This window comes from Microtus pennsylvanicus, chromosome 1 (genome assembly GCF_037038515.1).
Source record: "Microtus pennsylvanicus isolate mMicPen1 chromosome 1, mMicPen1.hap1, whole genome shotgun sequence".
NCBI classification, from domain to species: domain Eukaryota; kingdom Metazoa; phylum Chordata; class Mammalia; order Rodentia; family Cricetidae; genus Microtus; species Microtus pennsylvanicus.
Window position 1 is genome coordinate 215,597,159 of NC_134579.1, and position 144,179 is coordinate 215,741,337.

Sequence of the window (144,179 nt, forward strand, 5' to 3'; positions counted from 1 at the left end):
AAATGCTGCTGAACTAATCCAAGATAGATATTTTAAAAATACTTTGACTTCCAAATTGAAGTCAAAATGTATGACTTTGGAGAAGAGATTTTGCCTTTGTTTCTACAGGAAATGAAAGACTGTAGAGTCATTCTGAATTAAGAAAAATCAGTTTCAATCAAGGAAGACTACCTGAGAAATCTCTGGTAGAAACAGATGGCTCAGATGTCTGAGTTCCTCATCCAGAACAGATTTGAGACTGCTGCCTGAGATGATCAAGACTCACAGGATACTCCAGTCAGGACTTGATCATAATTCTAAATTTTCTTTAGGTCCCCATAAGATTATCAGTGCCCTCAGCCAGCTGGAAGTAGCCTGGAATACTACGCCCACATTCCCCAAAATGGACTATGGATATTTTCCTTTGTTAAAAAAAAGAAGGGGAAATGGTGCAGGAGAATTGTCTGTATTCTGTCAATCATGTTTTAAATAAATGCTGATTGGCCAGGCAGGAAGTATTGTGGGTCAACCAGACAGGAAGTAGAGACAGGGCGATGAGAATGGAAGAATTCTGGGAAGGAGGAAGCCCATTCCTCCCAGTCGAGCCCAGAGCACTGAAGAAGCAAAATGTGACCTGCCCCCCTGAAAAAGGTACTGAGCCATGTGGCTAACAAAGATAAGAATAATGGGTTAATATCAGCTACAAGAGCTAATAAGAAGACTGAGCTAATGGGACAATCAGTTTTACAACTTATGGAGATCTCTGTGTGATTTTCTTTGGGGCTTTTTGGCTGTGGGGTACTGGGCAGGACAGAAACCCAAACAATCAGCCCCTCATGTTACACCCATCCACATTAATATGTTTATTGATACTGCCATTGTTCCAGTCTTGTTTATTAAACTATTTCTAGGAAAAACTATTTCATTAAAGAATTACTGGTATTCTGGCTCTTAAAGTTTTTTCATCCCCCTTTTCTCATGATGTTCCTTGAACCGTAGATTCAGGAGCTGGGGCTAAGTTCCTCATGACCTATTGATCTTTACATTGTATCCTGTTATGGTTTTCTGTGAAGGTCTCTGTCTTAGAAAGGGTTTTATTGATGTTAAAAACACTATGGCCATGGGAACTATTATAAAGGAAAACATTTAATTGGGACTGTCTTACAGTTTTAGAAGTTTAGTCCATTGTCACTTTGTCAGGGAGTATGGAAGTGATGGGGATTCCCCTTTGTATGCTATGAATATGTTTTATTACCTTTGGTTATTAAAGGAGCTGTTTCTGCCAGTGCCTTAGTAGAGTAAAGCCAGGTGGGAAATAAAAACAGAGATATAGAGAGAAAGTAAGCAGATTCAAGGAGATGCCATGTAGCTGATCAAGGAGAAAGACAGCAGTCTTTCAGAACCTTACTGGTAGGCCATGGCCTTGTGGCAGTACACAGATGAATAGAAATGAGTTAATTCAAGATGTAGGTGCTAGCTAGAAATATGCCTGAATCTTTGACTGAACACTGTTGTAATTTATATAGTTTCTGTGTGATTATTCAGGTCTGAGCAATCAGGATATAAATGAGCAGTCTCTGTCTACATGAGAGCCTGCGGGAAGGCATGGTGCTAGAGAAGGAACTGAGAGTCTTAAATCTGATCTGCAGGCAGCAGGGAGAGCAAGTGACACTGAACTGGCTTGGCCCCTTGTAACTTTAAAACCTACCTCCAGTAACATGCTTCCTCCAATAAAGCCACGCCTCCTAATCCTTTTAAATAGTGCCACTCCCTGGTGACCAAACATTCAAATCTGTGAACTTATGGGGGCCATTCTCATTCCAACCACCAGTCTTTGTTTGCGGTAAAGAGAACTTTCTTTGTTGAGGAGAGGTAGGAACTCTATGTGTGGGTATAAGGGTTTAGTAAGGAATTATGCTCATCTAACAAAATGGCCCATAACCTCACAAGCCCTTGGAGGCTGGCTAGGGTTTTAGTACTAGATGTGATTGCCCATCTGTTTGATCTAGTTAGACAGCTGTTGGTCACAACCAACACGTGAGTGCCACTTATTGCACCTTTATGACTGTCTTGTCATGCTGATAATTGTACTTCATTGGTTGTGCAGCTTGTTGGACTACTAATGGCTTCCTTTCCTTTTCAGTTTGTATAATGGTTTCTGGCACCCTGGAAGCTAGACTATAGGGTACCATAAAACACCAGGAGGGGGCTTCAGGTCAGATTCTATTAGAATCATCCAAGCCCTGTATTCTAAGTGTGTGGTGTCTTCAGCAATAGGGGTTTACCTTCAACCTCTGAGAGGCAACCAAAGCCAATAGCAATATCCTATGTTGTTTTGGGAGATACTTAGACTGCCTGACCAACAACATGAATGGAGGTTTCTCATGAATGATGCTAGGGCTTTTGTTAGTCTATCATGTTTGTTGGAACATTGTCAGCCCAATGACTTAACACCCACCCACCCACCTCAGGTGCATGCGTGCACACACGCTGTGTGTGTATTATTTTAGGGAGATATGAACTATGATTCTTTGAAGCTTCATCAAACAACCTTAGTGTCACCCTGTTAGACGCTGAAGATGTGTGACAATCTCCTGTACTTGTGTGGTTCTCCTCATCATCTCTTTAGATACAGATGACCTCCACCCTGGTTTCCTTGTATCTGCTCACCCCAGCCCTATGTAGCACATTTGTCTTTATCAAATGCATGCATGAAAGGAAATTGCCAGACTGGTACATGGCGTTCCTTTACTCAGACAAGGTTTATTAAATATCCAGGAAGTGTCATACATTGTTCTAAGTCCAAGGGATGTAACTGCAAAGAAGACATTCTCTAAGTTCCCTCAGAACTTGTGGGTAGATAATAGAAACCAGATAAACAACTTCCTCTGTGATTATCAGTATTAAGTTCAAGTTCCTGGCCACTGTATATGAATATTGCCATGATTTATTCCTGATTGCTTCCCTAGCCCTTATCATCAGGTCAGGTCATCTCTGAACACAGACAGACATACTTTCATTCCCTCGGAATCCCTGTGATGTCACAACCTTGGGCAGTATCATAGTGAGCATTTGACACTGCTCTGGCTCCTCCTGCTTGGCGACGTCTCAGTGTCCTTGTCCACACCTCAGCTTAGATGGCCTGTCACCCAGAAAGCACCAAGACCTCTGTCCTAGTTTCATTTCTATGTAAATGATATCCTGCCAGAAACAACACTAAGGAAAAAGGTTATTTAAGATTAAGATGATAAGCTGCAGCCCAGCCCATCAGCGCAGAGAAGTTAAGGAAGCAGGAATCTGGAGTGGATGGTCCAGGTATCAGTCAGAAGGAGAGAGAAGTGAATGCATGTGTAGTCACTTGTCTCACTTGCTTCTTGAACCCTTGTCCCAGGCCATCACAGGGCCCTGTTCACATTTTCAACTTTCCTAGAATTTTTCTTCTTATTAGACCAGATATCTCACATAGAAAGATAAATAGGCTAATTCTACAGTGGTTTCTATTCACAGCCTTACTTAGCTGGATGAATTCAGTCTAAATCAGGGATGCAGTACTGATGAAATTGTTCAGAGGTTAAGACTACTGCTGCTCCTACAGAGGAACCCCGTTTGGCTCACTGCACCCACACTGGTATGTTACAACCATCTGTAACTTGAACTCTAGAAGATCTGATGCCCTCTTCTGGCCTCCACAGGTACCTGCATTCATGTGCACATACCCATACATAGATACCTGCACATATATAAAACAAAAACATTTTCTTCGTTTTTATTCATGATCATAAACTTAACTCTGCAACCTAGCTAGACTTGGAGGTGAATGAGGAAAATACAAACCCCAAAGAACTTTAGTAAGAACAGAGAGGGACCCCAAAGGTCTTCAATGACAGTAGAGATTATGCATGCAAGTCAAAAGATTTAGAGTTGCTCACAGTTGGGAATGGTGATCTTGTTAGTCTGCCAAGCCATAAAACCAATTTTTGTCTTTAACTTTAAAAAACAATCAGGGCTAATATTGAGATTTCTCCCACATGTCTAGTAGCCCCTCAGCTCTGGAGGCCCCTCAGCTTCATAAGTATGGGACATGACAGAGCTGCATATACTGTTCCCTGCCATGTTGTCTGGGTGTGGCCGGGTTAGCATACATGCTTAGCATGTTTGCTTTGCTTTTCATTTACATTTTCTCCAGTCTTTTATTTCCTTTCATTCAGCCATGGAAAAGTGAGCACCTCACAGTAAGTTCCTTTGTTTTAGTAGTGGTACGACACCAGCAGAAACTCAAGCAAGAGGCATCTCTTTTTTTTTTACAGTAGCCTTTGGCAGTACATGGAGCCCAGGCTGACCCCTCCTGGATGATGACAAGGGCAATGGCTTGCTGTGGGCTCAGTGTTCTCACAGACAGGCTCTCAGTGTCTGGAGTAATTGGGAGCAGTCACCATCAAGTCGCTGGTGTCCCTGTCAGTTGTCTGCCGCCGCATGAGTACTGACTATGAAATTGATTTGCTGTCATTGAGGGAATGGTGTTATGTAAAAAGAACAATGTGGAGTTCAAAACCAACCCATTTATTATTTATGCAAGCATTGTTCGGGGGCAAAGTCAGCAGCAGGCTCACACTGTTTGGATGATTCTTTCCATTTCTGATTTTGTGAGGACCTTTCCTGATTCCTTTCAACAGTTAAACCATCTGAATCTTTGAAGTCAGGTTCTTTAATAACAACAATGGTTACCCTTTATGTGTAACAACTGACCTTAGACTTTAGCAACTTAAACAGCAGCCATTTACCCACCAGGTTGCAAATGTGTGTTTGGCTCATGAGGATCTTCTAGTTGTGGCTGAGTTTACTCCAGTAAATGTTCTAGGATCCCTTATGGGTGGCTGGCCTGAGCTGTCTGCTGCCTGAATGCTGTGCGCTGGCCAGACACAGTTCTTAGAGAATAATGGGACTATGAAAGACACTGCAATCTAGATTTGGGATTAGCATGCAGTTAATTCTGTTATATTTTTAACTGGCTAAAACAAACCACAGCCCCTGACTTGATTGAAAAGATGGGCAATAGGCCCTGCTTTCTGAGGGCAGAAACTATAAAGTCACACCTAAAAGGCAAAGATATGAAGAAGGGGAGGGACTTGATTTTCTATTAATCTTCTTTCCCAGTGATAAATATAATATTTATGATGTGTGGACTTCAAGGTAAAGATGACATGTTGAATAAATGCATTTACTTTGGGTACCTTCTGAATCCCCATTAAAATGGGTTAGTATAATGCAGAAGGTTAAATAGAGACAAAGAGAAGGTCAAAAGAAGAAAACTGGTGAACTGAAGGCAAATGGATGAGACCTAGAGGACTGAGATGTTGATTCCTGAACCAGCAGAGAGGACAGGGACAGAGGTCATCAGATTAATAGAGATTTGAGACAACAAGGGCCTCTGAGGATGAAGGTGAGGTCAGAGATTATCCGAAAGTCTGTTTAGACAGACACAGGGACACTGTGTCTGATTTGGTGAGGACCTTTCCTGAGTTCTTTCAACAGTTAAACCATCTGAATCTTTGAAGCTGGGTTTTTTAGTAACAGCAATGGTTACCCTTTATGTGTAAAAACTGACTTAGACTTTAGCAACTTAAACAGCAGCCATTTGCCCACCATGTTGTAAATGTGTTAACTCTAGCTCCAGAGGATCAGATGCTCTCTTCTGGACATTGTGGGCATGCCTACTCACATGCACGTACCTACTCCTGGATAGATAAAAAAGTAAAAAGGAAAGAGGAAGCAAATGACAATATCAACAAATACCAATTTAAATAAAATAAAAGATGTATAGGACATAAATGTCAACCTTTTAAAATGCCATGTGATTAGCATTTATATAGATACAAGTATTTAATAATGATCTAACTGATGTTAGTGAACAGAAGAACATGGTAGAGACTTGTGGAAGATGTCAGGCAGGAGCACTAAGTGTATATACTGTTCTATGGGAAGCTGCTCATGTGGTTGGTGACTTTGTGACTTCCTTGAAGTACTGATCTTCTGTGGGATAATGTCCTGTGAAGGCAAAGGTGTAAGTCCCAATGCCTGGGAAGCAGAGACAGGTAGATCTCTGAGAGTTCAAGGACAGCCTAGTCTACAGAGTTATTCCAGGTCAAAGATATATGGGAGAACCTGTCTCAAAAAGCAAAAAGTTAAAAGTAAAAATAAACAAAATAAAGGTTAAAATAAAGCCACACAAAGATGGAAAATACATAGAAAATCTTGATACTATATGCTGTTATGCTCTCTGAATTGTTTTAATGGTGAGGAAGGAGCAACATCTGCTAAAAGATATTTGTTTATAAATGCTGCTGAACTAATCCAATGTAGAGATTTTAAAAATACCTTGACTTCAGAATTTGGATCTAAGGATATGATACTTTGGAAAAGAGTTTCTTCTTTTGTTTTCACAGAGGATGAGATCCTGTGGATTGCTTCTATCCCAATATGGTATGTTAGACCACACCCTCCTGAAAGGTTGCTGTGAACACCTTCAAAAAATTACTTCACTCAACTGCTGACTGAGATGAATCTAGCACACAGATTATACCACGAAAGACCTAAATTACAATGCCCCCATTCAGCAGGAAGCAGTTTGGAGAGAAATAACTGCGCCCATATTCCCAAATATTGTTTATAAATGTTTTTACATTTAAAGGGGGATATGATATAGGTATGAATAATTTACATTGATATGAATTTTGTTTTAGTGATTTAAATTTAAGGTCAATTTTGTCATATGTTTATGTATTTCTGATCTTGATTAAGGTATTGTGATTGTGTAGTTCATTTAAAAATGTAATGTATATAGGTTGTTAATGAATAATCATTAATAATAGTCAAGTTTGTAGTCATGTTAGTTAGATTTTCTAGATATATATTTCAGTTAGATTGGCATTCTTCATATCTTTCAAAGACTACGAAATGTGCTATTTAATGTTTTAATAACTTAGGATTTTTCATGACAATGAGATATTTCTGCTCCTGGAAACACCAATCTACTTCAAGAAGAAGATAGGCATCGAAGAGGATCCTTATGGAGTTTGATAGCCATTTGGGCAAGAAACTGCTCTAGCCTGGACTATTGCATAAACTGGACACAGAGAACCCGCAGAGAGAGGACTACTGAACTTGCCTAAAGGTGAGATGATCTTTCGGGGCTCCTGATTCATGAAGGAGTCTGCAAGACATTCTGCAGGACACAACAGATAGTGACTGAACTGCCTTTGAAATTTCCTGCTTCATGGAAATGTCTGCTGGATACCATGGGCCTGAAGGCTGAAGATGGATGCCCCAACAGTACAGAGGAACTTTGGGTGACTGTCCAGGTAGCGAGATGTCTCTGTCATTTCTAGAGTTTGAAAGTTGCTTATTTCTTGTTTGCTTAGGTAATATTGTATCTTTCTGGAGTCTTTGATGGAGTTGAAGAATAGTTAGTTATAGTTATAGTTTTCCTTAGTTTTGATAAAGATAAAATAGATGTAAATATTATAATTTTTACTTGATAATTGTTTTGTTATATGTAATTTTGCTATGTTAAAGTTAAAACCTTCCTTTTTTTGTTTAAACAGAAAAAGGGGAAAGGTCGTTGGTTAAAAAATAAAGAAACTGCTTGGCCCTCATAGGTTAGAGCATAGGTGGGTAGAGTAAACAGAACAGAATGCTGGGAGGAAGAGGAAGTGAGGTAAGATGTGTCAGACAGACACCATGCAGCTCATCGCCAGGGCAGACGCGATGAAGCTCCGACCCAAGATGGACGTAGGCTAGAATATTCTCGGTAAGCGCACCTTGGGGTGCTAGACACATTAATAGAAATGGGCCAAGCAGTGTTTATATGAATACAGTTTGTGTATTGTTATTTCGGGGCATAAGCTAGCAAGGCAGCTGGGAGCTGGGGCGGCAAGGAAGCGGCCCACAGCTCCCTCTACAGTCCTGTACCCTGTAAAGATTTGTCACTTGTATTGGTTTAATAAAATGTTGATTGGCCAGTAGCAGGGCAGGAAACATAGGCAGGGCAACCAGATTAGGAGAATTCTGGGAAGAGGAAAGGCTCAGTCTGCAGTTGCCACCCAGACACAAGATGAGAATGACTCACTGAGTAAGGTTCTACCAAACCACATGGCTAAACAAAGACAAGAACTATGGGTTAATTTAAGTTGTAAGAGCTAATTAATAATAGGCCTGAGCTAATAGACCAACCAGCTTATAATTAATACAACCCTTCGTGTGTTTCTTTGGGACTGAATGGTTGTGAAACTGGGTGGGACAGAAACTTTCTTTACACTGATCTGAGAGAACACAGACAGCCCTCCTGAAAATGTGCATGCTGGTGGAGCAGCAGAAGTCTGGAGGAGAACTATATGTTACAGAATCCCTTATGTTGACTAAAGCTTAAAAACATAAAAGTACAGTGAAGATATAGCAGTATTACCATGAAATTTATAGACCAGAAGTAAATGTGAAGACTCATTGGAAATGGTTATGAAGAGTTTCCCAGGAGCTAGAGGAGACAGAGGTGGTGCTGTCATTTTTTTTTTGTAATGCATCTGAGGACTTTCTGATGCTGTATGTGTGTGTGCTGCACAGAGGTGTAATGTTGATACAAATGAAACACTTAAGATATTAATAAAAATGGCCTCATTTTTTAAGTAGCTAAAAATATTTAACCTGAGCTGAGGGGTGAATCAAGCAGACAAACAGGTCTCAGGACCTATTTCCACATCTATTCCATTAACCATCTCTGAGTAGATAGAGCAAAACAATTAAAGAAGAATTGTAATTCCATCATTCCAGGTACAAACTTCCCTAGACCAGTTAACCTGGAAAAGCATAGAGAGGAGGGGATTCAGTGGAAGTAGGAGAAGCAGGCTTCTTTAGTTCTGTGTTTTGATAGCAGAGAAATCCAGCCACAATAGGCTTAATCCTATGCTTTACCATGATTAAATTGGGATTTTTGGCAAGGTTCCAGGAGGTTAAATAAGTTTATAATTGAGTTTCTCATGTTCTCTAAGATGAAATCTCCACTCTGGTAAGCCAGCAAAGCCCGATGATTTCTCCAGAAACTGCTGGCTGGAATTACAGCAGCTAGGGACCGAATTTGATCAGTGTAAGATTAACCAAGGGTTGTTTCTTCCCCTAAGCCCATGGTAGCATCTAAGGATTGGAAAATGGAAAATATTGCAAGAATAAAGTGATTTTGAGTAAAAGATACACACTTGTTAGTAAATAAAATATTTTGAATGTAATATTTTCAACAATATTATTGTTTTAATGATATTGCAAGGATACAGACATAGTCTCCATCTGTCTATTTTGATGAGTAAGCAAAAGTTTTTAGCATCTTAAACCGTAAGATGCAGCTCTATACACACTGTGTTAGCTACGGATGTTTGTATAGCTATTTTATTTTTTAATTATGCATATGAGTAATTTATTTTCTGTGGCAAACTGTTGTGGGATATTTGTAAATTGTGTAAAAATGTATTGCTGTGATTGATGTGGTAATAATGCCCAATAGGTTTCCTCAGCAACTACTGTCTGGGACCAGACATTGGACATCAGGCTTGAGAACTTAAGGATACTATGTTCTGGCCCATAAACATTGTATTTCAAATGCAGAGGGATACATAGTACATCATAAGACCAGATACAGACTCCAAAAGCCAGTTTGTAAAAAATTACAGAATCTGAAGTTATATAGATACTTTCACATTTGGCCTAGACAGTGTAAGAGAGATTCAGTTTTCTCTCTTCAAACAAACACAACACAACAAAACAAAAACAAGCAAAACATGTGGTGGTCTGAATAAGAATAGTCTTTATATTTGGAATGGGCTATTTCATTTGAATGCTTGGTCACCAAGGAGTGGCACTATTAGGAGATGTGGCCTTGTTGGAGGAAGTTTGTCACTGGGGGTTGGGCTTTGAGGTTTCAGAAGCCCAAGACAGGCCCAGTGTCACTCTCTGCTGCCTGCAGATCGGGATGTAGCTCCTCTTGGGCGCCGTTTCTGCCTGCATGCTGCTATACTATGATGATAATGCACTAAACTTCCAAGCTGTAAGCCTGACCCAATTAAATGCTTTCCTTTATAAGAGTTGCGTGGTCATGGAGTCTCCCTACAGCAACAGAACATTGATTAAAACACAAGGCCGGGAAACTGCAGGTATCATAAAAGCATTTAAAATGAGTGATGAGTGGAAAACCTTGACATCAGGCAGAGAAGAAGACAAGGCTTACACAGAGCATGCTGACAAGAGTGAAGACAGTCTCTCCTCAGGAGAAAAAAAGTGGAAGACAGTGGCCTGGCAAGGATTCAGTCCTGAGAGGAAACAGATAGCTGTGCGCACAAAGAGCTCTGTTCAAAGTTTCTTTCAGGACCACACTTTCGCGGTGAGTCAAAAAAATGAGTTAGTCGACAGCAGAGTTGCCTTGCAAGAAGCGCTATGGAAAAACCTGAAGCAAAATGTAAATGAGATCTACTACTGTCTGTTTTTCTCTCTCAGCTATTTAAAGTCTTAATTAAATATTCAAGTAAAAACAATAGCTATGTATTTGGGTTTATAAAGCAATGTTCCAGTGAATTTCCAAAACAAAAGGTCCTAATTTATATCATTTTCCCATTTCCTTGGTGTAAATTCCCCACGATTGACTTCCAGTTGCCAAACTGGATGATTAGAGAAAGAGTCATATCCTTGACTTTCCAGAGTTGGCAAAAAGCTTGGAAGTAAAACTTACGGAAGGAATTTACAGAGCAGCGTGCAGAATGAAGACAGAGCAGAGGGTAGAAGGGCATGACTGCAAAACCCTGCTGCCGAACACCAGAGTCACATGGAGACACGCCACAATGACATATGAAGTGCACCCTGTAGCCCCCAGAGGATCACAGAGCTGGAGTCAACAGTCAGGAATGGAGGATCAAGGGGCAATCAGCATAGCTACTTTCAAAGGAGAGACTCTCTGCCATCAAGGAGCAAATAAACCCTGAAGAGCTGAGAGTTCAGATGTACAGGACAGGTAACTCCCTTCATCAGGCCTCTAGTGTGGAGCACTAGACTTATTCCAGCTGTATGCATCAACCTGCAGAAGCATCAGACAAATGATACTGAGGGAGTGAAAAAGCCAAGTTGTCTTTGAACACATAGTATCATAATGCTGTGTCCAGCACATTTGGAAAATTTGAAAATTATTATGTTTGGTGAACATAACATCATTTCTGCTTCACCCCACCATTAAAACCCGTAGTGGTGGGCAGTTGTGAGCTGCCCAAGGTGGGCAGTGGAATCGAATATGGGCCCTTTGTACCCACTGTTTGTTCTTGAATGCTGAGCCTTCTCTCCAGCCCCCTGAAATATTTGTTGTTTAGAAGTAACCAATGCATACATGCATAGGGTTGGATTTGATGATGTTCACTGTGGGGTGTGCTGGTGTTTATCATTAAACATGTACAAAAACCTTCAGTGAATTTATTGCAGTGACTCATTTATCATGGGCTTCAGAATGCCCACAATTAGATGCTTAGGGCCTCAGGGGCACATTCATGATGACCCGGGTATAGTTGGGTGTGCGCAGCTGGCAGAGGTCAGCTAGTGAAATGGGTCAAATGTTCAATGGCGTTTACCTAAGAAAATCCCACGTTCCTTTCGGAAAGTCTTGCAGTGGGGAGCTGGGGTCTTGAAGCTGCCGTCAACCTTTCAGACAGTTTAACACTTTCAGTGTGCTATTTTAGTATCTTCAGTAAGGTCTGAACAAAACATTGCAGGTCCAGTGTCCCCTAAACCCTACCCCTCTCTTCTGCCTCTCCCTCCTCTCTCTTCCTTCCTCCCATTTCGACTACTCATCCCTACTCAATGTCTGACTCATACCCTCCTCTTTGTCCTCTGCACTATTCCTGAGTTATCTTTTCTTATAACCCAGTTTACCTTCCTGCAGGCGAGGCGACTTTTCCCGATTCTTCAGCTCTTAAGGGTGGAAGCAGGCTGTGGGTCCTGCAGTTTATTCTGACGTTGCTGTTTGTGTGAAATTGCATGCATAATTATCTACACAGGTTACACGTGTCTCTCGTGTAATTCGTTTTTGAACAAAAGCCACTCATTTCTGATCCTAAGTCCTGATCACAACACACACCTAGAATTTGCAGTGTTTTTGCCATTAAAAACGGGGTTGCGTTGTCTAGCAGGGTACTGTGGGGCTGTGAGTGCTGGAGCTGGGACACCGGGACTGTGTTCCGATGGTGTCAGCTGAGTCGATTGACCTCAGCGCCCCGCTCTCTCATTAGTGAGCGGAGGGATAGCTGTCTGAGACTGGAGGACGATGTGCACTCATGTCGCACCTTCGGCGTCTGTGTGCTGCCCGGTTCACCAGCCGAGCTGTCGCTCTCTAAATGAGTAGAGATTTATCAACATACAGGAGCCACCAGATGCCACCCTTGCAGGTGACATTCGGAGTCCTGCTATCCGAATGAATGCACAGCACGAACCGGGGATGGAGTTTTATTGTTATGGCCACTGTGATGATGGAATTCTACAGGGAGCCCTGTGGTCTCTGGTAATATCAGGTGATATTTTAACCAGAGCTCTTTCCCACAGATTCTATGATGCACTAAGGAAGGAGACCTGTGTTTGGTGGTTTTTAAAGTTGCAGTGTTCAGGAGAAAGTACATTCAATATAAGCTGTGGGTTTGAGAATAGCAATGTTAGAAGGGACTGAATAGTTCTAAGGTTATTAATTTTTTTGAATTTTGAAAGTTATCCTAAAATTAAAAATGAGGGAAATAAGTACATGTGGCCCAAGTTCCTATTGCATCATCCTTAGGACCCGAACACCAACCCATCTTTACACACCAAATGATTTACTGAGAGGGGCAGTGAACGGTCTCAATAAATATATTTTCTGATTTTCTGCTAGGAAAAATATCATAGAAATATGGGTCGTGGGTTATAGCTGTGTCTGTGTGGAATCACCCGTGGAGATTACTCATGTCCAAATGTCCTGCACTCCACTATTCATGGTCTAGCAGATCTGAACAGCGCATTAGTAAGGTTTGACAAGCTCTCAGAGCTCCGGGTATCACACAGGGTAGTAGCACTGTTCCCCCAAGACTGAGCGGGGAGCACCCAAGGCACCAGCTTGTTTCCATACCTGGGTTCCTGAAGCCAAGGAGCACCCCACAGCTCTGTCTAAGGAGGGCTTCCCCCTTCCTAGACTGCAGGCTCCATGGAGCAGGACTGTACGTCATCCAGCTCCATGAGCTTGGTCTCACTGTGGGCTGACAGAAGGCCTGCCACGTGGGTCCCACCAGCCACCACTGTTCTGACGGCTCTGTGACTGCGGTGGGTAGCAGTGAGCACGGAGCAAGAAAAGCACTTCTCATCTTGTCCAGGATGAATTTCTTCCCAGATACTTGGGGGATGGAAACAGAGTTTTTCTCTTATCAGACTATATCATAAAATATGAATATTATTTTATTTTCACGATGATGTATTTTCAAAGCTCCCATTTCATACATGAGGATATGAGCAAAGATGGGGTTGATTCAGCTCCTTCATGATCTTTCCATCCATCCACATGCAAAAGGTCGGCTTTATGGGTCCCTTGATCAGCTAGCACTGTTTCCTGGGAGGTGACACACTAGGGTGACCTGGTGTGATGACTAATTACTAATCAACTCGGTTACACCTGGAGTCAGCTGTAAAATCCAAGTAGCTTCGCGTACTATGAAGGATTTTTTGATTAGATCATTTGAAAGTGTGGCCCAGATTTAGGGTGGCAACCCACATAAAAGGACACGACAGAAGAAAGACTTTGCTGCTCCTCATCCCAAGCCGTTTCTTCTCTGGTGTTAGAATCATCTTCTTTAGGATTCCTGTGTAGACTGAGAATGCTCTCTAGGACTTCCCTGGGACTCCAGCACCAGACTGAAAATGCTGGCACATCCGGACTCATGGTCTGAACAACTACTGGATCCTTGGGCTTTCCATAGGGAGACAGCCACTGTTGGACAACTCAGACCATGACCTGCAAGCCACTCTTGTAAATCTTGTCTATGTACATACTCATTCTGTGGGCTCTGGTCCTTCAGAGAACTCTACCACACCTGACAAGGTTGCTGGGTGGAAACCTCCACAGAGACAGTACCGAGGCTGGAGAGCAGCCTGAGGGGAGCAGGTTCAGGAGACAGGCAGGCCTGGGTGGTGGTTCTGAAATCAGTACTGAGGGTCTATGCAAGGGGAAAACCATTACATTAGTTAGGCAGTCATGGATAGATGCAGTGGGCTAGCCTGAGCTCCGGGCTCCAACAATGATGTTCCAGGGGTCAAGCCTGGGCTGAGAGTTCAAGGTGGACTTTGTTGAGATCTCAGTTTCTGGAACTTCATCTAATTAATGAAGAAAGAGCAATAGCTCTGCAACTTTCTTGTTAGGGTGTAGTGGTCTTCATATTTCCTTCACTTATGGTCTACAAATGGTGTGCTGTGCTAGACACACCTCTGAAAGGAGTCATCAAAGGTCTCAGAGGAATGGAGTAGCAAGGACTAGGTTGTCCGATGGGTCAGAATGCTGTTTTGTATATTGCTCATTTCCCTGTCTTTTGCTCACCCCACGAACTATCCCCTGGAGTGTCTGAGGCTATGACCCCATTTACATTAGCTAAGAAACTCTGTCAGGAGGAGTTTTGTTTTCTTTGTTAAATAAACTCTACTATCTTGCTAATTAAATATTTGTTGAGTAAACAGAGTGTACAGATAAAGTTCAGATCCTATCCTTATACTTACCAAGTATGTATGACCTAGGACAAGCCTCAATTTCTGCTTCTATGGGAACTGGCAGTTATAATCTCAAGAGTAAGTTACATGGCTGTCTGTGTGTTAATTTTAAGAATTAAATTAATTAGTTTGATACTAGTGATGGAAGAATCTGATCTGTAGACTGGCGAACGAGCACCTTTCACTGCCTCAGAGAATGGGCTGTCAACATTACCCAGAGCAGCTGGGAGTGAAGCAGAGAGATAACAGCCCTGACTTAGTAAATGCCCCACACGGGACTTGGATGGTTAGCACATGGGACCCAAGGAGTAAATGGATGAGAGCCTATACTTCAGAAGCATTTAACATTTGCTTATTAAGAGGAAGAATGGCCAGGTGTGGCAGTGGTGTACAGTCTGGCTGTAGTCCCAGAGATTGGGTGGCTGAGACAGAACAGTGTTGTAGGATAATGCTTTTGTACACTGTAAAGATTTGCTACTTGTATTGGTTTAATAAAATGCTAATTGGCCAGTAGCCAGGCAGGAAGTATAGGCAAGGTGACCAGACTAGGAGAATTCTGAGAAGAGGAAAAGCAGAGAGTCAGTCACCAACCAGATGCAGAAGCAGCAAGATGAGAATTCCTCATGGAGAAAAGGTACCAAGCCACATGGCTAAACATAGACAACAATTATGGGTTAATTTAAGGTGTAAGAGCTAGTTAATAATAGACCTGAGCTAATAGGTTAAACAGTTTATAATTAATATAAGCCTCTGTGTGTTTTCTTTGGGACTGAATGGCTGCAGGACTGTGTGGGACAGAAGCTTCTGTCTATAAGGTGGGTCTCAAGAGTCTAGGTATTCAAGGCTAGTCCGGGCAACATAATGAGCTCACATTTTAAGAAAGTCTCATGTCTAGTTTTTGATCAAATATGAAGCTGGCCAGTTCAGAGGTTTGTCAGTGATAGAAGTTTAGAAATTTCCATGCCAATCTGATTGACCTGGGTATGAATCCTCCAAGCATTTCCCTACAAGAACCTGTTTTGTTTTAGCTTCTATTTCTACTAGTATGGGGTCTTGCTGGACTTACAGCTTTGGTCATCTGGGTTAACCCATCACAGCTCTGAGCAGCCATTATCTCTGAAATCCTCCCAGGTCTTCTGAAACCTGAGTGGTCTACGCTGCACTAATTTCTTCCAATACCCACATTTCCGACACTACATATTTCACGTTACCGTCTGCCGGTTGATGTCTAGCAGAGGAGCTTTCTCTGTACACTGTTGTAATTGTAATTTTGCTCCCAGTAAGTTTTGCTAATTAACATGGGATCATTATAATAACTACTTCTTAGTACCCAAAGGAAGGGAACTACAATTTATTATGACCATACGTCCCAGATTTTCTGAAATAGTTCCCATTTTACATAATTTTATTCATTTCAATTAAAGAGATTCATTATGTGCCAAGCAGTCATTATCTAATTTTATGCCCCTTTAAGACTCTAATATGAATGAATTTACATATGAAAATAGTATAGTTTCTGAACATAAAATGAGATAAATGATTTATTTAAAATTCATCTAAAGTATAAAAATATAATCACATTTAGATGTATGTTGCACCACCCCAATGATTGAGAGGAAAGAAATGATCAGATATTAAAACTTCCATGTCAAGTTCACGACCTGTGGTTACATAGATGGTCTTCCCTTCAGTAAGGGGTAATGACTAATATTGGCTCACAGATGGAGCCCTGACTTCCAATGACCACAGATTGTCAGATGGTCTGGGAGACAAAGAACTAAAGCAGTCATTGCAAGCCTACCCTAGTTTAGAAAACTCAGTAAGATGAACTAAGAATGTATAATGTGTAGAAGAGTAGAAACAGTTTACTGACTGCATGCAGCTGAAGCATAGCTGGGAATATGGCAGAAGCAAAATCATAAATTTACTTAAAGCAAAAAGGGAATTTTGGTGATTATTTTTCTGTATTGTTTTCAAGCATATGTCTTTGTAGCTGAAAGCATCTTGTCACATTGTCAAAAGGTTAGACATACCTGCAAGGCTAGACAGGAAGTGAACTCAGAAAACAGAAATTTTGTGTTAAGATTTGAGTCAATAAGTGTAGGGAATTAGAGAAGTGTAAATGGTGCTCAGCCTAGGAAACAGTCAGCTAGGCCAGTAGGACCAGCTAGACCTGGGTCTCAGCCTAGGAAACAGTCAGCTAGGCCAGTAGGACCAGCTAGACCTGGGTCTCAGCCTAGGAAACAGTCAGCTAGGCCAGTAGGACCAGCTAGACCTTGGTCTCAGCCTAGGAAACAGTCAGCTAGGCCAGTAGGACCAGCTAGACCTGGGTCTCAGCCTAGGAAACAGTCAGCTAGGCCAGTAGGACCAGCTAGACCTGGGTTTCAGCCTAAGAAACAGTCAGCTAGGCCAGTAGGACCAGCTAGACCTGGGTTTCAAGTTCTGCATGAAGAACTTGATGGTGCAATAGTGGCCCAACTCATATGGGGCAGCTAAGTGATTCGTATTGGTTCTGAGGTCTGCTCTACAGGAGAGAGACCATGCCTGGCACCATGAACCTGGTCAAAGGCCCATGGCTGGGGAGATCATGGATGCTAGCGCTGAACCTGCCACTCTTGCTTTTCTGAACAGATACACATATAAAACTGCCTCCTAAATATTTGTGTATGCCCTCGGGGATATCTTCAGCCTTGACCAAAGATGCTTCTTTTTACACTGCATTGTGCTTAGGGCAGAGGCTTACAGCTGGTGCCATGGTGCTGAGGACAAGTCATGACCGGATTTTCACCTTTCAACTGGACACCCATGTCAACTTCACCAAGGCTCAGGGGGCATTGCCAAAGAGTAGGACAGAATGTAAGAACTAGATGACGGGAAAGAAGGCCATGAAAGTCTGCCTTAGGAGCACAGCACACATGAACTCCCAGCTGCTGTGCTTGCCTGCTTAGGACATGCACAAGGCTGACCCCGTAAACATTCAGTCATAGGTGGGAGAGGCACTCATAAGGGCCCTTCAAGAGGAGCTGTAATCAAGGGCTGTAACTGAGAGGAAGTCATTGCCTCCAGTGACGTAGTTGTTGGTGAGTTTCTCAGGCTCCAGTGGAGAGCTTGACACCCATGTCCATGTGAACAGCCCTTTTTAAACTCAGTGAGTCACAAGGCAAAAAGGCACAACAATTATGATGGAGAGGGTTCACGGAGGACAGGTAGAGGATGGGGGGGGAGGATGTTGTCGTAGTCATGGTTCTTTTGCTGTGAAGAGACACCATGACCAAGGCAACTCTTATAAAGTGCCTCCTCCTACAGGAAAACATTTCATTGGGGCTTTATAACAGTCTCAGAGGTTTAGTCCATTGCTATCATGGCAGAGAGCATGGCAGCAGGCATGGAAGGCAGAATTGGTTGCTGGAGAAGTAGCTGAGAGCTATACATCCCGATAGGAAGGCAGCAGAAAGAGGCAACACTGGGCTTGGCTTGAGCATTTGAAGCCTCAATGCCCACTCCCAGTGACATGCTTCCTCCAACAAGGCTATAACTCCTAATCCTTTCGAATAGTGCCACTCCCTGGGGCTCAAGCATTCAAATCTATGAGCCTATGGGGGTCATTCTCATTTAAACCATCACAGATGGAGACTTGGTAAGAAGAAGGGGAAGACTCTTAGGGGTAGGTGCATGGTAAAGGAGGGGGTAGAGGGATGAGTGTGACCATTAATGTACTATATACATTTAGGAAACTGTCAAAGAATAAGTTAATAAGAAAACAAAAGCAGGCTCCTGCTCTGCTTTATGAAAATGTGTGACTTTTGGTGATTGGTAAACGCTTCCTTCATTTCTCCCGAATCTCTATTTGTTGTCAGTTAGAATGATTTATTGAGCTCAGACCTCTTTCAAAGCTAAGATAAGCCTCATGTATGTCTATCCAACTGAGCTCTACTCAGGCAGTTACACGAGATAGCGTCTCTCCCTTAAACCACTCATTGTACACCCGCTCCACTGTCTTGGCATGTGGGAGTCGCATCAGAGTGAGCCATGGGTCAGTTTCCTCAGGAGAGGAGAGAGGCGGCCTTACCCCAAACACCGAAGAATCAGCTGAGCCTTGCCTTGAGCACATCTAACTTCAAGTGTCACCTGATCCTGATACTAATCTTCTGGCAAGCATGTGAGCCCTGAGGTGGGCATGGAAGATATGTGCACATGAGACAGAGGCCATCTGGTCTCCCTTTGCATCTTTGCAAACAGAAATTTCTGTCAGTTCAAATTTTATTAAATACTAGGTAGGTAGGGTTTAAAGATTCAAACATCATTTAAACATTTTAAATTTTAAAATTATTAGTGTGTGTATGTATGCGTGTATGTGTGGGGTATGTGTGTGTGCGTGTAAATGTGTGATGTGTGTGTATGTGTGATGTCTAGGTGTGGGCATTTGTATCTCATGAAGTCAAAGAACAAATTCCAGTCTTTTGTGGCAAGCATTTTCACCCACTCTGCCATCTTGCTGACCTAATTTGTTAAAATAAAACGTCTCTTGGCTCCTTCCCTCCTCCTCTCCCACAGCCTCCACTTACTCTGTGCTCTGAAATTCTTTTGATGTTTACCTCCATCTTCTAAATAATGGATAGCCATGTTTCTTTACATTTTAAGTAATGTACATTAGGTTTCTCAAGCAGAAGTGAAGCATTTAACTCTCTGAGCTCACTCACTTCTTACCACCGTCTACTTACATAGCCCCTCCTCCCTTAATTAATTTGCAGTTTAATTCCTGAATATTCAACATTCACGATGATAGAGAGGATCCATAACAAGCCTTTGTCCCAGGTGACGACAGTGTCCTTGTGTACAGTACAAGGAGAACAACATCTGACCACAGAGGCAGAGGTCAGAGAGATGCTGCTGCAAACCAAGGAATGCCAGCAACCCCCAGAAGGTGGGTGAGGCATGGGTGGATTCCTCCGGAGCGCTCAGGGCTGTGTGGCTGCCAGCACCTTGCCTCCTGGCTTCTAGACTCCAGTACCATGGGGGAATAGATTGCTGTTATTTTAAGCCACCTAATTTGTGGTAACAAACGATAGCCGCCAGAGGAAATAATACAGTTCCATTGATTCTGCTTCTTCAGTCTCTCTGCATCGATCCCCTCTGCAGCTCAAGGCACAGTGGTCCCACTCCTCGCCTGCATCTCTGTAGCAGAAGCTTCCTTATTCTCTAGCATCTTCCACTGTCCTCTCCCCAGCTTTGATATCACAACTGTCCTAGCTTATATCTTTTGTTCACTGCTTCAGTGCTCTCCATATTGTAAGCTTCCAGCACTGTAGACAAGGCTTAGCACCCAGTATGTTATAGAGATTTGCACTGGTATAGATGCTGGTCTGTTGATACAAAGTTAAGGTCAATTTTGTTAATGCATTGTGTTTGTGCAGTTCATTTAAAAATGTAACGTGTAATTAAGAAATACAGGCTAGTTAATAGTCATCTATAATAGTCAAGCTTGTAGTCATGGTAGTTAGGTTTTCTAGATGTACAGAGATGTATTTCAGATGGAGAGGGATTCTTCAAATCTTTCAAAGACTACAGAATATGGCCTTTAAATGTTTTAAGAATTTAGGACTTTTCATGACAATGAGACACAGCTGCTTCTGGCAGCACCAATTACTTCAAGAGAAAGATGGGCACCGAAGAGGCTCCTTATGGAGTTGGTTAGCCAATAGGGCAAGAAACTGCTTTTGCCTGGACTTCTTGATGAACTGGACATGCAGGACCCACATAAAAATGACTGCTGAACTTGCCTAACAATCCTTTAGGGTTCCTGCTTCATGAAAGAGTCTGCTAGACATTCTGCAGGACACAGAAAAATATGACTGAAAAACTGCCATTATAGGCAGAATTGTCTTTAAAATTTCCTGCTTCATGGAAAAGTCTGCCAGATATTATGGGCCTGTAGGCTGAAGATGGATGCCCCAGTGGTACAGAAGAACTTTGAGTGACTATCCAGGCAGCAAGATGTCTCTGTCGATTCTAGAGTTTTGAAAGTTGCTGACAATGCATTTCCTGTTTACTTAGGTAATGTTATATCCTTCTGGAATCTTTAATGGAGTTAAAGAATAAATAGTAGTAATATAGTTCTCCTTAGTTGTAATAAAAGATAAAATAGATATAAATAGTATAACTGTAATTCTTGCTTGATATCCTGGCCAGCAGGATGCAAACGGTGGTCCCTGATAAACCTAGGGTAGAGGAAAAGAGGGGCAAGAGACACAAGAAATGATGGCAAGACAGGATTTCTGATCAAGCCATCTAGTTTATTATTTCTCAGAGGCTGTTATATAGCAAACGGACAAGGGGGTAGGGGAGATGTGTCAGACCTGCTGGAATTCAAGCCTGGAGACAGCCCTAGCTGATAGGTAAAAACTGAGGGTCTCTGATTGTTGACTAACAAAAAAATGCTAATGTTTTCTAAAAGCCTGGTGCCTAGAAGCTGCACTAGGCTAACCTCCTAGGCCCAGAACTTGCCTGAAAAAGTGAATATCTTACTTGTGAACTTAAAATGGTTGTAAACAAAATACAGATCTCAAAATACAGGTCTTTGCTTCCGGCAACTTGATAACTGTTTTACGTAATTTTACTATGTTAAAGTTCAAACCTTCCTTTTTATTTAAACAGGAAAGGGAAGGTGATATGGAATTCCCCTCTGTATGCTGTAAATACCATTGGTTAATTTAAAAAAAACTGTCTTAGGCATGCACAGGGAATAGAGGTAGGTGGGGAAAACTAAACAGAATGCTGGGAGAAAAAAGGGGGAGGAGTTAAAGAAAAGCAGATGCTGGAACTTTTGTCAGTAAGCCATACATAATCTGGCAATACACAGATTAGTAGAAATGGGTTAAATTAAGATGTAAGAGTTAGCCAATAAGAAGTTAGAGCTAATGGGCTAAGCAGTGATTTAAATAATATAGTGTCTGTGTGATTATTTTAATTCTGGGCAGTTGGGAAACAAACAAGTGGCCTCCTTACAACACCTATTTATGTATGGCTGGATCCTAGAGATCAACTATGATGAGATAAGAGCGTGGGGAACACGGGAAGAAGCTTGAACCATTCCCACACTCTCTGGATATGGAAACCACTGGGGTTAGGATCATAACATCTCTTCTTCTTATTCAGGCATCTTCATTCTCTGTAGATTCCAGTCAACCCTATTGCCGAGTGTGAGTCACACTGCATAGAAGATAGTCCTCTAAGTAGCCAGGAGTCCCTGAGCAAGTACCAAGGGCTGTTCTAGAGTTCCTGGACTGGTGTGGTTGGGCTCCCATCTCTTAAGAAGAAAGAGGAGTCAACCCTGTACTCTCTACACCTACACTCTCTAACAGGGATGATGCTGAGTATGGATGAGGGAGCATTTGATGTTGGCTGAGATTGTGGCGGTATAAGTGGAATGTCTCCTCTTACCCCAGGGCTGTGTCCTGTGTCAGCAGGTACTGACTTCACTGGACAGGTGCTTGGCAACGGGGGATATTTTTGTTTGTTTTTACCCAAAGTTGCTCCTTCCAGGCAACTAAAATGCCCATCATATAAACCGGTACCCTCCTTGTGTTGTGAATTAGGTTCTGCCATGTACTAGCTAACATTAGCAGATAACCACGTGTGGAAGAATGTCTCAGGAATTTGACTTTTTGCTAGTTAGTTCTTACCTTCTCACACTCTAGTCTGTAAGATCCATAGTGGTAAACAGAACACACGACACCTCTGCCTTCTGGGAGCACGGTGGCTTTTTATCCCCAGTTTATAGATGGGCAAACTGAAGTTAGGAAGACTCACTGACTTGTCCAAGATCAGACAGGCCTGTGACAAGTGGCAGGAACAAACTGGATTCTGTCTGGGAGAATATGCAGTCTCTGTAATGACGCTGGAAGTATGATTCTGTCTAGCTGGAAAGCCCAGGCTCTTGCTGCTGAGCCACTGTGACATGTAATTCACAGTGCAATAACAAAAGTATCTGGATGCCTCAAACTGAAGCGGGATTAATAAAAACTCTGGGTCAGAAGCTGGGGTTCAACCTAAAGATCCGGAAAGCAAAACAGCCAGCCACTGACTCTTACCTCAACCTCAGTCTGAAATGGCGATCCTTCCTCCAGGAACCTCAAAGGAGACTGTGTCTGAGAGCTGTCTTCTCCCATCTTATATTCCTCTGTAGGGGTGAATTAAAGGCGTGTACCACTGGGATTAAAGGCACGCACTACCCAGTTTCTATGCAACTAGTGTGGCTACTGGGATTAAAGGTGTGTATTACCATAGCCTGGTCTGTAAGGCTGACCAGTGGGACTGTTTTACTCTCAGATCTCCATGCAGTCTTCATTTACTAAAATACGTTTGAAATGTCACTCCACCAAACAACAGGGTCTAGGTGCTAGGTGAGAGTTCAGCGCACCCGGCTTCCTCATCGACAGACGATGCTAGCTAGACTTGAGTGGCTGTGTTTCCCATCGATATTGGTGGGTGACTCCCTGAGAGAGAAAGCCTGGCTATTGCTGTCACTATTTAGGAGAGAGGATTTGAGCCTGCGAAGGATAGGAAAGCAGACTTCATAGTTCCAGCGTCATTACGGAGACTGCATATTCCCCCAGTCTTCCTTTTGGGCAGTGTTCTCGCAGATGTATTCCATGGCAGTGAGGCAGGCCTGAAGGCAGATTAAGGCTGTACATGTGTTTCCATGGAATTATTAGAGGAATAATAAGGACTGCTTTGTGTGACTGGCAATAAAGACTCTGACCGGCTAGGGGAAGTCACCGTGATACTCGGTGCTTTCCATCAGACCCAGCCCTGGATGCAGAAGGAGGGCAGCCTTGCAGAATGGACGTGGCTCCCTCTTGCTTTTGATAAGAGGCGTGTGCTGGAAATAATGGTGGCTATCCTTATTTTTCTGTGGATGACCTTAATCTGTCCTCCTTCGAAGTGTTAAAATTTATGAGTGGAGTTAACGGGAAGCTTTTCAGTCTAACTGCACCGTCGCTATCTCTTTAACCTCCAACCCCACCTCCGTGCAGGGAAATTCATCTACAGAGCTTTTAGAAGGAACACATTCCGGGTGGATGCCCGCCCCCCATGTGTCTCTACATTTTGTCTCCTGGCCACTGTTCCATTAATAGCACCGGGATTTTTATTTTTCCCGATCTAAGGCGGAAGAATCGGGCCCATTATATCCGGTAATTTATCAGTTTCCCTGTCAGAAAGGGCTTTCCCCCTCTCTTTCTCTATGTTTCTGGCATCCTATTTCACCCTGCTCCAGGGGAGACTGAACGCCTGACTTCTTTGAAGAGTCCACATCAGAAGGCTGCGCCACAAGCCTCTAAGATTTCACCTCATGAGAAATTCCCCTTCAAATCTGTGGCTTCTCCTCTTCCCAGGGCCTTTTGAGCTTGGTAATGGCGTCATGTGTTGGCTGTGGAGAGAGGCCTCTTTGAAGCACTTAGGGCTGCTTTGAGTAGTCCCTTTTGAAAGAGGCTGGTGGGGATGGAGGAGGGGTTGGAAATCCCTCTGGTGACCAGAAGATGGTCTCAGAATAATTCAGAACACTCTGTGGGGTGTTGGGAATGCCAGGTCTCCTGAGGCTTCTGGTTTCAGTGGAAAAAGACTGTAGTGAAATCAGCAGCAGGCCCAGCTCTTCTCAGGAGTCCAGCATCAGAGCCTGTGAGGCTGTCTCCAAACTGGCTGCACCATAGCCTTCCCTGGGGGAATCATAGTACTCTCAGAGGAATGAAAAACCGAGCTGCTGTCTTCCAGATCTCCTCAGTGCTTTCTGTATGTCCTCCAATGGAGAGTTTAAGCTCCCAGTACCGTGTTTCTCTACCAGGGTAGACTGAACCCTCAAACGGTGAGCCCCAATAAACACTTTCCTCCTTGAGTCGCTGTCGTCCAAGCAACAAGAAAAGGAACTAATACAGACTTGTCTTGTGTTTGGCTGTAGCGCCTGCTAGATGGGAGGCAGGCTGTTGTGCATCTGGACCTCCCCACCAGCCATGCCCCTACCACATCTCACTGTGCAGCACATACCCCCCACTGAGAAAGTGTCTTCAAGTGCTGACTTCTTCAAGGAGCCCAGATGAACACGCCCTTTGTGGTGACTCTGTAAGGGTTTCTTATTATAGAAGTGACACAGGCTACAAAAGAGCTAGCAAGCACTAAAAATTTCCATCTTCCCTTTGAAAGTCCTTGCAGACTCACCCGTAGAGTAACCAGGGTATTATAGCCTGAAACTGCTTAGTAATCTGCTTTAACGTTTTCTAAAATACCCACGTCATTGTACTTCTAATATAATCTTGTGATGTGGGAGTGTCATATATCAATCTGTTGATTTCATTGGTTAAGTAATAAACAAACTGCTTGGGCTCATAGCTTAGAACATAGGTGGGTGGAGTAAACAGAACAGAATGCTGGGAGGAAGAGGAAGTGAGCTCAGAGACTCGACAGCTCTCCTCTCGGGAGCAGATGCCTCAGAAGAGATGCCATGCTCCGCTCTCCCAGGGCAGACACGATTCAGCTCCGACCCAGATGGACGTAGGCTAGAATCTTCCCGGTGAGCGCACCATGGGATGCTACAAACAATATTAGAAATGGGCTAGTCCAGGTGCGAGAGTTAGCCTAGAAGAGGCTAGATAGAAATGGGCCAAGCAGTGATTAAAAGAATACAGTGTCTGTGTAATTATTTCGGGGCATAAGCTAGCCAGGCGGCTGGGGTGCTGGGAACGCAGCCCCACCGCTCCTATTACTACAATCTTGAAGGGTGCATAGTGTTCCACAACATAGATGGCAATTCATTTAGCTGATCTTTCCTTTTGAATGTTTAGATTATCTTCATTTTAAAAGCAATTTTTAAACCTCTAATGTTCTGCAATGAGCACACTTGAGGTGTTTGGACCCATGTAGATGTGGGCAATAAAAGCTTTCTGGCACTCTGGGGATGGAAGAGGGTTGTGTTGGTTCTCTGGGGTGTGTCTTCTACCTGGATTTGTGTGTGTGCCCACAGAAAGGGCATGACCATGGAGCTGGGAGGAGGCACACAAATGACTACAGTCTATAGCTAGGGTCTCAGCATGTGAACCTTGGTGTGCCTTCTACACAGACTCGTGTGTGTGCCCATGGGAAGGGTGTGACCACAGAGCTGGGACCCACAGGAAGGGCCATAGAGCTGGGAGGAAGCCCACAGCTGGTTGCATTCTATAGCTAGAACCCCGCCATGTGAACCTTGTAGAATAAACCCCTCAAAGTAGTATTTCTGGGCCAAAGTCTATAGACATTCCAAAGGAATTTTTTATTTTTTTATTGGTTACAATATTTTAATGCTCATTCAACTTAAACAAGCAAATTGAGACTAAATAGTTTATGCAATTATTAAGTGTCTAACCTAATAACTTTTTAAAAAAATCTATGTCAGTGGTCTTTTTTTTTTTCCCCAAGCACTTTAAACCCATTCTCTGTCTTGGAACATCCATTGTTTCGGATGAGAACTCGGTGATGTTTCTTTAGTATTTATCTTTTTTTAGTATTTATTCTCTCATACATTATGTCCTGCCCACAGTTTACCTTTCCTCCACTCTCCCCACGCCCATAGCTGCCTTCTAGAAGGGTCAAGTGTAGACTTCCATCAGGAGTGTGTGGGTTGTCTCCTGGCTCCAGCTGTCCCCAGTGGAGCGCACCTCTTTCCTGGTCAGGAGAGGTTTGTCTCTGGTATTTTCCATCTGATGTCACACAACCCACACCTTTCAGATATGAGGGAATAGCTGGATTTGTCTATCGTAGGTCCCTTCCTACTGTTCAGACTTCAGGGAAGCTAAATAACAGGATAGCAACAAAGGAACCAACCCAGGTCAATTCTTACAAATGCAAACCATCCAGAGCTGTCCAGGTTCAGAATAAAAAAGCACCAGTGTGTGTGTGTGTGTGTGTGTGTGTGTGTGTGTGTCTGGGGAGGGGGGGTAAGTGGGGGGGGGCTACAGGTGTCACACTAGAGAGCTGGGAGTTGTTCTTGAAGAGACCGGAAGGCTTTTGTCCACAGTCAAGTGACAATCCATACAGTCTTGTTGGAGTGTGGAGGTTGGGCCTTTCTGCATCAGAGCAGAGCGGTGGTCAGTAGGCAGCTCTGGAAGAGGCAAGCATCTGCTGGCCGAGTGCTCTCTGAAGAATGCTTTCTCATCATCTGCAGCAGCCCTGAGAGCTCACGTGCCAGGATGCAACCCCTGCCCTTGTTCTGGCCACTTGTTCCCAGCTGACCCCACCCGATGACCTTGTAGGCTGAGGCCCTCTTTCTTGTTGGGAGTTTAAGAAATCCAAACTGTGATATTCGTCTTTCCACTGATGCTGGATGACGGACAGAAGTGCTTGATACCAATTAGATCTGCACCTCCAGTTCTCTGCCAGGATTCCACGTACTCTGAGCCCACACAACCCAAATATCAGATAACACGAAGCTTACAGCCCCCTCAGAAAGCTGTCCCAAGGACTTACTGACGTTTGCAGTGTTTGATTACTCCATAGCCAGAGAAGGCAGAGGAGAGAATCTTATATTCTTCTATTGTCCTTTGGAAGGTACCCTGTAGTGACCTTCTCCATAAAGCCGTGACCTTCAAATGTCCAAATCCTCAACCTTCCCACAAATTATGCCATTTTCTTCCCCTGACTGTTTTCTCTGATAGATATTAGAATGCATTGCTGTATGCTTTTCAGAATATGCAACAACACCCCAGGGCTGCCACCACCTCCCAGTCTTCCTTCCCCCCCAAGCTCCCTGGTCCCTGCAAGTGAGGTGCTGGCTGGCTGGGGAAACTTTCAAAAGAGACGGGAAACAGCTTAGGGTAAGAAATGCTTTTAGAAAATTATTCTCACGCCGTATGAAATCTCAGATCTTGCAATTTTGTTTGTTTTCTTTCTTCTCAGCTGTTTCCCTTTGAAGTCAAAGACTGCCGAGTCTTTGTGCCGAGCGCAGCTGTGACTAGTCGATCATGGTTTATTTTTAAGACAAGAAAAGAACCAGGGTGAAGAAATACCTATTGTTATTTGTTATCCATCAGGAGAATTCAAATGTCCCAAGCCTGGCTCAGATATGCAGATCAAGGCTCCAGACACTCAGTGATGGGGGGGGGGCATTTTGGCCAGTGAATGAGGTAGTAGCCCAGGAACTGTTTGCTGCCTCCTATTCAGGTATTCTGACAAGGCTGGTCTGGCTCTATGTCCGTGGTACCCTCTCATCCATGCCAGATTTACTCTGGTGGTCTGAAGAGTTGGGACTTCCGTTCCCTGTGGTGTGAATTCTTAGCCAACCGCTTGTGGTTTAAACTGTTTCTTAGGTAACCAGTAGCTACCGTTTCAGCCCTGTCTTCCACATCTCTGTCTGAGCTAAGATGATGTCCTTAGCAGCCCAAAGTGATGTCACCACGCTCTAAAGCAGAGCCCGTGTCTGTGGCCGCGCAGTCTGAGTTGACTTGCTCTGTCAATGGCGGATTTGTGTCACTTGCAGACTTTTAGAATCACTGTTGTGTATGTGTATAAGGAGGAATTTTTAGTGATTTTTGTCCAGTCTTCTGGCTTTCCAGATGAAAGAACTGACATCCACGGATGAAGTGTGGATTAGCACAAAGACACCGTCAGCTGTGGAAACAGCTGCCACACACTGACTGCTTTTATGACAGCATGACACAGTGTGAGAAAAACATTCTATCCAAACATCCTGGTGCCGCTAACATCGACCTTTAACCACAGAGCCGCGGAGGCTCTCACGGCAGCTTCTCTAGATGGTAGGAGCTGGGACAGGAGCCCTGCCTTACCGGGCAGTTGCCAGGGGCTTCACTCGGTTAGCTTTTGACCCTTGGTAAATTCTATCCTGTTTGTGATGTTTCTTAGTTGCCTAACTCTATGTATAAACATCTGGATGGGGGAGACCTCACTTCATAAGCTCCTGACTCCACAGTATGGACATGTACCACCTCTGTAGCTAGGCTGCCCAGGGGCTGGATGGTGCTGTAAAAGTCCGGGTCCATGCGTCTCCATGTGCCTTAGCTAGCAGGCAGTGGGCACTCTTGTTTCAGACAAATCACTGTAGCCTGCTGACATTCCACCACACCTGAACGCACTTCCCTGTGTCAGCTCCTCAGCCTTGCACCACAAAGAGATCTGCAGATTCTGCCTCATTGATACAAACCTCAGAGTTGGCGCTTCACTAGCACCAGGTCCATGTTATTAAATATTGCAACTCCTCCTCCTATAGTTTATAATATCACAGTGTTTACTCCTTTTTTCCCACTGACCCTCGGCCTGTCTATCATCCCTAAGTTGGTGCATTTTGAACACGCACATGAGCTTAATCTTTGAAATAAGACTGTGGTATGGATGGAAACCGCGAGGTTAGTGCCTAGGGCAGAAGTACTGTGAGGGCATTTGGTGTTTCTTCTTAACAATACAATAAGCAGTGGTCACGTGCCTAGGGAGCCCTTCTTGGGACCTTTAACAGGAGAAGTTGTACACCACCCTCAGGGACTGCAGGAGTCCCGTGGCCTCTTGCACATGTGTGTTTTGGTGCACACGCATCTCTCAATCTCTCCAAAGTTTCCCTTGCTTAACCAAGCCGATTCCCCCTAAAGCTGGCTGGACTATTCTACCTATTTTTTTTTCCTGTAATGGTGCTGGTGATATCTATGCTTCTTTTTCTCCTTAAGACATTTTTATTTGTTTAATTACATGAATCACAGTGTCATGACCCTGGTATCTGGGGAAATCATGAAAATCAAGGAAAAAGGAAAAAAGTGTGGTGGATGAGGGTGAGGGCTCATTGCCAGTGTCAGCTCTGTGTCTTTCCTGTTATTGTCCTGACAAAGCATAAATAGACTTACTAGGGAAAATGGTGTTGACCCCCATGAATAACACAACTTACAGTGGAGGAGGCAGAAAAGTCACGCCTAGACTTTGTAAAACTGTTACTATGTAGTTGAGTGCTCTTTTGAATTTTGTCAATGCTTTTATTTCTGTGCTTATATAACATATAAAAAGACACATAGATAAAATAACATTATACTGAATATACTAGCTACATTGTGAACCACGTATAGTTACTAAGATGATGTAACATGGGTACACTGTAGATTCTTGATAAATATTTACTCAATTCAGTTGAATAATGTTAGCTAATATATTTATTAGATTTTGTTCTCAAGAACTCATTTTTTTAAAATGTTGGCTGTAAGCATTTCTGATTCTTGTTTTGTAGTTGAGAGATTTATTCAGTGTATATTAACTGTTTTATTAAGAAATGGTTAGTTAAGTAGTTAACACCCAGGCAGGAGAAAAACAGAGAAATGTAATATTCCGTGCCCAAGATGAAGGCACTGACAGCAGCCTATAATATAGCAGGGAGGGGCAACTTTTGACCAAGTAGCAGTGAGGAACACTGGCCTTGGAAAGTCAGGGAGGGTTGATCCTGGAGAGTGATGGGCATGGCAGATGTCATCTCAGGAAAACTCTACAGGTTTGTGCTCCCTCATCTACTTTCAAATCATGGTTGCTATCAATAATTGAAAAAAACAACATTAGAAAATATTTTGGTTAAGACATGAAATTTGAGTTTCGGGCAAACTGACTATTGTGCTTGTAGGTCCAAATGTCTATATGTCCCAAGCATTGGGAGATGCTTGTGGCAAGTCCTCAACTCTTGATAGTTACAAGACTCAAAATGCTTCCTTCAATCTCAATGTGTCCTTTTAGTCAAACAGTTTCACAGCTTTGTAGAAATCAGGCATCAATTCTTCAATTGATTTCTTCTGTCTTGTGCTCTTTTCTCCTATTCTGAGGCTTCAGTTATGCACCCCCACCCTGTGTGTGTGTGTGTGTGTGTGTGTGTGTGTGTGTGGTGTTATTGTTTACCATTGTCTGAGCTTTGTCTATGTTTACTTAGTGTCTCTCCTCTTGAGTCTGCAGAATGAATGATCCTATTTGTCTTCATGTCATTAAATCCACTCAATTCTCATCAAACTAACTCTATAAAATGTCACTCTATACTATGATTCTAGAATTTTTCTCTTGTGTATATAGGTGTGTCTGTGGATGGGTATGTGCACACGGTGCAGGTGTCTGTAGAGGCCAGAAGAGGGCGTGAGGTCTAGAGCTGGAGTCATAGGAAGCTGTGAGCAGTCCTGTGTGGGTGATGACAGCCATCCTGTGTGGGTGGTGAGAAAAGTGGTACTTGCTCCTAACCATTGAGCCAGCTCTCCAGCTCCTTTTTGAATAATTCCTCTTTAACTTTCAGGATTACTCATTATTACTTGATATTTTTCTTTGAGTATATTTTTTGAATGTATTTGTGATAACTATTTTGGTTGCTAGCTGCAACCCTTGTATCATCTTAAGAGCCACCCACTGCCAACTGCCACCTTTCAATTCTTATATTCTGGTAAGCTTTCTCAGTTCTTCAGCCTGTCTAGTGATTTTTTTTATATCATTATTATAGTTGAGAAACAGTAAGTTATAAAGTACCAGTGTTGTCCTGATGTCTTAAAGCATCTTGACTTTCGTTTCCGTAAGCAGTGAGATTGTCTGGTCTTCAACCCCTGCTCCAGCTCCCTATCCCAACCCCCACACAGCTTCCCTTGAAGATAGAACTGACATCTGTTCTCTTGTTTAAGCATCATAGTTGTTTCCTACTGATGTTATTGGGGTCTCTGATCCCTCCCTTCTGTCACCCCCATCTTCCAGAACTTCCTTCTGTCTTTACAGTTACTTTGTGATTGTTGTCTGTTACCTTACACACATTTTTTCTAATAAGACCGTGGCTTTCTACACACAAAATGCATGGATCAAAGTCTGAAAACTCCTCAGTCTCACTGGTTGATGTTACTATCTTTCAAGGTAGACTTTGATCTATTTCTTGTCATTTAGCTTTTATGAAAATATCCAGTCTTTATTTCCTAATTGTTTTCTGTGAAAGGGCAACCTGGCCCTGCAGCTCCACCATCACCGCCCTTTTGGCTAAACTTTAGGCCTTAAGGTAGTTCTATAACATGAATGGACATGTTGGTAAATGGTTGGTTTCAGTAATTTGGGTAGATTCATGTATGCACAGAACCACTGAAGGCCAAGGAGATTAAAAGGGAGAAGATCTGGGGTGTAAAATAACTGTAAAAATAGTAATATCCAAGACTCTGAGAACGCTTATTCATGCAATCACTTCAATACTAACCCAGAAAAACAGGAAGGCACATTTAAGCCACGCTGGCCCGTGAAGCCGGAGAACAGTCGGAGCTTTGTCCTAAGTCAGGCATGCCCAACACCACGGGACTTGTTGGAGTCTCTGAACTGCTTTAAAGGAGTCTCACTGAGGGATTCATAAGGAGCAACCTTCTGGGCAACTGCATTCCAGAGGAAAATAGGAAGTGGGTAGACAATAGGAGCAGGGGCTGTTGCAGGAACTCTGTTTTCAGCACTCTTTGTATGTGCTGGATTCTGCTTCGCTAAGAAGCCGTAGTCTACTTGACAGAGCTATGGGAGTTTCAGCTCTCATGGTAGAGATGGGGCACAGGCTCAGGGTGGGGGAGAGAGCTTTGTGGCTTCCAGAAGTAAACATCCCAGGAAAAAATCTCTCCTAAGGAGTGTGGAGGAAATGTGACTTTTTCGGATGAGTTTGTCAGGTACACTGTTAGTCCTCTGCGTAAGAGGAAGGAGACAGCCACATTTATGAATGCAATGTGGGACTCAATAGTATGAGGTGGGAGCCTGTTCAGGTCAGCATTCAGACTGACCGAGGTCACACACGCTTTAATAGCTACTTCTCTGTCTCTGTGATAAAAATACCATGACCCAAAAGCACTTAAAGAAGAGAAGGCTTATTTCAGCGTGTGTTTCCAGGGGACAGAGTCTTCCCGATAGAGAAAGCATGGCATAGCAACACTGACGGGAAGCTGGCTGACCACATTTTCATCCTTGCACAGGAAGCAGAGAGAGTGAAGGCAGGAAGTAGGGTGAGGCTATAAATCCTCAAATCCAACTCCTGACAGGGTTCTACCTCCAAGAGAGTCTGTCACCTCTCCAAAAGGCATCGTCAGCTGGCACCAAGTGTTCAAATACACAAGCCTATGTGGGACATGTTTCATTCGAACCATAACACAAGACACTCTCTTCAGGTATCACTGGGTCTTTGGGAATAGACATAAGAATCGTGAAAGATAGGAAGATCTTTGATAGATGGTGAGAGAAGATAGATTGAGAGTTCATCGTCTACCTTTCATTAGTCATGATAGGTTGCTGATAGATAGCAGATAACAGATGATAGATTGACTGATGATAAATAGCTGAGAGGGTGTGCATACAGATATTTATGCTCATGTAAATATAAAACTGGCTTTCGATTCTTTGTTCCGGAAGGTGTGCATGGCTCCTACTTCATATTTTGGCTCAGTTCATCTCAGTTTTTGCGTGGATATCTAATTTTGTTAGTGAATTAGAATTTAAAGAAATCGTTTCAATGTCTTGACCCTAACTAACCTGAGTGAGCCAGGTGGACAGCAAGACTGCTACAGACCAACTGAAAACAACGGTGAACAGAAAACTGTATTTAAATAATTTAAAAATGTACAGTGGAAGAGACAGTTTTTATTTTGCTAGCTGAGAGTTCTCCATCTGGATCCACAGGCAGCAGGAAGACAGAAGTAGTTAAGCTTGGTATGGGTTTCTGAAGCCTCGCCCACCCCGAGTGACACACTTCTTCCAATAAGGCCACACCTCCTAATCCTTCCAAATAGTGCCACTTTCTAAGCATTCAAATATAGGAACCTATGGGCGCCATTTTTATTCAAACCACCACAAATACAAACTTTGTCTTTATGCTGTTCTATACTACAGTAATCCCAATGCCTAATGGACTGGTAACAGCACTTTACTAATAAATGCCTGGCACCTTATAGGAGAGAAAGCAACTTCAGGAGGTGTGGCACTATATGCAGCTCTACAATGAGAAGGATCAAGCACCTCTTGTTCTGTGGGCGTGTAGTTCAGCATGCATACGAGTGTTCACAGGCTGAGTGTATGCATGAAAATAACGTTGCCCACATCCATGACTGGAAGCCAGCTTTCTCTATCACTGGTACAACTTCCATTTCCTCTGGTACAGGGTGTCTGTCCACAGTCACCTTGATGGCGTCTGTCATTCCACCTCTTTCTTGATACCATATTTGCCTGGTTCCCGACGATACTGATTTTCATGTTTGTTGTCTGACTTTTCCTTTTCCCAAATTATAACACCACCAAGATGAATTCTAGAATCATTCAATCTTGGATAAAGTGAAAAAAATCAGGAGAGACTGAAGCTGCCATGGAGTTTTCAATAAAATAACTTTAAAACTATTTGTCGTTTGTCTTTATTCTCTGAGACAGAATCTTGACATGTATCCCTGGCTGTCTGGTGCTCACTACATAGTCCAGTTTTCCTTGAACAAAAAGATATCCTACTGCCTCAGCCCTCTGGGATTTATAGGTATTTACTACCACACTTGGATACTTAGTGTAAAATTTTCTTCATTCTTGATAGGCAGAGAGGAGCACAGATTACAAAGATGAATGGTAGTGAACTCTTGAAGTGAGTCTGCTTTATCACAGCCCATACCTATATATAAAACCATCCTGGTGCTGCAGAGAGTTCTTCTGCATAGCTCTTGGTTGTTGTCACCGCCCCAGGGTGATGACCGTCCTAAATCTGTGGGTTTGTTTCCCTGTGTGTGACCTTGATGGAAACGGAATCATGCAAAACTTCATGACTCCATCCATTGTCTTTGACGTGGTTTTGAGATTCATTCACATCACTGAACACCCTGGTGTTTCATTTGCATTGCTGTAAAGTATCTTATTTTGAGGACATACAACTCAGTACATATCTGAATCTTGAGGATAGAGGTTTGGACTGCAGTCTTGCTTTGAGCTGTTGTAACACTGCACTGAAGAGTCCTGTGTGGATCTTCAGATGCACAGAAATGCCCCCTGGTACTCATGAGTGGAAGGGTCATTTCTGAGTGACAGGCTAGTCACATACTGCTAGACAGTTTTCCAAAGCTAAATACATACCCATGCCAGCCCTTTAAGGGTTAAGTTGCTCCATACCTATGCTGATCCTTGGCATAGCATTTTTAATTCTGGGTCTTGTGGTACTTGTGTGGCGATGTCTTCTATTTTTAATGCATTTCTTCAGAGACTAAATGCCCATGTATATTTCATATATTTGTGGGTCATTTAGAGAGCCTCCTCGGAGTTTTCTTGTTTAGTTTCCAGTCTGATGTCCTGTCCTTTTTCAATTGATTGGTAAGAGGACTCTACATCACATTCAAGCCTTGGTTTACAAGGATAAAGGGTTCAGTAAGCATCTTATGAGAACTCACAAGTCTTTGGTGCTCCTGAGCCCTCACTGGAAGCATTGAGTGATGGTGGTTTAAGCATTTCTTTGATGTGGTGTGTTCCCTGGCAGCCCAGGACAAGACTGAGATGCAATAGGAGAGAGTCTCAGTGAACTGTTGCATCTTGACTTCTTGCCTCTTTCATAAGTGGGTTTCATAACAGAGTTAAACTGTTTGCTTAATTAAGAATGGTTGTCCCGGGCCTGAAGACATGGTCTAGCAGTTTACAGCATGTGATCATCTTGCATAGGACCTGAGTTTGGCTCCCAGCACCCACATCGGGCAGCTCTGTGGAAATCTGATACCTCTAGTCTGTTTGGACATGCATGCTCACGTACACACCCCTTCGCCCTACATAGAAATAAACATTTTCTAATCTTAAAAAATATAAAAAGAATGTGTGTTCCAGGGGCTGGAGAGATAGCTCCTTGACTAAAAGCACTTGCTGTCCTTGCAGAGAACATGTGTTTTGTTCTTCTCACCCATACGGTGGCTTAAAACCACCTGTAATTCCAGTTCAGGGAATCTGATACACTGTTCTGGCTTCCACAGGCTCCAAGCTTGTATGCAGTACATAGACCTGCATGCAGGGAAACATTCATACATATAAAAGAAAAACTAAAGAAAGTTTGTTTCGATGATTAGATTGGATCAGTGACCCTGGAAAACAGCACTCACCAAATGTCCTCCCTCTGGGTAGCATGACTAGAGAGTCAAAGAAGACTAAAGAGTCGTCTGTTGGCAAGGAGCTGGAGCTGGCCGAAGTTGAAGGGATCTGGATGGACACGAGTCCTGATGAAATTTTGCTCTCATCAATGTGAGAGTTGGTCTTCCACCCACCTTCCTCCTGATGCCGCCCAAACACTCAGCGATTCAGAAACCAACTCTACCTTCAAGTGCCGACTTTGGGAAGCTTCTCTCTTCTTGTAGTAGCAAGCCCGAGCTGTTTCCACTCATTAGATCTCTCCCATGGGGGCACAAGGTACTTTGCTACCTTTCCACAAACATTTCACATGTAAGGAGACAGCCACGGTGCTGTTACGTCCCTCTTACCTTTCCCTTTAGAATGAAAATGAAAGTTGACTTCCTTGGGATAATAACCATCTTCAAACAGGGCGGAAAGAGCACCATGCCCAAAGAAAGCACTGAAACTGAAGATGAGTAGTTTACCAAGGACATTTCCCTATGCCACAGCATCCATCATCTCCCCTTTTGTTTATGCTTCCTCTTATTAAATAGTGATTACCAAGTGGCTCCCAGAAGGCTCCTTGACGCCCTGTGTTCCCTTACTTCAGGAACCACCCCCTCATTTGTGGACCCAGTTCCGGATGGTCTTGCCAGCACCTGTTGCTGCCTTTTTCTGAAATGCTAGCTAACAGGATCATTTTGCAGTGGAGACTTTGAAATGTGATCCCAGGGAACAGCAAGGATCTGCTTAGATATTGCTTGTGCGTTCATTGTTCAAGACGACTTCCAAGTCTCTGTAGTACATCGTTTATGTGGAATCTGTCTTTCATAATTCCGTTTCCTGGAATTCAAGAACTTTCTCAGTGTCATGAGCATGGGTTACATGGTACAGTTCTAAGCTTAAGGTACTGGAAAAAACTAGAGAAGGGTTTGTTAATCCATGATTAACACAGGGACAGTTCACTTCAGTCTTGCAATTCACTGGGCATAAGCATTTAGTTAATAACTATTTATGGAGTGTTTCCCTGGTGCCAGGGACCCTGGTAAACAGAATTACGGGTGGGTTCTGGGATGACAGCTTCTTTCTTAGATGCAGAGCAAACACGAGGGTCTTAATTCCATCCCCCAAACCTACATTTAAAAAGCCAGGTGTGGTGGTGCTTTCTTGCAATCCCTGTGCTTAGGAAGGTGCCCTTTCTGGTCAGGCACTTTAGCTGACTCAGCAAGCTGCAAACAAAAGTGAAAAACTCTGTCTCAAAAAACAAAACAAAAAAACGACAGCAGAAACAAAACCAAAATGGAGAGCAACTGAGGGAGACACTTAAGATGGACTTTTGACCAATACCTCCACCCACCCCCACCCCATCCTCACTCCCACCACCGCAAAAGGCCTCAGGATACAATGCTGAAATTGCCTTTTCTGAATGTACTGAGGCGATATGGTTTTGGGATCTATTAACAGGAGCCGAATGGGAAAGGCCGAACCAGGAGAGAGCGTCATCACTGGGGCTACCACCTCTGTGTGACTGTCATTAGTACCACCGTGTTGATGCTGCCATTGTCACCACTGTCAGAGTTGGTCACTTACCTCCTTCCGTGAAAGCACACAGCCTTGGGCAAATTACTTCATCTGCTTAGGTCTCTTTGAGCTCACAAGATTAGAATACATAATTAGGTGACCATTTCCATCTGCAGGATGGGCGTGAACATGTTACGCCCAACAACGACAGGTAAATCCAAGTGGTGGACGGCCGCACAAAGGACTGGAAATGTTAGCTGAAGCAGAGTGTACATACAGATTTGCTGTTATTGTGCCTCTGAGAACCTCTGAGAGTGATACAGCAACTTGGGAGGAGGGCTGGTAGTCTTCACTGTTAGTAAAATTATCCTATCCCACTATTTCTCATTATGAATACAATTAATTTTTCAGAAGTAATGCCTTTTACTTCAGGAAATGGAGTTTTCCCTTCACCAATTTCCCGAGTCTCTTCCAAAAAGCTCTTCTACTGTGTTGAAAGACCCCACCTGAGGTTGAGTGTGTATCTGTGTAAGGGGTAAATTAACGACAGCCCAGGGCCCTGACTTTCTTTACAGATCTCCCACTTTGAACCATACGATACCTGGTCATCTTACTCACTGTTAGTAAAATTATCCTATCCCACTATTTCTCATTATGAATACAATTAATTTTTCAGAAGTAATGCCTTTTACTTCAGGAAATGGAGTTTTCCCTTCACCAATTTCCCGAGTCTCTTCCAAAAAGCTCTTCTACTGTGTTGAAAGACCCCACCTGAGGTTGAGTGTGTATCTGTGTAAGGGGTAAATTAACGACAGCCCAGGGCCCTGACTTTCTTTACAGATCTCCCACTTTGAACCATACGATACCTGGTCATCTTACTGGTGCAGCCCCTCCACCCACACATCACACCTGAATATGGACGCCTAGAATGTTCTCCCTTCCTTAACACCGTTCTTTCTACCGACCACCACCGATTTCCTTCACATGAGTCTCTGCCTAAACAGAGGACGACAAACAGGGTTCCCTTTCACTAGCTGTGTGCAGAGCAGTGTTTACTGAGCATCTAGGGGGCACCCAGAGAGCCATGGGATAATGGCCCAGTGTGCTATTGGCAAACCGTGTAAGGCATTTTATCTCTGACTTACAGTAGCTGAACATCGGCCACTGATGGGTGATGGTGGAGGTGTATGGAAATATTTTATAATGTAATAAATGTACACAATAGCAAACAATCCTCGTGACAGCTAGTGAGTCAGGGAGGATGTATTTGTCACCGCTGCTGGGAAGGCGACATTTTCTTTTCCTTTCTTTTTAACCACACACATCAACAACCCGAAGGAGAGCAAGGGAGGGAGCTGCGTGGTGATTAATTGGCTCCCGGATGCCCAGATTTAATTTGCGATGTTGATTTGATATCGAATCATTAGTTTTCCCATCCTTCTCACCCCTTGTTTTAAGTGGCGATGTTGTGTGCTGGTCTCAGTGGGAGGGAAATTGGGTAAGAACAGAGGAAATTCTGGGTGGGTTTCTTAAACAAGTGACAGGAACGACAACCTGAGGAAGGAGGAAGAATGGGTCCAGAGCAGACATGGGGGAGGGATGGGGCAGATGGGAAGGGGCAACTGTGTATGAAAACATCACAGTAAACTCCTATTGCCCCTCACACATCCGAGTCTGCTCCAGGCAGCAGCTGGAAACCGTTTCTAGAACATTGACTTTAAACCCTTGACATCAGGAAATGGCTTCCCTCTACTGTCAAGTTTTTAAGGAGCAGGAAGTGGTTTTCTGCCGAGACTTTAGTCTTCCTCTTGGGTCAGAAGAGCTCAGGATCCTCCTAATGCTAGGAAACACATGAACTCCTCTTACGTCCCCAGGCACAGGTGGGAACTGCAATGCTATCCTCTGTGCAGAGCGGCAATGGCAATGAGACTCATCCTCCAGGGCTGTACGTGGACTCCTGCCATCCTGAGGGCACGGAAGTTCATGGTGTGGCCAGTACCTACTTCTCTCCAGAGTTTCCCATGCTTCTCGTTTGGACCTGAAAACTCATAAGGAATCCAGTGAAAGCACCATTGAAATATGGCTTGGAAATGTACCTTCCAACAAGTAAGCTGTCCTATCGAAGGGCTTGAAATTTACTTATGTTTTCTTAGGGAGTGGGGAACTGCTTTGTAGATTAAAGAAATGGCAGGCACATTAGGAAATCAGAGTGTGTTCTCTGTGTTTGTCTCTCTCCTCTTTCCTCCCCAGGAGGCGTCTGCAGAAGTTGGGTCCAGCCTGTCTTGCCTTCATTTACTGGAGGGACGTCTGTGATGTGGGGCCGTCATTACTAGTAGAAGATGGTAAAACCATCACCTTGTTCTTAGCCATTCCATTTTGGCCCAAGCCTTGATCACACGACTTCTGAGAGAAGGACGCCAGGTGCTTAGAGAAAAGAGGCGCGCCCGAGCAAAGCAAGCCTGATTACTGTGGAGAAAATGAGAGAAAAGAGGGACAAATGGGGACAGAGTGGGACAGAAATGATCCCTCATTTGGGAAGAAAATGAGGAGACAGTATGAGTCACCTGTGGTGTGCACTGTGAGACAGGCGAGCACAAGCCCAGCTGCGTCTCAGTGCACATGCAAGGACCCAAGCGAGCCCGGTCGGAGGGTGCAGGCAGTCAGGGTTGAGGCTGTGGCCACTAGCTGGGAGTTGGGACACCTGAGTCCCCAATCAGAACTGGGCACAGAGAAGCTCATCTCCTTTACTGTTGCTCTATCCTGCCTGCCTTGAAGCAAGGGAGTTTTCCTCTTCCTCTTCCTGTTCCCCTCCAGTCCTCTCTATTTTCTTCTCCCCCTTCCTTTGTCCCCTCCTCCTTGCTCCCTGTTCTCTTCCTCCTCTTCTTCCTTCCCCCTTCCTCTTCCTTCCCTCCCCTCCACATCTTTTTTCCTCAAGACATAGCAGCACCGTTACACGGAGAAAGGACCCCGAAGTCTGTCTTCTCTGTGTCACCCCATCTATCAGCTTTATCGATACATATTTAAATCTCCCTTTTATTATATCCTAGGGTGGAAGAAGATACTAAATTATCCAGGTTGTATCTATGCAGCTGTTACATAATTGTCCCATGCCCCATCACTTTTTATTGCCAGACAATTGGCTGTTCTGGGAGAACAGTACCTGGAAGGTATCAAAGAAATGCAAATTAATGTTAGTAATAGTTTGTGGGTAAGGGCCTCAATATTATTCCAAAAACAAACTTGGTGCCTCTATTGTATTTTGTGCGAGTTTTGTACAGCTAACTAATTGTATGCAATACCAGAGAAGGTTCTATGATGCTCCGTGACAGCGCTTCCCTCCCGCTCATGAGTGATGTGCATTTACTTGGCCATTAAAATCCACAGATAGGCCCTTGGAGGCCTGGATCACAGGGAGTTCAGGCTGCCTGCAGATGCCTTTCAGGTGGCCTCAGCTAAACGGTTGGATGAGTTGCCTTTTTGTTCCTTTCCAGAGCAGAAAGGAAGGTACAAACTGAATTTTGCCACAGCTGAATGCAGACCCCCCCCTCAAAAATTAATATGTTAAAACCCACACCTTCAAGACAATGGTATCAGAAGAGGGGCCTTGAGCAAAGATGCTCTACGAAGCTGACTGAATAGGAATGTCCAGACTCTTCCTCCCTATGAGGCTAGCACTCCCTCTGTGAGGAACACCAGACCCTTGGCTCTTCAACTTTCAGAATCCAACAAGGAGAGACTGTTCACAAACTATCCAGACCTGCATAATATGAGACAGCCAATAATTCCATGTTCAAGTGTTTTGGATCATAATATCTAGATGATTAAAAAAAAGAATGACTCCATCCCCATTTCTGTTTTCTTAGTACTTACATGAATTTAACTGAATCATTCTAGCTGTTCTTTTAAAAATGGCCCTATCCTCGCTCAGAGGGTTTTGTGAGATCTCTGAGTGGTTGGGAGTTGGAATACAGAGCCTTGGGGAGGCCCCAGGCAACCCCTAGCTGGCCCATGTGTGACTTTGAGCAGGTCATTAGCCTCTATGAGCCTTGTCTTTTTCTGTGTAAAAGCAGGCTGTCACTTGCGTGTGATATGATGGGTAAATGGCTTTGAACTGTCCATCCTGGGATGAGAGGTAGAAGCTGGTGCTCAACTGTTACTACCCGAATTAAGCTGGGTTAGATGCATGGCATGCTTTATTTGAATAAAGGCCATTAGCAGCCAACTGTTCCTAACAAAATATTGAAAGGCAAAAATTCTTTCTCTAGAAACGGTGCTGCATCTCACGTTTTAAAATGATTCCTCTTATTGTCCTGGGAGAGACTCCCGCATCCATATCGCTGGATCTGCATATTCAAGCCATAGTTTCTTCTATAATGATTCTATATTTTAAAACTATTTCACGAGTTTTCTCTGTAGCCTAAATATCTGTGGTTTTGGTACCTCGGAAAATGCAAGTCGACAGTATTTTGTTACTGATTCAGAGACTGAAGACTCTCCTAAGAGAAAGTTGGTTAATTTGTCCCAGGTAAAAAAGGCATCCTATGTGTGCCCCATCCATGAGGGAGAATTGTGGGGTGTGGTAGGGGCTCAATTGGGAACTGCCTCAGTGGATCCGGCAGAGTTCTCTTGTCACGAGAGGAGCATCCCTTTGAAAGTATGTACTCTCTTCCGGCTCTCAGAGTTGTTTTTGCTGGGCTCAGTAGGTCGCAGCTGGCTGGTAGGAGGCATGGCCTTGGAGTGTTCCCAGTTGACAGTTGGCGCCTTGTTGAGTCAGTTAGCACTCCCGGCAGTTGCCCTGTGTGAGAAAGCACTATCCCCACAGTTCATTACACATGGCATCAGAGCTTGGCTGGTCCAGAGGCAGAGACTGGCTCTGCAAGGTCACAGTAAGTCTGCTAAGTGACCACTTGTTCATAGCTGGGTACAGTCTATCAGTGACCACCTGCATCCTTAGTTCTCCATCGGAAGTTCTTTTTAAATGTCTACTTGTCCATAGTCCTGTGTGGTGGCACCCAGGTGGCGAGGACTGGAGGACTTTTCTGAGTCTCACTTCTATACTGTGGTTTAGACAAGAGCGCCTGCCTTCTTTGTTTATAAACTAGTTCACACAATTAGACCAATCAGCAAGCATTAGGACCAGATATAAAGCCCTAAGGTAGTTGGGGCAGCGACATACATCAGGTTGGTTATAAGTTTTAGGGCCAAAGAGGTCCTTTAGGTTCAACTGTGTGCTGTATGGTCAGCCATATGTATTAGGCTCAGCCACAGACATTAGGAACAGGTGCATACCTAGGACCAATTCTGGACATTTAATCTTCACCCCCAACTCTTGGTTCAGTTTGTTGCCTCTTCTGCAGCAATGACCTGTTAAACTTGACCGCTACGTCCCCTACATTGTTTGAAATGGAGCTATATATACAGTCCATCTTTAAGAACACATACTGTATAGAAGTCCAGTCTGGTAATTTCTTCTCATTGAAAGAGCCACAGTTCACTGCTCTGGGAAGACAACTAAATACCAAGTTCTGCGTGACGGTCAAGTATATTCTTTTAAAGCTCCAGAAATGCTTTCAAACAAGACATCAGCAAAGACAAAAAGGGAAAGAAAGTTCTGTAATAAGCAGTGGGGGGGGCATAATAAAACTACAAAAGAAAAAAATTAGGTAGATAGTATGTTGAAAAGACAGGCACTGTTTTTCAGAAACGCAAATCAGATTAGTTTATTTGACCATGTACCCTAAGCAAAAACAGCAGCTTAGGAATTAAACAGACAAGAAGTCAATTTAGAAAAGAAACATTAAGAACAAATATAGCCAACCAACCAACCAGCTCCAACAAAACCCAGCAGGGCATAAAGTTGTTCACAGCTCACTTACGGTGTAGAGAAAGGGGAGACAGTTCATGTGGATGGTAACCGAGCCAACATCGAGGCCGTGGCACCTGTGCCCCTAACATGTCAAGTTGCTGGAGGGTGGTAATGACAGTGGGGTGTGATGTTGAACGACTTCAATGTTGCTGTCTGATTTTTTTGAAATATAAGAATATAGCTGAGCAGAGAGAGAGAGAGACATAGTCAGAGACAGAGAGACAGAGACAGAATGAGAGAATGGGAATGATTTCTCTCTTTACAAATACTAAACACACCAATCTTTGAGTTTATTTCTCAGGACCCCTGAACTCCCAGGAGAGCCTGGAGCTGTGATTTCCCTGCTTCATTCAGAACCATCTAGAGATGCTGCTTTTGATGGGTTCTAGCTTTTTCTAACCAAGCCCATTAGATCTCAAGGGAGGCTGCTGAGGGCTTGAAGGATATGGCCTCCTGAGCCAGGTCCTGGAAGTTCTAGGCCTTCATCCTATAGCTCTGTTCATTGCTCCCAACTGGGTCATATATATGGTGTTCCCGACCTGAGCAAGCGCTCATACTGCCAGGATGGCAGGGTCGCTGCCTGGGACATTTGTGATCCCTCTAGTATGGTTGTGCTGCCTGAGACACATGTGGACCCTCTGGCATGGCCGAGCTGCCTGAGATACCTGCAGACCCTCCAGAGTGGCCAGGGCTCCCTGAGACACCTGCGGACCTTCTAGCATGGCCCCACATTATAAAACTGTAATGGATGATGAGAGAAGAGAAGGGCAGAGGGAAGATGAAGACTCAGGCCCTGTCCTCTGTGTCCTGTCCTCTGCTGTCTGAGCCCCTCTCCCCCATGCACGATCCCCTGAGCGGAAGGGATTGGCTGCGTGCCGAGAACACTGAATCTCCCTGGATGTTTATGGAGAGATTACCTGTGTCTGGGTTTTATACTCTGGGTTTTTGACTTATTTGCAGATTTCAGGTGATGAATCTAAAATCTGCCTCTGTGAACCTCTGATGGCTGAGAAATAGTCGCTTTTCAAGCTTCTTTGTTTCCTCAACCAGGGGCCCTTCAGCACCTGCTTTGCTCTTAGGCATTGGAGACAGAGCAGAGACTCACACACAAGCAGAGGTTGGTTGGCACAGCTTCTCTGTCGGTAGGGGAAAGTCAGCAATAACCTATACCAATAAGGTCACCAGGAGAGCTCCACGACGCCAGCTGTCTGCAACGTGACAAACTGTGGTGGTGGCAGGCGGGTGTCAGGTCTAGGGGCCTCGGAGAGAGTGGTGATTTAAAGGAAGGAGCAGGCGAGAGAATGAGGCATTGGTGCTCAGCCTTCAGATAGATTGTGTCAAGTGTGAAGAGGGACAACGGGCCATGTTGCCTGGGAGTAGGGTAAGACAGAAGAACATAAGAGTGAACCCAATGGGAAGATCCCAGGTCAGTTATAAAAATAGATTTGAAGGTCATCAATAATGGAAGCTGTAGCAAAGCCTCTGAGCTGGATCGGCAGATATTTTGAGTGCCCAGGACAGTCCTAGGCCCTGGTACACTTCTGTTCTTTCTCCTCTGTCTTCCTGTCTGTCCTGGTCAGTGTTAGAGTCCTCGTTGTGTGGAGAGAAGAACCTGATTCTTGGAGGTTTCATTGCTGCAGTACCTCAGCTAGTATTACATAGCAGGACAGGATTCAAACTTGGACTTGACCCAGATGAAACCTTAGCTCAGAGCCCTGCAGGGTCAGTCACCTGCATAGTTGGTTGATGGCTGCCCCTGACACTGGGCTCTTATAGGCATTGGGATAAAGGCATTTTCCAGAATGCTCCCAACACATCCAGACGTCACCTAGGGTTTATAGACCTACAGCCTACTCTGCAGATAAAACAAACAAACAAACAAACTAACTAACCAACAAAACATAATCAAGAGATAGATTCAGCACACAACTGACAAAAATGGACAGAACACAGAAGTCTGGGAGGCCAGATGTGGAACTGAACAAATTGTGTGTGGGTCCACCTTTCCCATCTAATCCGCCATGACTGACAGGTAGCCCATGCCGTGATTGTTATCTGCCACCTGTTTAAAACCCTTGTACATGCGTGTGTGTGCTTGTGTGTGTGTGTGTGTGTGTGTGTGTGTATGCTGCTGTGCATACTCAGGCACTAACAGATTTTCAGGAGCTAATAAAAGTAATGTCTGATTTTCACTAATGGAATATTTTGTGCAAAAATATGTACAGGAAACATTCATTGTAAGACGGCAGTGGTCAGAACTTCTGCATGGGCTCACTGTTTGTTTGTTTTTGTTTGTTGATAGTTATATAGACTTTTAACAAGCCAGTCTCAGAGATCTGAGCATGTGACTGTTGACATTGCTTTTAGGTTTTGCCTCTCACCTTCTGACCTGTATCGCTCTGAAAATCGGTTGTCTTCTTATCCAGCTGAAGCCCCAGAGGTGCTGTGACTGAGTACTTAGCACTAAGGTAGAAAATAGGTTGCTTCCCTGACAATACCATAGCCATAGATTTCCCCCTGGAGAGGAGAGATGGCGCTGAGGCCTTCCTGTAGAGAGGTACTATTGGAGGCACATGGGGAGTAGAACTCTGAGAGTCTTTTCTCACTGGCTTACAGAGGCTAGGAAACAGCTCTTCCTCTATGGTCTCTGCTCCAGTTCCTGCCTCTGGGGTTCCTGCTTGAGCTCCTCCCTGCCTTGGCTTCTTTGTTCATGGTGGAGTATAATTTGTGAGGTGAAATAGTCCCTTTTCTCCCCAATCTTCCCCACATAGCTTTTAGAGAATGCTTTTTTTTATATATTATTTATTCATAGTAACCTGGTGCGGGAGCATTGTCTATATTCTGTCAATCATGTTTTAAATAAACGCTGATTGGCCAGGCAGGAAGTATAGGCAGGTCAACCAGACAGGAAGTAGAGGTGGGGTGGTGAGAAAAGGAAAATTCTGGGAAGCAGGAAGCTCCCTTGACTCCTGCCCAGATCACGGAAGAAGCAGGATGTGACCTGCCCCGCTGAAAAAGGTAACTGAGCCATGTGGCAAACATAGATAAGAATAATGGGTTAATATAAGCTTCAAGAGCTAATAAGTAGCCTGAGCTAATGGGCCAATCAGTTTTATAACTTATGGAGATCTCTGTGTGATTTTCTTTGGGACTTGCTGGCTGTGGGGTACCGAGTGAGACAGAAACCCCAACAAGCCAGCCCTCATGTTACAGTAACCTACAGCAAACCAGGACACAGCTATGCCGTCTTTTATTGTGCAAAGCAATGCTCAGAGGCGAGCAGAGGTATGGACCATGATGGACGGTAGAATCCGTGATGGCACTGAGAGGGGGTAATATTGAAGCTGGGTCCTTGTCAAAGTTTTATATAAAGGGTCTCTCTCAAAACCACGTGTATTACAGGCTTAGTCCCCAGCGGGTGGCGCTACTGAGATGCTACTGGATCATGAAGGTGCCAATGTCATTAGTGGGTTAATCTACTGGGGACTGCATAGCTGGGTGGCTATAGTTGTAAGAAGCAGGGCATGGGGGTTTGCTTTAAAGGCTATAGCTTATCTCTCGTTCCTTGACATTATTCTCTCTGCTTTCAGGCCTCAATGAGGCCAGTGACTTTGCTGCATCAATTCCTTCTACCTTGGTGTTCCTCCGTCTCACCAAGGCGGGCCCAGAAGCAGCAGGGCACAGACGGAAGCTTCTGTACCTGGGTGCCATAGGAAACCCTTCCTTTGAGCTGCCCCAGGAGGGGTCCTGTCTCAGTCATGAACATCCAAATAATATGGACCTGAAGGAGCTACCTTCATAGACACAGCGGCTATGTGACCCCCACCCCACCCATCGCTGTGTGTTCTGTCTCCAACAGAAGCAACTTAATGGAGGTTGAGTTTGATTGGGCTCTCGGTTCAAGGGTAGAGTTCACTGAGATCCAGGAAGTCACAGAAGCAGCCCCCTGATGCAGATGAATGCTGGCGCTTAGTGGCTACTGCTTTCTTTCCCCGCAGTTCAGGATCCAAACCCCAAGAAGGGTGCTGACCACTTTAGGGTGGGTTTTCCCACTTCAGTTAGCCTAACCAGAATCATCCCTTGTAGGCATGGCCACAGGCTAATGAAGTCTGGACTGTTCTCTGGGGTGTGCCTATGGGCTTGTATTCTAAGTGATTCTGGAACCTGCACAGTTGGCAGGGCTGGGTGTTGCACGGGAGTCTCTTATTCTCAGCTTCCTCTGAGACATAGGATCCATTGTCAGGAGCTCCAGGCTGCTTCAGGGACTGTCTCTATCATGCTCATAACACTCATAACGAGATGTCCCTAACACTTAAGAACCTTCTGGAAAGGACAGCTTCCTAAGGTGCTGGGCCCTTGTCACATGCTGCCCTGTGTGAAGTGCCCCTCTTTCTGCTCCCCAACCCCTGTCTGGTTGGTATCCTCTATGTCTGTGCCCTGTATGGGGAAGTGACAGTTGCTGTTCCAGCCAGAGTTAGGATTAACAGCACTCAACAGGGAAGACCTAAGGCTGTGACAACCAAACATAGTTAGTTGGTATAGGGAGGGAAAAGGGAAGGGGAGGGAAGTGGAGGGGAGAGGATTACGAATTGGTCACCCAGGAAGTGACAATAACAACAACAGGTTTTCATTCTGATTTTGAGAGCTGATATTCTCAATGGTTCCAGCTGAGTGAAAGAAGACAGACTCAGCACGGTGCACACAGAGACTGGCTATGTCTAACCACTCTGTGATCACGTGGCTTGATGTTCATGAATAGTCGAACTAGGAAAAGACAGATTGGAAGATAGTTTCTGGCTTTTGTGAAGAGCTCATCTTTCTGACTCACCAATGCTGGAAATGGCTCTCAGTCTTTAATAGCTCCATTCACGACTTATATCCCAAGATCCCTTTTAAAGCTAAGATTGCCACTTGGTGACACATAAGTGGGTTAAACGGTTTTGTTTTTTAAAAGGAAGTTTAAATTTAAATGGCAAAAATTGACACTTTATTATTCTGCAAAAGAAAATGAATTGTAGACCTCCTAAGTAAATACTTGTAAAATTGCAAAATATATTTAGATTTGGAAGTTTGCCCAGGGGTAGACCCTGGAACCTTTAGCAAGCTTTAAAAGAAGCACATTGTGAGTTCGAGACCAGCCTGGTCTACAGAGCGAGAAACCCTGTCTGGAAAAACCAAAAAAAAAAAAACAACAACAACAACAACAACAACAAAAAAAAAACAAAAACAAAAAATAAATAAATAAAAGAAGCACATTGCTAATATTTGGGAAATCTGTAGCCCTAGATGTGTGAGTTGTGGTTTTATGCACAGTATTGAGAAATATGCCTTTTCTTTCATAAAACGAAGAACTGATGCCTAGTCAGGGGATGATGGGAATTACTGTGCTGAGATGTGTCTCATGGCAGCTTCCGAGTAATAGTAAGGTTCACAAATATTTCCATTTAAAAATTTTAAAAGTTAAAATAAATTATTAAAAAAATAGTGCCAAATTAAAAGTACGTTGTCAAACAGAGAAGCTGAACTTTGTGGCTTCCTTGACCCCCAGTCTTTGAACACTGAGCTCCCTGACTCATCAAAGGCACAGGGATGACTTCTGGAACCCTCTGTCTCCCTTGTGTTCATGCATGTGGGCATAACCGTTTTAAAGATTTAAACTTTAAAGTTTGAATTGACACGGACTGTTTATTATCGTTTAGTGTTACTTCTAAGTAACAATCTCGAGTGAGTCCGTGGAACTTCTTTATGCTTGGAAACGTAAATTGGAGCTGAGAAACAATGTGTGTTGTGCATGAAACAGTTAGGGAATTGAAGTTCTGGGTGGTTGCAGGGAGGGAATAAGAAACGAGGCAAGAGATAGAAGGATGGGCATGGCTCTCCCGGGCAGTCCGTGGGCTCCCAGTTGCCTGGATACCTTTGTATGGTGACTTCATTCGGCCCAGAGGCTGTGAGTTCTCTTTTCTTTCTGTGTCTGTGGTGATGGGTCTTGTTGCTGGGCATAGGCAGGGGCAGGAGGGGTGAAATGAGACAGAAGAAAAGTTGACCACACAAATACAATGCTGGGATGCTGGAGCTGGTCCCGTGGAGGGCGGGGGAGTGGGAAGTTCCTGCACAAAGCCTGGCTTGTTCCCATAGAAACCAGTGCTGAATGCTGGGCTTGACTCTGCACAGCCCCCTTCCTCTTCTTTTTAAAATCTCTGTTGGAGCCTCATTGTCTTCTTGCTATTCTTGTTTTAATAATAATAATAAAGGACCAGGGGGAGAGAAAACACCCCCTCCCATCCCTCTACCCCCTGCCCAACCTCAAGGCATCCTGTGAACAAACATGGATTCTAGACAGCCCAGTGTCCAGCTGGATCACCCTGGATCAGAGATCCGGCACTTTCATTTTTCAAGTCATGGATGGATGGACAGTCTACACAGAGAGGTGCCCATAGAGATTGGCAGCCTAATTTGAATACCAATGCTCGCCTGGGCTGACTTCCAGAGACAAGGAGGAGCCACCAGGGCTGGCAGAGTGTTGGTGGCCAGACTCAATGGGGGGTGGGGGTGGGGAGTGCTGGGGGACAGTTTTTCCCGCCCACTACTGTGGGCTTCCTTCCTCTCACTCCCATGCCCTCTTCTCCTGGGTTATTGGCAATCTGGCGTTCCATTCTTCAAGGATTAATGTCTCAGTGTAAGGGGGAAAATTGGCAATTAGAAAGCAAAGTCTCGGAGCCTGGGATTTTTTATCTCCTTATCATTTCCCAGTTAGATCTCACTAGAATGCTGCTGGGGAGAGAGGTTTTTTTGTGTGGGCAAAGAGTTTAAAGATACTAACAGAATCTTTTATATTTACCTGGAAAAGACAAGCAGCCTTTTGTGCTAACAGAGCCTGGCTCACACGTAAAATTGAGGAGATTTCTAAACAGTGTTTTGCAAGTCTCAAGCAGGATTACCCACCAAAAATAAGACCCATTCCTGCCAGAACTGTGAAGTGATTTGGTAATCTTTAAAAGTCAGAAATGATTTTTTTTTACTCCCCACCCAATAATATGTTTTAAGTAAAAAGGATTGTAAATATGCCTCTTTGCAGTGCAAAATACCCTATTTGAATAATTTCTTATCTTCTGAAAGTCTAATTAAATGCCCTAGCAGAGGGAAGCTGCAATTTGTCTGGTGTAAAAGGCCCTGAGGGGTCTTCCTCCAGCTCCTGGCTAGCAGGAAGGGCAAGGCGCTGCAGGGGGCTTTTCCTGAGGCCCACACACTCCTTCTGACGCTCCAAGTACCCACCTGCTGTTTGTAGTTGTGATTGAGGTGGCACTGTGCCAGTGACATCAGACAGGCAGGGCATTGTCCCAGGCAGACAGAAATTGTCACCCTGAGTGAGTGTTTCTTACGTGTTTATGGGCAGAGAGCGTCCTGCCAGGAAGATCAATAGGGGACCAGGAAACACAGACGAAGGAAAGCCATTCTTGTGGGACAAGATGGCTCATGCTACCTGTCATGAGCTTGTCAGTTTTATTTCTTTGTTAAGTGTGAAAAATGTGGACTCTGGCTTCTGTGCCATTTTTCCATCAAGTCCCAGCCTCTGATACTGAGCCAAGGTCTCTTTCCTATGTGCTGCCCCTGGGGTTCATATATGTAGGTGAGGGTTCTGGCCATTCTTTACTAAACCCAGGGCATTGTTCCCTCCCCAAACTCGGTATGCAGCCAGTGAGCGTTTAGCACAGCCCTAATACAATAGCACAGACATGGTTTAATTCCTAGCTAGTTACAGATGCTGGCTTTACCTGGCATTTGAAAACCCACTGGGGAAGATGGGAACGCCTGGAAGAAATTTTTCATTATTGGAGGCAGCCTTTTCTGGCGTCATCGCTGACTTTGCCTTGTCAGTATGCTTGGGAATCTTAACTTTGCTCAGACAATCAATTAATTATTTAGTAGAGAAGCAAAGGCTCAATCTTCAAATTAAGTCTTTAGATTGATAGATGCACAGGGCCCTGAAGCAGGCCACCTCTGAGCAACAGTGTCTCGGCGTCCTCATCTCTCTGCAGAAGCGAAGACGACCCTTTGGTCCCTTGAAAGGACTCAGAGTATGGTGTGGCTGGTTGAGCTGCGACAGCCTGACTCAGACCATTCTTTCCAGCTGCAAGCAGAGTGACTTCAGGGCTGAGGAAGATGCAGAGAAGACAAGAGGCAGTTTGCTTCTGGGCACCCAAGAGGGTGCCAGGATTTTGGAGGCACCACTTTGATACATCCCCCTGTGGACTGTGAACGAGACTTTGACCCCAAGCACCTCTAGGGGACAAATTCACCTCGTACAGGCTTATCTGCAAAGGCTATGCCGTGCAGGTCTTGGGATGAGGCCAGTCTGGACTGTTTTGCATGTATTTATTTTCTTCACGTTGTTGGCCTGTCTGATACACAGAAGAAAAGAGCGAAGACCTTTAGAGAGTTTGCTCGCAGGGCTCTGTTGGGATAGGAAAAACGGGATCCACGTTTGTTTTCATTTTTGAAAAGTTTTTACTTTAAGCCTTCTTCTTGAAGACTGCCTTATATTGCTAGTGGGCAGGGAGGGCTAAGGAGACCCAGGTCCTTTCTGGTCATGGCACATGCTGCTAGATTGGAGCAGTGTCGCCCTGCAAAGTCCACACCATGCTGGATGTGCCGCTTTATTTCTCAACTTTCTGAGGTCTTGGGATTGTGCAAAACCTTGGATCAGCGTTGCTCATTCCACAGTGTGACTCCGAGCTGCTGCTTAGAGACAAGAGCTTTCCCCAGGGCTTTGCTAATGAATATAATTTTACAACCACAAAGAGGCCATGGGAACTGAAGTTCCTAGAGGGGAAAACAGGCACTTTCTTGTTTTTTCCTTCCAAATCAAATTTTCTAAAGTCACTACTGTTTTATCCAACAGACACACAGTCAAAAGGCCCCTGATATACTGAATGTCCAGCTCTCTCCTGGGAGCACTGGCCTTCCCCAACTATCAGGACATTTGTGTGGGTTCAACGATTCATCATCCTCATTTGGGGACAGTAAGTATCAGAATATGGCATTTAAAATGTTTAAGAAATTAGGGCTTTTCGTGATAATGAGACAGACGTGTTCCTGGCAGCACCAATCTACTTCAAGAGGAAGACGGGCATCCAAGAGGCTCCTCATGGAGTTTGCTAGCCATTTGGGCAAGAAACTGCTCTTGCCTGACTGCTTGACTGGACTTGCAGGATCCACAGAAAAATGACTGCTGAAGTTGCCTAAGAAGGTGAGATGTTTTTTCGGGGTTCCTGCTTCATGAAAGAGTCTGCCAGACTTTCTGCAGTACACAGAAGAAAGTGACTGACAAACTGCCAATATAGGTGGAACTGTCTATGAAATTTCCTGCTTCATGGAAACGTCTGTCAGATACTATGGGCCTGTAGGCTGAAGATGGATGCCCCAATGTTAAAAAAGAACTTTAGGTAACTGTCCAGGCAGCAAGATGTCTCTGTCAATTCTAGAGTTTTGAAAATTGTTTACAATGTACTTCCTGTTTACTTAGGTAATATTATATCCTTCTGGAGTCTTTCATAGAGTTGAAGAATAGATAATTATGATTATAGTTTTCCTTAGTTATGATAAAAGATAAAGTACTTATAAATATTGTAACTATAATCCTTGCTTGATAACTATTTTGTTATATGTAATCTTACTATGTTAAAGTTAAAATCATCCTTTTCATTTAAACAGAAAAGGAGAAATGGTATGGGAAGTCCTGTATATGTGTTGCTTTTATTGGTTAATGAATAAAAATGCTGCTTTAGCCTGTGATAGGGAAGAGTAGAACTAGGTGGAAAAACTAAACTGAATGCTGGGAGAAAGAAGGCAGAGTCAGAAAGAACTCATGGAGCTGCCAGAGGAGAAAGATGCGAGTCCCCAGCCAGAACCTTGTTGGTAGGCGACAAGCCTCATGGTAAAATATAAAACAATAGAAATGGGTTAATTTAAGAGATAAAAGTGTTCTAGAAATGTGCATAACTAATAAGCCAAACAGTATTGCAAATAATATAGTTTCTCTGTGATTATTTTGGGAGTCTGGGCGGCCAGGAAACAAATGAGCAGCCTCCTACAACAAGGAAAACATCTCTATTCTCGAAATTAATCAAGAGCCGGGCTCAGCGCATGCAAATGGCCTGAAGTCACATGGAAATTGTTGTCCTGAGTATGCAGAGAACCCAAAGGAAGTATAGAAGCCCCTCTTAGATGTGTGGAAATATCCCGCGAACCGTCCTTTCTAGTACAGACTTAGGTTTTATTTCTTTCCTTACCCTAAATGTCCTTTTTAAGGGCTCTAGATCTCAAGAAAGATCCATGTGTGTTTGGGCTAAGCAGTTTCACAGAGATCAGTCCTGGGTGACTTTAAAGCTACAGCTATTGACTTTACCCTGTTTCATGGTCCAGCATCCTATGTGACCCACTGTTGTGTACTTGTTTCACATCTGTGAAAGACATTGCTGCTGTCACGTCTACCCCAGAAACTGGGATGGAGGATGCTCTCCCATCCCTACTCTCCTTCATGGGCTTGAGTCTGTAGACATTACAGATGAGTCGACAGACTAAGATTAACATGGGGATTGTGTGAACCTGGGCTCCTCCCTGTGACTCTGTTGTCATTTACCAAGAAAGCCTGGTGTGGCATCTAGGGTTTAGCCAGCTTGACCCTGACAATAGCCGTCTGAAAAGAGGGAACCCCCAGGAACTGCCTCCATTAGACTGGCCTGTAGGCAAGTCTGTGGACATTTTCTCCATTCGTGTGTGAGGGCCCAGCATACTGTGGTGGTGAGCCCATACCCTAGGGGTAGGCCTAGGTTGTATAAGAAAGCAAATGGAGCAAGTCATGGGGAGCAACCCAGTAAGCGGTTCTTCTTACGGTTCCTGCCTCAGCTCCTGCTTGAGTTGCTGCCATGACATCTCTTGGAGATGAACTGAAAGCCGAGTAACCCACTTCCTCTGCAAGTTGGTTTAGGTCTGTGTTTTATCACAGTAATAGAGCAGCCAACTATAACAGCTGCTAAATGAGCGGTCCTTTTGTGTGTGTCTGCATGTGTGTGTATGCGTGTGTGTGTTTTGTCCCATGTAAAGAAATGAGCCTAATAATAATGACAAGTTGTGAATTTTCTACAACTTTCTCTAGTGCACCCCTTGTTGATGTATTGCCCAGTGTGCAGAAAGGAAGCTGCACCTTCAGGCCTTCTGAAAGGATACACAATGTTCCTCGGTCTACTCTCCCATGGATGGGGCTGCAAACTCCCTGAAAGACACAGCGTGAGATCTGCCCTTGATGCTGCGAAGTGGAGCAGCACGGGTCTTAATCACACTTACAAACCTGCGAGCACCATTCTGTTCCACTAACAAGTACCACTAAGGACTCTCTGTGCAGGAGTACGGCGTACAGGAAAAAGCAAGCACTGTCTCTGCCTATCAAAGAGCACAGTCTGCTTGTGAACAGACATGTGGGGCCTGTGATATCACCGTGATGTTCTCTAGACCTTGGTACACACAGCATCTCTGTATGATTAAAGTCCTTCAAGAACCACAGAAGAGTGATATTAATTGTACCTAATTAATACCAAGGTAAAAGGAGGTGACATTTAGAAGTAGGAAAGGTGAGGACTTAGGACAGAGGGTAAGAAGTGCCTGGTGGCCCAGAGCTTTATGAGGTGGGTGCACTGAGTTTGTGGCATTGCAGGGGCCAGATTTTAAGACTCAGGGGTAAAGGGAACTCAACAACCCCTAAGGTTGAAGAGTCCATATCCATAGATGAGCCCAGACTGGTAAATCTTCAGTATGGTTAGCTATATTTCCAGAAGAAGTGCTGAAGCCTTCTATAGTTTCCTGTAGGAAGGTAGCATGGTCAGGATGTTAGGTCAGTGGTTGATGGAAGCAAAGGCTGGGAACAGAGCAGTGATGTCAGGATGGCCAGTTTAGGGGTCCCTATATACCTGATGCACTATTATGTCAACAGCGGCAGCAGCACCTAGGCATCACTTTGACTTTATGAGATCAAGTCCCAGGCTGAGACACAGACTACCAAACTGGGATGGAGAGATGGGTCAGTAGCTGGGAGCCTTGGCTGCTCTTCCAGAGGACCTGAGTTTGAATCCAGCACTTACCCAGGAGCTCACAACTATCTGTAACTACAGTTCCACTGGATCCAACACCCTCTTTTGGCCTTCAGGGGTACACACTGTATACACAAAGTACACAGGCATTCCTGTAGGAAAACACTCTTAAGAAAAACAAAAAACAAGCTACCTGCTTGTTGTTGTTGTTGTTTGGTTGTTTTTTGTTTGTTTGTTTGTTTGTTTTGACTAGAACATAAAGCAATCTCTGTCGTCCCAGCCCTAGGCAGAGGGAACAATTTTTGGGTAATAGTCTGAGGCCAGGGACACCAACCTTTACCCCAATCCATGCAGAACCTTCTGCCTTTGTTATGAGTCCAAGGTACCCCATCAAGGGTTTCCCTGTTTCACCTGGATTAAGGGACTGCCCCCCCCCCAGGCTAAAGCTGGCCCCAGCCTCACAACAGTCAAACCTCAATTGCCAGCACCACCCTCTACACGGCCAGGGCTGCTTTTTATATATTGGAATTTTCTAGGCCCGTGGTTGATTTACTGAGCCAAAGCACAACCACCCAATACCATTAGCCACTAGTTGATAATGTGGGCTTCCCCCCTTCCCTTGGGATTGTGTGTAACTAAGTGCATTTGCATGAAACCACCAAGTGATTGGGAATGTTCCACGGAGGAGAGTCAGTGACCACCAGCTCCCATCTTCATTCTCAGCCCGCGGCCAGAAAGGTCCCCATGTTGAGACTTGCTCTTACATGGAACCTTCAAGTGCCGTGTTTGCCGCGTGCACGGCGAGAAGCAGAAGAGTCACGCGGATACCCTCCTTGTGTCGGAGACCACATTTAGATGCTCGTAGTCTTAAGAGGCTACACCCAGAACAAGTCCATCTTAGTGTGTCTCCTTCCCAGAGGTAAAGGCCTGTCCACTGCTGGTCACTCAGAAGTGAAACAACGTGCCAATCACTTGTCTGCCAGTACTTGAAGGTTTTTCTTCCCTTAAGATTTTCTCAAGGCCGTTGGAAAGTTCTGTATCGAAGTGGTTACGATTTGATTCCTTTGGGCCATGATTCATTTCTGACAGACAGGGCCTCGCCTGGCTTGGTAGAGTTTTACTAGTGATTTAGGCTGTAGCTGAAATGAGGGAAAAGTGCAGAAAGACGGTATTCCGACTGCAGTCTTCCAATGATCTCATTTTGACTTTCTGCTTTCCCTGCTTCGTGTTTAGATGTTGTGGTTCTTGTTCCTTTCAACAGTGTTTTTGATATTTTATTAGCTTTATTAATTCTATGCGTCTTAGCTGGTTAATCGCGTTTGACCTAGAGTTTATTTTAGTCTTTTTAAAATGGCCACCTTCCATTTCTTAGAGCACACACACCATTGCCACATCTTCCAAGCGTTTGCCACGTTTGCATTTTGTTCTAAAGTTGTCGGAATGCACAGAATTGTTGACCCTGTGTTTACAGTGTACTGAGACTGACAGGGAGTGCGTGGTTGGGCATGCTCAGGATGGTGCAGCCCTACGGCCCTTTCCCTCAGCACACAGAGTATGTCACAGCCTAGGGCAGTCTCAGAGGCACGAAGAGAAAAATAACTGAATTATTTCCCTTCACCATTCTGTCTATCCTGACATTTTAGTAACAATGCCATTGTTTAGTATTTAAGTAATAGACCCAGTAACACACATAATAAATAATGAATTGGGAATTTGCAGGTTTTCAGGTTAGCTTAACTAAAATGCTCATGATTTAGAAATAGATTATTGAGCAGTTTTCTGTCAGTGGGAGCTGTAATCCTGATTCTAAACTAAGGAATTTAAGAAGCATAATATCAAGGGTTTACTGCCCTAACCAATTACTTGATAAGTACCCGAAGCCATTATGACCGCCTTTCTCAGTAGTATGTCTTTCTTTACTCTCACATGTAATATTCAGTAGGCCACACATTTAATCATGTAAAATCCATAAGAAATTTAAATGCTTTGAAGTTCATATGGCCACATGGGAGATTTATGACTTGGGGCCTTGAGAAGAAATTCCATTTTTGCACGCCAATAAGAGAGACCATGATGGTGGCTGCCGAGGCATAGAGCTTAGGCTGAGCCTTGCTTTTGGAAACAGAATGGGGCTGGGACTTGAGGAAGGCCCTGGGGCCTCTCACTGTTCCTTCTGTCCTTCCCTCCTTGATCCAGATATTTTCTCTTGCTGTGTGTTCCAGGCACTCACTATGAAGGTTTTGAGCCAGAGATGATAATGTCACAAGACTGAATGATGGGGGCTGTGAAGTTACAAACAGGACTCCAGAGCCCGCGAAGGGGAGGGAATGAAGGGGTTTGCAATTTCACAGATCACACCCCATCTCGGTTATATTAAACGGCTAGGACTCATGGCTTCTGTACCCCTGTAAAATGCTCCCAGGAGACTAGAAATGATTGAAGGAGTCGTGTGTGTGTGTGTGTGTGTGTGTGTGTGTGTGTGTGGTACTATTTGTGGCAGGGGGGTCATCACAAAAAGGTTATTCTTAAGAATCTTAAATTTTAAATATTTACTTTAAAATTTAAAAAATTATTTTGCTTAAACAAATCCTTATTCATGCTGAGAGAACTGAACACAAGCCCCTTAGTCAGGTTGTTCTGAGAAAGTGCCCTGGACCTGAAGTTTGCAGGTCATGGAGATCCACCCTTCTTAGCACTCTTTGGCCGCCCCAGCTATGCGAGCACCTCATTCCAAGAACCATTTGCCCGAAGGACACAGCAGCTCAGTTGTTTCTCATCCTGGGTGACTCCACCACTGTGATGCCAGGAATTGTGGATCCTGCACGTCAGGGCTGTAATCCCCCAATGTCTGCTGTCAAATCTTGTCAGCATGTCTCCCTCCTGGGCTGGTCTTTAGGATACTTTCTACTAGAAACTGAGTTCATGGGACAGCTGTTTGCTTTGGGGTTCCCAGTGGTTAGTTACGACAACTGCACTGGACACTTCTGAGAGGCGGGCTGGGTCTCCCCTCCTCCAGCCTCCCAAGCTGGGTTTGGTCAGCTAGGGGCTGGCAAGTGGCAAGCATGCTCTTTGAATGAGCTCTGTGGCTGTCTCAGCCTTTCCCTTTAGTGAGGGTTGTTATTCAGTATCTCATAATTAGCTGCTAGGAGTAGCTCCCATGTGGCCTTGCTTGGGTGAGGTATGCCTGAAGGAGTGGACATTCCTCTGCTTGCCTCTGTTGAAATCACATTCCCAGTGAAAAGGCAAGGCCGAGAAGGAACTCCAGTGAATGCCGCCCTTGTAGGATACTGTGTACTTATATTACATAGTGTTCTCTCTGCGCCTGACCTCTGCAAGCGGTTCACGGCGAGCACCTGGGGCCCATTCCACCAGGCACATTCCCGGGGAAAATGAAAAGTTAATAATACAAATACAACCTAAGAGACAACAACATCTTCACAGAATGTTGACTTTTTTTTTTTAACATGCTCACAATGCGGGAGAGAATAATTCTCATTCTTAGAATCCTCAGCCCGTGATTAGGTGAAAATTTGAGCCTAGACTACTTGTTTTATTTATAGACCCAGCCATGGCGTTTCAATAAAGGAATGACACAGGCCTGACAGTCTCCCTCACGGCAAGCTTTGTGCGCCTGTGTTTCTGTGTCTTACACTTACGTAAACCCTCTTAGGGCTTGGAAGGGGATACGTTGTTCCACTCTCTTGCAGATGCCATTGGCACCTGTCAGGCAGCGTGCTGTTTTCCCCATGGGAATCTGAGACCCTTTTAGAAGCCATGGTCCTCTGCAATAAAGCAAGAGCAAGAAGTGTCCCATGTCGGCTTTCTGTCGTGCAGCTTTGGTCATGCGTGGCTTCTCACTCATCCTTCTAAGCAGTCTGCTCGGAGTGGTACGGCTTAAACTTTGAACCAGGTATTTGTATTCAGTTACAATTCAGATTGTAAGCACTTAAAGGACTTTCTGATTTGGTTCCTGTCGAGAGAGATTGAGAAACGGAGGTGGAAGAGTTTAAGGAAACATCACCTAGACTGTAGGGTCACCAGAACTCCGCTCCCTCCAGACAGCGCCACTCCCCTGATTGCAGAAATGGCTTTTGCAAAGCTCAGGGCGTCATCTCTGGAGAGTAATTCATCTCCACTTACTTATATGCTTTTCTTTTTTCCACACTATTTTCTTTAATGGAAAATCAACATTTGTAGGTTGTCAACCATTTGGAGAAAATCTTTCAGTATTTTTAATGTGAGCCCTGTAATTTGATAATTATTTTATAAAAACACTCTTTGGCTCCTTTCAGATCCTTGCTCCCCCCCACCAGCTCCCTTACCCCAATAACATTTCAGCACAAATTTTCCTCACAACGACAACGTTCTTGAATCTTGATTACGTGCTTTTGCTGCCTCGTCCTAGTGGCCAGATCGCTCTGGCTTGTTGTGTGTGGGGCCATCTTGACCTTGAACTGTCTTCAAGACCTTCAGAGTCTATGCTGGGGAACAGAGCCCCCTGCTGGAAGTGGTGGGGGCTTGACTTCTCCCGGTAGCCAAAGGCCCCTCCCAAAGACTGGAGAACATCAGTCCACAGAACACCCACCCCCTGTGAAAGCTGGATGGCAGGCTTCAGATGACAGTAAGAAGCAATAAAATCTCCGATTATTCTTTTCAAAAAACACATCCTTTCCCTTTGAAAACTTACTGAGAAAGAAAAAAAAACATTAGCCCATTTAAATCTTCATTCATTTGGCTAATTAATGATTCCTAGAGAAATAGTCTTTATGTGGATAATAGTCCCGCATAAAAGGGCTTTCTTTGGTAAATGTCAGAAATGGTGGCTTCAGTATTCAGTACAATGAAAGGCAACTTTTTAATGTCACCGAACCTTTCAGGGTTGGCCAAGTGAAACATTTTCAAACGGCTCCTCTGTCTCAGTCTGTTTGACTATGGGTGTTTACTGTTTTCTGGCTTTTTGTTTGTTAGTTTCTTTTGCTTTTTTTTTTTTGATTAACTCATTGGTGTCTTTATATTTTGTATGTCCTTGCTTTATTGTTGCTTTCGATTGGACCTGGAATTACTTTATAAAGATCATTTCTTCTTAGTGTTCAAACACATTCTCTGACAGCTTGTAGCTTTTGGAAGCGTGAGTCATGAGCTGCCCATGTTTTCACCTCATGGGTGAATCCAGTCTCTGTTCTGTGCAGAGGAGAGCATCTTCACCCAGCTGTTAGGTCCACCTACTCTCAGAAAACCAGAAAGCATCATTGTGTTCACTATTATCATAGTTTCCTACCGTCTTCATGGGGGTCATGGTTAGCCGCTAACCACTTTGCAAACGTGGTATGATAACTGGAAAATTCACCAGAATATTCCAAAGCTCATGGGAAGGTATTCATTTTTATTTAAAATATTCGCATGACTTTAACTGTTTAGATTGCATTTTAGTCGCTGGCGTCCCTTGCCTGATTCAGTCTTATCATTTCTCTATTGTGGATTCAACTCCTTTTTTTGCTAACCCTGGATCCAGAGAGATAGTTACAGCATGGTCCCCCTGGAAACCACAGAAGATGGGAAGGACATGCCATCCTTCCTGAAGGATTTCCGCAGAACTTCCATACGGGCGGGATCCCAGATCCAAGAGAGAGAGGTAGTGTGGAATCACCGCTTGCCTCTCCTGACTTCCGTCATGTCTTCTCGGCCTCCCCACTCCAAATACTTGATTTCTACATGTTGACACTTTCGTATAGTGTAACGTGCAAGCATTGATAAGAGCAAATCCACAGACATGAGATAGAGCAGTAACTGTTTCTTCCACGCACACCCCACTCTGAAAACAAGGTTTTCTGTAACTTTTTATATGGCGGACATTGAACGGAGGTACAGTTTCTGTTCCCTCCAGCAGTTGTGGCTGCCCAAACTCTGGGGTGCCATTTTACAGAATTCTGGCTGACCAGCTGTTCCCTCCTCCCCACTGCGTCCAGGTGTTGACGCCATAGAAACTCTGTTATCCTGGCAGAGTGTGGGACCTGCTCCTACTAAAATGTACTCAGTGCTTTGGGACAGCCTCGCTGGGCACCCCAGCTTTTCCTTCTGACTCTGGGCATTTGAATTCCCTCTCATTCAGACCCTGGTAGGTTCCAGTGAACTCACAGCTAAAGGCAAGAGGCAAATCTGTTCTGTCGCCAGCACACCCAATTCTCCCTGCTTTAACCTAGAGGATAGCACAGGTCTTACCTTGGTGCATTTGTGATACTACTTCTGGAAAGTCATGTGGAAGCTTCTAGACCTGTGGTACTCAGCCTCCCTAATGTTGTTCCTCGTGTTATTTTCATTGCTACAACATAACTGTAATTTTACTATTGTTTTGAATTATAATGTAAACACCTGTGTTTGCTGACAGTCTTAGGCAACCCCTGTGAAAGAGTTTGTTTGTTATACCTGGAGTCCAGACCCCCAAAGACCACCAAGAAACCAGATCCAATGCAAAAGAAAAGAGTCTTTTTTATTATTCCAGCATGCTAGGGCCAACCATCCCACTTCAAGGCAAGATGGTGATGACCCCAAGAAGAAAGTGGAGGCTTTTTTATAAGCCTTACTAACGGGACTGCCTAACCAAGTTAGGTCATTTTAGATATGATTGCCTTAAGCAAGTGGCAATCATATTAGTGCATTTTAATTGGCTAGGGCTAGCTAGGGACTATAGTTTCCATTTGGGGAAATGGCCTGGACACGTCCCAGATCCTGTTCTTGGGCTGCTGACTATGGCTCTGGCCTAGCCTCGCCCTGTATGTACCAGGCCTCCTCCTTGCTGTTAGGGGTGCTGGGGATTGGCCTTTCTGAAATTGCCTGCTCAGCCTCAGGAAATCAAAACTGAGGCCTCATGTCTGAAACAAGACCGAGCAGCATATCATGGTGTCTCCCTTACACAGCCTCACACACTCCCCATTTGTGCCCAAACGTGAACACAAAGTTAGAACCGAAGGCCTGCTGTCTTTATCTGTTGTCTGCCGTGGCTCACAACGTCAGTGGGTTGATTTCAGTGTGGAAAACAGACTCTGGCGTCTCTGCCCTTCAAGGGCACTGTGGGGAATTGGCCTGGGTGTGCATTTGGGTTCCTTCCTGAAGGATGTGGTTGGACAGCTGATTGGTTACCTTAATTATACCACTTCCTTCTTGCACACATTTCCAAAATCTAATTATAGTGCATGTGACACCCCGTGACCATCCCGAGGCCAGGGATTAATATAAAGTCGCTGCAGGACAGCATGCTCCCCTGAGCGGTTGACACACCACTGTAAATATAGACCCCCCAGGATGTGCCGCTAACATCCTGATGCCTGCATCATCGTGTGAGCACGGAGGGCAGGTGCTCACTGTGCCATCTGGGTTAGCTGTGAACAGCGCAGGCTTCTCTCGCTGCCTTACAAGGCTCTCCTTCTGGAATCTGACATTTGTCTTCTGGGGGCCGTGTATCTATTCTGAGGGGTTTCCCCTTTAAGAAAATATCCTTCTGACTTTGCTATTCCTAGTTTCTGGGGTCTCAGGTAGGGGCATTGTTGCTCCTCCTGCTCAGAGAGGAAACATTTTTGAGGCTGCTGTCTCCCTACGGTTTAATTTAGCTTCGTTTTGTCGGGAGCTCCAGTTAGGATCAGAGTATGACAGAGTGAGGTGCTGTCCTGGAGCAGAAGCACCAAGCAGCTGGAAGTGCTAAGTTCTGGAGCCCTTTCTCTCCTCATATCTGGAGACACTGGAGACACACGTGGGGGCTTTTGGAGACCACCTTGGCAACAAAGAGAAACACTCTTGGCTGGTTGAACTGTCATGGTGCCATGACCCGCCTCTGGCTGGCTCCAGAGCTTGGTAGTCTAGGTCTGACCACAGAGAAGCAAGAAAGGATAGAGCGGTGGTGGAGGAAGAAAAACACCGCATAGCACAAAACCCCAGTCCTGGAGGCAGAGGCACACAGCGGGGCAGCCTCCAGGAATAAAGCCTCAGGAGCCCTGCGCAGAGAGCTGAGCAGACCTGGGAGTCAATTCAAGGAGGAGGGGCATGCCAACATTCCTGGGGTCCAGTGCTCTTCAGCACAGACGTCTCCCGAGGTTCTGGCAGTTAAGTTGGATTACCCAGAGCCTAAGGCTCAGGCACTCAGAGCTTTCTGAGATCTACAGTAGAGCACTATGGGGATAATTAATTGGAATGTATTACTTATTTTAAATTAGTTATGAAAGTAAGTTTCCGGTGTTTTTGGGTGCAAGATCAAGCGAAAGATATGGTTGTTAGCCTTCTCAGATCTGCATCGTGTGTGCTGTCGCGGCCTCATGGTGTACCCTATAGGGACACAACTGCTATTGTCAACTGAGCATGAGAATAAACACGTGGCAGCTCTGCAGGTCTCTTTGGAAGGCCATCTGCGTGGAGCCTGGAACATGAACCACAAAGGGACACTGGACTCAAGGCCATCGGAGGCTCTCTGAGGGACTTTCACAGTGGTGGACACAGCGGGCAGGGTCTGTACAGTCTGTCGTCTGCTGAGCTGCAATGACGCTGGGCAATGACGGGCTGAAGGTTCCGCCTTAGCCCCACTGTTTCTGTTCACATCAGATCAGAGATTCTCCCGTGCACAGATGATAGCCCCAGCCACACATAAGACTGTGCACACAGATGTAGTTTCTGCAGACACACAGCTGGGGCACTGGGAAGAACACAGTATCAGGGAGAAAGCAAAGGCAGCCTTATAGGACCCTTTGCTGGCTCTCAAATGACCACAAGAACAGCAGAAAAGTGGTCGCCCCTGCACCCAACCATGTTCTGGAGAAAGGAGGAAGAGAGTTGGGGTGGGGGTGGCTCTTCTCTTTATGTCCCGCTCCCTTGTAAGGATAGAGTCATAGTTCAGCTAACTAAAGACACCAGAAACTGCTGCTCCCAGGAGTTACCAGCCCGCAGGAGCTTTGTGTAGCTGCTGCACCCCGGGTGAGGGACACAATGGTCCCGAGCAGAGGACAGCCAGGCCTCCCTCCTTCCCTGGGACATTCATGCCTGGTGACAGCGCAAGAATCAGAATGTACACAGCTGCGGGCTGGCAGTGAGTTCCGTCTCAGGGCCAAGGGAGTGAGCTTGAGTCCAAAGTCAGCACTGAAGGGAAAATCCCAGATCCTCTGCCACCTTTAATATCGTGACACTTTGATAACCAGTATTTCTTTGTATTATCTCAGATATTAAAGTCTCGCTTTGATTTGGGGGATATACGTGTGGACCTTCCTTTAGAAGCTTGTTAAGAGTGGATATGTAGAGCTCATGGGAAGATTGTGTTGTGTGTATGTGGGGTGTACAATATAAGCGTATGCACATATGGGTGGTGTTTTCTCTTCTGTATAGGAGACTTTATATTAGATGCTTCTGGAGGGGAATAGTTTGTGTTTTAAGCACTATACATGTTGATGTTTTTCCATGTCTGAGTTGGGGGTCTCTTCCTGAGTCTCAGTATGAATGCAGATAATTTTTATCACTGGTGAAGGGAGGGGGACCCACATTATTTTCAACTGAGAGGGCATCCAAGGCGTCAAGCTCCCAGCTAACCCTCAAAAGGCGTGGTGTGCAGATGGCTAGGGCAAGGCTGCCCAGCTCTGTTGCCTGGAGATGTCTAGGATGGTTGAATGATATAAACATCTTTTGAGTCTCCAGACGCCAGAGGGGCCTATGTGACGTCTCTGGGTGGCTTCATTGCCATGTGCGGCTGATTAGATATTAAGGTCGGGTGCTGAGAAATCAAGGTCATGGCACACTGCATTCTCCCGAGGCAGCCCGGTTCAGATAAGCTCGGTGGTGGGCGATGCCACTGAACAGATAAGGTGGCAGTTTTTAACAGTCTTAAAATATTGTCACGGCGAGGAAGGTCTTGATAAGATCACAGCCTTCTCAATGATTTAACCAAGAGTTCTTTTGTCCTCCCCAGCACTGTCATTCCCCTCAGTACACACACACATACACACACACTCAGGGCAGCTGACACTTCCTGGAATAGACTGTTACAGACTGGCTTTTGAATATGAATGCGAGAAATAACCACGATTCACCCCCCTCCACGTCTCTGAGAGGCTTGATTTATGGCCTGGATTACTGGAAGCGGTAATTCTTCGCTCTTTATGATGTTTTGGTGGTAGGTGCAGTAGCCCGCAGTCAGAACAGCATGATTTCAACTAGGGTTTTACAAAAAGGTCCCTGCAGAAGGGTGGCTGGGAATTGGACAGCTTCTGTAACAGAGCAGTTAATAAGACACAAGCACATTAATCATGTGACAGCTATTGGCTTCAGCAGCCAAAGGCTCCGGCTTTTAAAAACAGCAATTTAGGTGGAGACTGTGTTGAAAGAGGCCAGCTGAGTTTGCTGTTTTGAACACACAGTAGACAGCCGACTTTGTGCTGTGGGCATCTGCAGGCTTCTTGTCATGTATCTGGAATTTTTTGATAAACCTAATAAAAGACTCAATCTCTTATTTTTCATCCTTCTATCTTTTGCCAGAGCCTGAACTATATTGAGGAATTAACTGGTTACTTAGTAATTTGTGACAAGCTATTAAGACGTGATTTCTCAGTTATCTGGGCAGTGCATAAAAGCCTCCTGCTTTATCTGTACACACCGGAGAGAGATTTGCAGGGGCCATAGGAAAAAAAAAACCCAAACAAACCTGTCACAGCAAAGGATGAATTCACGGAGTTGAGGGAGGCTGTCCTGTGTAGAAAGTCTCATCTCAAAATAGATCAGGATTCCTGCCCTTTAGACCAGCAGAAGTTTATAGTACAAAACATTTTAAGTAAACTTAAAAGGGTTTCTTGAACTGATCTATAGAAATGAACCAATGTTGATTTTGGCAAGAAACAGGCTCAAGGTAGTGAGCAGCTTTGGTGACTCTCCATGTAACTATATCTTATTAGTGAAACGAAAGATAATTGTAGTTTCGCCTATCAGACAATGGTCACCTCCAAGGTCATAAAAAGCAAGCTGTGGAATTTTTTTTTTTTAGAAGAGTAAACTGTGGTGGCTCGTGATGGCAGTCACTTTTTGAAGGTGTTGAAATCATGGTTGCTGGGACCAGAGCCAGAGCCCAGGACAACTTTAGGTTCTCAGCTTCCATGGCTTCTTAGTCTCCAGCACCTTACTGCATCTTCTTGTGCCTCAGCCCCCTTACTGGTAATGAGTGCATAGCAACAGGTCCTAACTCAGGTGATTGACATGAGGGTTCAGGGCCAGCATGACACATGCATTTATAGGAGAACCTTACTGTTCTTCACTTAGGGAAATACCTGAAGATAATTTTGGGATACTGACATTATCCACTGTGGTGTGCTGATGGGAAATCATGTCACTGTTGCGAGTTCAGAATCCACAGAAAGTGTTCACGATTAATAACACTCCCGTGTTTTATGCATTTGCACAAATTCTTAAGGAAGTGTATCTTTTAAAGGATTGGAAAATAGTGTGTTTTATGGAGGTCAGCGAAGATTAATTGATGAAGTCCGCCCGCAGTGGCTGGAGGCCAGGCATGAGGGTTGGGTGCGTTGGTATAGACCAAAAAAGAGTGAGTGCGTTCTTTCCGGAGAACAGCTGGAAGTCGCTTCACTGTCTTACAGTCTTGGCATGTCAATTCTTCTTCTTCAAATTTATGCTAAGAAAATAATCATTGATACATAAAAAGATTTGTCTGGCCGTTAGGATCCACACTGCCATAAAAGTGAGCAAATTATAGCTACAAGCCACAGTCGATCGATGCCGGGATCATAAAATCTGCAAGAGGAACCGAGCAGAGGAATACATACTTTATAATGCCGATCACTGGGTAATTTCATAGAGTCCAGAAGCAGCTCCAGTGAAACCCACGTGCAAGAAGTGAGATGGTTCGCTGTGAAGAGAGACAGCTGAAGGGGAAGAAGAGAGGACGGGGGGGGGGGAGGGTGTCCCGGAACAGGCAGTATTCTATTCACTTTGACTTGTTTCTTTTCTTTGCAGTGTAGGCTGTGGACCCAGGATTCTGTGCATGCCGGGCAGGCCCTCTTCCACCGAGCTGCATCCCCGGCACGTCCAGACTTTTTAATCTCTGTACTAATTAGCAGACATGTATCTCTGTCAGCTCCTTGAGCTGCGCGTCCAGGATGAGTGCACAGCCTGTGTGCTGTGTACACTCTGCATTCTTTTCTTAAATTCACTGATACATGCTGTTTAATTTTTAAGGAACATTATTCTAATCAAGGAGCATTATAAATGAAAACATAGGTATATTCCAACACATTTTTATTAGCATGCATTAGTGAACAAGGTAATGGGTTTCATTATGATAGTCTCACAAGGACGTATGATGCATATTGGTTACAACCATCCCGTCTCCTGCTCTTTCTATTTCCCTTTCCCCTCCTTTCCCCTTTCCCGCTCCGCACTCCGGGTCCCCTGGTACTTTCATGTCCTTCTCCACATTCCACTTAGCAGAGAAAACATGCCAGGCTTGTTTGTGGAAGATGGGTTACTTCACTTACTGCGGTGATCTGGCCAATCTCAAACGGAGGAAAGGGAAGAAAGTAATAATGATCAAAGCTGAAGTTAATGAAACGGAAGCTCAAACGAACAGCACAAAGGCCCAGGGAAACAAAGAGGTGGTTCTTCGCGAGAATAATCAAGACTGACAGACTCTTAGCCAAACTAACCAAAAGAGAGAAGAGACCCAGTTCATTACAATTAGAAATGGAAAAGGGGGTATGATAGAAGACGCCACTGAAATCCCCAGAATGGCTAGGGTGTAGCTGGAAATCTTGTATTCCAATAAATTAGAAAACCAGTGGAGATGAGTATGTTTCTGGAAACATAAGAGTTACCAAAATTGAACTTAGAAGATATGAATCCCCAAATAGATCAATAATGAACAACATGAGGGAAGCCCAGGACCCAGCGGGTTCACATTTAATTCAAACAGACATTTGAAGAAGCAAGCACGTTCACTAAAACTCTTCAATACTGACTGTTTATGTAGAACAGAGGACAGCAATCCCTCAGGCTCCTCCACCCAAAGTAAATTTACAACCATGTTTTTATCACTATGTGGTAATTGTTAAAATCAACAACACAGAGACTTCTAAATTAATTGTATCTATCAACAAGAGTAAATATTGTCAAAATAATGAACAGAAAAAAGTGCGCATTATAGCATATGACCTCATATTCTTACGAAAACAGCAATATGCTTATATTTAAACATAGGCACACAAAAGTTACTGGAAAGCCCATAAAGATAAAATAGCCCTAGTGTCTGCAGTTTTTTTCCCCATGGTTCTTATAGATGCTAAATGGAAAATTCCAGATTCAATCAATTCATTCATTAAGTGGTATTAGCTTCTATACCGTTTGATGAGATTGGTGCTGTTATCCTGGGACACGAGTCTCCTTGGCTCAGTGTTTCCACACTGTGTGTCCTTGCTACCCATGTTGGCCACTCCATCTGCCATGGGCACCACACTGCTTGTGTTTTAGTGGCAGCTTTCCTTATCAATATCAGGGCATCTCAGCTATACAATGGGCGTCACCGTCACAGTGGCACATCATCACACACTCATTGGTTATCTCACCAACCAAATCGTGGTCATGATTTTTCCTCTCTTATCTCCCTCTTTCTGAGAGTTCTTTTCTTCTTTTCAAGGGGTGCCTCTTGTACTCCCTTGATATATGTTTGTTCTGTCCCGCAATGCCATCTAAGCAGTCTTGCCCAAGGGTCAATGCTGATCAGAAGGGAAGCTTAGGAGGGGAACCCATCAAATTCCCCACTAGCTTGGTAGGGTCAATCTGTCCCATCTCCAGGGTACAGATGATTGGGTATTCTGTTGGCTTGTGTTTCCAAGCAGGTGGGCTATGGAGGTGCTGAAGGACTTGGAGAAGAACAGTCACCATCAGGTTCCCATGGTGGCTGCTGTTGGGGACAGGGGTTGAATTCCTTCTCTGCTACAAAACCAGTGTTTACCCTGCAGTGTCTGTCAGTTCACCCCAGTGGCAGGTCATCCCACAGATCTGGTTCCCAGATCTCCCCGGAGCCTTCAGAGTCCCATTCCGTGCAGAGAACCTTGGCCCCGATGAATGATCTGGCTCTTTTCTCTTTCCTGAGCACGCTGCTGTGGCAGGGTTCTGAGGCATTTCTCTTCTTGCCATGTTCATAACCATGACGTCAGCTAAGCACAAAGCGGCCTTGTCTGCGTGCCGAGGCAGCTCTGCAGAAGCCCACAGTAGCTGGGCTCCATGGTAGATTTGGAGTCAGAGGGCAAAGGGCAGCCGCGGGCACAGTCACCAACTACCCAGTGGTGGGAGACTAAGACCTTGCAAGAGGTTGCAGCAGAGGCAAGCAGCTCAGAAGTTGTCCTGTTGAAGACAGTGCAGGGTGACAAGAAACAAAACCAGGATCCGCCCTGGCTACTAATAATAAATATAAAAATTTGGAGCAAAACAGGAGCAACTAATATCCAACCACAGAGCCTTCAAATCACAGTTTTTTAAGCAGCGAATTTTAGAGTCATACAACAGAATTCACCATTTTCCAAGGACATTCGATAAAATTTAGAACTTCCAAATAACACATCTAAGCACATCAGAATTAGAAAGAAATAATTTGAATTTGTAAGAGACAATTCATTATAAAACAGCAAACCCAGAAGACATTATTGTAAATGGTAAAAGGCTAAACTCCTTCCTGCTAAAACTGAACAAGACAAAGGTAATTACTGTCACAATTATCTGATATTTCAGAAGATAAGAAAGGGAAATAATAATTAAAATGCTGGCAAAGAAGAGACAAAATTATTCTTTTTGCTGATGATTTGAGTATATATCTATAAAATTCAAAATGCCCTAATTTTAAAAGTTATTGTAATTAGTAAGTGAATTTGGTAAAGTAATTAGCTGTGACACATGTACAAATCAATAGCTTTTTTCTAGCTCGTGGTAACTAGCTAGAAATTAAAATAAAAAAAATCATTCCATTAAACTGTAAAGGCAATTAACATAAAGTATTTACAAATCCAGCTAATCAGAAAACAAACTGAGTCTTTGTGCAAGATTACAAAAACCTCAAGGATAAGAAACAAGATCTTCACAAAATGGAAAAGTTATTTTTTTTTTATAAAATTAAATGTCATTGAAGTGCCAGTTGCCCCAGATTAACAAGCATAACCACGGCACTCAAGGAAAAAGGAGAGAGACTAACTCACGGGAAACATACTGAAATCTGGCAGTAGAGACCACAGTATTGTGGGAGCTTGACAAAGCAGAGCTTAAACTCAGGGAGAAATGACACGTTACCTAGAAAAGGCACTGTATCCTTGGCTGTTGCTCTTGGGTAACATCGCGTTGGGCTCTATTCCACATGATGTGTACGTTACTGAACGGGTTGATGATTTAAAAGTAGAGGACGCTAGAGAGGTAATAGTATACATCTTATGGATGGGACGTTTTGCAAGCATGGCAATAAATCCAGAAACCACAAGAGAAATGATAAGCCTGTTTGAATATTTAAGATCAAGATGTGTTTTGTAAAGCTGCCACCGAATATGGTCAACTAACAGATCATGTGGTTGAGAAAAGCCATTGCATACCAGGGGACTCAGAGGTCAATTTCAAAAGGAGGAGAAAAGCTAAATTTTTCAACTATGTAAGGGGCGTTTACATGGGAATGGTGTATAGACCGGCCAGGAGAAGTCAGGCAGGTAACACCCATGGGCACAGATCAGCAAACCCTTCACTGTCCGCAAAACAGTGCTAAGTTCCCCACAGGTGGAGGAGGAACAGTTCTTGTTCTACCCAGAGCCCTGGAAACCAGAAAAGCCATCTGGGATAGCACTGCCACAAAGTTGCAGTAGCAATGAGATGTTCTTTTCCGTCAGAACATCCATAAATGTCTAATAATATGTTTATGTGAGGCTATGTGGTGTGCGTGTGTGTGTGTGTGTGTGCGCGCGCGCGCGCACATGTGTGTGTGTGTAGGGAGTATATGTGTCCACATCCAGAGGCCATAGAACAAAAGTCTCTCACGGGCTCTGGAGCTTGCCGTTTTGGATGGCAAGCCCCAGCGATCCTCTAATCCCATGCTCAGCATGCACACTGGGACTGGAGGGTACGAACTCAGGACCCCATGACTGCTGCAAGCACCCTTGCACATGAATCATCTCCCAGCCTAACTTCTGTCAACACGTACAGTACTCAAGTGTCTCCCAAACAAAGGTGTCTTCAGGAATCCCCGTATGTGTGCGACTGAGATCACAGGATCATTCACACCGACCGAAATCAAACTCAAACCAAGGCTCATCAATATCCAGATGTGTGACTAACTCTCACGTATTTGAGAGTGTATTTACAAAAGCCTCAGAGTGAGCATTACCCCTTGGAAGATCTCACTGTGTACCAGCAGGTGAGAACATCAAGACTGGAGCTTAGAAACACGAGGGACAGTTTTATAGAAGAGGCTGTAGTGGCTTGAACTGTGCATCCCCACCAGGTAGAGTGAAGTCTTAACTATAGGGTGGTGAGAACGGCAACTCTGCTGAGCCAAATAAGTAAAGATCCTTGAGTCAAAGTGGGCCCTGAATCCAGTTCCCAGTGTCTTCCTAAGAGAAGGGGTCAGGATATATTTGTGAATATGAAAATGGAAGCAGCAAGTGGAGCTAGGCTCTGAAAGCAAAGGGTATCAAGGATGACTGGCCATGCATAAAACCTGCAGGCTATACAACGAAGGGAATTCCCTGTCACAGGTCCTAGAAAGAGGTGGCCCTGACCTGCCCAGGTCTTTAGGTGTCAGGCTTCTTGCACTAGGAGAGGACTCTTCCTATACTTTTGAGCTCCCTGGTGTGTAGTAATTTGCCGTGGTGGTGCTAATGCACACCAGTATACATCCTTTGTGAAGACTGTCTCTCACACACACTTGCATGTACACACGCAAACACACATACATACACACACATGCACACACACAAACACACACACACTAAAGATAGAAATGAAGTGGAGAAGCTGAGATGTCATTTACCCTGGGGCCTGTGGGGCTGCTGAATGAGAGGGCTGGGCGGCTGACTAGAAAATGCTCTGGCAAGACAAGAGCTGATATGTGGACTGGTGTGTCCAGGGCGTGGGATGTTTGGAGATAGTGATTAGGGGGCTATGGCCAGTTCTTTGGACTAAGTAGAACAGAAGTTGAGCCAGTAACCTCATGCTTTTGTCCTTTGGACCAGAGATGGTGCACAGAACAAGATGTCTAAGATTTTCACCACAAAAAGCTAAGTAAAGATGAAAATCGACTCAAACCTTTGTATTTATCAAGCTAAACTTTTTCATCTTTTAAGTGTTCAGACTTCTCAGTCCTTAGCCTCTTTCTATTGCATTTGTTGAATGGCTAAAGTCAAAAACCCCCATGAACTAATTAAATGCTATCAGTTGGGTAGAGCCCAGTTTAGGGATCCTTGAATATTGATAATCAACCAATACCATAGAACTGAGGGGCCCCACTTTTTCCAGAATGAGGAGCTTCTGCTCAGAAAGAACATTGGTTGTGCTTTGTGTGTGTGTCTGTGTGTATGTGATAAAAATCACTTTTGTGTGTGTGTGTAATATGATAAAAATCACTTGTGTGTGTGTATGTGTAATGTGATAAAAATCACTATTCAACTCCAATAGTTTTCAGACTCCCACACAATGATGTTGTCCTGCATGTACCTTTGGAGAGAAAAAAATACATGGTAGCAAAAATTTACTGAAATTCAGCCATACTTATAAGAAATGTACATTTTAGTAATCTTAATATTATACCTTCTTAGATAAAGTAATGGGGACTGACTTTTCCCTTTCATTCAAACAAGCAGTAAAAGCAACAGCAATAAGTAATAGTAATTTTCAAAATACCTACTATGAAGCAACAATGGGCAGAAATGAAACCAAATGACATGAGCGCCATGATTTCCTTCTGAAGAGACTCTGTTAGGAGAAAAAGAGACAAACCACACATATGTGGAAATTCCTTGTAAGGCTCACATCTGAAAAACATTCATACCTAGAATATCTTAAACATGCTCCAAGTCCAGTGATGTGCAACCAGCCCCTTTTAAATGTGGGCACGACTGTGAGTAGACGCTCCGGTATGAAAGATAGAGAGATGGCAGGTGAGCATGCAGGGCGTTCAGCGCTCTCATGGGTGGAGCAAAGCAGATTCAAACCATGCTTCTTGGGGACAGAACCAAATCACAACCACAAAATCCCATGGTGTTCTCGAGTCTGGGCTTAAACAGTGACCTGTCAGGTGACGTCAGGGTGGAGGTTTCCTGACTGTGGTATGATGTGGATGTTCAAAAAGTGTCAGATTTAGGGGCATCATGGACTTTATATTTTCAGATTAAGGATGCTAATCCTTAATGTACAATATATGGGACATGATGTTTGGCCACTCTGGTGTCATGAGTGGTTTCCTGGGATCTAGCAGGTCGTGTCCTTTTCCTGGCACTGGGAAGCATTTGGAGGCAGCCTTTGGGGGTTAGCTGAAGGTGTCTCAGCATGGATCAGCATGGATCAGCATGTGAGCCAACTCCAGGCTCTACCGCTGTCCAGCTGCGCAGTCCTAGAACTCTCCTGATTGCCACAGCCTCAGTTTCCTCACCTGAATTCACCTGGTTCTTGTGAGTGAGAAACAAGACCATCTACACAAGCACCCGGAGTAGAGACAGATGCCCAGTACTTGACAAACTGATTTTACCGTTTGAGAGCTGCCCCTGGCTGCACTCCACTCCCTGACTGTTGATTTTTAGCAGAATTTCTGGTATTGATGGATGAATGGGTGAGCGAATGAGATCAGTGGATTGTCCTTTTTCATGATGTTTCTTTTTTCTTTTTTAAAGTTTGCTCTATAAAAAGAATCAGATCAAGCTGTCTAAATAACAAGATGTTCTACTCACCTGAACTCCTGTGGACACAGTGGAGGGCTTGATAAATAAGTAGGCAAATGTGTTATTTGATGCATAATTAATAACAAAGATTTTGTAGGAAGTGGGCCAATTCTATGATCAACTGAATTTAACTTTTTTTTTTCTTGAAGGATATATGGATGTAAAACCTGATAGACTTAATACTTAGAAACTAAACGTAACATTTTTTATTTGCCATAGTTTCTGTAACTCTGATAAAATTTCTTTAAAAAAAACTACTCATTTGAAAATCTCTTGAACAAACTGGGAGTTCTAAATGCTCTAATAATCCTTGCTACATTGGTATTTAAAAATAATATGCCCTCTAAACATTTACATTCAAGATTTGTTTTTTTCTCAGATGTGTAAATAACACATAGTCATTTGCATCTCATGCATAAATCTCACTCTACTGTTAACAAATATTCAGAAAAGGTCTGTGTTTTTCTATCTCCCTGGCTTTCAGTGGTTTAACTGACTGGTATTTCCAGGAGGAGAGGGCTTGGAAAGTTAGAAAAATAATCATAATGATTGCCTTCAGTGGTGGGAGCTGAGAATAGTCTTCGCCTCAGCCTTCCAAAGTCCAACAAAGGCAGCTCAAATTGTCTTCTGTAGGTGACACGTGTAGATGTCGTCCAGAACAAGCTACTCTTTGGTTTCTTATATAGCAATATCAACACGACTTAAAGCCATGCTCATTCCCTGGTGTCCCAGAGATGAGGAGTTCATGTGAGGAGCCCTGTTTGGCTGAGCTAGCCTCACCTAGGCACAGCCTGGATCCCCGTGCCACCCTGGCTTCACACTGGAACAGAGGTACAAGAAGTTCCCTTCATCGCCGTATTGATCAGGCTGTCCGGCTAAACTCTGCAGCTTGTTTTACGCTGTGAATTTCCCGCACCACTGCTTTCTTATCTACTGCTCATTTGCTGGGTCTCTGTCTGGTAAGAAGACATCTCAGGAGAGCCTCCCCTCCGTTATAAAATGTGACTGCAGCACCTCATTGAGCCATATGCCCTTGGTGCAGCTAACTCCTTGAGGTAAACGTCTGCTGATGCTTTGAATAAAAGATGCTACATGAAAATAAATAATGCCATATTCTTCTTGTGGCACTGTTTATGCGCCTTCTCCTTCTACCACAAGGGACGTGCCTTATTTACCCGACAGTGTTTTCTTCCTGTAAAATGTGCAAGACCAGTGTCTCTAAAATTATTTATTTATTCTGTCTCCCTTTCTCTCTTTAAACAACTTAATAATGTTCATGGAGTACCAGGCTTGTCTGTGAGGTGGTAAGGAGCTCAGATCCTGCTCCTTGTGGGAACTCAGTCTTTTGGGAAGACTGACCGAGTTACAGAGTAGCCTGGTAGCAATGCCAGGCAGGAGCCAATAGAGTCACACGTTTAACCGCGGAGACTCCAGGAAATGGAGAAGAGAATGAACAGAAAACATGGTACTAAGAGAATAGAGTCACGTTTGGTTACTAGAGGAATTGAAGTAGCCATTATTGTGATTGATTTTCACCACCAAGAGCTTCACTTGGTATCTGTTGTTACCTTGACCCAGCTGTGTGGAGTAGACACTGCTGTTTATCCACCCCAGAGCAGGAAGTGTGTTAGTCACTTCCTGTCTCTGTGACAAAATGAGTGAGGTAAGCAGAGAAGATTTATTTATAGGATGATAAGAACAGAGGGTTTATTTTGGCTCAGCGTTCTGAAGGTTTCAGGCCTGTGATCACTTAGCCTGGTTCTCTTTAGGCCTTGTGCCGAGCACCATATAGTGGAAGCCTGAGGTGTGTGTTGGGGGTGGGGTTGGAAAGCCACTCCCCTCATACACGAAAGAGGTTGAAAAGAAAGGAATCTAGGTCCCATAATATCAGTCTGGGACATCCCCTAGCAACCAAACTTCCCACTAGTCCCTACCTTCTAAAGGCTCAGTCACCTCCTATTGGCATCACCTCTGTTATCCAACCCCCAACATAAGGTCCTTTGGGAAGTTCAAGATCCAACCTGTATCAAAGGTATATATCATTAATAGTCACTTTCTTGGCAACGTGCCGTAATTACCTGACAAAAATTAAATGAAAGAAGGTTCATTTTGGCTCCTGCTTTGAGAGGTTGCCTTCCATCACGGAGGGGGTAGCCTGCCAGTAAGAACACTGCCCTTGGTCACATTGTGTCTGTGGTCAGGAATGTCCAGTTTTCCCTTCTCATTTTCTCTTTCTCATTGAGTCCAGGACCCCAACCCACAGGATGCATCGATGCTTTGAAAACTAACCTCAAATTCCTGCTTGCCTGTAATCTATGACTGGAAGCAGAGAACACAGCCCCTAAGTCAGCCTTCCAGAGGGCCAGTGAAAATGCTTCAAGCTTTAATATTTTAGCACACTAGATGTTTTATCACTGATATGTGTATCCGTTGCCTGGGAGGGGCCTAGCTAGAGTATACTGCCCCTCGGGGTCTTGACAGAGCACCATCAATCAACACAACCTAAATCAGTTCTAGTTACTGGGTGGATTCTCCACTCAGCTAAATGGCCTCACAGACAGTGTATCTCCTAGATGACTCTAAATGCAGTTGACTTGACAATGGGTGTTAGCTATTAGAGGGTCTTTGTGGAGGAGGAATCATTTGAGAATTTGAGGGTGGGGTGAGGAGATACTGGGGGATGTGAATTGGCTCAGGCAAACCCTTGGTACCAGATCCATCTGGAGAAAGTCAGGCCAGGCAGGCCAAATAGAAAATCTGAACATGAGACAAGAAGCGATAAAAACAGTTAGGTAGGAACAGAGGCTCCCAGGGAGGCTGTACCCAGGGATCAGAGCTTTACCCATCAGTGTGGAAATCTTCAAGTAGCAGTAGGGTGACCAGAGGTCACACAGTACGTAACAGGATCTTCACAGGCCACGGTGCTGTGATAACTGAGCTCAGACCTTGTCTCCATCACTGGATTAATTCTAACTAGATTCCCTTCAAAACCTGGCAGCAGATTGCTATAATTTATTGCAGCTAAGTGTTCTAATCCATGACCCAACTGTTTTCTCTCAGAGAAATGATTCTGGGCTGCACTGGTCCTTTGCACATGTGTTCATACAATACACATACACGTGTTTGCCATGAATGTCTGTGCATGTACACCAGTAAGTCCCTTCATCTCCTACACAGATATCACAGAGTCCAGTGGATCTGCAGACATTACCATTACTGAAGTGGTGTCTTGCAAAATTTGGTTTTCCTGTTGCAGCCCCTGTCCAAAGACAAATTGTCCAATCACAGTGTGACTATTCTAATAAGCCACCCATAGTCATAGTCCCGGATTAGAAAAATATTTTGATGGTGCCATCAATATGAAATCTCTAACATGAGACCTTGCCCTTCTCTACTTTCAGATCCCAATAACACTTAATGATGGAGTATAAATTCCCGTAATGCAAATTCAGTCACTCCCAGCTGTACCAGTTGTGCCCCCTACACAACTCTAGTCCTTTCTGTCTTATAGTGTGACAGTCTGCTAATGTCTTATACCTGGAGATACTTCCTCATGCAAAACATCTTGACAACTTGTGTTTTTCATTATTGGTAGTAGGGGTGTGTGTGGAAGCCTTAGCATAAGCAGTGAAGAAACACCAGAAGGTTACTCCATGGTAGATGTGTAACCAATAGTCACCTGCCCTGTCAGAAGACTGAAGGGGACTTCGGTGGTCTACGAAGGGTTTTAGGTAAATAGTGGAGGTCAACAGAGGTCAGGGGAGGAGTTTACAGCAGGACAGTTACGAAATCACCAAATTTTAGGACTGTGTGTCTAGATTAAAGGGCTAAGAATAAACCAGAAGGATACACTGTACAGAGGACGGATTGAGCTGGACTTGCTATCACCCTCAAACAGTTCCTATTTTGAAGGAGAGACTGTGTCTATCTTACTAACCTCCTTTAGAAAAGTCTGTCAAGCAGTTATGAGTCCAGGAGCAAGTCAGAGCAGGGATGAGGCTTACTAATTGTGCTAGTAGGAACTTGGTTATCTCTGGGGATTCGGTACCCTGAAGAAAGCATCTGCCTTGGTTTCTTCTTCCACGGTTAATTATGCTCTTGGAAGAAAGAGATGATGTCTCAAGTGCTATCAGTCAGGGCGAGTGTGAGCATGGGTTACTGGATTTGGGTTACAGGTGCTGTGATCACAAGAAGCACAGCAGTTGGGAGGCCAGGAGGACTGTGCAGATTGGTAGTCTACTTCTCTGGGGCATTACAACCCAGGGAGCAGCTTTTGGTGATGACGTGCCAATTAGCAGGCGTCCAGCAGATCCCGTTCCATTTTCAGGAAAATGGCCAAGGTCAGTCAGTGAGCTGGCCTGTACAGCTTGGTCACATAGACACAAACTTATCTGTTGTTGCTGTTTGGGCTCAGAGCAGGCCCCAAGGCCTGCTGTTTGGGCTTTGCTGCTTAACGGCTCAGCTAATTACAGGACGGCCACCCAGATTCCAGGCCAGCGGAATCTGGATCATCTTGGCATAAGACCTTCCTGTGGACCTTTAGAAACCCCAAACCTACCTCATTTCTGTATCTGTGGCCATCAAATCAGGAGGCAGATCAGTGTCCTGGCCGTCTTTGACCTGGGTCCAAGCCTGGCATGGGACTGGCTTCCTTGTGGCCTTCCACCTAAAGCCCGGCAGATCAGCTCACAGCTGGGCCATTTCCTCTGGTTTCTTCGCTCATCATCTTCCTGTGTGGTGGTCACCAGTGGTCCCTGTCCTCTACAACCCAGGGGGTTGTAACCCTGCTTCTTTTCCGTAGTTATCACCAAACTCTTGGTCCAACAGGCAGACAAGGCTGGAAGCCGGTGGAGGGATTTTGCATTCTGTACCGGGAGACTCTGACCCTCACCCTCAGAAATCAGGGTTACTCTTCCTATGGCTTCCACTGGGGCAGGACACCATGCTAAGGCCTTTGGGTTTTCCTCATTTGTTTCTCAGACTGGAATTCTGCACATGAAGGGGGGAATGGGAGGAAGCACATGGCTCTTTTGTTCGTAGAATTTCTCTGTAGTCTGACGGCTAGTTTCTTTAAATCCAGTTAGTGTTATAAGTAGAAGGGAAAATTGACATTTTAGAAGGAATATCCATTCTTTTCACAGAAATTTTGATATATATTAATTCTTGATTGGAGATCTGTTCTAGAGGCAAAATATTCTTTGCAAAGTAAGCAAGTCACCAACTACTCTTGTTCTGCCAGTGCTCCAGAATTTTCTTGCTGAAACGTGTGTGCTGCTGAGGGGAAAGAAGAGGGTATCTTTAGTTATGAGAACAGTTTCATCTTTCCTTTCTATTTTTCTTGTTGCTCTTTTTCAGACAGATTTTCATTCTGCAGCTCAGGTTGGCCTCAAACTCACTGTGTAGATCAGGCTGGCCTCAAACTCACTGTGTAGATCAGGCTGGCCTCAAACTCACTGTGTAGATCAGGCTGGCCTCAAACTCACTGTGTAGATCAGGTTGGTCTCAAATGTGTCATTTTTCTGCCTCAGTTTCCAGAAATCATGGATTCAGGATGCTTATCACTGTGCCCCACCAATCTTTTATTCCTTTACATTTGGGGATACGGCCATTCACAACCTCAGATGAGTTCATTCAGGGACACAGCCAACAGTTTTCTCAACGGTAGACAGGCTGGTTGGCTAACAAGACAAATTTCAGCTGTGGGCTTGCAGACGAAGATTTTAAAGGTTAAAATGTGCAAAGTATTTTCTAATGGGTACCATTGTCTGCTGAAACTCATTAATTAATTTTCAGGGCTAATTATGGAACCGGAGTCTTGCGCATGATAAGCAAGGACTCATTGCAGAAAGAATGAAAGGCCTTCATCTGAATTGTTCTTATATAACAGGCTTGCTTCTTTTTAAACATAGTATTTATAAATTGAAATACTGGTGAAAGACTTTTTGAAAATTCTCACCTTGTCAAACAAAATGCTGTGTATAAACAAACTGCCAGGAGATGTAGTCTCAACACAGGTTAAAGGTAAGGGAACTGGACAGACGGACATGGGACTGGACATTGGAGCTGAGGTGGACGCTGTGAGGCCCCATGTGAGACACCATGTAGTGGTAGCCCTGCTGTTTTTAGTGCACAAGAACGGCAGTCTTCTTGACCACTGACTCGCTCAGCTCCCTTTTGGTTCATCAGCCACTGCAGACTTTAATGCTGGTGATGAATCCGTTTTCCTTTTCTGCACAATTTAGCTGAACATTGTACTTGTGAGCTTTGGGGGTTTTCTTCTAAGTGCTAAGTGAACGTGGGATCCTACAGTTCTGCAGACAAAGCCTCCATGAGAGGACCTGACTGTGAATGAGAGAGTCACGTGATGGACCTGAGCTGCTTGGTGTCACTTGCGTCTCCTGCTCCATGTCTGGCGGACATAAAGCCCGCCACTAGCACTGAACTAAGCGTTCTAAGATTGTTTGATGGGATTAAATACCCCCTCCCTCCCAGGAATCTAAATTCCATCTTTATCGTGATTCCTCAGGGGACATTTGTAGACACTCATGTAGCCCCAGCCGGGCTCTTCTCATACACTGATGGGCACTGATTGCTTTTGTGGGGGTGGGAGGCTAAGAGAGGCTTGTGAGGGTGAGGGTTAATTTTTTTCTGCAAACTTTTTATGTGAGAGCTTCCTTGAGACTTTAAACTGGCAACAACAACAAAAAAATAACCCCTTCCCTTCAACAGTAACTGTGGAGATGATTGTAGAGAAGAGGCATAGAGGGCATGCCTGGAATCCCTGTGCCCTGACTACTGGCTGCGTGTCCCCAGTCTCCACATGGGTACCCACATTCTGTCCCCTTCTCTGTGACAATCTGGAAGCCCTGTGTGCCCCAAGCTAAGTCTAATGGATCATGAAAGAGCTGCAATAATGACATTTTATTCCATTATTGTAATTTGTTTTCAGGAGGCATATTTTTAATTATTTGCATGAATAATGTCATTATGTATTCGTGCCAATACAATTCTTATAATTAATTTACATGATGGAAACTTCTTAATGATTTTGATGTCAATGTTAATAGCAACATCTGATAGTTGATCTGTGGGTGTTGACATAAATATGACTTTTAATATAGTGTTGCCAGCACCACTAGCAGTATAAAATTACTCTGTTGGGAAAGAAATAATCCATGGGCGCAGAAATTCAATGAAGGAGAAAGTGAGCCTTGCTAAGGGTCAGCAGACGGACACATGCACCTGGATGTCACAGGAGTGGCTTCTGCAGACACAGATTGGTGGAGAAGAGCCAATCCCTAGCCTGGGGCTACTCTAGGGCAGTGGTCTTGACCTTCCTAATGCCACAACCCTTTAATACAGTTCTTCATGTTCTGGTGATCCCAACCATAAAATTATTTTCATTGCTACTTCATAACTATAATTTTGCTACTGTTATGAATAATACTGTAAATATCTGCAGATATGTAGGAGTATCTGATACATGATCCCTGTGTAAAGGTCGTTCAATCCCCAAAGGGGTCATGGCCCCCAGACTGAGAACCACTGCTCTAGGGAGTCCTCACTGTGAAGGTCCTCTTGAGTAAGCAGTGGCTCCTGATACTGATTTGTGTTTCTATGACAATTGCAATAGTAGCAAGTTCTCAGAGGTGTTAAAGACTCTTGCATTCTACATTTATATTTTTGGTAGTTTAAGCTTTTTCTGTTTAACAGAGAAGATGGTATAGCTTTTTTTAAGGTATAGAACAAAGGATTATACTTTTTGACGTAAACCTGAGGCATGATGAAAAATTTCCAGGCCCGTTATAATGCTGGCTCTCTTTGGTATGTAGGGATGTCATGTTACGGTGGCTTGGGCAGATGGAAAAAGCTATCTGCTGATTTCTGTATAGAGCTTGGTTATTTGGAGTGTTGAATCAGGAAAAGGATGGAGGAGGGGAGCTGTATCAGTGAACACCAATGTTTCCTCTTCCCGTATATGGTGACAGCCACCATCCCTACAGTGACAGAGCCTGTGGTTGGGTGAGAGCCTACTGATCTCAGCTCTGTGTTGTTTGAAGAGTTTTCTCCATAGCAGCAATGGGAAGGAACAGAGAAGAAACCAGTTTACTGTGTTTCTTTCCTTGTTGGATCAAAGATGAGAACACTTGTTCTGTCTTCCCCTCTCTGTAATTTTCCCATTTCTACCCCCAGAAAACAGTTATAAATACATAAATGAGATTCAGTCCTAAGTGGCAGCTCTGCTGACCTGGTTCTAAAAGCCTGATTCTAATAAACATTAAAAGAGCATATAGGGGCTAGGGAGATGGCTCAGTGCACAAAGTTAGTTGGGATCTTCAGAAACCATGTAAAAAGTCAACATGGCAGGACATGCCTGTAACTCCAGAACCGAGGGACAGAGACAGGTGCATCTCAGGGGCTCACTAGCCAGGCAGACTAGCAGAAATGGCAAACCCCAGGTTCAGTACATGTGCTCAGAAACTTTCAAAAACACACTCCAGTTCTAGGTAGTTGTGAAATTCTAACCAACCAATTGGGAAATGAATGAGCAGTCTCTGCCTACAGTCCTGGGTTTTATAGAATATAAACTGAGATAGCCATGCAAACCAGTAAGCAGTGTTTCTCAGGAGCCTTTCTTCAGATCCTGGCTCTATGTTTCTGCCTTGAGTTCCTGCTCTGCTCCTTTCAATGATCAACTGTGGTCTGTAAGTGGAAACCAACTGTTTTTTCCCCAGGTTTTTCACGATGGGTGTTTTCTCCTACCAATGAAAATTGGCGCACGCCTTTAATCCCAGCACTTGGGAGGCAGAGGCAGGTGGATCTCTGTGTGTTTGAGACCAACCTGGTCTACAAGAGCTAGTTCCAGGACAGGCTCCAAAGCCACAGAGAAACCCTGTCTCGAAAAACCAAAAAAAAAAAAAAAAAAAAACAAACAGAAAAGAAAAGAAAGAAAATTACAACAGGGCATCATATAACTGCTTAAGAAACATAAAGATATTTATTTTCATGGAAACTCCTGCCACATCACTGAATTGAGATAACATTGATAATGCTGATCAATAGGTTTTATGTTTGGCAAAGTAAACATGAACAGTCAGACTAGATCAATCATAGTTAACTTTGGAAAGTAAAATATCTAGTGCTTACACTTTGAATAGATCTAATTAGCATAAGTTTTTGGATACTTGGATGCAGTGCTATTTCATTTGTATTTTAATAAATAAAGCTAACCTGAAAGGTCCGAAAAGCAAAACAGCCATCTGTTTTGAGTGTAAGAGTCATACTGACTCTTACCTCTACCTCAGTCCAAAATGGTGATCCTGCCTCCAGGAACCTCAGAATGAGACTGAGACTAAGAACTCTTTCCCCCCAAAATTCAGAGTCTTCTTCCTCAGGTGTGAGAGGGTGGCCTCATAATAATCACAGTTGCCTAGGTTTGGTCTCTGAATTCCCTTGTTGATCTCTGTTTTGTATTCATGTCTGCTTATGGTAGGGAGTCTCTGCTGGTTGCCTTGCTCTTGGGGTCTCTAAGATTCCAAGCATGTCACAGTAGACTATCACTGCTAGCTGCCTTGCTCTTGGGGTCTCTAAGATTCCAAGCATGTCACAGTAGACGATCACTGCTGGCTGCCTTGCTCTTGGGGTCTCTAAGATTCCAAGCGTGTCACAGTAGATGATCACTGCTGGCTGCCTTGCTCTTGGGGTCTCTAAGATTCCAAGCATGTCACAGTAGACGATCACTGCTGGCTGCCTTGCTCTTGGGGTCTCTAAGATTCCAAGCGTGTCACAGTAGACGATCACTGCTGGCTGCCTTGCTCTTGGGGTCTCTAAGATTCCAACCATGTCACAGTAGGCTATCTCTGCTGGCTGCCTTGCTCTTGGGGTCTCTAAGATTCCATGCATGTCACAGTAGACGATCACTGCTGGCTGCCTTGCTCTTGGGGTCTCTAAGATTCCAAGCGTGTCACAGTAGACGATCACTGCTGGCTGCCTTGCTCTTGGGGTCTCTAAGATTCCAAGCGTGTCACAGTAGACGATCACTGCTGGCTGCCTTGCTCTTGGGGTCTCTAAGATTCCAAGCGTGTCACAGTAGACGATCACTGCTGGCTGCCTTGCTCTTGGGGTCTCTAAGATTCCAAGCGTGTCACAGTAGACGATCACTGCTGGCTGCCTTGCTCTTGGGGTCTCTAAGATTCCATGCATGTCACAGTAGACGATCACTGCTGGCTGCCTTGCTCTTGGGGTCTCTAAGATTCCAAGCGTGTCACAGTAGACGATCACTGCTGGCTGCCTTGCTCTTGGGGTCTCTAAGATTCCATGCCTGTTTCTCCTCTTTCATCCTCTAGTGCCGCCTCAGCTTCAGCTTGAATCCCCCGTGATGACTTCAATCATTGCTCATACTGACTCCCCCCTTTCTCTCCTGCTCTCATGGAAAGGGTGGACATCCCAACTGTATTAATGTTATGCATGAACAGGTGACATGGGATTGTGACAGGTCAGACTTCACACAGCCTTTGAAGTGAAGTTTCACTATTATATATTTCCTCGTTCTAGGAAGGAAAGTGAAGCCGTGTAGAGACTGGCTCAGCTGACCCCGTGAACTACCGATCCGTGTCTGAACAAAGGTTTACCATTACTGCGGCTATAAATCCTTTCTTATGTGTGGTTGTAATCCTACCTTCTGGCTTCACCCTGAACCATGTGGTCATTCTGTTTTCAAGGTTGGCTCATTCTCTTTTTGCCTCAGTGGTTACCTCACTGGTGCACCCTGAACACACCCGAGTTTCTGGATCCCCATGTCATTCCCATGCAGCTTCATAGGCTCAGAATGTGTGACCCATGCTGCTGCTTCCACTTTTATGTGCCAAGTCAAACAAGTCACTGGTGCCATCCTTCTATAGGCTTTGTGTCATTTCTTGCTTGATAACTTTTGTTATATGTAATCTTACTATGTCAAAGTGAAAGCCTTTCTTTTTTTGTTTAAACAGAAAAAGGGGAAATGATGTGGGAGAATCTTCTGTTTTGTGTTAATTTCATTGGTTAAATAAAGAGACCTCCTTGGCCCTTTGATAGGACAGAAAATTAGGTAGGTGGAGTAGACAGAACAGAATGCTGGGAGAAAGAAGCAGAGTCAGTCAGTCGCCATGATTCTCCCACTCGACACAGACGCAGGTTAAGATCTTTCCTGGCAAGCCACCTCGTGGGCTACACAGATTATTAGAAATGGGTTAGATCAGGGCTGGAGAGATGGCTCAGTGGTTAAGAGCATTGCCTGCCCTTCCAAAGGTCCTGAGTTCAATTCCCAGCAACCACATGGTGGCTTACAACCATCTGTAAAGAGGTCTGATGCCCTCTTCTCGCCTGCAGACATGCACACAGATAGAATATTGCATACATAATAAATAAATATTTTAAAAAAAGAAATGGGTTAGATCAATATGTAAGAGCTAGCCAATGAGAGGTTAAAACTAATGGGCCAAGCAGTGTTTAAAAGAATATAGTTTGTGTGTTGTTTTTTCGTGGCATAAGCTAGCCAGGCGGCCAGGTGGCCAGGAGCTGGGTGGCAGGAACGCAGCCCACAGCTCATTCAACAATCAGCAGTGCAGTGATCTCTGCTTCTTTTCCATTCCACCCACACCCACTTTCAATTGGTAACACTGTTTTGTGTGCCTGCCTTCCATTTCTCCCTAGCACACCACACCACTATTCTGGCTCTCAGGGAATTTGATTGTAGCCTCCCTGTTTATTTTGTCAGAAGCACGTTTTCTTCACTTTTCTAGTTTGAAAAGAGTCAATGCATTATGATGTACACTCTAACTTTAATTTGAATTGACTTGAGAAAAGCAGGCTGCGTTTCTCCCAACGTCTGGAAACATTACCTAGATCAATGGCTTTGGATTTTAGACTGCTCTGTGTCCTGAGGAAGCTAGAGGTCCTGGGGAGAATTCTTCCTTGAGCACTCTACTGAAGGAGGAGCACAGGGTCCTGTGAAGGCTCCATGTGAGGCCCAGAGCGCTGTTCTCTGGGGAGCAGGGTTGCTGAGACCAGTGTTGGATCCAGATGTAGGGACAGCAGCTACTGCCAAGCCAGGACACATCACGGACAAATTAGAGTCCTTAAGCAAGTGTGTCGGTGAGTTCCATGAACTGCCTTTTATTATTTCCATTGGGTTTTACTGCAGAGTTTGTCTCATGTCTGTTCATGGTGTGATGAGTACACGTACCAAGGCACGCCGATGGTAGGTAGAGGATATGTGGAGAAAATTGCCCCTTTCTTCAACCATGGGCACCCCTGGGCTGGCACTCGGGTCTGCAGGCTTGGCACTTGCTGCCGTTACCCACTCTTCCGTTGTACTAGCTCTGTGCTGTAATTTTAATCGGCACATCCGAAGGGAGCCCAGGGAGATCTCATGCTCACGGCTTGTTTTGCATAGAGAGCTCTATCACACCTCCCCTCTGCTGTTGGGGTTTCCAAAGGGAGGGGTTCCACCCAGAAGAAGAGGCTCCCAGTAGATACGCCAGTGCCTCCTGCCCCACCCAGGTGAAGGTTGCTGTACTGAAATTGCCCCTCCCCCCATCTCACACCTCTGGAGTGTTTGAGGGGGTGACCTCTTCTGGTTTTGGTGACCAGGAAACGTCTCTTACAGGCATTGGCAGAGTCATGCGGGCTGTGACGAACATCTGCACTAGTTAGTGCACAGTATGTTTCTTTCCCAGTGAGTCCTGTGACATGACCCTGTACGTTTTACTTAGTGTTTCTTTATGAGACACTTTAAGTCTCAGAAATAACTGCTTTCCTAGAGGAGGACATGGGGTCTGATGGGCACCAAGGTAGTTAAGCCCTGGGCAGGTGGCATCCCAAGCCCCAACCTCACTGTGTTTGACACAGCTGACAAGGTTCCATGTTGACTTGCCCACGGGTCTTCTGGAGCCTCGCTACAGGTGAAGCCTGATTCAGACCCCAGGGCTCTGAAATCTATGTAGGACTGACAGGGTTGCTGTGACTTGCTCTCTCAAGCTAAGGGAAAAGACAGGTTTATAAATGAGCAGCTTCTTAGCTGTGCATGGAGTATTCTCCCCATCACATCAGATTATATTATTGTACAGAAAGTAAAAAATAAATGTCTGCTTCCATATTGTAGGTTTACCAGCGACATTCAGAAAAGTGCCGCGTGGTTGGAGATGTGTGTTTCTGCATAGCTTATTAAATTGTGTCTTTCTGTAATGTATAGTGGCATCAAGTGGTCCTATAAACACACACACACACACACACACATGCATGCATGCATGCACACATACATAAGCACACGCATATACACCAACATGCAAGAGCTCATAAACATACAACTTATATTTTTTATCATTATTATTTGTAAATAGGAAATGAAGTTACCGTCCTTGAAATTATAATAGCAAGCACACAAAGACACAGTTGCCGGCACAGAATTCAATTAAGAGATTACAATCGCCCCTTGGTGACTGCGTGAGGTAGAAATATACAGGCATGCTAATAAGTCATATCTTAAAGCCACCGTGTTTATCAGCCAGCAGCCAGACATGGGCACAAGGGTGGGAAGACGGTGCTTGCTCTGGGATATTTAATACAAACCAGCTCTCTCCATTTAAGGATTTGTTTTTAATCATTCAGCAACATTTCAAAACATCCTGGCTGGCGAGCTTCTCAATCGGAACTGCTTGCTTTAGGTTTTTGCTCCACCTGGCTGAGGAGCGGGAAGGACACGTTCAGTGATAAGCAATCTGCATTTGTATTGTCAGAGGCTCTCCCTTCCATTTTCTGACCTTTGAGCTGTGTTTGCATGCCTCTGCCATCAGCTCTGGCCAAAGAAGCCTGCAGAAGGCACTCATTAGCACGCTAGCCAGATGACTGACTCCATAAAGTAAGCTTTTCCTAGTAGACGCTGGTGTTGTTCCTAGCTAGATTGTTCTAAGCGTGGATTTTAAAAATACTTACAGATGAACATGGGGAGGGTGCAAAAATACAGAACATTTTCTGTTTCTCTTTTATCACTCTTTAAGTGGAGTATTCGTATACCAGGTCAAATACATTCTGTAAGCGCCTGTCCAGAGAGATTGTATTGAGTCACAGTAAAGAGCAAAGGAGGGCAGCCATGCTCTGTGGGCATGGAACACTCTTCCCAGAGGGACAGGATGGGACTTTATCAAAGGAAGGGAACCCCTTGTATTTGACAAATAGGAAAATGGTCTTATATTAGAGCAATCCAGGAGCTATATTTTTCACTGCCAAGATTAAAACCTTCATCTCACAGAATGGTTCAAGAACAGCTAGTCTACTGGCATCTAGGTCATGCAATTTGCCTGAAGGTGTTATGTCGCATTTGCTATGAGCAGCTGCCTGGGGGAATCCGCTGGCTTAACAGATGGTTATGCTGGGAGAATAGCCTCCATTCGGTGCCTTGAATCAATCACATGCTTTGCAAAGCCCTCAGTTCTTCAAAGTGTACAAGGAGCTTGAAGAGAAGAATGGCCATGAAAGAAGGAGGGTGGCTACAGACACGGCAGAGGAGTCTGTGGCCGTCTACTCTAGCCCCTCTCCAAGCACTTGGACCTTTCCTACTCTTTCTCCTTTCAAGGTGAGAGGAAGGAAAGTTGCTGTAGACTTCAGACATGTAATGGATTTTAAACTATCAGGAGTTGAAGCAGCCAAGGCAGCTGACTCTTAGAGATAGTTTGAGGCTGAACAATCATTTGTAGTTTTCTGCCTGACCAAACCAAGACCAGCTTCCAAAACTTGAGGTCTTGTTCTTTGCCTGCACATCTCAGTGGCCCTCCTCACTGGAAGACCCAAACTGCTGTCCTGGGAGATGCTGGTCTCTGCAGTGCCTCATAGTGATCACTGGATGAAGGAGATAGGTCTTATCCACACGGCAACCCAAGCCCAGTGCCAGCATTTGACCCAGCATCTGCGGCATCTTACCCGCCAATTAAATATGGTTGTGTGAGCCCAAAATTCGCTCTACTGAAGTCTAGAAGGTTCTGTTCTAGTCAAATGAAGACACTATGGTCTGTGCATGATCCCAAGTCTTTGCAGAATTTCTAAACTCTACCTTCTACAGTTCAACCCAGCATGGTATGGTCAGTGCAAAGGGAGGTCACAAATGAACCAAAGGAGCTTTTCCTCTGAGATGATAATTACATTTCCCTCCCTCTCCTCTCTGCAAACCTTCTTCTATACATCTACCCACTCTCCTTCAAATTCATGGCTTCTTTTTATTGACTGTTATTGTATACATATATGTATATGCATATATATATATATATGTGTGTGTGTGTGTGTGTGTGTGTGTGTGTGTGTGTGTGTATTTCAAAATGTAAACTGTTTACTCTCTATGTTATTGTAGGTATGTTTCCAGGGCTGACAGTTTGGCACTGGACAACCAATTGGTGTGCCCTTCCCTGGGGACGACCACCTCTCCTCTTCCCAACTTTCCTTAGTTTCCTATAGTTCTTTGTATGGAGTTGAGACCGTGTAGACTTCTCCCTGCCCACCTTGGCATGTCTGTTTGTATTGTCCTTGTTCAGCTTACAGTGCTTACAGACTGCTTTCCTTTTTCCAATGTTCTAAAAGGTACAGGTAGAGCTGTGCACTTCCTGCAGTTCTTGATGCAATGAAGCATTTACAAAACCCCCGTGATCCTCAAAAGATGTAAGTGGTGTGGGCTTCTATGGTGTGGAGAAAAAATGAGAGAGTGCCTGCTCTTACTGGGGAAGTGGGCTCCATTTGAGATCTCTTTGGATTAAGTGTTGGAAACAGGATGCATCAGAAAAGGTTCAGTAGAGCACATACTGCTCACCTCAAAGACCCGAGTTCTTGGGACTGAAGTCAGCTTGCAACCAACCGTCACTGTAGCTCCAGGGACCTGATGTCCTCATCCAGACTCTGCCTGCAAGTGCACTCAAGCATATGCACACAGAGACATGCACACACACATATAAGATTTTTAAAAAGTTTTTATCAGTGATGTTTTTGGCCATTTTTGGAAATTTTAACATTATTAATTTGTTTATATGTAACTAGATTGAATTATAAGCACCCTGCTCTAAATGGACCAGTACTGGTAGAGTTACTCACAATTAAAATGCACATACCCCAAACATTAGTCAAATCAGAAATCTGTGCAGCTAAGTATATCACCCTAGAAAGGACGATAACAGATTTTTACATGCAGAAGAATGTGACTGAGACAAAATCCATATGAAAAGTGCAAGGATTTATTAAGTTGCCTTATTTTTAAACAACCAGTTGGCTATCACAGTAGGATTTGGAGGGAACTATAGAAAAGCAGGCAGATGTCACCCTGAACTTCAGGGACTTATTGTTCAACTGTGGTCATCTACCATTTTTAGACAGTGTATAATTAAGAAGTGTTCTTTACTGGTCTCATAGTCTTGCGGGAAAGTAGACAGGGGTCTTGGAGAAGAGAGGGTGTAACCAGACCAAATGGCCAGCATTGCCTATGAAGTTCATCATACATGCTTCCCCAGGAAGAATTTATATCACGGGGTTTGTGAAGTTGCCTTGAATCTTTGTATTTAATTTACATGTTAGTCTTTTACTTGTGTATTCGCAGACTCAAGGCTCCACTCTGCTCAGACGTGATCCCCTTTAAGTTTTCAGGGGCTGTGCATTAACTCTGTAATATTAGAAGACACAGTTGGAAGAATGAATGGCTCATCAAACCTATAATTTTGAAGATGTTTTAGATGTTTGCATTGATCCTCACATGGCCTTTATGAGTCTAGCTGAAATAAACAGACCCACACAAACAACCAGGCTAGGGCTTTATGCAGTATGGTTTCCAACCAGCATCACCTGTGCTGATCTCTTGCCTGGGTTTGGGGTCAAGGACTGGGAAGAAAAAATGTAAGCTCATGATTGGCGACTTTGAGAGGATGACAGTTAGGCAGGGGGCAGAGACAGAAAAGCCATCTTATCACTGTTGGAATTCCTAGGGGAATGGAGGGGACTGCTCGGCACCGTTGAGAACTTGTTGCCTTACTCCTGGTGAAAATGATTAGGGAACGCAAAAAACAGGAGTTTGGGAAGGAAATACGCATGGAAATGCAAGAACAATACAAAGGAAAATTTGGACAGACCTGCTGACTGTTTTGGAGAGTCTAGAATTCAAAAGCCACAGGGCTTGTGCTACAGAGAAATAGATGAAAATGAGGCCCAGAAATGAGTTGGAGGTCAGACCCCCTACACGGTCAGCAGTGGTCTTGAAGAAGGAAGTGTTGGGGAGAAGGCAAACTGGGGCTGAGGCCGTACGGACAGCAGTTTGTCCCACAGCTTCTGAAGACACTTTTGAGGGAAGAACTGACAGAATGTCTGCAGGCTCCAGTGACCTTTGTCCCCAGCAGAAACCAGAGAGGAAAGTGGTGTAGACAGAGAAAAGGCCGGAGACAGGCTAGCATGTATGGTTAAAGAAGCATGTTTTTATTTTGGGGTTAGGAGTTAGACAGAGGCAAGGAGAGACAGCAGAGTCTGCCCTTGATGCATGGGTGGTGAGGAGGATCAATCCCTTTGGTCTGGATCCTGATTTCTACTCAGTACATTGTGAGAAATGATGCCTTGCAGCAGAACACAGTTAGCATGAGCACAGAGGTTGGTGTTGTTGTCCTTAGCACAATGCCCAAAGAAGAGACATAGAATAAGTGAAGAGAAAGAGGTCCGTCACAAAAATGCTGAAAGTCTTCATGTGACAGGGTTCAGGAGAGGCCCCCGTGACATGGAGTGTAACAAGACAATGCCCTGGCTCCATAGAGTCATTGGGAAGGGAAAGTGATTTGTTCAATTATCTGTTGTTACTCTTGCCTTCTATTCCTACTTAGAGTTAACACTGTATTTTGAGTCTAGGTTTTTGGCTTCTTTCTTTTATCAAGAGTAAGGGCTGGAGCTTCCGAGACAGTTGCTGGCTTTTGGGTGGAAAATGTAGCCCAAGGTTGAGGGCGGGTCAAGTGTGCGCTTATATCGAGTTCAGCATCTACAAATAGAAAAGAGTGGAAGTAAAAGGCAAATGTCCTGATCAAACTTTCAGACCCAACTGAACAAGGCTGAGAGGAAAAGGAGAGTGGGGGTGGGGGCTCTGGTTGATCAGGTTGATTATCGGGCTCCCATAGCAAGGGTAGGTAGGGTTCTCCCTTTATAGGGCAGGTGAAGTTTGATCTACAGGTAGGCAAAGAACTGTTCCAAGTGCTGAATCGATGGTCTAAGCATTGAGGTAGATGTTTTCATGCCCTTCAACAGGTATCAGCTTCCTGAAAGTCTGAGACATTAGGGATAAGGACCCTTTGAAGAAAATTAATGCTGATAAGTATATTATCCTTGGGAACAGCAACATACAGCATAAAAAGGAGGAAAATCAAAGCAGGAAAGAAGAGTATAAAGAAGCAGAGGCTTAGGTATTAGAGGAAATGATGAAGTGTTGGAGTGCTCCTCAGCCTGGCTGTCTAGGGGCATAGGCTCTCCTCATGGTGTCTGGGAGGACAGCTCATGGCCACATGGCTTTTCGTCTGTTCACAGTGGCTCTCTGAGGTGGTAGCACCTGCGGGGCCTTCTGGATAGCTTTAGTTTTATGAAACTAAAACATTTTTGTCCCCAAAGTCAAATGCCCATTATAGAAAGCTGGCGAGGCAAACATGCAGCCTGTCCTCAGCTTCTCTCTCCTTTGTACATGCGAGGAAGGTGGGATGGCTTTATTTGATTGTTTTCTTGACAAAATGTAGAATCACCCATGAAGGCTGTCTCAAGATCAAGATTAAGTTGGGCTATGGCATACCTATAAAGAATTTCCTCTGTTGGGCACATTGAGTGGGGCCGGTCCACCCTGAATGTGGACTGAGAGAGAAGAAGAGCAAACTGAGCTCCAGGACACTTCAAGTCACTACTCTCTGCTCCTGACTATGACTGTGATATGACTTATGGCTTCTAGTCCCCACCGCCTTGGTTTACCTGCCATGGTGGATTTCAATCCAGAAGGCCTCATTCCTGAAGGATCTTTGCTCAGGGTGTTTTACCACTGAAACAGGAAAAGAAATGGAGGCAGAAATGGGCACCAAGAAATGGGACAGTTGATGTAACAAACCTGACCATGTGTCTTTCAGGCCTTTGGAAGTCTTTTGTGGGAAGAATGTGGGAGAGTCGGAACTTTGGGCTAGAGAAGTCATTTAATGCTGGAAGCTTAATGAGCCGTTCCTGTAGACATCTGTGAGACAACAATGCCAAGGGAAACGAGGATAGGACAGGACTGGCTCATGAGGTTTCAGAGGGGGACAAGGACTCTGTTAGGAAATGGGTTACAGAAAATCTATCCAATATTTTGGCCAAGATTCTCTCTTCATTCTGTTCCTGCCCCAAGAACCTGGGCCAAGTTGAACTGAAGGAAAATTGACTTATTTTTTGATGACAGGAAGGTTTTTATGGACAAGTTTAAAGTTTTAATCAGGGAGAGTGCAGACAGCAAAGCAATTAGCACCATTAAGGAGAATCATAGCACTCTGTTTTAGAAATAGGAAAATGGTCTCTCAGGGTCAATACACAGAAACTGATACAGACTTGATCCAAGGGGCTGGGTTACATCTCAAGGTGACTTCAGGACTTAGTAACATTCTTCTCATGATACATTTTTTAAAAAAAGGCATTAAAGTTAGAAATATTCAGTGGGTCAGAGAGAAATGGAGGCTGAACTCCATGGAGGGGCCTGAGAGGCAGTGTGTGAAGCTATAAAGATGAAACCTGAGCTTCATGGAAACCTCAGAAGAGTAGAGATGCAAGGACCAGGTGCCATCCACCAAGGAGGCCACAGACATGGAGCAGGGTAGCCATGGTAGAGACGCTGTGTGCATCATGTAGTACAGGGATTGGAAAAGGGGGGCTAACCAAGCCTTTGGAGCCCTGCCAACTTCATCATGAGCCCAAGATACCAGACATGGAACCGAAGGATTTTGTATCTTCCCTACTATTTTTGCTTTGTTGAGATCATTTTTTTCCTTTTGGAACAAAAGCATTTACTCCACACAATTATGTTAATTTGTTTTTTTTTTATTTTTATTTTATAAGACTCACAGTAGAGAGACCTTGGTCGTTTGGAATACTGAAACTAGTGATGACTATGGGGACTTTATGATTAGATTGAATATTATATAGATTCAATATATATATATCATATATTTTATATGATAGCATGGTCATGAACATGTGGAGACAAGGGATAGAAGGTTATGATTTAAAGGTGTTCTTGGGTATTGACATGGGGTAGATTGAAATGGTTAGTTTGTTAACTTGACACTATGCAGAATTTTCTTGGAGAGAGAGAGAGCCTGGTATGAGCTTTTGAAAGCTCAAATTCTACACCCAGGATCTTACTTCCTCCAACAAGGCCACACCTAATATGACAAGACCACATCTCCCAATCCTTCTAATCCTTTCAAACAGTTTCAGTTCCTAGCGATCAAGCGTTCCAAAATATGAGCTTGTGAGGGGATATATGAGTTAAGAGAGTTGTGAAGACCCACCCTGAATGTGGGTAGCATCATTTCAAGGCCTGAATGAGCACGCATGCATTAATGCATTGATCTCTGCCCTTGGTTATGAATTTAACGTAACCAGCTGCTTTAAGTTCCTGCCTCCTTGACTAGCCTGTAAGGATGGACTCTTACCCAGAAGCCCTTTCTCCTTTAAGGTGCTCTTAACTCAGTGACAGGAAAAAAGACCAAGATAGCATGCTTAAAAAACTCCTTCTCCATATTGCTGCTAAGAAAATCCTTTACAGGGCACACTGGAAAAGCACTCTCTGCTGTAACACTTCCTTCCTTTTTTATTTTAGTCAGAGAGAGTCTCTATTCTTTACTGAACATCATCCTTGAAGAACACAATTTCCAATTTAAATTAGAATTTAAATATCAATAAGCAAGCCATTGCAGCTGGTTTTAGGGGTGGGTGCTCTAACATTCCCCTTCTCTGCTTATTGTTAGGGATGAAAGCTGGATTGAATTCACACCCTTTCCTAGATAATCAATTACCTAATTGTGTTTTGGCATGGGGTCAGCCTCCTGTCAAACCGTTCTTACTCAGGCAGGTGGTAGAGTAAAGCAAAACCGACCAAACAGCCAGACAATTGCAAAAGCAGTATAAGATGTTGGCAGAACTCAAATGCAAACAAACAGAACCCAGGCAGACTGCTAGGATACTGCAGATATAATGACCCCGAGACTCTTAGAAGTGACAGACAGAAACCTGAAAAAAAAATCTTGTCTGGCCCTAGCCTTAGGCACATCAGGTCATTTTCGCCACCAGGCAAGTTGCCACTGCTCTTGCTGACAGTGTAGATGTTGCTTCTTGAGTTGCCCTTTCCTGGTGCCACCCAGGTCAGTGCTCCTTTCCTGTAGCCTCGGCACACTCTCTAATATCTCCGCAAGCATCTGCCATGTGCAATTGCCTGCGAGTGCCTTCATCCCTGTGGGGAAAGGTGATGTCATTTCTCAAGGTATTCCCAGCTCCTACACGAATAGTTAATCTAAAGTGGCCATGGATTCAGTTTAACACCCCACAGCTATGCTATTGCCAGGTTATGGCATTGAATTCTAAGAAGTCTGAAAGCATCTGTCTTCAGTTAATAAGAGATGTCAGAGCTGTATGCTCAGTGGTGATGCATTATTCCAGACAGATAGTTTTCACTTTTATAAAGAAGTCTTTTAATTGGACTGCTAGGGATTCCTAGAAATTTATTCCTTTATATTGCCCTCAAAATTCTGATTAGACACCAGCTAAGCAGAGAACCAGTGAATAAATGTCTCCACTGCCTTAAGCCAGGCCCAGGCAGGGAACCTGCCATTAAGGTACGATCATTTATAGCACTTACAGTGAGTGTCCATGTCCCCTTTGCTGTCCCTGGGAGAGTGTTGAGGTCCCAGCTACCTTCTTCAGCCCAAGTTCAGCAATGGTTTTGCCTGGTTCACAGGTCTCAGGAAGAGAGTGACATCCTGCTACCACCTGAAGGTCCATGCTCCTGGCGGGTACTGTTTCTGCTCTGGTCCTGTCATCTGCATGGATAGGCCGTTAGTCTTCCAAGAGGATCTGGCCCTGGGCAGTTTGCATAAATTTTGTAAGGAGGTTGCAACGGTCAGGGTATGTCGAGCCTCACAGAAGACAACCCATATCTCTGCTGACGTCATCTTCAAAATTCAGTCCCTAAATTTTCAGCTGCTGAGTGTGACACTCAAACTGGAGACTTTTCATGAGAATTTTATAACCATGGCCCGATCACCTCTGTGTGTTGTCTCGCCAGATTCTTCTGTCTGCTCTGGAGGGCTCTTGAGCTCAGTCTAGTTTGTTGTGATGGATTCTTCCACCTCACCTAGATGTATGGGCCACCGGTTCTCCATCATCCATTACTTTACAGCCTTATTCTTGGTCCCTTGATTGAGGGTCATGGCAGTTCTCAGGAGTGATAGAAGTCTTATCCTCTCCTAACCTCGCGATGGTGTCAACCATACTCAGTCTCCAGCATCCCCTTGGAATCATGGGAATGGTCAGAATACCTTTACTTGGAGTGAATGTGTGACCCTTTGGGTATGCACCTGACTCCAGTCTCTGTGTCCAGCAGAAGATGAACAGAGCCTATTCTCCTGTAACTGAAGCTTCCATTTCTTGCCTTGATACAGTCACGTGACAGAGCAAATGTTTAACTGCCCCTGGCTGGGGCAGCAACTTAGGATGCAGTGATGTCCTGTGTGTTGCCCTTCCGGACACTGTAGACATCTAGAAAGGATCTTTCCATCCTGCATCAGGTCCTGGAAGCTGCTTTGCAGAACTGCAAGTCTGAGCTTGTGTCCCCGTGCCCTGTGCCTGCTGATGGAGGAGGGAGCCTCCGATTCCTCTGAGTCAGTGAATGGAAATTTGAAATTTCAAGACTGAGTTCCCTTGCCTTGTTAATGGCGTTTGCTTGTCAAATAAGTTGCCATGGTTATAGGTTTAAGTGAAGTTCCAAAACGCCAAGTGCTTTTCCATGACCATCATGGAGTCTCACAAGAAGGGGCTTTTGGCTGAGCGTCATTGCTGGAGAAAAGGTTCCTCAGCTTGTTTTGACTCCATGAGAAGGTAGATAGTGATTCTTCATTGCTGAAGCTCACACAACCAGTCTGTCCCACTTCTGGTTTGTGTAGCAATGCTGTATAACGAGAGTCCCTCTGGGGACAGCATGCTCTGAGTAGTGACATGAATGTGACCTCCAACAACGGTTTCAGATAATATTGATTGTCCCAGTGGGTAGTTAAATAATATCACTGAGGACTTTGGAGTGGACTCACTAATAAGAGAACATAGATATTCTTACAGTGTATTTTGAACTTGTTTTCACTGAGGCTCCTCACTTGATTTTCCTCGATTGTTTTGTTCTGAGAAAAATTGTGGATAAAAGTCCATATATCTATATCATCTATATCTATATCTATCTATATCTCTATTTATATCTATATCATCTACATCTACATCTATATCTATATATTATTGCCTTTGAATAATAGGAATATTGGGGCCTCAAGGATTTGATATCTGGAAATTTAGCTTAGACCTTCGTTAAAATGCTTAGTTTCTTCCTTGTTTACTTTGATAATGAAATAGCAGATTAGATCGCTACTCTCCATGTTATACTTTCCAATCCCCTAACAAAATCATATCTCCTAGAGCTTTTCCAAAATATACACAGTGTGGATTATTCTGACAAATAGACGAGAAAACACCGGAGGACACCGTTGTCCTCCGTGTCAGTTTCTCTCAAGACAGTGCCTGTCATCCTCTGGTCCAGAGACATTGCCTGCCCTGTGCCCAGTGTCTGGCCACCGAGTCCTTGGGAGCATGCCTGAACTTCCCACTTCCTGTTTGTGATCCCACGGAGCTTGCCTCCAGCACAGCCCTGAATGGCGCCATTGTGACAGCCTGCATGATGTTTAAGATGCTGAGAGGGGCCGCATTACCAAAGAATGTCTTTCAGGAGAGGAAAACTAAATGACCGGTAAGAAAGGGTCTTCCCGAGTTCCTATTGTACGCGGCACAAAGACGAGCCGATGCATTTAGGTCCAATTCTTCAAGGTCTTCAGAGGCTGCCAAGCTCAGGCTCCCACCCTCCCCTGCCATGGGAGTCTAGGTTCTGAAATCTAAGTCCAAATGAATGAATCTTCGGGGGGTGGTGGTGGGGGAGTGAGCCACAGCTGTGATTCTGACTCACTGAGGATTTTAGTTTTCTGTGTAGTCAGGATCAAGTCTCTGAAATTATTTGATTTGGGAATGGGATAAAAAATGGATAATATCTGATTTGTCGATTAGCCCTGGGTAGGGAAATACTAATTTCAAAAATCATTCATCTTCCCCTTTATCTAGTCTCTCTGAGCTGTAATGAAATTAGGTCTGAGGTCCGAGTCCAGTTTGCAGAGGCTCAGAGGAGTTTGCACACTGAACTGGCAAATTAATCTGTGAACAGCCCACATTCCAGCACTTACTTAGTCAATATTCAGCAAATGAGGAAGGTGGGAAGCACTTTTTTTTTTTTGTCCATTTACTCATCGGAATTTCCCCAATCACCGCATTGTGGGTTTTATTTATCTTTTCTAAAACCGTGATTTTTTTTTGGCTTAATTGTGTTTTCTTTTCCCTACTGACTAAAACTCACACTGTTGAAGTAAATGTATTTACACGTTAAACTTCCCAGGCTCAGTTAGAAGGAGAATTAGCAAAGGACTCGGGAGATTGGAAATGCGGACAGCTTGCTGGAGAAGCTCACTGTGATCTGTTCCCGAACAGTTTTGCCATCAATGCCATGTGAGACATTCTATAATCGATAGACATATGTGTGAACTGTTAAAGGAAATATTTAGCAGGGTTTCAGAGTTTGAGGTTGGTCAGGGAATTTCTGCTATTTGAGTTTACTATATAAGGGTTGCTATGCTGTATGGTAGGTTACCCTCACATTCCTGTGACCCTAATGCATGTCATTATACCTCACCCCCTCTGTGTGTATGTGTGCGTGTGCATATGTGTGCCTACGTGAACATGTGGAGGCCACGTGTTAACCTTAATGTAATTCCTCAGGACATTGCATACCTGGTTTTCCAAGGCAGAGGTTCTCTTTGGTTTGGAGTTGGATAAGTTTACTGGCCAGTGAGTCCGAGGTGTCCACCCGCCTCTGTCTTCACAACTATTTACATGCGCCACTAAGGCTGGTATTTTTTATGTGAGTTCTGAGGACCAGACTCAGGTTTTCATGCTTACACAGCAAGCATTTATTAGCCGCGTTATCTCCCCAGCCTCCTAGTGAGTGCCGCTCATTAGCCTATTCAATCAGCATTGAGACTGTATAGTGAAATGTTCACTGGAAAGAATTAGAGACAATCTTTCGGGCTGGAGTCATGGATCTACCACCACCAGGGCTTGAAAGTGGCACAAGTCACTTGACCCCTCCGAGCCTCAGTTTCTTATCTGTACCAGGGGTAACACAAAAAAAGGGAGACGGAGAAGCGCCTATCAGTGGCATAATAGACACGAGCTTCCCTGGTGCCTGGGACACTGAATTCCCTCAAAGGGAGATATTTAGGCAACAGATCTCTCTGGGCTGAAGACACTGCCTATATATCATATTCTGCACGGGCATTGGGAATGGCAATGGCCACAGTGCCTCCTACAAGGTACCCTCCTGTGAGGGAAGACACTTAAACAATCAAAGATAAGATAGCATTACCGATGTTGAGAACACAGTCATCACTCCAAGTACATTTGAGAATAAAATCTATTGGGTGAATGGACAAATGGTTGGGAAGACAGATGAGTGGGTTTATAACCACACTGACATGATGGCAGAACAGAGGGGCAGATGACCTCCTTTGCAGGACTCTGGGGATGGTTTCTGTGTTTGCAACTGTAGAAGACATGCTCCCCTTTGACCCAAACTGTGCCAGGTGTTTACAGCTGGAAACGCTCCAAGGCGAATGGCCCTGGTTGGAGAGGCGAGCTGCTGTAAGTCAAAAGAACGAAAACCAAAGGAAACAGAAAGCTTCAACAGGTGAAGGACATGCTGCCCTAAAGGACTTAGGAGAAAAGCAGGTCTGAAAAGAGACTCCCAGAGAGGAAGTGGTCAGGCAACATTCAACCAAGAAACACTACTCACAGTCCCCCACCCACCCTGTTCTTAAGACTCAGTAGACTGCATTGCCTGCCTCCCGTTCTCAGAATTACAGCTTGGAATGACTTGTATTCTGGAAGAAAGAAAACCCTTTGGATTTTAAGTCCAACATGGAAACCCATGACACGCATGATGTTTGTCTGATACCTTGTGGTCTATGCTAAGATCTTTGATCAAGAGGTCAAGACCATGATGGGGATACCCACTGAAACAGTTTACCTGCGCTAATAGGAGTTCACTAACTCTAGTTGGACAGGAAAGAAAACAGCATAGGTTCAAACTAATCCCCCTGAATGTAGGTAACAGTTGTATGGCTGGGCAGACAGCAGGGCCACTGGCAGTGACACCAGGATTTATCCCTACTGCTTGTACTGGCTTTTTGGGAACCTATTCTCTTTGGATGGATACCTTGCTCAGCCTAGATATAGTTGGGAGGGCCTTGGACCTTTCCCCAAGGCAATGTGTCTCATTATCTCTGAGGAGTGGATGAGGGATGGGAGAAATAGAAGGAGGGGAGGGAGTGGGAAGAGAGGAGAGAGTAGGAACTGGGATTTCTTTTAAAATAAAAAAGTGATAAAAATATGCCCTCCCCAAAAAGAAAAGAAAATGAAAGCTGTGCAGTATGATGTGGTTATCCTTATAAGATGCACAAGGTATGAGGGCCTACTTTGCTCTTCAAGCTGAAAGAGATCACCTTAGACATTAGCACCATTATTGTTACAGTCCTTCAAATATATAAACTAATGACATAAAGGTATTTGATGGCTTGGCTGAGTATGTTGTCCACATACGCATGCATAACCTGCAGCATTCTCTCTCTTTATATATTTTCTGGATAAATCCAGTGCTTTACTTCAGTGTTGCTGTTGCCAGCATTAGACTGTATAATCCACCCACCGTCAATTACTGGCTGACTGGAAAGGGCTTGTGTACAAAAGGCAATTAATTCGTAGCTGATTACTACATTGGTAAAATTCTATCCATGCTACTGAATTGACTGAATTTCTCACTGAAATTATTGAAAGATATCTATCGAAACCTCTGTCACTTTGGAAATGTGTGTGCGTGTGTGTGTCTGCCTGTCTGTGTGTCTCTGTGTGTGTGTCTATCTGTGTGTGTGTGTGTGTGTGTGTGTGTGTGTAAGTATAGTGCACGCGTAGATGCATACATGCCTGAGGTCAGAGGTTAGTATTAGGTGTCTCTTTCAGCCATTCCCCATCTTATTTTTACAGGTAGGGTCTCTGATGGTTTCAGAGCTCATCCTTGGGTCTAGGCTGACTGACCTTGACCATCAGGCTTCACCTGCCTCGACCTCCCCAGTGCCCCAAATTTTACATGGATTCCACAGGTCCATCCTCATGTTGTCAAACCTTCACAGCAACAATTGTGTTGACTTAGACATCTCTTCATCTTCTCAACATATTTTTAATAAGTATTTTATGAATTGAAGAAAAGATCTTTGCTCTATTCTCTTGCCTTGTGAAATATTCTCCCCACCCCTGCTCCTGCCTGGGAGATGGAGGAGGGCGCTCCAGGACTCACTCCCCCATGGAGTCAGCCACTCATCAGAATGGCGTTCCTGGCTCTTGGGTCTTGCTGAGATGATGCAGTCAGTCCTACCAAGAGTTTGTAATGAAAGAGAGTAAAGACCCCCACCCCTTTCAGCAGCTGCCTTCCTGTTCTTTAAAGAGGCCCCGCTTTTCCATTTCCCAGACCGGTGAAAGCCCCCAGAGGAAGTACAGGCTGACCGCGTTGCCAGTCTCACATTGGCCAGCAAGGACACGATAGATGAAACCGAATGACATCGGCACCCTCGCTTACAGAGCACTGCAAAAGGACGTTTGACAGTAAAAGCAGGATTGGAAGTCAGCTTTCAAAATAAGACGATGCTTATAACTATGCTTAGGTTCGCAGAGAAGTCCCTGGATTGTTATGGCTTGTTCTCATTCTGCCATCAAACAATAAACATTTGGCAAGGAACAGCGGTGGTTCCCCAAACACTTTTTGTGCCTGATCCCTGGACTCAACATTCAGATTCAGGAAGGATCTGGACTTTCTTCAGCTCCACTGTCAACAGTGGTTCTTCACAGCCAAAGGGAGCGTGGTCCCTTCAGAGGAACAAGCCACTCTCTCTTCTGTTTTTACTTCCCTAAAAGCATTTCTGGGTTCACATTAGTGCTCAGTCTGAGAAAAGCTCAGCTGACTCTCCCACTGAGGTATTCTGCTGGCCCTAGCTGTGTAAGACAAGACCACTGTACCCAGGTCCCCCATCTGGCAGAACTAAGGCAGCGCTGGAACATAGCACTTCTCACGGGCTTCAAATGTTAAATCCCTAAGTACGGTAGGGAGACGCCCACAGCTGATGCACCTGACTTTCCTTAGCATGTTCAAGGCTTTTATGGTCATCTGAAGGTGGTTTTGGAGCATGGTCAACATCTCAGGTGATCTACCATTTCCTTAGGCCACAACGGGAGGATGAAATGAAACATCTTGTATTGCTCCCATGTAATCACAACTTCCCAGTGTTTGTATGCTGCATGAATGTGCATATAGTTGTGTGTGGGGGTTTGCCTATTTGTGAAGAATGTGTGTAGAAGCCAGCGGTTGACATTGAGATGTCTTTGTCAATTGCTTCTCCTCCTATTTAAGACAGTCTTTCACTGAGCCTGGACACTCACTGAGTCTGTTGAATTAGTTAGGTGTGGATCCCCCGAGGTCCATGTGGCTCTTCCCTGCTCCTCCCTCGTGCTGGGTTACAGCTGTGTATTGCTATAAGCAGCTGTTTATATAGATGCTGTAGACCCACACAGAGATTCCTGTGCCTGCGTAGCGAGCCCTGTCACTACTGGGTCATCCCCTTCTTGCGTTAGAATTTTCATAACCCTTTGGATTCACCTAAAATATATACTAGACATCTTAGTTTTTTGTTTTTTTTTTTTAATTTGAGCTGGGACAAGTAGGTTCTTCGACAATCTTCTGCAATCAGTGTAGCCTATGCAGATCTGGATTTCTAGTGTTTACATGTGACCGAAAGGGTGTTTGGTCCACATGTGTGGCCTTTGTTGACTTTTTGTTTGTAGGGTGATGGATAAATAGGTACAGTTTAAGGCAATGGTGACTGGAAAGAAATGTCTATAGGAAGCGGTGACAGTGTGAATAGAGCTCTGCTCTCTGGTTCTATTTCCTCACTTCTTAGCATCTCTGACATAGTTAATTGCACTTGTGTCTGATTTTGAAGAATCTATTCAAGAATCTCATTCAACTGTAAGAGTAAGTGGTTCCATTGAAATACATTCACTTCTCAGGCTCTGCTGCTCTGATGCAGGTTTAGCATGAACACCTCAAACTACTTAAACAAATCAGCAAATGCCTGCTGGTGCCTCCCAGTGTGCTAGGGTCTGTTCATCAGTAATGGTTTAGTAAGAGAAGCCCAGTTGCTGGCCTGCTTTGGAGCCCCTGGCAGCCCTTCCCACCACCTCCCTCTGGGTCTTGACTTGTGTGATCAGGAAGTTTCTGATCCCATACACATTCTGCCTTGTGACTTTTGTTCCCTTGTTGTCAGTACCCTCTCTTCCTCAGGGGGAGGCAGGAAAAGAGGTCCACTCTCCCAGTCTCTGCATGGGATAATGGGAAAACTGAGTCTGTAGTAACACCGATGTGGCTGGGACTGGACATGAGGAGTGCTCTCTGGTCCCTTGTTTTCCACTTTCATTCTTCTGCTAATTATGTTTAGTGAGCAGAACATCCATGATGAGGAAAATATCTGTAATGGTCCCCGGGTGGCCACTCTACCAGAGCTAACTCGCTTACAGCTTTAAATGCTTTCCTCTTATGCCAGCACCAGACCCTATACTCTGTCTTCTGCAAGAGAAAGAGTTCCTTAGGCTTTATTCATGGTACTTTGGGACCAGATCCATCCTTTTTGGTGCTTGATGGAAGAAGGTCATTGGTTAATTAAAGAAACTTGGCCCTGATAGGTTAGAACATAGGTGGGTGGAGTAAACAGACAGAATGCTGGGAGGAAGAGGAAGTGAGGTAAGACGCCTCAGACAGACGCCTTGCTGCTGCTCTCCAGGGCAGATGCGATGAAGCAAGCTGCCAGGTCAGACATGCTGAATCTTTCCCGGTAAGACTGGTGCTACCCAGATTATTAGAGATGGGTTGATTGGGATATGAGAATTAGCCAGTAAGGGCTAGAGCCAAGCAGTGTTTAAAAGAGTACAGTTTGTGTGTTTTTATTTTGGGGCATAAGCTAGCTGGTGGCCAGGAGCCGGGCGACAGGAACGCAGCCCGCAGCCCCCTCAACAGAATGATCTTCCTCCATCAGGTGCTGTTCCTTCTGAATCTTTGCTTGGCAGCCCCTGTAGCAGTAGTGGTGATTCAGGGAGTGTGATGGTGACTAGGTAAACAGTGAGGTAGGATACTCGGGGCTCCCTGAGGTCCACCCCAAACCCATGTCTAGTTTTGTAGTTCCTCAAACAGGAGGTCAGATGATTGTTATTGCTGGAAATGCCACTGACATTACAAATGACAATCAACATACATCAGTACCTTACCTCTTGTGACAGTTTACGACAATTGGACATGTGACAGAATTTAAGATTAGTGGGAAAGAGGCCTTTGGGTTTGCCTGTGGGGACTGTCTCGACTGGATTGAGGCAGGAAGAACCTCCCATTGTAGGTGGCACCATTTCCTAGGCTGGAATGATGGCCTGTATGAGTGGAGAAAGGGAACTGAGCACCAGCAGAATTATTCATTCCTCTTTGCTTTCTGAGCGTGGATGTCATGTGACCAGCCATTTCAAGCTCCTACTGCTTCTGCTTCCCCCATGATGTACTTTATTTACCCTGAAATAAACTGTGAGCAGGAATAAGCCCCTCTTCTCTTACTTTACCAGTCACAGTGGAAGGAAAAGAACCAATGGTACCTGTATCGCTTCACGGTAAAATTATTCACTTGTGGTTACTTGACCTCAAAGCTATGCATGGGGACATAAGCGCTGAGTGACTCTCAGGAGTTCAGACTCTCTACCTGCTCGTGAACCTTTGATGGAAGCACGTGAAGTGGGTGGAGCCTGCTGTGGGGGGAACCTACCTCTATTTAGGTTCCCATTTCACCTTCCAAATTGCAGGGCCTTAGGGATCAGAAACAGAGCTGAGGAACAGAGAGAAACAGGAGAGGGTTTATCAGTATAATTGACTCACGCAGTAGCGGGTAGAGAATCTCCACAATAGGCCATCTGCAAGCTGTAGATATAAGATAGCATGGACTGGTCCAGTCTCAAAGGTATCAGAACCTCAGGGGCAATGTTGTAATTCCCAGTCTGAAACCAAAGGCCCAAGAATTAGAGAGCCCTGGTGTGGGTCCTGAAAGTTCTATTAATCATGATTCTCTAGAGCAACAGAACACATAGAATGAACATATTTTATAAAAACTGGATTACATAGCAGAGGCTGGGCAGCTCAACAGTGGCTGCCTGTACGCTGGCGAGTCCGAGAACCCAGTAAATGCTCAGGCCACAAGGCTGGATGCCTCAGCAGTCCCAATCTTATGATAAAGGCCTATAGCAGAGGTTCTCAACCTGCAGGTTGTGACCCCATTTTGGGGGTCAAATGACCCTGTCACAGGCTCACCTAAGATCATCAGAAAGCACAGATATTTATATTATGATTCATAACAGTAGCAAAATTACAGTTATGAAGTGTACTTAAAATAATATTATAGTTGGTGGTCACCCCAACATAAGGAACTGTATTAAAGGGTCGCAACAAGAGGAAGAGTAAGAACCACAGCTCTGGAGACACCCTCAGAGGTACAGAAGATGTGTCAGCCACTCTGATTTGATGCTAGCCCATCTGGCTTCCCTCACAGCAGAAGAGAATGGGCCCTTTGCTAACTGAGGTACTGGGGTAATGAATGCAGCGATAAAGAAGCGTGGTTTGCCAGATGTCTGCGGTGTCCTTTTCTTTTTCTGTTGCTGAGATTGGTGGGAAGTCAAGATGGCAGGAAGCAGCTGCTCACTTCCCACCCACAGTCATGGCACAGAGAGGAAGGAATGGATATCTGCTGCTCAGTTCCCTTCCGCCATCCACACTGTCCAAGATCCCAGTCAGGGGATGGTGCCATCCAGAGTAGGTGGGTCATCCCCCCTCAACTAATGTAACCAAGATCATCCCACATTGGCATGCCCAGAGGCCATCACCAAGTTGGCAGCTGACACTAACCATCACACCTGGTCTACTGGCTGGTTTTGTATGTCAACTTGACACAAGCTAGAGTCATCAGAGGAAGGAGCCTCAATTGAGGAAATGCTCAATGAGATCCATCTGGAAGGCATTTTCTCATTCAGTGATCAATGGGGGAAGGCCCAGTCCTTAGTGGATGGTTCCATCCCTGGGCTGATGATCCTGGGTTCCATAAGAAGATATTGAACAAGCCAGGGGAAACAAGTCAGAAAGCAGCTCCCCTCACGGCCTCTGCATCAGCTCCTGCCTCCAGGTTCCTGTCCTGTTTGAGTTCCCGTCCTGGCCTCCTTCAGTGATGACAGCAACGCAGAAGTGTAAGCCTAATAAACCCTTTCCAGCCCAACTTGCTTCTTTTGGTCATGGCGTTTCATCACAGCACTCAGAGACACCTGGGTACCTCTTTACCCATTCTAGGAGATACCCAGAATCAACCATTAAACAAGGATTCTCTTTATTTCCTTTTGCTCTTTTTAGTCCACCCTCCACAAATATGTTGCTTGCCTAGAGCTTCATTGTTCTCAATACTTCACTTTCAGGCTGCCACACAGACCTGGCCTCCCTCCCTGCAACCCTTCCAAAAGCGCAGTTCCCGATGTATGGCTCAGTAGATAGCTCCCTTCCCACGTGATGCTTTCCAGAGGAACAGGAGGTTGTCTATCTTTCTTGCTCTTCAAGGATTGTTGTTGATCTTTCACCCCTGGCATAAATAAATAAATAAATAAATAAATAAATAAATAAATAAATAAATGAGATAAACACACTAGTGAACCTTTCTGTCGGCAACGACAGACAGACCTCCTAACACCCTCCACCCCCGGCTTTTCTCCTCTTCTTCAATGCACAGACCCTCAGATCTAGTGACGTTCTTCAGGTAAAGGACCACTGAACACCCTTCCCCCACCCCACCCGACTCCCACATACACTTTCCGCCTCTCACGTCTACTGCTCACATTCATCACCATCTCCCTGCATTTATTATTACCCTATAACTGCAGTCTCTATACTGCATCAAAGCCTTTGTTCTGAGACCCACCTTCTTCTCTTCAGTTCACGTATTCCTCGGTTACTTCTGTGTCTAAGACTTCATCTGAATGGAGACCTTCAATTCATCTCTGCTACCCACTTCTCAATACACCTCCCTCCCTTCATCTCCCACTCCCCTCCTCACCCGCCATCAATTTCATGATCTATCCCAGCTTCTGTTCCCTTGAATACATCCTTGGTGCTCTTGTTTCTTTTTTTTTTTTTTGGTTTTTCGAGACAGGGTTTCTCTGTGGCTTTGGAGCCTGTCCTGGAACTAGCTCTGTAGACCAGGCTGGTCTCGAACTCACAGAGATCCACCTGCCTCTGCCTCCCGAGTGCTGGGATTAAAGGCGTGCGCCACCATCGCCCGGCGGTGCTCTTGTTTCTCCATCCTTCCATTAGATTCTCCAAGAGAACTCATAGTTTCACTGAAACCAACTCTGTTCAGCGTGTGTCCACACTCAGCCAGTTAAATGTGGTCTAAAAAATCACCTAGTTGTACTTAGAATAAGATGCTATTTCTGTTTAAACATTTTAAAAATATTTTAACCAGCATATACTACTTATCAGTGATGAGTTTCATTGTGAGATTTCATACATGTATATAACTTGCTTCAACCATGTTCCTCTCTCCTTCACCTTCCCTGACTCCTGCTCACATTCCCATTGATCCCCTTCCCCCAGGATCATGGTCAAACAGCACTGGTGGGTCTCAGCATGGCCATATCCCTCCCCTGCAAATGACCGATTGACCGTGTCCCTCCTGCCCTATGCTGTGCTCAGCCTCAGCTAAGGGCTTCGCTCTTCTCTATGAACACATAGATATAATATACACCGAAAGCCCTGGGATTTTTGCCAGTGTCTGTCCCTTTGCCAGAGCCTCTCACTCTGTGCTTTTCGTTTTAATTGTGAGTTGCTCACTGTATGTTATTTAGACATGCAGCTACATTTCCAACGTAAATTGAACTGTGTATTTCATATCTGTATGGAAGACATCTTCAAATATAAAAACACTTGAAATAAATTTTTCTTATTAATATAGTCTTCAGAAAATCAACTGGGTTTGTGGCCAGAAGATTAAGCGAAATGTAACAAGAGCAAAAATAAACTTGACTCTGCAGCAACCATGTCTTCCGGGCTCAGAGTGCAGAAGCCTAACAACCCGGACAGCTACAGACTCTACAAATGAACATGCTGTCTGAATCTCCAGTAAGTTTATGTAAAATCGTTGACCTGGATCCAAGGGCAGACCTTTTGAACACAATCAATACAGGTGCAGTCAGATAAGAACATTCTACTGTTTTATTAAAGCGCATCTAATTCAGAACTCAATAACCCTCACACATCCTTAATCAGGGCCGACATCCTGGGAAGCATTTCCGTGAGTGATCTGAAGACGCTGGTTTTTGGCTTGTTAGAGAAGACATTCTACAAACAAGAATTCCAGGATCTTGTTTATTCTCCCTGGCAGAATCCCCATCCCCCACCTCCTTACAACCTCCACATTTTTTTTTTTACTCCAGACAATTTGTTGGAGTTCACCTCCCCCATTCATTTACGATGGAATTACTCTTCTGGAGTTACAGCTGACAGGGCATTCTCTGAGATGTACTGGGAAAAGCCTAGAACATTTCGTGGGAATTGGGTACTTCTGGGGAGGGAGTGTTGGGCTTTGAGTTTATCCCTAGGAAAAAAGGTCTCCATTCCCTCAGCTACCCCTGCAGCAGTGCCCTGGGGGATCTCAAGGGGGGTATGTAGCTAGGGGACAAAGATCTCATTTCCAGAAATAATAGGATAAGAAAAAAAAAGATGTATCCCAAACCAGGGTAGGCAGGATGCGGCACTGTTTACTTAGTGCTGTCGTGGTCCTTAGGCTGCTCCTAAAAGCACAGTCAGCTGCCAAGTGCCAGAAATTATCATTTGGAACAGCTGAGCAGAACCTTTATTCATCTTCATCTAGTTAACTTGAAGAACATTGAAAATGCAAGCTCTGATATTTAGGGGTGATATTTTATACCAACGGCGTCCCTCTGATGCCTGATTCTCACAACAGCCATATGCAAGGCAGGCAATAGATTCAAATTCATCAGCCTAGGTAAGAGTGAAGTCGTCCCCAAGCCCCAGAGTGGTGGGTGCTGCCATCAGCAGCTTCTTTGCAGAGAACAGGGCAGCGTTGGCTCATCACCACAGGCTTGCTGGGATAGAGGGACTGTCCCAGAGCAAAGAGAAACCCTCCAGTGTTTCCATGCAATGCACAGGAGATCTTTCTCCATATTTGTCTATCTGAATGCTTTACCTAGTGCACTCGGGTTTTCTATCCACGTAGAGGCTGAGCCTACGCTAACCTAATGCTTATCAGAACTGCACATCTTTCCAAATGTTTACCAAAATCTGCATATCTATTTTTTTTCTTTTTTCTTCTGGCCCTAAGGTTTTGTGTGAGTCAGGGAAGTGCTCTCTTACCCTGCTATATCTTCAGCACATTTTAAAACAAATTAAATAGGGCAAGCAAGATGGTTCAATGGGTAAGGTGTTTGCAGCTATACCTGATGGGCTGAATTTGAGCCTGGGGACGGACCTCCATGGATCTTCTGCAAGGAGTCTTCCAACCTATAACAGGCAAACTGTGGCATATGCATCCCTACTCCCAACAAAAATAAATAAAAAATATAAAAAAGTAAAAAATAAACATAGTAGCCTTTAATTTTAAAATGTAAATAAGGTGTGTGTATCAAAGAGAATATCGAGCACTGGGTGCTCTCACATTCGGCTGTGGAAGGTTTCCACCACATCTGACTGGCTTCCACCTGAAGCTGCCGGGATTGTCACAATTTGTGTCCGTCTTCCCCCGAGAAGGTTAATCAGTTCCTTGGAGGACAGATTAGAGGCTGTGGTGGGAGAAGGTCATCTTCTATTCAAGAAAGATGGAAGTGAAGATGCCACCTGAAGGAAACAGGGGTCCCTGAGAGAGAGCTGATGCTTAGACACCACGGTACTGATGTAGAGATCTGGCATGGGCCACTGTGGCTAATGGTGCCCAGCCAGGGTGCTATAAACTAGCATAAAATGACCGATACCAGATGTTGTCCAGGGAACCCCGGAGTAAATAATGATGCAGTCTGTTATGTTGTTATTTCTGGCAAAAGGCCATGCAAAATACATGGTCTTAATATCAGAGGTAAGCTCCCAAGAGCCATGGCTTGAGGCTACAGGCAGTTTCTCTGGTGTTTGGTCAGCATGGGTTGCATTATTGTCGAAATCCCTTCAATCCTAACTGGTTCTCCCAAGGAGGAACCTATGGCTGTTGTGCCCCCTCTAGTTGGTTATTTACTTGCTAATTGCACAGCATCCACAGGTGAGAGGCTGTTTCTCTGGGCAGGGGCTTGTGAGAGACTCAGTTCTGGCTTGGCATACATGCAATGTAGTTTAACATTCCGGCACACTCGTCTCCTAATGAACCACAGACACTTCTTTGAAATGGTCCCCACACTACTCATCATTAGGCTGAGCCTGAAAAAACCATCACTGGATGAGATTTTTAAATTGTCTCCATAAATTAAGAAAAACACACCCACAATTCACAGGCCATAGGGAGACAGTACAGGGCATAACATGCTAACAGAGAACAAGGACATTCTAATTTTAGAATAAAGAGCCCAGGGTCTGAACACAGGGTGGGGTTGGAATGTGCCAAGGATGAGACCACGGGTCCACACTCCTGCTATCTCTTGCAGAGACTTCATATTGGACAAAATTCTGATGCCATCCAGTCTTTCTTCTCATTCTTAGGAGACAAGTTTCTATTGTAATTGATTTCTTGGAACTAATAAAATGAGTTTATAGCAAAAGCGAATTCATGGCCTTTGTCTAGTGAGCAAGGTTCTGTCCCTGGGGGAGTGCTTCCTGGATTCTTTTCATCTTAGGGTACAAGCGTAGGGACCAAACTGTGTTTGACGAGCGTGTTGTCAGGGAGCTGACAGGGTTTACCTAGGGAGACGGGAAGGCACAGGTGCACAGATGTAGTCTTTCCTGGGGGGATTAACGTCTATTTTTAGTCAAGGCTGCAGCAGAGGAGTACTATGAACAGTGAGGCTGACGCGAGTCTGACAGCCTGCCATCCCAAGATGGGCTCCAAACAAATGAAAGCCTTAGCTGAGAAAGCCTAGATAACATAGCAATAACTACTGTTTATTGAACACATACTTGTTTAGTGCTACGGGTTGTACCTGTGTTTCTTCATTTTCCCTCTCTCAAACTCCAAGAAGGTACTGCTGTCATCCAATATGCAGCTAAGATCTTGCTGCAGCTTGGTTCTCAAAATCTCCTAAAGACCCACATGATTAAGGCTCAGTCCTTGGCTGGTGCTGGAGGAAGGCTGAGAACCGCTGCTCTAAGAGGAGTCCTAGTGGGAGGGAGGGAGAGCTCTAGAAATAAGTTCACATACTGAGATGTGAGTTTCAGCCTCTTCCTCCACTTTTTTTTCTAGCTGTGGCATGAAGTAAGGCTTTCTGCTCTGTCAGGTACCCATCACAGGCCTAAACATTGGGGGAGCAACAGAGCAGACCAAAGCATCCAAAACTGTGAGCCAAGAGAACCCTTTTCTCTTTGTGATTTGGTTTTCTTTGGTATTTGTTGTAGTGGCCAAAAGCTATTAATAGGTCCACAGGATAAGTAAGCCTTCCCAGTTCTCAAGAGTAGGGTGTGGCTGCTTCATGATGTAGTGACTCTTGAGTGGACATTTCTCACAACCCAACTCTTCTGGTTCTTAGGCTTCCAGATTTGCGCAGAACTCATGAAATTGGGGCATACTTTCAGGAACACAGGCTACCCATTCTACAGGGTCTTTCTTTGTTTTCCTCATTCTCCTCTGATACCCTCAGCCACCAGCTCAGATCCTACTCTGGAGATCAACACTCAACTAACTGATGGGATGGAAAGACAGAGGGATAGGTGATGGATGTATGATGGATAGATAATGAATGGATGGATAATGGATGGATGGATGATGGATGGATGGATGGATGATGGATAGATGATGGAAGGATGGATAGACAAAAACAACTCAGTAAAGCTTCCATTGAATCAATCTGTAAGCAAAATTTGGTCAAAAATATAAGTAAGATCTTGGAAAATAAACACCCTAGAGAAGGCTATACTACTTTCAGTAAACATATACTACATTCATGTATAAATGAAGAAGAAAACAATTGCAAACTACTAATTTTAAATTCAATATGAGGAAACACTAAACTCAGGGCAACCTTTTAATTGAGAGTTGGGAAGAAAGTAAATTAAATAGAGTTCAGCAGTGTGAATACCTAAGTTATATGGCTACAAAATACTTAATCAGGAGATATCCTAGTACTAACTGTATTAAATAGGAAAGTCTGGGTGACATCACGGATGTCTCATTTGGATGTTTGCTAATTTAATTGAATCTACTCCAATGGAATGGGCCTGCAGCTCAGTGTTGTAGATTCTAATGGTTCATCTAAAACTCTGTGGATGCTATTTTTGAAGGCTGAGAAAACCAAGACAGGAAGATAATGTTTCGCTCTCATTCTGCTTCTGTTCATAAATCACTCTCTTTTCCTGTTCTGAAGCCCCCTCTGCTTGTGCCCCAACTTCTAACTCATTACACTGGTGGGAACACGTCACTGATATAAGCCACTCCCTGTCCTCCAGGCAGGGCATCCTATTTTGGGGAGAGGTCAAACATCCGTACTCAAGAGCATGACCTTCGATATCACACATCTCACTAAAGTCCTGCTCGACTCCTGAAGAATCATCTGCTATATCTGGAAGAAGAGGAAGGGCACGATTATGCTGTTGTCCTTGGTTCATGCGTGTGCATAGTGGAAAGCAGGCAAGCCCCGAGGGTGACCATAGCTTAGCCATATCACTCTGTCGATTTTTCATCTTCGTGCCTTTACAAGACACGACAGAGGCCAGGCACCACATTGTCACTGAACTCGGGGCCTGCCAACTGGAATAACAAGGAAGAGGGCGGTCTCACTCTTGATGGAGTGAGGCAGATGTGTGGGGCTTGACATTAGCGTGACCAGACCACATCAGAAGAGAGCTGGAGGACACATAGACTTCTCAGTACTTACTCTTATTCATCATCTAGGAATTTTTGACTATGGCTCTTTATCAAGTAGCTATGCTGTGTGCCACAACAAGTGGGATCCTAAGGAAAAATGGAAGCATGAATTGTATTGAAAAATAGTGAAATTCAAAGTTGTCACACAGTGCACATAAGGGACTGTGACTGCATACTCAACCTTAGCAAAGCACAATGCATGCTTCATGCCATTCAGTCCCTAACATGCTACCGGGTCCAAGAGACACACTCATTCCATTGTGATTAACTCCACTATGACTCTTTTTATCCCACTCCTGTGGAGACTCCTGCAAAGCAGAATAAATTCCTAAATCAGAGACTTTCCATTTATTAGGGTCATGTGAATCAAGCATCACAAGGCTCTGGCTCTAATGATGAACACCAGACTGTAAGAGTGGCCTGGAGCAAAAGCTGAGTGAGCTCGCAGTTGGGAAGTAGCATGTGCTCAATGAACCTCAGGCACTGAGCATCCTGAAAAAGACTTTACATGAGTTCTCTTATGGAATTCTCAGGCCTCTCTCACGAAGGAAAATTGTTTCATACGTACTATCAATCAGCCAGGTATAGGCAAAGTTGTATCTCCGACACCATGTTTTCCTTTTAAAAATACTTTATATGATCTGGAGATTTTATACAACATATCTCAACCATCTCTAACTATCATTACCTCCGTTCATATCCTCCTCACCTTCAAGGCCTCCAGGGGTTTTGTTATTGACAACCTCCTGATTCCAATTAGTGCTGCTTATGTTTGTGTAGGGCCATCCTCTGAGGCTTGGGCATCCTTCGAGCGGACATGTCCCTGAAGGAGGGTGAACCCTCCCTCCTTCTTCAGCAACCACTCGCTATCAGGAGCTCCTCTACTAAGTGGAGGCAGGTGGCGTGTGTCCCTTTTCTTTCAGGTTGAAGGTCATATTTTCTAAATTGTAATGACTGTTCTCTACCTTATTGTCTGATAAAACAACTGTTATTTAAAAAAAACCTATGGGGAGAAATAAGATATGGTTGCCAGAGAGCCAGTGGTTCCTTTTAAGAACTTAGGGATTTTTTTTCCTCATCTTTTCTTGCATCTTGGGTAAAGTATTCAACTTGAGGAATATTTCGCATGAAGCTCAGGTTTTCTTGCCCCTTGGATGCTTAACTTCACATGCCTTTCCTGATTTGCTTTCTCCAATTCTGCTTAACAAAGTTTGTCATTTTCCTTACTCAGAATTTGATTTATTACCTTTCTACAGTTTCCTTGGATTAACATTGGCTGTAATAGATTGAATCAACTCTTGTGACGTGGAGTAAAATCTGACTTGCGTTAGGTTTGCGAGCGCTGGCTGAGGCTTCAGATGAGATTATTCTTTGGCTGTGTTTAGAGTTTGATTTGCCACATCATGTTATAGCTCTGCAAGTGTATATATACTCATGTTCCCTCCTCAGCTCTGAGTGCCAATCCGGTATGGCCTGGCAGAGAGGAGACTTAGTGAGCACATTCCGTCTGGGATGGAGTAGTCTTGGACATTGGATTTGGCTCCATGTGTCTTATTTGTAAGTCTTGGTAACCCCTTTTCTAAGAAGTTTAAAGTCAGACTCTCCCACAGGTCTCAAGTCCCTCCTCCCAGGTACCTTCATCCCTTGTACCTTCACTTATGGTACACACCCCAGGTCCCCCTAGTTGTTTCTTGCTGCTCCCCTCAGCCACTTCTCCTACATAACCTCTCCATCTCTTTGCTACTCTGTGCTGGCCAGCAGAACCCTCTCTACCAGGGACTACATGCCTGCCGTACCCAGCTGGCATCCCTTACAGGAGAGGCTTCTTCTTGCAATAGAAGGTAGTTATCACAGAGACCCAGACCTGGAGACAATATGCAGAGACTTTGGCACACTCAGCCCTAAACAGGATGACTTCTTCAAACCCTTCCCCTCAAGGCTCAGAGATCTATGCAGATAAGGGGGCGTAGAGGTTGTAAAAGCCAGAGGTGGGGGAGGACTCCTCAGAAACAGCCTTGTCCAGACACAGCAGGACGGATGGGCATATGAACACACAGAGACTATGAAGGTTCATGCACGGGACCTGCACAGCTTCAAACAGACAGGATCCCAGTAAGGAGAGTGAGACGTGGGCACAAAGCCCTAACCACCCCTAACCAAGAAGCTGTTTGTAACTGGACACTGCTGGGAGAGGGAAAATCAGTTTTCTCCATAGGAGTGACACTGAGTGTATCACCCACATCAGCCGCTCCAGGGCCAGCCTGTGCTGAAGAGAATTGGTCAACACAAAGTCAACTCCACTTTCCTTTTATGGCTTTATTTATTTATTTATTGGCCTTTTGGTTTTGTTTCTGCCCCCCCTTCTCTTTAGTGTGAGAGAGAAAGAACATGAGAAAGAACATGAGTAGAGGAGTGAGAGGGATCTGGGAGGACTTGTAGGGGGAAGAATAAGATCAAAATATATTCTATAAAACTAGAAAGACTAATTAAAAATATAATAAAGAGTTCAAATTCCTTTCCTAGATTGATTCCTGCCTAGCCCCCCAGCCTCATTACTGTCGAGACCAATTATCCAGTCCCCTTAATAGCTCTGTGCTCTGCATTTCAGCGTCTGAGCCATGAGGTTTCTAACGTCTGTTGTAATAAGAGTGGCGGGGCTACGTTCCTGGCACCCGGCTGCGCGCCACCGACTAGCTTTACCCGAAATAACAACACACAAACTGTATTCATTTAAACACTGCTTGGCCCATTAGCTCTAGCCTCTTCTCGGCTAACTCTCGCACCTGGACTAGCCCATTTCTAATAATGTGTGTAGCACTGAGGTGCCCTTACTGGGAAGATTCTAGCCTACATCCATCCTGGGTCAGAGCTTCATCGCTGTCTGCCTCAGAGAGCAGAGCTATCGCGTCTGCCCGGGAGAGGGAAACATGGCGTCTCTGAGCTCACTTCCTCTTCCTCCCAGCATTCTGTTCTGTTTACTCCACCCACCTATGTTCTAACCAATAAAATGGGCCAAGGCAGTTTCTTTATTAGCCAATGACCTTTCTCCATCAAACGTCTAGGGCTGTAATTATTTTCAGGACCTAAGGTAGTGGTTAGTGAGGGTCCAAACATGCTTGAAAGGAAACATGAATAACTTGTTGGGTACAGAATGTTTTTCTGGACTAATCTCATATTTCACCAAAGGATGAGTGTCTTCTAAGAGTTCTATTCTCCAGTGTGGTTTGTGTGCATGTGCACATGTGTATGTGGATACGTGTATGTTTATATGTATGTGTGTATCTGTGCATATGTGTGTCTGCATGTTCCTGCATATATTTATATATGTTTACCTGGGTGTGCATGAGGACATGTTCATGTGTACAAACATTCATGTGTACGTGTCCTTGTGTGCATCTGAATATATATATATAAAACTGTGTCTGTTCATGTATATGTGTATTTCTTTTTATGCATTTGTACATGTACGTGTGCATGTGTTTCTTTGTGTGTATGTGTACACTGTGTTATTATATGTGCATCTACATGTGTGCGACTGTGTATGTATCTGTATTGCTGTGTATATAGAGGTGTATGTGTGCTTCTGTGTATGCATGTATCCATATCCGTGTGTATTCCTGGGTGTGTATTGTATGTGTGAATATGTGTTCCTGGGTGTGTACACGTGTATGTGTGTGGCTGTGCATGTACCTGTGTTCTTTTGTGTGCATGTGTTCTCTTATATATCTGCTTATTTACTCATTTAACCTCCATTGAACTCCTTTTGATGTCTCCTGCAGTCTTCTGCCTCTAAGATTAAAATTCTGTCTCTGTTTATCTTTCAGTACCTTGCTTTTGTTCAGCACTCGAAGGATAAAGCAAGATGCAAATTATTTTACCAGCTCTACAGACATGATTATTTAGTATAGCAAAGGGCTGAAGGAAGATAAAATCTTGTATCCTTAAAATGCATGAGAGTGCATGAGGAAGAAAGCTGATACGACACCAAAGGAGAAGCATTCCAAACCCTCTCTTGTCTTACATGTATAATTACTGGTTTCTTTTAATAAACTGGTGATTATATCGTATGCTACAGCCAAGTTGGGGCTCCTGAAAGATTCTTGCACTCAATGGTTATTAAAATTTCCAAGGATTCAAACACTCATAACATCCCGAGCCTGTGATTTTTCAACAACAAGTCTTTAAATTCTTCTGACATTTAACGGAATTTTCTGTGGTGTTAGAACCATGTTCTACACAAAATGCATTATAGAACATTTGATTTTTTTTCTCTGCGGGGGAAAAAAAGGTACCAGCAATGAACTCTTGAGGAAGGAAATCCAGTTCAAGTGAATTTTAAATAGGCGGGATAAAAATAGATGTGTACCCACGAAATGCTGATGACGCTTAATCAGCAGTAATTGTATTTCAGGCAGAGCCCTTTCCCTTCAGTGCTGGGCTCTCTTGCATAAGCTGTGCTATGCTGGAAGCAGGGGTGGTGGACCTTGCAAGGCTTCACAAGGACATCTTTCAAACCATTGGAGTTAAAGGTCATGCCAAGTGCCATTGAAAGGATGATGTACTACAGGTTGTCAATAAAGTCTGTGATATGATTTATTACCTGGAGACAAGTGTTAATTGGATGGCAACAGCCTTTGAGTGGATTGTCTTTCTCCTTTCTTAAGGCTGACAGATAAAAATGGAGATATTAGTTGAAATGAAGTCTCTTAGGCACTAACGGAAACCTAGGATTCCCTAATCATCCTATATTTATTTATTTAAAGAAATTGGCCATCTGACTGTCCGATGGGGGAAATGGTTCCACGTTAAATGGAGAGCAGTTAGCTTTTTCATCAATCAAGACCAGTGTGGAGGCTGGTACAGGGGACTCCAGCTGATGCTTCCCTCTAATCTAACTGCTCAAGTCAGTCTTCCCACCTGTTGGCTTTGAGAGCCCATTCCCACTGGCCTGGCCTTTGGTTTTCCCCTTCAATCCTGTATCTAAAATGCATCAATTGGTGGTGGGCATGCATTGTGATCTTCTTACTTCCCACATCTCCCATGAACATCCTGGGTCTCTCACATGCATTGGAGATGGGTTTGGACCCTGGTTCCTTGACTTGGGAATTGAGTTTAATCATCTGAGGAATTAAACAAGATATTCTCACTATTTTTTTAAAATGGAAAATAAGAAGGTTGTGAACAGCATTGAAGCTGTACATTACAAAGTAGGAGTGTTGGCTACCATAGAAACATAAACCTGATAGGGTTGATTGGACTGTCACCAATTAGCAGAGGGTGGGCTTGGTGCTCCACTGGGCAAAAGAAAATTTCTTGTGACATAATAGTAATGCCTTGTAGAATGTGGCCACCGATTGGCTCTGTGTTATGAGCTATAAAGAAGGTGGCCACCGATTAGCTCTGTGTTATGAGCTATAAAGAAGGTGGCCACTGATTGGCTCCGTGTTATGAGCTATAAAGAACCAGATTAGTCCAACTCCAGTTTTTCAAAGACCTAATTTTCAAGGAGACATCCCACTTTGGGTGTTCAATGGTTGGTATTCCCAGGATGTGCCTCCCATAAATTATATGTTGAGATTTAAGTCAGTGTGATGGGATGGAGAGGGAGCCTTTGGAAGAGGACAAGTTGGGAGCAGGGGCTCAGAGCCCTTACAGAGGCTTAAAGAAAGGCTTTTTCTTTTACTCTTATACTTCTAGTTATCTGAGGACACAGCCATAGGAGCTATCTTAGAGCAAGGCAGCAACCCAGAGTCTGAACCTGTTCCTGCCTTGATCTGGACTTGCCTTGATCTCAGACATTTATTACAGCATCACAGATACACAAAGAAAATGAGTAGGTTCAGCTTCATCTAATGTGCAGAAGAAATGGTTCCTGGAACCTGTCTCACTTCTGCAAGATCACCTTTTCCCCACCATAGCTGTCCCATTTCCCTTTCCTCTTTCCTTCTCCCCGCTTTTCTCCCTCCCTCCCTCCATTTTTCCCTCCCTTCCTTTCTCTGTCTCTGTTTTGAGATACTTAACTCAATGCTAGAGATAGTCTTATGACTATAGCAGAGGAGACCAGCAGCTTTACCCACACCGCCAGGGAGTTGCATCCTTTTCAGTTGGAATAAGAATGGCCTGGTCACCAAAGTCACTACACTGTCTGCCAAGGGCAACCTGTGGGGACCAACAGCATAGCCCATATGACAGCAACTTCTTTGTGCACAAGGTATGAAAAGAAGAATTGTTCGGCTTACGACTGTTAGGACTCTGGGCCCCCTCTGGCCTGGGCCTGCTTTCCTAGTTCTTTATTGTATTCTCAGTGCTATCTCAAGGCATCAGGTGAGGGGTCAACTCCATGTAGCCAGTTACAGAGCTCCACCCAGACCCTCTCATCAGTCCTTATTCCAGGCTACCCCAGTGGTTCATTTTCCTTGAGAATCTCTGGTGCCTCCTGCCAGATTAAGTAAGTGGTGATATTTGAATGTGCTGGGCCCTCAACCAGAAGCCAGGCTTCCCAGACAGTTTCTTTGCTTCCCCATGGAAACAAACCTGTATCTTTTCAATATCTAAATTCATTTTTATGCCCCGTGTCAAGAAAGATGGTTTTTCGGACCAAAGCAGTCTAGTTATGTGTTTTTATTCCTGAATAAGGAGTTTGTTTCTATAGCCTTGCCAGTGAAATTAGATGAGGTCAGCAGATTTTCTTGCTAAATAATTTTAAAGAATTCTAAAAAACCTCTCTGCTTCCTTAGGCAATCAAGTATATAGATAGATTTTCACTAAAAGTAAATATGCCTTTCATGGTATTTTCTAATATGGGAACATTTTCCATAAAGCCTTTGGCCACTGCTTAAGAGGTGAATGAATACAGGACATTTTTCTTTTCTTTTCTTTCTTTTTTTCTTTTTGTGACCATGAACAGCAAAATCATGAAAACAAAAGTTTGGAAATACAACAAAATATTAAATAAAATAGTATTAGCAAAGAATTCAGCTAAATACTAGGAACAATAAGAAATTTGTACATTCACCCATGAGCTAGCGAATGTGACGTTTCATCTGTACTAGTCATGATCTTGATAAGGGATGCTGAGCTTTACTCTCTAGTCCTGAGTGGGTTATTACCGGGAACAGTATCAACAGTTACAGCTGGGCAGGGTCTCCACATGCCTCGAGTTCTTTTTCTTCTGAGTGTTCTTTATTCTTTTCTAACTTATATGTAAACCGTGCAATTGTATATCTTAATGGAACACTAGGTGCTATTTCATTACCTGTATACACTACATAGGCTAGTCCTATCTACTTCCTCAGTTATGCATTCCTTCCGCCTGGTGACAGGGTTCAACATCCTTTCTTCTCAGTTTTGAGAAGCACACTATGTTCCTATCTTCTGTAGCTCAGCCACTAGGCACGGCAGGGGAGGATGGTAGCAGGTGAGCAAGGGTGGCAGGGAAAGGTGGGTAAGAGGGGTGGCAGAAGCTTGGAGGATGAGTGGGGGATGGATGGAAAGGAGGGTGGTAGCTGGTGAGTATGGGAAAGATGGGTAGGAGGGGTGGCAGAAGCTTGGAGGATGAGTGGGGGATGGATGGAAAGGAGGGTGGTAGCTGGTGAGCATGGGAAAGCTGGGTAGGAAGGATGAGGAAGCTTGGGAGGAGAGGAGCTTGGGAGGATGGGTAGCAGGGGTGGAGGAAGCTTGGGAGGATGGGTGAAGGGTTGGATGGCAGGGATGATGTTAGCAGGGGAGGGTGAGCTCACAGGTATCCAGGAAGCAGGTAGTCTTGTAAGAGAGACACCTATGGGAGGAGTATTGATTGAGACAAGGCTGTGGGAGGGAAAAGGCAAGTCCCAGGCTAATAACAAGAGCAGCTCACATCAATAAGTTAGGAGGAAAGAAGATGGAGAAATCTGCCATGACGTCAGGATAGCCTTTGAGTACAAGGTGAGTAACTCTAGTCTAAAACCCCCAAATTGAAAATGCTTCAAAATTCAAACCTTGGAGTGTTACTCAATGCCACAAGTGGAAAATTCCACACCATGATGGTTCATATATCATTATGAACGTATGGCATGAAATTACCTTCAGTCTAAGTGTGCAAGGTAAAGATAAAAATAAATTGTTTCTGCATTAGGTTGGGCTCAATCCCCAGGATTTTGATACTCTGTAACAAATACTCTAAAATTAAAATAAGCCTAGAATCTGAAACTTTTCTGGTCCTAAGCGTGTGCGTGCATGTTTGTGTGTGTGTGTGTGTGTGTGTGTGTGTGTGTGTGTGTAGGATTGTGTAGCCCGGGTCAAATCAGGGTATGGGGGTTTTGGTTTCACAATTAAATACTAAGTACCAATCTTGAGAATGAGCTCAGTTGTTAGAAGAGTGTGAACGGAGGAGGAGAGACGTGAGGCAGAAGAACCTGCTTCATGTCCGCTCATATCTGCTCACGAGCAGGCCCAGATTTGGTCTGGAGGGTTAGCTAGTTAATGTGGTCACATGGCCGGTTTCTGGGTCTGCTGACTGCTTACTTCTGGTGTCTAGCACAGTCCAGAACACCTGCTTGTGGACTTGCTTTCACAACACCTCAGGAAAGCAGGTTTGGGCTAAGAGCACTGAGTCCCCCATCCCAGTTCCAGATTGTTACTTCCTGGGATGAGTGTCCAGTTGATATTCGACCTCCAGAGAGGGAAGCGGCCTTACTGCTGAGGTTCCATTAGAAGAATAAAATACAAGGTCCAGGGAGCAGAATTAGATTTCCAAAGCCGGGGCGAGTCTCCTTCGTCCCTCTGCTTGCTCTGTAATTACTGAGAGTGCCTGGTGAGTCACACAAGATGCAAATTCTTTTCCCAAGATCAAAGGTCCCGCTATTTTGGAGATTACCAGGTGTCCAAGCCTGGGCGCATTAAAGACAATCTTTCTGTATAATGTAATCAGGATGTCTGAGGAGTGTCTTGCTCTATTAGACAACAATCAAGGGTGGTTCAGGGAAGTCAAAGTGTTTTACTGTGTGCAACCATTCAGACTCCAGAGGCCTTGAGAAACCATGAATGGATTTAAGGAGTCACAGATCTTATTACCTGTTCAACAGGTATTTTAAATAATACTTACTCCTCCTTTCATGTCAAATGCAAAATTAAATAGGCGGCTTTGAAAATGGTTACTTGCCGAGACAAAGGGAAGAGTCATGCTGCCGTCTTGTAAATGGATCCAAAGAGATGCTGAAAGCAGTCAGTCACTTCAGTAAGTTGCAGGGGGATGAGAGAGATGAGGCTGCAGGACAAATGTTATTTCATGTAGGACAGAAGCCAGACCACAAGGCCAGTACTCCAGACAATCCCGTGAACACACTGCTACTTGTTATGGTGGCTGAGGTCTGGACTTTCTACTCTGAGTCTTTTAATGGGTTCCCGGGAGAACATCTTCTTGGTTGACCAAAAGCTGGAGGTAGCCTGAATCCTCTCGAGGCCTTATTTAATCTCCTTGTAAGAGAGAGAAATCCATAGCTATCACCAGGGAGACTAAGATATTTGCAAGCTTCCACGGGAGAGCTGGATTTCAGAGGACACTAATTGGCATTTCTGAATTATGCCAAGGCAGAGAACAATCGCAGGAATGTGGTGGATAGGTCAAAGGCGCCTATGATGCCACAGCCTGAGGAAAGCAAAGAGCTCATCCTTGGCATTGATTAGAAACCCAACCCAGGTTTTGGAGAAGGGAGAGGAGATACTGAAAGAACAGTTTCACCTCCTTTAAGCACCATTTTCATAGGGTAAGACAGGTCACAGCAACAGTGGTGAGAGCAGCAAAGGTTGATCTTGCTTTTTTAACAATGTGGTTGGGGGAGGGGCTGGGGAGATAGCTCAGAGATGAAGAGCATTTGCTGATCTTGCAAAGAATGCAAATTAGGTTTCCACTCCCACATGGCAGCTTTACAACCACCTGGGATTCCAGCTCCAGGAGACACAGGATCCGCTTCTGGCCTTCATCAGCAACTCTACTTATGGATACATACTCTCCCATAGACACATACTGATGAACATAATTACAACATAAATCATTAAATTATTTACTTACTGAATCCACCTCAACTTTTGAAGGTGTATTTCTCTTGGAGAAATACATTAAATACATGACAGAAAGAATTAACACACATTAAATTAAAAAGGGAAAGAAAATGCCTATCAATTAAGCACTTAGTATTTATTGAGTTCAGATGGATCATCTACTCCCTGAATAATGGAAGTGGTTGTGTGAGAGAAAACCATTAGTTAAGATGTCTTCAACTTTGAAATGGCTATGTTTATGCAGTTCTGAATGTGTCCATGAGCATCATGCTTGCATTTCCAGAGTCCAGGTTGTTTTGTTTTGTTGTATTGCCTTCATGCTGCACAGCCTTCTGGTCTACCTCTTTCAGACTGTCCTGTCCTTGACTCAAGCCCAAGCAGAAACACAACTTTTAGGAGAGAAAAGATAGGTGTTAAGGTTCAAAAATTGTTACATAGTGAAAATGAGTCAGCTTTTGATAAGCATTTTTAGCCTTTTCTTGAAAGAAAAGCAGGGTTCACTTTAGCCATAAATAGGTAGAAACATGTTACCAAAGTTTGATTTGGTCTGACTATAGTGACGTTGACCTCTTTCAAGTCATTCTCATGCAATTTCTCTAGATAGATAAATCTGGTTTAAGAGTTTGAGGGGAGAGACTGGTGAAACTCCATGTTGAGCTTAACAGTAGCATCTCCCAAAGTGCCAAGATGTCCAGAGAAGCAAGAACGATGGGTAAAAGGGGGTTGTTTATAAAAGGAAGCTGTAGGAAAAACCCAGAAGATACTCTGAACCTTTAGTGGTGGGCTCAGGCATGGCAGGAACTGAATATGAACCTGGAAGAGAGGTGTGTTGCCCACACTGCTTCTGTGTGAACTCAGAGCAGGCACCTTGGCTCAGCAGCAGGTGAACACAAGTTTATTTTTTAGATGAAAAGTATTAGCTCGATTTCCACAATCAGTTACTGAACTAGGCTTAGAGAAAATGGTTCTGAGTACCCCTCAACATTCTCCATGTGCCCCAGGCTGACTTCTGAGCTATAGGTCTTGAGACTATTCATGACAACAACTCCATGCCTGGGATGCAGTCTTCCCAGGGACAAGCTTAAGAGATGTGAAGGAAATATTCCCAGTGCATATTAGGGCATGTGGAGGAAACACCAGAAGGGTGGCCTAGAGGTGTCAGTTCAAGCAGTGATGGAAGGGACATTGAGAGTGGAGCACAGAGAGAGGAAAGACTCCATAGTGACATCCTTGTCCCTGATATTCCTTCCCAATGGATGTTGGGATGGCAATGCATGACCTGGGAGCTCTAGGTTGGTATGTTTCCAAGCTGAGACTAGCTTTTTGGGGTGTTGATGACTACTAGCAGGACCGAGTCATAGACAGCTTTCCTAACTACATAATATCTCATTTTAGGACAGGGTCTAGATAGGTGTTGTTTGTTTTTTACTCTTTGCTCTTTGGGGTCCTTGGAATTCCACCACTCAGCTCCTAAATAATCACACATGGCAAATGACAAGTCTTAGCTTAGCTTATTTCTAGTCAGTTTTTCTTAACTTCAGTTATCTCATCTACGTTTTGCCTCTGGGCTTTTTATTTTTCTCTATTATGTATACCTTTCTTTATTTCTTACTCTGTGACTTGCTGTATTGCTGGATATCTTCCCCTGATATTTCTCTCTCTCTCTCTCTCTCTCTCTCTCTCTCTCTCTCTCTCTCTCTCTCTCTCTCTCTCTCTCAGATTTCTCCTCCCACTTATTTTCTCTGCCTGCAAGACCTCCCCCCCCCTTGCCCTTATCCCTTCCTGACAAGCTATTGACCATTGGCTCTTTATTAGACCAATCATGTGTTTTAGACAGGCAAAGTAAACAAATGCAACATAAAAGAAAACAAAACATCTTTGCATCATTAAACAAATTTCTGCAGCATAGACAAATGTAACACATCTTAAATTAATATTCTACAACAGATGGGGTCTTCCCCTATTACTTTCCTGTTGTTATTGGAAGATCATCAAGATCATGAAAGCATGACATTAAACGGAGAACTAAGGGTCAGACAGAGATGGGGGCGTTTACAAAGTGTCTGTGTCCTTGGAAGGAAGGTGCTTGATGTACTCCTATGGAGCAGGCAATGTCCATCCTCATGTCTGTGGCCACGAAGGCCTATTTCTAAAGGCCCTAAAGGCCATGGGAAGGAATACCTTTTGGAGTTATCCTGATGGTAACAGAAGAAATATATGAACTAGCCTGTTGGAAAGGGTCCTCCTGGAACTCACATGAAGAAAAGACTTGACGTAAGAAAGAGAAATCTGGCAGTGAGGAGATAAGAAGTGAGATCATTCCGCTATGGAGAAGCAGAATGCATATGACTCTTAAAAGCAGGTTGCCAGTGGCTTGAATTGCACAAGATGTCATTCTAGGAGTAAAGACAATCTTCATTGAACTACACTGTGAGAGAATTGGAGCTTTTTCTGAGTTATATCCTAGAAGGTTTGCAGTAGGTATGGTGAACCCTTGAGGCTGGAAGAGTAACCCCTGCCTGCTGAGAGGGAGACCCAGGAACCCCCTGGGTCCTGGAATTTGTTGGTATGGTTAGAATTAGGGACATGTATTCATTAAAATTGATGGTGGCTTTAGTAATGAAGTTTACACTCTGCCTTTGCATTCTTTATCTACAGATTGAGGACACTCACAGTCATGAATCTGATGGGCCATTGAGAAGATGAAACAAAATGATGAACAGCAGAAGCTCCGGCTGGGGCCAACCACTCACTGGTGCTCAATAGTGATGCAGCCGTGGTCAAAGAAAAGGAGTAGATATGACTGTTGGTTGGGATTTCTGTCCCACCGGGTCCTGCAGCCACTCAGTCCCAAAGTAACACACAGAGGCTTACATTAATTATAAACTGATTGGCCTATTAGCTCAGGCTTCTTATTAGCTCTTATAACTTATATTAGCCCATAATTCTTGTCTGTGTTAGCCACGTAGCTTGGTACCTTTTTAGATGAAGCAGTCACATCTTGCTTCTTCTGTGTCTGGGTGACAACTGCAGACTACGCCTTTCCTCTTCCCAGAATTCTCCTGTTCTCATTGCCTGGCCTCTACTTCCTTCCTGGTTACCCCATCTATACTGCCTGCCTGGCTACTGGCCAATCAGCATTTTATTAAAATACAAATGACTGGATAAAAGACCATTGTCCCACAGCATATGATGAGCCACTTTCTTCTGTCTTAGAGTGGGAGAATTTTACTGATATCTATAGTAATTTTGAATTAAGAATAGACACACAGAACCATATAGACAAGCCTGTCTGTTATTCATGCTGTAATTTTATCAGCAACAGACCCTTTCTTTGTGAGAATTTGGGACCTGGTATCTACTTGACAGTTAGAAAGTGAGACCAAGCCGGGCGGTGGTGGCGCATGCCTTTAATCCCAACACTCGGGAGGCAGAGGCAGGTGGATCTGTGTGAGTTCGAGGCCAGCCTGGTCTATAAGAGCTAGTTCCAGGACAGGAACCAAAAAGCTACGGAGAAACCCTGTCTCAAAAAATTAAAAAGAAAAAGAAAAAAAAATAGAAAGTAAGACCATATTTTAAAATTTCTCTTCTATCCTGCTGCCTTGATTTAATTTCTAGATTGGAATTTCTTCAAATGCATTGCCTAAGATACCTGCATTAGAAGTTCAGACTTTGCTTGCTTAACATACATGAGGTCCTGGGTCCAATGTAAGCATTGAAAAACAGAAAAGAAAAAGATTTGGGGAAGAAAAGTGCTTGCCACATTTATGAGTACCAGAGCTGGATTGCAGGACTCATGTAAAATTAATCAGGATGGTACTTGCTTACCATCCTAGCACTGGGGAAGTAAGGACAGGCAGGTCCCTGGCGTTTGCTAACTGGCCAGAGTAGCCTACTTGGTGAGTTCCAGAACAAGAAGAAATCCTACTAATGACTGGCTTGTCTAATTATCTGGTCTTATAAGGCAATAGTGTTGCTTTCCACTGGCTGTGGCGATGTTTACACGTAACTTCTACATCTAAGGCAGACATTTGCAGAGCTGCATCAGTAGATAGTTAATTCACAGGTTCGAAGTCAGAGATTTTAAATTCATCAAAATGTTTTGTAGATTTGCTTAGAGTCTGTGTGGCAATATCCATGCATATGATCTTATGTCATAATCATTTTCTGACAAATTTTACTGCCCATGTATTGGAAGCTTCCGTCCTGGAGATCAAGATGGAGAACTAATGGCAATGCCTTTGCTGTGAGAGAGCCTTCTAGTGAGAATGGGCAGTCAGCTCCACCCATGTGTCCCGGCATTCTGGTCTGTAGCCATGTAAAGACCCCTCCTCTCCCTGGCAAGGGCTGTGGCTGTGGCTGCTGCTGTGGCTGCCAGCTTTCTCACCAACCTGAGCCTATGTCCTGTTTTATCCACCCACTTCAGAGACCCCCCCCCCAAGATCTTTGCTTCTGTGCGCTCAAAGCCTGTACAGATTCTGTCCTCTGTGCTTGCAGCTTGATTCTGTATCTGTGTGTAGGCAAGGCTGGAATGCAATTACATGTGTGTTGCTGTCCCCACTGTCTAATGAGACTCCTGTCTCAGCATCCAAGTTTAAAGATGACACCGAAGAGCATTGAGTGAAGGAAGCATGGTACTCGGAGCCAGTGCACCAACTGTACATTCCCAAAGCCAGGTCTCTGCTGCAGGGCAACATCTCCTCATAGGATGAAATCATCTCACCTCTTGAGAAATGTGTTCCTTATGCTGTGGATGGAGAAAGTGAAGACAGGAGACATCTGTGGAGGGGTTTAGGTGAGGAATTGTAGAAAGAACACTGAGGGAACAGTGAGATGTTTCATTGGATCCACTGCCCAGAGGTCTCTGGTTGGGAGTTACACATTTTTGCACATTGCAATCATCGTAAGGCATTACCCACATCTTCTTCACTGCATTTCTGCAAGGACTAAGAAGTTACAATTGTAAGTGGGACAGGGTGGTGTCTGTTTGAAACCAAAGAGTCTGAGACAGGGGGATCACTGTGAGTATAGCTTGGGCTACATAACAAGATCCTATGTTAAAACTGAAGGCCAAGATAAAAAACAAATAAAAAAAACAAACTAACTAAAAAACATAGTCTCATGTGGTGTTGTCTGAGCCCAGAAATCCTTAAACACTTTAACTTCTCGCCTTTGTCTGATCTACAAGCAATGATTTCAGCAACTCAGCTTTGTAGTAGAGTTTGAACTCAATTTGCTTTTTATAGAAACTTCTTCACCCTTTCTACATCCCCGTCTACAGATTTCCATAACGTTTATTCAGTTACAAGTTCAGCGACTAACCACAGGTTTGGGAACAAGGATCACTTAGTTATCGGTCAGTATTCCAACTCAGGTGAGTGTTACAGAATTCCATTGTCCAGAGCAGGCAGTCAGCACCTTTTACCACAGAAGTCAAGGCACTGATTTCTCCTGACTTCCTTGAATGGAACTTGATAAACAATCCCATTGATGGGATCTGTTCACCACTGTTTATAATATGGGACATCCATGTTGGTCTCTCCACATGATTTTTTTTGAAGGTCCATGCCCAATACCTTCCCAAGTGAGTATCTTTACTTGCTCTCCACAATGAAGCTGTGGGTAACAGAGTTGTCTGTTCCTCTTTTGGTGATGCATGCACTGTTCCTCTTTCTTCTTCCTTCTTCCTGACTCAACTTTGCTAACATCCCACAGTTTGTGCTTAGAACTTCAGCTAGGGGAGCTTGAGCCACACCAGGCAACCCTCGTCTCAGAATGTTCTGCTGAGTGGTGATAGAATCCCACCTGTGCATCCACTTTAAGAACTTTATTTTAAAAAGGAAAGGGATCAGGGCCTATATACCCTCCTGCCTTTATTTAAGATGAGTAGATAATCTAACTTTTGGTTTCCGATCAAGGCAGTAGTCACGTGACAAGCTGCAGCACTTAGTTTGTGGGTGACTCAGGCTTCACGAAATGTTGCCTTGATGTCAAATGGTTGATATGAATTAATATGCTTTATAGGAAATATTGGGGGACAATCTCACATAGATTACAGAGATATTATAAGGATGTGGCTAAAATACTTCCTCAAATAGGTATGAGCCCAAGATTTCCATTTATTTATTATTCTAGTACCAAACTCAAAACAAAGCACAATCCCTTGGCCCAGTTCAGGCCTCTGTCAGTTTACCCTGGGTGTGCCGAGCACCCAGCCATAGCTGCTCCAGACTCCGTTGCTGGGAAGGACATCAAGATGTCGACTTACTGACTCAATCATCTCTTTTCCTACCCAAGCTTTTCCTTTGGCTTGTATTCCCTTAGTTTATATTTGTTTTTTAAAATTGCTATGACTCATGGAACAATATTGATCATGTCTAACTACTTTTGTAATTCTATCCGTCACTTGTCTCATGATTCTGACAAGAACCACTTAAGGAAGGAAGGTTTCTTTCTGCTCCAGGTTGAGTTTAGTCCTTTATGCCAGGGAAAGGTGTATGGCGGAGGGAGAAGCAAGCAGTTAGTCACAGTGCTGCATTCACAGTTAAGAAGCAGGGACAGGTGAAGATCATCTTCCTCCCTTCTGTTTAGTTCAGGACCTCAGCCCAGGGGATGGTGCTGCCCACAGGTAAGGTGGATGTTCTTGCTCCAATTAACCAAAATCCAGACAAGCCCTCACAAGCATGCTCAGAGGCTAATCTAATCCAGGGACCCCTTAACAGGCATGCACAGGGGCTTCTCTCTTTGGTTATTCTAGGTTGAGTCAAGTCGGCAATTAATAGCACAGCAATTTAATAGCTCTGTATTAAACTCTGTGAAGGCACATCCTGTGAATTGCTTATAAACGATTCTATTTTCTCATTTCGCCCTCAGTGATTAGCTGGTACACTGAAGTATCTCAGAGGAGACAGGCAGAACCCACGCACTGACAAATATGCTCAAATACAGCCAGCAGCACTCTCTTCCTATGAAGGTGAGGGGGAATAAGGCATTTATGGAGAGCCGTATTTTTAATCCACTGAGGCCAGGGCATCGATTGCACTGCCTGTTATAGCGCCTGCAGTTCTCAAGGGCCCCAGGAATCTCATCTGGCGTCTCCATGAGCATGCCGTTATCCTCAGGGAAATTAAACGCATCTGACACAAGTTCCTCCCTAGTTCATGAGCTCACGGTCATGCTGGGATAGGGCTCAAGGCCTGGGGCCAAGTTGTGTCCCCACACTCTGTCCCTACCTCTGGTTGGAGTTTGTGGATATTTACAAAGAGCACATTCTAGCCTGCAGGTGTCTTCACACATGGTTGGTGAATTAAGGTTAACGTTTTGCCATGGAAACTTCTTTAGCTCTCTTGCTGTTGCAGGCCCAGGGAAGCTGTGAGCCCACAGCCTTTCTACTTAACTGTTGCCTGGGCTTTCGTTCTATTTCCCCAGAAGCTTCAGAATGAACAAGGTGTTCACCAGGCCCCATGGCCCATGACATTTAAACTTGGGGAGATATTCTTTAAAAGAAGAAGAACTCAGTGGTAGACTGATTTTGCTAATGGCTGGTCTTGGCTGTGAACTTTGACACACCTGCACTTAATCATGGAGTTCGTATGTCATGGGGCATGTTTCTTCTTAATTGCGAATTGATGTAGGAGGACCACCCACTGTGGGTGGTACCATCTTCAAGTAGGCGCCCCTGTTCTATGTATAAAGGTGGATAAGACAGCCAGGAGATGGTAACGATACCTGCATGGCTTCTGCTTCCATTCCTGCCTTGAGTCTCTGCTTAGGACTTCCCTGGAGACGGACTGCAGCCTATAAGTCAAGGGAAACCCTTTCTTCTCCAACTTGCTTTTGATCCGAGTGGTTTATCAGAGCAGTAGAAAAGCAAACTGGGAACAGAAATTGGTTGCAGAATGCTGCTCTGACGGATGCGACTGTGTTTGGGGGCCAGGATTGTGAAAATACTTGAAACATTTGGCTAGAAAAGCCTTTGACTGCTCAGAACTTAATGGGCTGTTCTGTGAGAGCGCGGGAGATAAAAACGCCAGAGTAATGGAGTTGATGGAGGCCTGGCTTGTCAAGTTTGAGAGGTATGTTTGAGAGTCCCTCAGAGACCCTTTTGACATCTTCGTGTGGTATATTTTCGATTAAGAATTGTGGAAGTCAAGCTTTTGCTTTACTGAAACAATGGATGCTGGTCAGCTGGGACTAAAAATTCAGCTGTGATTAATAGGCAATCAGAACCACTGAGGTGAAATCTTGGGACATTTCCCTGGGGTCAGCAGAGGAAATCTGTGGTCCAGGGGGGCAAACGCTGCTTCTCAAGATGGTAGCCGAGCTTGGTAAGGTGTAACCATCTCTCACGTGGTTTGTTCATGGTGTGGAAACCGAAGGGTTTAAAGCGGTCATGGAGACTCGCTGAGGCTTGGCACTTTGTGAAGTCCTTGGTCAAAGTGAGCCTCAGTTGCAGTAGGGATCCCAGTATCGAATGGGTCGCAAAGAGAAGCTGAAGCTTAGTGCAGTGGGAGTCCAGGAGAGCCCGCTGGTGAGGGGCTGCTGTTAGTGAGACCCCAGAATATTTTAACTGCTAGGATTGTAGGACATCCACCAAGATCAGTGTCAAGTGGGGCGTGGAGCCAGCCTGTGCTAACCAAAATAACTGCCTGTATTCTGAGTGGTAGAATTGGAACACTGGGGCTGCCCAAGACCTTTGTAGCTCAGAATATCATGAGTTAGTTCCAGACACCAGACCTCAAGCTTTGACATTGTTGGATGTTGTTGGTTTTGCTTTTATATGACAGTAACTGTTAACTGTGCTCTTGTTATTCCTTCTTGCAATAAGAAAGTATTTAACATTATTATTTTTTTTTTAATTTCATGAGAGCCTACAGTTAAGAAACTTTGGCTGTTTTAAAAGAGACTTTGAAATTTTTTTTTTTTTTAGTTTATAAAAGAGTTTCTTTCTAAAGACTGTGGGACTTGAAATGTGCTGGTGTTTTATATTGTGATATTAATGAGATCCTAGGACCAAAGACAGGTGATTGCTTTACACTGATGTGGTTGTGTGTCAAGTCGGCAAGTCGGGGTTTATCTTGATCGTCAACTTGGAACCCCTAGGAAGAGGGAACCTCAACTGAGGAATTGTCTCCATCGGCTTGATCTGTGGGTATCTGTGGGCATTTTCTTATTGATGTGATGAGGGTCCAGTCCTCTGTGCATGGTACCATGTCTAGACAGACACCCCTGAGTTGTATAAGAAGTGTAGCTGAGGAAGCCAGTCAGCGGTGTTCCTGTATAGTCTCTGCTTCAGTTGCTGACTCCAGTTCTTGCTTCCAGCTCCCATCCTGGCTTTCTTTGATGGCGGACTGTAACCTTTCCTACCCAGATTGCTTTTGGTCACAGTGTTTGCCACAGCACCTGAGAAGGAAATCGGGACAGGTTCCATTTCCAGAGAGCAGGAGTCCAGTCAGTAGAAATGAGATTAGGCGGCAAGAACTTAAACTGGTTAGCACTCAAGACACCAGATTTGGTGTTTGTGTCAAATGCAATCATAGCAAAAACACCTAAGACAAGGAAGAAACTGAGAAATTGTCTGTGCTAGCAGCGATCCTGCGAGGGGCCCTCTGTTGACTGCCACCTGGAGAACCATGCAAGGGACTGAGGTGTTGATACCATTATAAAGATGAAAGTGTAAACAGAAGCTTGTGGGCGCACATGAGATGCCACCACGCTCAGCGGGGCCAATGGCCTTGGTTAGGGAGAAGGTGGTTGCTTCAAGGCAGTGTCTAAATTGCACTGAAAGCTAGAAGAGCTGCGCTTAATGCGCTCACACCTTCAGCAGCGCAAAATGTGTTGATGTGTTTGCCACCGAGGTATTGGAAACCTTGACCTGGTTGTGTTGGGGTTACCATAGAAACTATCAGTGAGTGTATATGTGAGGGCATATCCTGGAACATCAGATGTCAATTAGGGGTTCTCTTCTGCCGAAGTGGGCACAGGAGTCTAATGGAAGTTGAACTTGACCCTCTCATGTGTATAAATTGTTTTGATGACTGTGGTAGGCAGTGTCTGAGATCATAGAATGCAGCCACCCTGAACTCTCAAAGATTGGAGAAGAGAGTTGAATCATGTATGAAGAGACCAGGAAGCCTCAGGACAGGTGACCCAGGGATTTAGGTGGCTAGAGACAAGAGAAAGATTTAAGACCTCTGTGGAATAGGGGATGGTGAAGAGGTTGCAGGGTCATAGGGGCCAGAGTAAACTATATGAGCTACACCACCAGTACTAGACTTTGCCTTTTCTTATTTTAATTGAAAAATTTCAACTTATATGTGTTAAAGTGACTTGAAATAGAAAAGCAAAATAATTGATTTTCCATCACTTTGTAACTTGGGGGGTTTACTATGATTGCATTTACTTTTTAAATAATATTCTTAATTCTTTGAGAATGTCATACTATGTATTTTGATAATATTCACACACACTAACTCCTTCTACATTTATCCTTTTCTACTCTCATCTCCTTTCCCACCAGTCTTTGCATTTTCTTATTTTAAAACCAGTAAGTCCGATTTGTTACCCTGCAACTCTTGTGTGTATGTAACCTCCTATTAAAGCACCGGTTCTCAACTTTCCTAACACTGAGACTTTTAAAAACGGTTCTTCATGCTATGGTGACCCCAGCACTAAAATTTTTCATTGCTGCTTCATAATTGTAATTTCTATACACTTATGAATAGTAATGTAAATATCGGATATATAGACATCTGATTTGGTACCCCAAAAAGGTTCATGACTCACAGGTTGAGAACCACTGCGCTGGCCCAAGGTCAACATACCAGAAGTCACCTCCTTGAAGGATACTTACTCCAGACAACATCAACTGCCAATAGATCTCAGGTGGGGGTGGGACTTGGTCCTTACCTCTCCTCTTCCCTGCTGGGGTTTGGTCTGGTTTAAGCTTGTGCAGTTCCCATGTATACTGTCAGAACCCCACGTGAATTCATATGTGCAACTGCCCTGTTGTGTCAGAACACACCAGTGTCCTTGAAGTGATGTATTACCCCTGTCTCATACAATCTTTCCTCCAAGTATTCCATGAACCTCAAGGAGAGGGGTATGACAACGTATGTTCCATTTAGTGCTGAGAATCCTGCCACCTTGTATTCTATGAATGCTGACCAGATGGGGGTCTCCATATTAATCACCATCGATTGCAGGAAGATGCAAGTGACTTAAGTTGCATGTGTCATGGGAAGTACTCCCTCACCACACTTCCTTTTTCTGATGCAGAGTCTTACCGTGTAGCCCTGACTAACCTCAAACTCTCAATTCTCCTGTCCCAGCCTCCCACATACCAATAGTACAAAGAAGTATCACCACACCTGACTAGAATGTTTTCTTTCATGGAAAACAGCTTACAATATTGTTGGATTTATGTTTGAACATAATCATACTGCCTTCTATTTTTAATTTTTATGGAGATTTAACAGCCATTTTTAGCCACTTCAATTTCACATTGTAATATTTTTAAGTTCATGTCTAAAGAAAAATCAGTTGAAGGACATACAGTGTGCTGATAGACTGTTGGTTATTGTCCATTGAAGGACATACAGTGTGCTGATAGACTGTTGGTTATTGTCCATTGAAGGACATACAGTTTGCTGATAGACTGTTGGTTATTGTCCATTGAAGGACATACAGTTTGCTGATAGACTGTTGGTTTTTGTCCATTGAAGGACCTACAGTCTGCTGATAGACTGTTGGTTATAAGTCCAGGAGAGCATGTCACTCACTTCTTGACTTGGTGTGTTATGAATAGTCTTTAATGGACACATGTTGCTCTAAGAATCAGAGTTAATTAACATGTGCTGATATTCTATCAATACCAATACCAATAACAAATAGCTATTCCCCCTACATCCTTCCCCAAACTATGCAGCTTTCTGCTTTTTTAAACAAATTTATCTGCTTTAAAAATGAAATCATAAAAAGTTCAGTCTTCAAGGACTAAAGATGGTTTAGGAGTTGAGAGATGGGACTGCCATTGCAGAGCACCCAGGTTCAGTTTCCAGAGCCCATTTCAGCTCACAAGCACCTGTAGTTCCAGCTTCATAGGGATCTGACACCACTGGCTGTTACATGACCAGGGGCCAGGCCTGCTTGCTTGTTGGGGTTTTTATCCCAACCGGTTCCCCACAACTGTTTGGCCCCAAAGAAAATCACACATAGGTCTCCATAAATTATAAGCTGATTGGCCCATTAGCTCTAGCCTCTCACTGATTAACTCTCACATCTTGATTAACCCATTTTTCTGATCTATGTTAGCCATGTGGCTCAGTACCTTTTTTCAGTGGGACAGATCACATCCTGCTGCTTTGGTGGTCTGGGCAGGAGTCGGGGGGAATCAACGTCCTCCTTCCCAGAATTCTCCTGTTCTCATTACATCATTTCTACTTTCTGTCTGGTTTTCCCTCCTATATTTCCTGCCTGGCCAATCAGCGTTTATTTATAACATGATTGACAGAATACAGACAATTCTCCCGCACCAACTGGCCTACACAGGCACTTGTATTTATGAACATATATACACAGACGCATGTGCACACTCATGCACGCACATGTGCACGCACACCCTCATGGAGGAGACATTAGCACACACACATGTGGATGCTGATACAGATAGCACAGACATGCTTGCACACACACATGGACAGAGGCACACATTTACATACACGCTGAGGGATTCAGACCCCACAATACACACACACATACACACACAGCAGAGACACTTGCACACACACATGTGGATGCTGACACAGACACCACAGATATGCTTGCACATGCACACATGGACAGAGTCACACATATATACACACTGAGTGATGCACACCCCATACTATAAACACACACACACACACACACACACACACACACACAATTTTAAAAAACTTCAATTAGAAAAACCTCTAGTTGTTTTACAGCTTGCCTGTGTTGGGTACAGTGTTAGTGTCTGTGTGAAACCACAGACAAGTCCTGTCAGCATGAGCCAGAGCAATTCCTAGTTCATAGGATGCCTCACGTGCCAGGTGGGAGTATGAGGGGTGTGGCTTGGGGTAAGAGTGTTAACCTAGGCAGGTGTGCGGCCCTGGGTTTGGACCCTGGGACCTCAAGTACCAAGGAGAAAAGCTGTTAGCCTTTCCATTTTCCATCTCATTTACATTTCTATTTTTCTATAGTTTATAAAACTATAGGCATTTAAAAGTATACATATATTGCTCAAATCTGTAATATTTCAAGGTTACATTTGGGATAGCCATCTTATAAAGTCTTAAAAGTATGTTTCCAGTGATTTGAAAATCAGTTTCACCTGGAACCTGGGGGAGCAGCAGTTTGGATAAGTTGCAGTGATTGTGTCTGGTGTACATTGGGCTGTTGTAATCCAGTGCTGAGTATGGCTGGTAAATTTAATAGTGACCCTAATATTATTGTGAACAGACAGGATTCTCTATCTGGGAGCTAGGGACATCGCAGAGGGTTTCCCAGCCAGTCCCTTTTATATCTGCAAGTGTTACTTAAATGTCATTTTGAATTTAAAGAGAATTCAGTATTTGGGTGAAGGAAACCATCTTTAGTATCTTAGAATGAGAGTGGATAAGACACAAGGTGTAGTATGAGGCTGCTCATTTGTTTCCCAGCTGCCCAGACCTGAAATAACCACACAGAAACTGTATTAATTAAATCATTGCTTGGCCTATTAGCTTATGCATATTTCTAGCTTGCTCTTATATCTTAAATTAATCCATTTCTATTAATCTGTGTATCGCCATGTAGTTGTGGTCTACTGGTAAGCTTCTGTCAGGGCCTTTCCTTGACTCTGCCTACTCTGTCTTTATTATTTTTATGTTTTACCATAAGACTTGTGGGTTACCAGTAAGGTTCCCATAGGTTGTCCAGCATCTGTTTCCTACTGTGGCTACATGGCTTCTCTCTGACTCTGCCTACTCTTTCTATATATCTTTTCTAGCCTGGCTATATTCTGTTAAGCCATTGGCCAAAAGCCACTTCTTTATTATCCAATGACAATAAAGTATATTCATAGCATACAGAGAGGATCCCACATCACCAAGGGGATGCTAATGTTTAGCGAAATGTCCTCAATTTCTATTTTTGAGTCAAAAGTTGAGCTCTGGGCACATAGGATACAGTCACTAAGTTTAGTGCAGAGACTGAACTTGAGTGAGTTTAGGGGATATACAGACATTAACAAGTTTAATGATAAAATTCCTCCTTCAATGTTTGGAAACAAATGACTTTATAGTTACTATACTTGAGTATTTTGAAAGACACCTTTCTTTTTCCCAAGACTGCAATCTGAAAGGCACACAGAGTGTTGTATTCATTGAGAAATATCATTGTTTAGCTTTTATAGTTATATCTGTAAGCTCTCACAAGTGAAACTTATATTCGGCATAAAGGTGAGTCACATTTTTCATGTGTAATTGGTAGATTTCTACTTATCAAAACTCCTCATCCTCCAGCGAGTTGTAGTGGAGTTTCATGCAAAGCTGGTGACTGGTCAAGGATGGTTCTGATGATTTCTCTATGGCATTTACCCTAGGGATGTAAGTGGAGACTGTTTCCTGGCCACCTAGACCTGAATAATCACCCAAAATTATATTAATTACAACACTGTTTGGTCAATAGCTTAGGTATATTCCTAGCTAGCTCTTACATCTTAAATTAACCCATTTCTATTAATCTATGTATCACCATGAAGCTGTGCTCTACTGGTAAGTTTTTGGCATCTTTCTCTTTCAGCAGCTACATGGTGTCTCCCTGACTCTGACTACTCTCTCTCTATTATTCAGATTTCCCACCTGGTTTTATTCTGTCCTGCCATAGGTCAAAGCAGCTTATTAACTGATGGTAATAGAGCATATTCACATCATATAGAGGGAAATCCCACAACGTAGGGGTGTCTCTCTGTCCTTGGTCACATTGTGCTGACAGTTTAGCAGGTTTGTTAGCTTTATTTTTCTTATTAGGACTGGCTTGATTATTCTGTTTTCTTCTAATTCCTGTAAACATTTTCAAAGAAGCTCACCAATCTTTACTAAACTAGTATTTTTCTCTTTGTGCTTTGTATTTTGCATATTGACTGTGTGATTTGTTGTGCACTAATCTGTTTATATGCTTGAATATGTTTTAGAAAATCATTCCAACACTGAGTTATGCTTGATAAAATTGATATACTTGTAATATGTACAAAATCATGTTTGATATCATGTAAAACTTCTGAACAAGAAAAAGACAATAAAAAATATTGCCTCAATAAAGCTAGTTAGTATATCTCCCTCTTTGTATACCTGTACGTATACATGCATGCACTGAAAATGTATAAGATCGATTCTTTTAGCAAAATTAGAGCATACAGTAGTGTTAGTTATAGCACACAGTGGACCTTTTGTTACTGTGTTTATGCCTTTCTAATGGCATTGGTTTATCCTGTCCCTGAACACAGTATGTCTAACCAGCTTACTTACATTTAAATAGGAAATTTTTCTTTGTGATGTTTTCAAAGTTCTTTGTGGCTATCACAATCATTTTTATTGAAATTACTTACTATTTTTATATTATATCAGGTCATATTTAAACACGGTCTATGTCTACATCATTATTATGTAGAAATACAATTAACCTTTCATTTGTTGCTTTTTGATTGACAATATTGTTATTCTGCTCTATTACAAAATTGTTTGCTGAGCCTTTTGATGTCTTGAATGTGTAAGTATTAAATTGAAAATCAGATGTTCATGTTTTTTTTTTTCCAGCATCTAAGGAAACTTTTTCTCTCTGCTGACCAGGATGTAGGTTTTGAAGGTGAAACTATGATGATGGACAACTCTGGTTTTCTTTTTCCTTCCTCCCTCCCTCCCTCCCTCCCTCCCTCCCTCCCTCCCTCCCTCCCTCCCTCCCTCCCTTCCTTCCTTCCTTCCTTCCTTTCTGTGTGTATCTATTGTAGGATGTATTGGACAACACGTTTTTCTATTGTACCTGATTTGAAAGGTGTTGAGCCGTACCCCTTTTTTGATTGTGTCTCTTGTGGAAGATGTTGGATGTTTAGTTCTAAGAATTTGAGGCTGCCCGCCAACACCCTCTGCGAGGTGATGGAAGCTTTGTGCTCGACTGTTTTCCTGCTTTGAAAGGAAAATCTTGTGAAGTTGTTGATTTTCGTGAAATGTTTTGATGGATTATGATTAATGATAATTAGGAATTGTTAATCAAATACATCATTCAGAGTCTAGAGGAACAACCGAGCAGAAACCACATGTCTGCAATACAAGCATCGATAAGAGACTCATACAGAAAGACAGCTAACCCAACTAAAAGGAGCAGAAAGAACTTGATCAAAACTTTGGACAATGCTTACCAAAATGATAAAGTCAACATCCTCGAGTTCATGCTAATATGAAGACAAGATCAAATAGAGAAGAGATAATGAGAAGAGACTAATAATATTTATCGAAGAACTATAAACTATATGCATATATTTCCTCCTCTGAGATTTCTGGGCTTCACTTCTGTCTGGAGGTGAGTGGCACATAGTGGCTGCCTCCAAAGAACAGACCATGAAAAGGAGAAATAGTTAGGACACCATGGAGAACTCTTGGGTACCGCCCACACCGAGGAATGAAGGCAAAGGCAAGCCATGTTAATATTATGTACTTTCTGACCTGATGTATGGCGCTGGGCATCTCAATTCCAGTTGCCCCAAGAGGCATTGCTATGATTCTGAGTTCTGTTCAAAACTCAGCAAGTAGGCATTAAGATAGACCCTTGGGGATTGTGGGGGGACACAGGAAGCAAGGGAAGTGGGGTGGTCTGGAGTGAGGAACTGTGTGCAGGCTAGAAATGGTTAAATACAAGCAGAGCAATCCCCACATCCAGGCAAGACTTCCCATGCGCCATCAGTGCCAAGCACAAGGCCCTGTTAAAGCTTCATAGTCACAGAGGAAGGGGAGCAAGTGCATACTGAAGGAAAAACAAAACCAAATATGTTGTCAAATTAGTTTTTAAAATGCCAATTACATATCAATGGAAGCAATATTACTTTAAAATCATGTTTTCTGTGTTGCTATCACATCCACGCAGTTTCTAGGGAAGCGACGCTAATGTGGAAAGTCATTTTCTCAGTGCACACCCAGTAATGAAGTCACTTAGATGAGATTGCCTACTTGATTTATCACCGCAACTGGGTGATGGCAACACTTCCTGGAAAGCTTTTACAATTTGTCAAGTTTTGCTGGCCCAAAGAAAGGTAATTACTTTCTTTAGGCTGATGTGATGTGTGAGCCAATACCAGCATGGAAGGTATTTGCCATGACCAATCTTTTACACAGAATTTAAGTATGACACGTTTGTAATATGTAGAGCAGTCATTGAAAGTTTCAAGGGCACAGGGTAAATACCTCGACAGGCTCCGGATGTCACCATGAGGAGGATGGAGCCATTTATTTTACAAACTAAGGGACAATAGATTGTGGTAACAAGAAAGCACATTTAGATACAGCAGAAGGAGGTTGTCTTTAATAATTACAGTTATCCCTCGATGTTTGTTGTAAACTAATGAAGTCCCCACTTGGAAAGAATTGAATGCTCAGTGTAAAGTCAGGGAGAAGCAGAAATGGTTCTTAGATTATGCAGAATAAAAATACATTGGCTAGTATGTGGCTGAAGCATTTATGTTGGCTGGAACACAATAGCAACAAGCCAGGGTGCTAGACAAGATTTCCATCTTGACAACTAATTGAGTGTGATAAGTGAATTATCTATTTTTTTTTCTGCAGTACATTTTGGTAAGTGTGTGTCAGGGTTCATTACTTAGGGAACATGAAATGTGTTTCTACATATCCTGGATGTCATTTAAAATACCATGTTTGCCCATATTTTTATTTAGTTCATCAATAAAGATTTAAGTGGCTTGTAAGACCTCTCAGAAAACTGTAACAAACCAATACATCATGGTGTGTCTGAGGTGCCTCAATTTTGTCTCTCTTCTGACAGAAGCTGCTACCACTTCCTTCATGAATGTCCCTTCCCCAGGTCTATGGGTTTCTATTAAAGCTCATGTCTTCTGTTCCACATATATCACCAGAATCAGCTCAGGAATTGATGTCAGATGCAAACTGAACTCGAATTGGCATCTTCTCTAAAATCTTCTTAAAAGAATGTGAACTTGTCCTTTATTTTGGTACCCTAAGAGGTGGCTGGCCACTTGTAAAGCTGTCCTTCTTGCTTTAGCATGTATACTAAGCTCTTCTGAAACCAGGGAGGCAGGGCAGTGGGTGTAGATAGCCTGAGATGCTGTTCTCAGCTTCCACAGTTTCAGACTTACAGCTGTCTTGTTCACAGGGTGCATTCTTAGGATGCCTTCATTTTCAACTGATAACATCCCCAATTTTGTCCCCGGAGTTAGACCCAGGTGGATTTTGGAGACTTTTTTTCCCCTTGACAGTATGAAAAATGAATCTGAAAAGAAAAGTAATACCAATTAGTCAATAATCATTAAGGGCCAAGTGAGTTAATTATACTAAGTCCCTGGGACATGTGTGTTCAGCGAAGGCTTAGGAATTTTCTCTTCTCACTAGAGAGACCAGATGAGACGTCCAGATTGGAGAACTGTGATAAAGACCTCTCTGCAGAAACACGGCGATAGACTTAAAGTCAGATGCCACGATGAAGAGCATGCTGAGAGGCAAACTCAGAAAGGTAGGGACTCGAAGGAAGGCTGCAGAAATGGCTGAGTGTTAAGAGTGCTTGCTGCTCTTCCAGAGTTCAGCTCCCAGGACCCACACAGGAGGCTCACAACAGACTGTAGTTCCTCTTCTAGGAGACCTGAGGTCCTCTTCAGGCCTCCGCAAGCATGCTTGTGCACCTACAGTCACAGACACACAAGTAAAAAAAAATAAAATAAAGAGCTAGAGAAGTCAAAATATGCCAAAATTTACTGATAGAATGATGAGGCTTTTTGATAAGGGAGACATTTGAGCAAACCAGTTAAGGACTTGGGGATCCTGGACTATCCTGGTATCCTGCTCCTATTAGAACAGGCGCACTTTGAGGTCACAACACAACATCAATTTAGAATGGAAATAATTTATTATACACAGATTTGAGCAGAGATACAGATGAGGAATTATGTTTTTGATTTACACACATTTATTCAGACTGTTTTATTTCCCAGGAACTATGAGCACTGACAGTTATCAGAATACCTCTGAACCATGAGCATGTTTTCATGAACTCAGAGTGCACATAAAGCGTCCAGAGTGACTGCCCCCAGAGGACTCCAGAACATCCAGAATAGAGTCTAAGAGAACACTCGATGGGGCGGGAGGCACCACACCTTGTCTTGGAGTTAGGAAATGTACAGTGTCTCGGGAACCCGTCTACCCACGCGTGTGCCCCCACAAAGTGACCCCAATGAGGTACCAAGGAGAACAAGGCGGGTAGCATTGGAAGAAAAGTCCTCAATGAGCTACAGAGGAGAGCAAGGTGGGAAACGCTAGAAGAAAAGTCCTCAGAGAACTAAGGCAAGTAGGAGGACAGCTAGAAGAGAATGCTGCGAGGCCCCCAGTGTCATTGTTCTTGTCTCCTCTGGAGTCATTGAATTTCCCCAAGACTCTTCCTGATTTACCGCCATTGTTTTGGAGCAATGCTGGGTTTTGTTCATAGGCTGAGTGGGAGGAAACACTTTCTATAATCTTCAGATCAGAGCTAAGCCTTTGAGTGGACTCATGTTCTGAAGCAAGTGACCTTCGACTAAGTGTTTCTTTGACATTGCTGGGCCATAGAGATGGACTAATGGTGCTCCAGCAATGGACCACCTCCAGCCTCATCCCACTCCCAGATGAGGCCCCGGGAAAGACTCTAATCACAGAGAGGGATTTTTGCTGTAGAGAATGTTGAGTATATTCCACAATGTCTACTTTTCTTCCCCTACCAGCACAAAGCAATGAACTTAGCTTTCTGCCATGAGCACTTAGCCAGGTCCCTGGAGTTAAAATAGGTGTGACTTTCTCTGAGTGTGTGAGAATGGAGTTCTCACAACCATTCTATGTCACGCTTGGGCTCATATTTCATCATAATTGAGGTTACATGTTCCCCACCAACTTGTGATTTCCCTGGTGTCTGTAAGATGCCTGAAGGTCCTAGCTATGCCTCTGTGCCTTTATCTTGTCCTCAGGGGTGACGCTTGTGGCTTGCCTTGCAGCCACTCTTCTCTTGGTCACTCCATTTTGCTGTTGTT